This window comes from Stomoxys calcitrans, chromosome 2 (assembly GCF_963082655.1).
Source record: "Stomoxys calcitrans chromosome 2, idStoCalc2.1, whole genome shotgun sequence".
In the NCBI taxonomy this organism is placed as follows: Eukaryota; Metazoa; Arthropoda; class Insecta; order Diptera; family Muscidae; genus Stomoxys; species Stomoxys calcitrans.
In genome coordinates this window covers 2,554,303-2,698,481 of record NC_081553.1, presented here as the reverse complement: position 1 = coordinate 2,698,481, position 144,179 = coordinate 2,554,303, and the positions used below count along the sequence as shown (strand labels likewise).

General features: G+C 36.4%; 8 protein-coding genes and 2 long non-coding RNA genes across 28 annotated transcripts; 6 read left to right on the top strand and 4 right to left on the bottom strand.

Annotated features, from left to right (window-relative positions):
• Positions 1-4,026: 4,026 nt before the first annotated feature.
• LOC106084352 (uncharacterized) lies at positions 4,027-11,512 on the top strand. Its single transcript, XM_059363394.1, has 3 exons — positions 4,027-4,309; positions 4,383-4,492; positions 10,714-11,512. The coding sequence occupies exons 1-3, from the start codon at positions 4,139-4,141 to the stop codon at positions 11,405-11,407; spliced, it is 975 nt and encodes a 324-aa protein (XP_059219377.1). The 5' UTR covers positions 4,027-4,138; the 3' UTR covers positions 11,408-11,512.
• A 2,113-nt stretch (positions 11,513-13,625) lies between these two features.
• Positions 13,626-17,048, bottom strand: LOC106084348 (uncharacterized). The gene is made up of 3 exons (XM_013247967.2): positions 16,444-17,048; positions 14,664-14,751; positions 13,626-14,593 (listed from the first exon to the last, which is right to left on the bottom strand). Exons 1-3 carry the CDS (start codon positions 16,570-16,572, stop codon positions 14,133-14,135), a joined length of 678 nt encoding a protein of 225 aa, XP_013103421.1. The 5' UTR covers positions 16,573-17,048; the 3' UTR covers positions 13,626-14,132.
• A 2,006-nt stretch (positions 17,049-19,054) lies between these two features.
• On the top strand, positions 19,055-43,725 carry LOC106084365 (ubiquitin thioesterase trabid). Of its 6 annotated transcripts, XM_013247989.2 has the most exons (11): positions 19,055-19,333; positions 19,405-19,560; positions 23,845-24,232; positions 24,293-24,893; positions 32,110-32,374; positions 32,455-32,559; positions 32,668-33,286; positions 33,357-33,601; positions 33,663-33,874; positions 43,263-43,411; positions 43,502-43,725. In XM_013247989.2, the coding sequence occupies exons 3-11, from the start codon at positions 24,105-24,107 to the stop codon at positions 43,584-43,586; spliced, it is 2,409 nt and encodes an 802-aa protein (XP_013103443.2). In that variant the 5' UTR covers positions 19,055-19,333; positions 19,405-19,560; positions 23,845-24,104; the 3' UTR covers positions 43,587-43,725. The 6 variants fall into 6 exon arrangements, with proteins under 6 accessions (XP_013103443.2, XP_013103445.2, XP_013103444.2 ...); XM_013247991.2 differs by lacking the exon at positions 19,405-19,560 and having other exon boundaries at positions 19,055-19,203; XM_013247990.2 differs by lacking the exon at positions 19,405-19,560.
• A 2,779-nt stretch (positions 43,726-46,504) lies between these two features.
• LOC106084372 (uncharacterized) lies at positions 46,505-51,119 on the bottom strand. 4 transcript variants are annotated; one of them, XR_009397284.1, is made up of 4 exons: positions 50,925-51,119; positions 50,808-50,848; positions 49,298-50,736; positions 46,505-46,991 (listed from the first exon to the last, which is right to left on the bottom strand). It is a non-coding gene; the product is annotated as an uncharacterized LOC106084372 (long non-coding RNA). The 4 variants fall into 4 exon arrangements; XR_009397283.1 differs by having other exon boundaries at positions 50,808-51,119; XR_009397282.1 differs by having other exon boundaries at positions 49,298-50,848.
• Positions 51,120-53,339: 2,220 nt separating this feature from the next.
• Positions 53,340-111,163, top strand: LOC106084357 (actin-binding LIM protein 3). Of its 9 annotated transcripts, none has more exons than XR_009396924.1 (12): positions 63,548-63,806; positions 85,222-85,532; positions 93,034-93,708; positions 94,933-94,989; positions 95,198-95,724; positions 95,788-95,961; positions 96,636-96,775; positions 102,469-102,575; positions 107,372-107,438; positions 107,507-107,748; positions 110,193-110,832; positions 110,974-111,163. XR_009396924.1 is itself a non-coding variant. In XM_013247974.2 (12 exons), the coding sequence occupies exons 1-11, from the start codon at positions 63,758-63,760 to the stop codon at positions 110,304-110,306; spliced, it is 2,463 nt and encodes an 820-aa protein (XP_013103428.2). In that variant the 5' UTR covers positions 63,548-63,757; the 3' UTR covers positions 110,307-110,325; positions 110,388-111,163. The 9 variants fall into 9 exon arrangements, 8 of the variants coding, with proteins under 8 accessions (XP_013103430.2, XP_013103433.2, XP_013103428.2 ...); XM_013247974.2 differs by having other exon boundaries at positions 110,193-110,325; positions 110,388-111,163; XM_013247976.2 differs by lacking the exon at positions 63,548-63,806 and adding an exon at positions 53,340-53,853 and having other exon boundaries at positions 110,193-111,163.
• Positions 111,164-115,056: 3,893 nt separating this feature from the next.
• Positions 115,057-116,399, bottom strand: LOC106084350 (uncharacterized). Its single transcript, XM_013247968.2, has 5 exons — positions 116,185-116,399; positions 115,919-116,074; positions 115,708-115,845; positions 115,432-115,646; positions 115,057-115,366 (listed from the first exon to the last, which is right to left on the bottom strand). The coding sequence occupies exons 1-5, from the start codon at positions 116,305-116,307 to the stop codon at positions 115,255-115,257; spliced, it is 744 nt and encodes a 247-aa protein (XP_013103422.1). The 5' UTR covers positions 116,308-116,399; the 3' UTR covers positions 115,057-115,254.
• Positions 116,400-118,275: 1,876 nt separating this feature from the next.
• LOC106084368 (ATP synthase subunit C lysine N-methyltransferase) lies at positions 118,276-119,442 on the top strand. Its single transcript, XM_013247999.2, has 3 exons — positions 118,276-118,889; positions 118,948-119,129; positions 119,192-119,442. Exons 1-3 carry the CDS (start codon positions 118,625-118,627, stop codon positions 119,354-119,356), a joined length of 612 nt encoding a protein of 203 aa, XP_013103453.1. The 5' UTR covers positions 118,276-118,624; the 3' UTR covers positions 119,357-119,442.
• A 134-nt stretch (positions 119,443-119,576) lies between these two features.
• On the bottom strand, positions 119,577-123,864 carry LOC106084367 (protein O-GlcNAcase). 2 transcript variants are annotated; one of them, XM_013247997.2, is made up of 10 exons: positions 123,794-123,864; positions 123,545-123,732; positions 123,381-123,490; positions 122,667-123,326; positions 122,487-122,604; positions 122,343-122,428; positions 121,570-122,279; positions 121,335-121,402; positions 120,818-121,248; positions 119,577-120,758 (listed from the first exon to the last, which is right to left on the bottom strand). In XM_013247997.2, exons 2-10 carry the CDS (start codon positions 123,715-123,717, stop codon positions 119,917-119,919), a joined length of 3,198 nt encoding a protein of 1,065 aa, XP_013103451.1. In that variant the 5' UTR covers positions 123,718-123,732; positions 123,794-123,864; the 3' UTR covers positions 119,577-119,916. The 2 variants fall into 2 exon arrangements, with proteins under 2 accessions (XP_013103451.1, XP_059218794.1); XM_059362811.1 differs by having other exon boundaries at positions 123,545-123,846.
• A 1,745-nt stretch (positions 123,865-125,609) lies between these two features.
• On the top strand, positions 125,610-138,426 carry LOC106084361 (negative elongation factor A). The gene is made up of 6 exons (XM_013247985.2): positions 125,610-125,846; positions 126,409-126,663; positions 126,890-129,628; positions 129,720-130,178; positions 130,282-130,437; positions 136,818-138,426. Exons 1-6 carry the CDS (start codon positions 125,637-125,639, stop codon positions 137,001-137,003), a joined length of 4,005 nt encoding a protein of 1,334 aa, XP_013103439.1. The 5' UTR covers positions 125,610-125,636; the 3' UTR covers positions 137,004-138,426.
• A 4,485-nt stretch (positions 138,427-142,911) lies between these two features.
• Positions 142,912-143,716, top strand: LOC106084353 (uncharacterized). 2 transcript variants are annotated; one of them, XR_009397116.1, is made up of 3 exons: positions 142,933-143,182; positions 143,259-143,438; positions 143,498-143,716. It is a non-coding gene; the product is annotated as an uncharacterized LOC106084353 (long non-coding RNA). The 2 variants fall into 2 exon arrangements; XR_001220800.2 differs by having other exon boundaries at positions 142,912-143,438.
• The last annotated feature ends 463 nt before the right edge of the window (positions 143,717-144,179 follow it).

The window sequence follows — 144,179 nt, the reverse complement described above, 5'->3', positions numbered from 1 at the left end:
ATGGTGTTCCACATATTTGGCCAGTATTTTGCCTTAACGAACAACAGCAGCACCCTGCCGCATGAGATCTTACGTATCACATAGGCAGCCAGAAACAGTCCGGGGTATTGTCCAATCGATGGCCTTTGTTAACCGCAGCAATAAATCGATCACTTCCGTAATTAAAGGGCCAAACAATCACCACCACCCATTGATTTCCCATTTGCCTGTGGCCATAATCATTTGGGTTATCCCTACCCGCAGTTTTGAGTGACATTTCAATTTGCCTAATTTGTTGATCAATCCAATTCTGTGTTTTTGCATCATTTTGCATTTACCGTTTTCAGAATATCATTTGCAAATGGCAAATATTATGTGATTTGATTTACATTTTGAGGCAAAATGCCCTGGGTTTGAGTTTTCAATACAAAAACAGCAAAAACCAACAACAACTCCTAGCAGTTGCAATGTACTTTTTAGTTTTCTTACAATTTGCTTCAATATTTGATCACCATAACTTTTTAATAAAAGTACTGGGTTGCCCAAAAAGTAATTGCGTATTTTTTAAAACAAAGTAAATGCATTTTTAATAAATCTTAGAATGAACTTTAATCAAATATACTTTTTTACACTTTTTTTCTAAAGCAAGCTAAAAGTAACAGCTGATAACTGACAGAAGAAAGAATGCAATTACAGAGTCACAAGCTGTGAAAAAAATTGTCAACGGCGACTAGATGAAAAATCCGCAATTTCTTTTTGGGCAACCCAATATAATGTTATCAATGAGATTTTTGTAGACTTTTGAAAGAATCGTGAAAACCAGTAAGGAAGGGCAAAAGTCGGGCGGTGGCGACTGTATAATACCCTACACCTACCCTATAAATACAATGTGGGGCTATATCCAATTCTAAACCAATTTTGATGGACCTTGGCGGATGTTTTCAGATGGGTTATTAAACAATCCGAGCATATGTTCAAACATTAATAACTACGGTTGACAAATGACAACATTATTGCAAATTAGCCAAAATCTGACGAACATATATGGGAGCTATATCTAAATCTTTACAGATTTTGAGCAAACTTGTCAAAAAAATCCTTTCTGTCAAATTTCAAGAGAATCGGTAAACAAATAAGCACTTTATTGCAATGTTTCTCAAAATCGGACGAACATATATATGGGAGCTATATCTAAATATGAACCGATTTCAAGCAAACTTCTCAGATATTGTAATAGTCGTCAAGCAAGGCGTTGTACAAAGTTTTGGGATGATTGGTTAGTAAATGCGCTTGCAATGGTTCTAGGAGTGAAAATCGGGCGATATATATATATATATATATGAGAACTATATATAAATCAACATAATATAATATATATATAATATAAAATCATAAGAAAATCCGTCCCGCCAAATTTCGAGGTAGTGGGTTAACAAGTGACCATTTTATAGCATTATTACTGCAAATAGGACGAACATATATATGAGAGCTATATCTAAACCTGAACCGATTTCAAGTTAACTTCTCAGATGTTGTGGTAGTCGTCGAGGAAGGCGTTATACAAAATTTTGAGAAGATTGGTTAATAAATGCGCTTGCAATGGCTCTAGGAGTGAAAATCGGGCTATATATTGGGTTGCCCAAAAAGTAATTGCGGATTTTTCATATATTCGGCGTTGACAAATTTTTTCACAGCTTGTGACTCTGTAATTGCATTGTTTCTTCTGTCAGTTATCAGCTGTTACTTTTAGCTTGCTTTAGAAAAAAAGTGTAAAAAAGTATATTTGATTAAAGTTCATTCTAAGTCTTATTAAAAATGCATTTACTTTCTTTTAAAAAAATCCGCAATTACTTTTTGGGCAACCCAATATATATGAGAGCTATATCTAAATCTGAACCGATTTCTATGAAATTCACCAGTAATGTCGAGATTCATAAGATCCTTCCTGCTAAATTTGAAGAGAATCGGTTAACAAATGACCTTTTTATTGCATTATTACTGCAAATCGGACGAATATGGGAGCTATATCTAAATCTGAACCGACTTCAAGCTAACTTCTCAGATGTTGTGGTAGTCGTCGAGGAAGGCGTTATACAAAATTTTGGGAAGATTGGTCAATAAATGCGCTTGCAATGGCTCTAGGAGTGAAAATCGGGCTATATATATATATATATATATATATGTATATATATATATATATATATATATATATATATATATATATATATATATAAATCTGAACCGATTTCTAAGAATTCACTAGAAATGGAGAGAGAATCGGTTAACAAATGACCTTTTTATTGCATTATTACTAAATCGAAGCTATTAGCTAAATCGAATCAGAAAGTGATTCCGAGTCGATCGGTATGCTTATCAAAGGGTCTATCTCTCTTCCTTTTGGTTGTTACAAACAAATGCACTAAGTTATAATACCCTGTACCACAGTAGTGGTGTAGGGGGGGTTTCCACTGAGAATCACGAGCATAATGCAGGCTTAAAACTTTTTATAAAAACCAAAACGAAAATACAAGAGTCGGGCGAAACCCACGAAACCCTACGAGACTGCCTTCTACTTTAAAGCAAATAAGAGAGCATATTGGACATATTTCCAAATCGGTATATACATGTATTTGCACACGTAAACTACGTCATCACCGAAACCTTGATTACTGAAATACATGAGTTGCAAACAAATACCGAAAGTTATAATAACCTATACCACAATGATGTTGAAGTATATTATAAATCCCCCTTCTTACTTAGAAGCAGAATTTAAAGCGTTTGGAATATACAAACAATGATATTTTATTCACTGTTAAAAATTTTTCGAGAATTTGCCATTGTTTTATGTAAAAATCACGTAGTTTATGGTCAAACCTTTAGGAACTTCGCGCACCATGGGCATGGCCTCTTCACCCAGGCGTTCAGGACCAGCACGAGACTGCCCCTCAACCAAGATGAGGAGGTTATCCACATAGGCACAAACCTTAAAAGAACGCGCCAACAGCTGAAGCAGAGAATCCATCATGAGGTTCCAAATGAATGGACCACAAATGGAACCCTGCAGACAGCCCCTTACAACGTCCTTCCAGACCATTTCGCTGGCCCCAACCACACAAGCCCTTCTGTCACTTAAGTAACTGCGCCACAGATCAATCTCCTGACATCCCACCTAAACCTCATCAAACCTCGCGAGCACGCTACGACATAAAAGGTTGTCAAATGCTCCCTTGAAATCGACAAATATGCCCAAGACATATTTGGCATTCGACCCGCTCACGCAATCCTGGACATACAAACAGGCATCAACAGTACTTCTACCCTCGGCAAACCCGAACTGATACGGAGATGTACCCTCGCTGTTGCTCTCCTTATGCCTGTCCACCATCACTCGTTCCAGAACCTTGCCAAGTACTGGAAGTCGCTCCGGCGACTTAAGCAAAACAATAACTCGGGCACATTTCCACACACACACAAGAAGTACCCTAGATCGACAAAACATGTCATGACGATCAAGAATATATATACTTTATTAGGTCTGAGACGAATATTTCGAGGAGTTACAAACAGAATGACGATATTAGTATACCCCCATCCTATGGTGGAGGGTATAACAAACAGAATGACGAAATTATAAATAAGTACTGCCCGATTTAAGTTTTAGCCCAATGATAAGTGCCTGATTTTTAAAGCCCAGTCCGAGCGGGGAGCCGCAGGACCGAAGTTTTACATCGTTTGAATTACTAACAAATTTCGCCATAATGAGTGGGCGGATAGCTACCGCTGAAATTTTTTCTGATAATCTCGCCAGGACGAAAGAACGCATTTTAAAATTTACCTTGTTTGAATGATGTTATGGGAGTGAAAGAAAATGGACCAGCTAAAAAATCTTTTGTTTAGGATTGGACGTTCCGACGTTACTATGATTTTAAAAAACCCATATACCTAGGAACTATTGTGAAAGTTCGGTTCGATTACGAAATAGGCACCTCCACCTAAGCAATAGCAATAAATAAATTAAAAAAAAGTCATTACTTATCACATTCACACAACTCATATTTTATCTATCGATGGACAGCGTAACACGTCCCTCAAGATAAGATATGAAGAAGTTCGAAGATATCGCTCCCATGATCTTCTGTGGAAATATTTAAGAAACATGCCATCAGATGTTACTCATCTGCAATCAACGCCAAGCTGTTCCATAGGGCAAGAAATGCCGCCCAACTCACAACGCAACCCGAATCAACATCATTTTCTTGTGGCCGTAGCATTGATGTCACTCTGTGCCTGTGTTGTAAGCATCATCGCATTGACTGGTGAACATTGGGTAAGCATGGTAAATGGCCTTAAATTGAGTCGATGGAATATCATTAATAGTTGTCTCCTTTTTTTAAATAAAGTTAGAGGCTACAGCCATTCTTACGGAACGTCTGCGAAGCCATGTGAACTATGGGCTCTTTAAGGGTTCCGTGCAGAGGCAACAGTTGGCCTCCACATTAAAATTTAGTTTGTCATGTAAGTGCAAACACACAAAATAACCTTTTTAATAATTATTTGAAATTGAAAACTACACTACTGACGAAATAATATGTTGCAAAAACTAAAATAGTAAAATATGACCATCAACATTCCATAAAGGAACAGGGGCGGGGCAAACTTCTCACGTATTAATGAGTACTGACCGATTCAACCTCTGCCTCCTAACTAAAATTGTAAAAAAAATTAAAAAGAAGTAAAAGCGTGCTAAGTTCGGCCGGGTCGAATCTTATATACCCTCCACCATGGATCTCGTTTCCAGGCATCTCTTCCGTCGTACAATATTTCAGGCATATCGGATAATAATTGCGTCCTCTAGAGGCTCAAGAAGCCAAGATTCCAGATCGGTTTATATGGCAGCTATATCAGGTTATGAACCGATATGAACCTAGTTTGACATAGTTGTTGAAAGTAAGTATAAAATACGTCATGCCAAATTTCAGCCAAATCGGATAGGAATTGGGCCCTCTAGAAGCTCAATAAGTCAAATCCAAAAATCTGTTTATATGACAGCTATATCAGGTTATGAACCGGTTTGAACCATACTTTGCACAGTTGTTGGATATCATAACGAAATACTTCGTGCAAAAATTCATTCAAATCGGATAAGAATTGTACCCTCTAGAGGCTCAAGAAGTCAAGACCCAAGATCGGTTTATATGGCAGCTATATCAGGTTATGGACCGATTTGAACCATGCTTGCCACATTTGTTGGATATCATAACAAAACACGTCGTACAAAATTTCATTCCAATCGGATAAGTATAGCGCACTCTAGAGGCTCAAGAAGTAAAGACCCAAGATCGGTTTATATGGCAGCTATATCAGGTTATGGACCGATTTGAACCATACTTGGCACAGTTGTTGGATATCAAAACAAAACACGTCTTGCAAAATTTCATTTCAATCGGATAAGAATTGCGCACTCTAGAGGCTCAAGAAGTCAAGAGCCCAGATCGGTTTATATGGGAGCTATATCAAAACATGGACCGATATGGCCCATTTACAATACCAACCGACCTACACTAATAAGAAGTATTTGTGCAAAATTTCAAGCGACTAGCTTTACTCCTTCGGAAGTTAGCGGGCTTTCGACAGACAGACGGACGGACATGGCTAGATCGACATTAAATGTCTCGACGATCAAGAATATATATACTTTATGGGGTCTCAGACGAATATTTCGAGTAGTTACAAACAGAATGACGAAATTATTGTAGTATACCCCCCATCCTATGGTGGAAGGTATAAAAAACCATACATCACCCCTACATAACCATTTATTAGCTTGTTTCTTTTGTAGACCTCTGTAGACCGAAGTCGTTCTGTTCTTCTTCTATACTTTTCCAATGGTGTCAGTGTGCCTGAACTTGTACATTAAAACCGTATGATTGAGAGCAAGCAAACAATTTTATCAGATTATTTGATAAAAACTTCAAGCTCGCTTTATTTAATCCAATCAGCTTTGCGGTTTTAGGCTTTTTCTACCAAATTTGGTAGGATTTACTTTCAATTTTAAGAGATTTGTCGGATGGACGCCCCATTCCTATTTGGGTAGATTTTTAGCGAAGTTGCACCTTTATACCCACCAATGAGATATTGAGCTATATTATTGGACAGATCCATATTTTCTTTCTTGAATTTGTCAAATCCGACAATATTTGGATTGAGGATCTTAAGCCCATATCCGATTTAGCAGAAATTTGAAGCAATGAGTTGCATTAAGCCTCCAGATATTCGGACCGAATAGGTTCAATATCGGACTATATTTATATGTGGCTCCCGTATAATCCAATTTGAGTTTTTAGCCCATACAATACGCAAATTAGGCGCAGTGAATTGCATTAGGCCCCTCAATATCAGTGCCGAGTGTAGTCAAGATCAGATTACATATATTTGGATGTATATGGTATGTTGTATTAGACTCCAATGAGGCCGTGATCACATAAAAGCCTCTGTTATTACCCGAAACATTAAAAATGGTGAGTATTTTGACACAGACAGACAGACAAATATTCCGAAAAAAAACTTCTTTTGCACAGAAATAACGAAATTTGGATAAAATGTGGGTATCCAAAGTTCAACGATCTTAATGCGCTTTTATTTGCTTTACGCTATTTTTATGTAATACTATTAATTGTCAAAAAATAATAACTGGTACGAGTAGATTGCGTGTCTTTTGGTTTGGGAGCGAATTTAGTAGGTTTTTTGAAAAATGTTGGTCGGATTTTTTTTGTAGTGATAACGCTGAATCCAATATTTCGTTCTTTTTCGATGAAGGACATCATCGGGGATTCTACAAAAATACAACAAGTGCCAAGTTCGGCCGGACCGGTAATCTTGGGTATCCACCACCATGGATTCCGCTAAACATGTACCCTTATTAACTGAGATTGTATTTGAATTATTTTGTAGCAATAAAATTGGGAATTGATTGAGGTTTCAATTGTCTCAAGAAGTCATATCGGGATATCGGTACTTAGGGGAGCCTATATCATACTTTGCACACATATGACAACTTTGAATAAAACGCTCCATGCCAAATTTTGGAAGGATGGGACCATAATTGTAGCTAAAAAAGCTTTAAAAGGACATATCGGATGAAAGATATACATGAGAGCTATATAAAAATCTGATCCGATTATGATGAACTTTTGCACACAAATTTTGCCAAATTTTGTAAAGATCGGACCGAAATTGTGTTTCTACAGCCTTCATAGGCCAGGTAATCGGACGAAATCTGGTCCGATTTCAATAAAATTTTGCAAGCATTTTGGATCGTTAAAAATAACACTTCGTGCCAAATTTTGTAAGGATCGGACCAAAATTGTGGGTTCTACAGCTTTAAAAGGGTACATCGGATGAAAGATATATATGGGAGCTATATCTAAATCTAGACCGATTTTTTCAAAATCAATAGCGTTCGTCCTTGGACCAAAAAAGACACTTATGCAAAATTTTGTGAAAATCGGACAACAAATGCGACCTGTACCTTATATACAGGAATACATGGACAGACGGACATAGCTAAATCGAATCAGGAAGTGATTCTAAGCCGATCCGTATACTTATCGATGGGACTAGCTCTTCTCCTTCTTAGCGTTGCAAACAAATGCACAAATCTATAACACACTGTACCACAGTGGTGGTGCAGGGTATAAAAAGCTCGTAAAATAAAAGCATATCGTTGAAGTAAAAGCAGTTAATCTGAACAATATCATGTGCAAACAATTAAGGACGGGCTAAAGTCGGGCGAGACCGACCTTTTGATACCCTGCACCACATTGGATATGCAGGCTCATACCCACCATAGTTTGGCCGAATTCAAGGCAATTTTATACGATCTAGCCATGTCCGTCCGTCTGTCCGTTAAAATCACGATACAGCCTTAAAAAAAACAAATACTGGACTGAAACTTTGCACAGATCCCTTTGTTTCCATAAGCAGGTTAAGTTCGAAGATTGGCTATGTCGGACTATATCTTGATATAGCCCCCATATACACAACTATCCGCCGATTTAACGTCTTAGGCCCATATAAGCCACATTTATTATCCGATTTTGGTGAAATTTGAGAGTGACTTGTGTTTGGCTACTCGACATCCTTCTTCAATTTTGTTCAGACCGGTTCAGATAAGGTATTGGGCTCATAAAATGTGAATTTATTTTAAGATTTCGGATTCGGACTTGGAGTGAAAGTTCGTCCAAAATCAGTAGTTGTTCCAAAAACCATGCTGTGCTTCAACTGATATTGCAAGATAGTCATGTGATCTATCGTGAGATTAAGACAACCTTAGGTATTAGTGGAACCAGCATAAATTCAATATTGCATAAACATTTGACCTTCAAAAAAATTTGTTCGCGTTGGATCCCACAGTTTGTCAATCGCTCAAAAAAGACTATTGGCTATTGGTCGAAAGAAATGCTCAAAAAATACGAAACAAGTGCATTTTTGAGCACTCAAAACAGTCATCCGCCGTATAATCCTGACTTGGCACCGAATGACTTCTTTTTATTCCCGTACGTAAAAAATAAAATGAGAGGTCAACGTTTTTCGACACCTGAAGAAACGGTTGATGCAAATGCATGTTTTGGAGATACCTCAATCAGAGGGGTAAAAGTTCGTCGACAATTGGTTCAAACGCATGCAAAAGTGTATAGATCTTAATGGGGAATATTTTGAAAAACAATAAAGCTATTTTCGATGTTTAATATTTGTTTTCGTGTTCTCTGATCCCGAAATATAAAAGGCAACCCTCGTATATACCCGAGGTGGTGGCTATCCAAAGTTCGACCCGGCCGAACTTAATGAGTTTTTACTTGTTAACCTATAACTGGCTAAGTGGTGGTAAATTCTACACCCTCAAACCATTTTTGTTAAACAATTCTCTTCTTTCCCCCAGGAACGTATATATGTTCGTCCGATTTTGAGAAATATTGCAATAAAGTGCTCATTTGTTAACCGATTCTTTCGACATTTAGCAGAGAGGATTTCCTTATGACTTTCGACAATACTGATGAATTTCAAGAAATCAGTCAAGATTAAGATATGTTGCCCATGAACATTCCACTAAGGAACAGGGGTAAACTTCTCACATGCAAATGAGTGCAGTTCGATTCAAGTTTTAAGCTCAATGATAAGGGGCATAGTACCTCACAAATGTTGCCAGCATTTCAGCCACAGCTGAAATTTTTTTCTGATGGTCTCGCCAGGATTCGAACCCAGGCGTTCAGCGTCATAAGCGGACATGCTAACCTCTGCGCTACGGTGGCCTGTCCAGAATTGAACATACACTTATTAAAATAAATAAATGAAATAAAGACAAGTAAAAGGGTGCTAACTTCGGCCGGGCCGAATCCTGGGGAACCACCACCATGGATTCTGCTAAAAATTTTTACAAAATAAATTTGGTTGATGGGCATAATTTTATTTTACATACCAAACTTCTGTCAAACCAACAAAAATTAAAGCTTCTAGGAACCGAACAAGGATGATCGAGAGACCAGTTTAGACGGGAGCTACATCAGGTTATATACTGATGTGGACCGTATTTAGCACAGTTGTTAGAAGTCGTAACAAAACACCGTATGCAAAAATTCAGCCACATCGGATAAAAATTACGGCTTGTAGGGGCATAAGAAGTCAAATCGGAAAATCGGTTTATATGGAAGCTATATCTAAATCTGAACCGATATGGCCCATTTGCAATCTCCAACGACATACATCAATATTAAGTATCTGTGCAAAATTTCAAGCGGATAGCTTTACGCGTTCGACGGCTATCGTCATTTCGACAGACGGACGGACGAGCATGGCCAGATCGACTCAGAACGTCGAAGCGATCAAGAATATATATACTTTATAGGGTCTTAATTCGTATGGTGGTGGGTATAAAAAGTGAACGAAATCGTCCAAAGAACTTGAGGGCGGTACGTTTTTTTGCCACTTTTTAAAAAAATATATGTAGGTATGTCACTGTTTTCAACGTATCCTACTTTGTGTCCCCTTTCGAAATTTTTCAACGTTAACGCTGGTTGTAGCCTACAAATTTGCTCGGCTTAGAGCAGTGATGGGCACAATAACTCAATTGAAAATAACAACAATGCGTCGAGCGAACGAAGGCACACAAGTTGTCCGTGTGCTTCTGATCGTTTTTCCTTTCTGCGCGGTTGTGTGTTGTTGCCCATACATGGTTTAGGCCATTATAATAGAATTATCTCGTGTACGCTTAAAAACAGCTGCACCGATTTTCTTGAATGCTATTGTGGGTCTGGAACGAGCATAGCCGATTTCTGTAATTTGCCCTTATAACAGTTCGGAGGCTGACATAGAAGAAAAATGTTTTTCTATACAATTCGATTCATTACCTTTAAGGACACAACAACGATAATAGCTGTTATACAATTTTTTCGATACCGCTTCTAAAGTACGATTTGTCTTTTTGTCTTCCTGCTCATGTTCCTGTGGCATCACAATGGAGTGTGCCCACTGAAACTTTACCTAACACATTTCTTTTGTTTTAGGTCTTTGATCTTATCAAAGCTGATGTCATTTTTGCTCATGTTTTGACTTCGACTAAGACCAAAAATATTTGACTTTAAGTTTGGTGGTGGATATAACAATTGCAAATAAGTTACAATGTTATAATGCATTCAAATAAAGTATTTAAGGACTTGTGTCATCACTTTAATTAAGGCATTTTATTTTTTTAGTGGTTTGTGACTTTGAAGCTAATGCCTGCATGTACAGCTGTCAACAGGACATCAATCGCAGACAAATGGACCTACGTCGTGTTCTCAAGGGCCACGATCTTGAACCGTGTGAGCAGAAGCGGTCAGTGTTCGCGGAGAGTAAAACTCTTTCACAACTTCCCCAACTCTACAATAACTCCCAAATACTATTGAATGCCCTGGCTCTTAATGGGGCCAACATAAAAGCTTCTTCCTGTATGCCATCCGCCTTATACCTTTGCAGTGTTATGTTCTTGAGTCTGGGACTTGTGTTTGCCCTTTTGTCATTTAGCTGTGCTTGCATCAATCTCAAATGGCATCCTGTCGAACGAATATTCAATATCTACGGCCTTTATGTCTGGAATGCCATAGCAGCCGGCTGTTACTTCTGGTCCTTGACATTATGGGGTGCCATGTTTGGCCACCATTTGAGTTACAACATCGCCATCACGGATACCTTGCGCCAACAATTGAACTTCTCATCCGAAGGATATGCCAGCTTAGGGTATTCGTACTATTTCGTCATTGTCAGCGTCCTCATGCACATCATTAATCTTATTTTGCTGTTTGTGCGACATTACAGTCTCGAATCGCAACCGCACCAGATGACACATAATGTCACAATTGATGACAGCGAGCAAAGATTAGAATTCTATTAGAAGTAAGAAGTAGTTAATGTAACAATTTAAGACATTTTAAACAATATCCGCAAAAATAAAAACATTAAAACAAAAAGAATTTTTGGAATATGTTCCGGGTGCAAAAACAAAATCAGTATATTGCTGGGAACTTCAGTCATGTTTAACTTGTCTTCAAAGAGGCGCGGCACACTGAATGGTAGCTATTTACTCTCAAATCAATTTGGCCCCATTTTCTTTGGAGTTGGTCTTTTTGGCCGCTTTCACTCGATTAATCTTTGTTTGGTTGGCCAAATTTAGCCCCAATGCTGGAAAAAATAGTTGATGTGGTTTTTATTGTTGATATATGCGTTTCCATTGTTCGTGTCTACAAGCAACCGTAGCGCAGCATGTCCGCCTATGACGCTGAACGCCTGGGTTCCAATCCTGGCGAGAACATCAGAAAAAATTTTCGGCAGTGATTATCTCCTCCTAATGCTGGCGACATTTGTGAGGCACTATGTCATGTTAAAACTTTTCCCTAAAGAGATGTTCCATTGAGGCACGCCGTTCGGACTCGGCTATAAAAAGGAGGTCCCTTATCATTGAGCTTAAAATTGAATCGGACAGCACTCATTGGTTTGTGAGAAGTATGCCCCAGTTCCTTAATGAAATATTCATGGGCAAATTTACAAACAACCTTTACGTCTGCGTTACGGTTGCCTGGGATAACCGTATGATACGGCAATCACAAGATGTAAATGTTAAGTAATTCGGCCATCTCGCTCAAATTCTGATATATGTAGGTACGCAGAAAAATATAAGCTGCTTCAACTGCTTCATGAAAATGATAATATCAAACAGTTTTTGAATAAGGTGATTGAAAAAATTTTCAATAAAAAAACGCGCATATTAGATTTTTTCAATTCAATTCAATTCAAAATTATGAAATTTCCAATTATTTTTACTAAAACTGCTGGAACACTCCTTAAAAACAAATACCTCCGGAGGTTTTCCAAAAATAAAACGAAGAAAAAATAGTAAGAGAAGTAAAAATGTAAGAAGAAAAAATAGAACATATATATATATATATATATGAATCAATTAATTTAATTTAAAGTTTCAATCACGACCGTAATTGGAAGGAAAGTTTAGATTCAATTAAAAAAGGTTTGAATCAAAAAATTTTTTAATTGAAAATTGCCAAAATTTAAATTATTCACGAAATTAATTGATCCAATTAATTTTTTAATTGAAACTGCTTCAATCACAAAAATGATAATATCAATCAAAGTTTTTGAGATATATAATTGAAAAAATTTTCAATTAAAAATATTGCATATTCAATTGAAATAATGAATGTACATTTTTGTAAATTTCAATTAATTTTTTAATTGATCCAATTAAATTAATTGGAATTTTAGAAATATCCAATAAATTTTTTTATCGGATCAATTAAAAATTTAATTGAAAATGTGAAAATGGTTTGTGCAAATTTGCACAAATTTGGGTACACACATATTTTTTTTCTTTTTGCCACTCGATTCGTTCGCCAATTCATTGAAAATAGCTGATTTTATAGAGGGAAAAGGCGGTTTTCATTTAATTGGCGAACGAATTGAGTGACAAGAAGAAAAAGAAGCTAGTGTTCTACGCCGTTATTGTTTACAATTTTCTATCACATTTTATACGTAAAATTTTGAATAAAATTTACGATTCAATTAAAAAAATTATTAAATCAATTAATTTTTTAATTGACAAAAATTTCAATTCCGGTCAGAATTGAAAAATTTCAGATCCAATTAAAAAAAAATTATTGAATCAATTAATTTTTTAATTGAAAATTGCCTATATTTAAGTTACGATCGTAATTGAAATTCAATTAAAAAATGATGGATTCAATTAATTTTTTAATTGAAAACAATTTAATTTTCAATTAAATTTTTAATTGAAAAAAAAACCACACAGATTGGAGCTCAAAGTTCCAGCCTGTGTGGTGCTCACAGTTATCACGTGCCGGGGCCTAAATTGTATTGCCCGAGGATATCGTTCACCAGAGATAACAAGACAACAAAGATTTCAAAAAAGGGAATTTTTGGAAAACGGCCTGGAAAGATGACAAGTATTCAAACGTACTTTTTTTGGCTCACAAGAATTTTAAAGAAAAAAATCCACAACATACATAACTTAATGAATAAAATCTTTATTTAAAAAAAAACTTAACATTTTAGTATGACTTAAATACCATTCGGAATTTGTTGTTCCATAAAAGTCTCATCATTTCATCTGAATGTAAATCAAAGCAGAGATGAAGCATTATAAAAATAAATTAAATGTAAAATACAGTTTAAGTATGAAAAAATCCCATACATACTCGTATGTGTATAAATGCAGATAGAAAGTAAACTTTTCGATCAAAAGTGAGGCCGTAAAATCTAAAATTAAACTAAAAGAGATTCTTATTTTCAATTCAAGCATGATTAGATATTTCCAGAAAAGGGGGCAAACACACGGCAGCATAATGTAAGATTTTGACTTTTTCGTAAAACAAAACGAATTCAGAGTGCCTGATGCTTTGTATCGGTTTTGAGTATTTTGCCAGTACAAGAGTGCAACGCCAAGTTGTATAATGTGCAAGTGTACATATATGGACGGCTGGTATGGTTAACAAAAAAAATTTCATCTCATTGTTTCGCTTTCGTATTATCGTGTTTTCGTAAGTATGAGTAAAGTAGTTGCGTGAACAGTGCTTTTTGTGTTTTTGTTTTTAATACAACATTATAGCACATTCATTCTTCTTTTCACTCGGCGCCTCCAGGCGTTGACGGTCTCTGCGATCACAATGTCTGGCATACAGTAAGATGGAGATGTTGATTAACACGACTAGTGTTGATAGTATGACCATGTAAAAACTATAACCCAGAGAAGCCAGTCCACTGCTGTACCAATGGTGTTTGTGGTCCGCCACGGCCAAGACGTTGTGTTGCAAATACTGAATGAACTGTACAAGCCAACAGATAAAGGCCACAATTTGTGTCACGGCTGATGAAATATTCGATGCGATCAGGACCAGCATGTTGACGGGTCCCTTAGATGATGAGGCAGATTTGAATACAGCGGCTATTGCTGAAATCGCACAACTAAGCAAACCCAAACCTGCACCTATGGCCGTAAACAGCCATAACCAAAAGTTCATAGATTCCGGCTCCGTTTGAATGAAAGTATAAACTGAAATACAAAACAAGGCCATACTGACAAAACGAAAGACCTTAAAAGTCTTAAAATTATACAATCATACCTTCCACTGGCGTAATGCGTTTACCAAAACCAGAATCCAAAACTTTGCTTCCATAAAACAAACCAAAATGAACTTCTCCCTCGGAATTCTGAAATAAGTGAAATTAATAAGATTTTTTTAATATATGCCATTAAAAGTCGGTTAGACGGTGAAGTTTCAACTCAAGTCCATTTTGAGTTGATCCAGACATGTTGAAAACATGATAGCATCAAAGGAGTGAAGATACTCCATTCAAACCACACAGGCTTAAACTTTAAGCTTCGATCTATAGTGTTCATCTTTATCATGAAAAGGTCAGCTGAGAGCTACCGCAGATTGCGGGTAGAGATATGCTCCATATGGATTAGCTGCAACTGCAGCCGCGAATAATCAGCATTATAGGTTAGGTTAGGTTGAAAAGAGGGTGCAGATATTAATCCGCCCCATGCCACTATGGACATACACCTAAGCCAGTAATCGGCTTGTTGTGCGCTCTAAACAGTATAAGTGCCTATGATGCTCGAAATGACAAGCCGAGTTATTGGCGCCTTTAAAAAACAAATAACCATTACGGTCCTATGGACCGGAAAGAGTTTGCTCACCTATGTTACATATGCAAATATGTGGCTAATGCAAGAACAACAGTATACAATTGCTCAGAACTTAGCATGGCCGTCGTTGACAATGACCACTTGAGTTTTAATGCCGTGGAGAACATCAGAAAAAAATTTCAGTGGTTTCCAGTTTTAGGTTAGAGTTAGGATGAAAAGAGGGAGCGGATGTTAATCTGCCTCATGTCACATACACCTAAGTCCCCGGTACGGAATGACTATGAGCACCACACGGGTTGGAACTCTGAGCTCCGATCTGTGTGGTTTTCAACGTCATCACGAGAAGCTCAGCTGAGAGCTGCCGGACGCGTTCACAGGTTGCAGGTGAGATTCCTCAGCTAAAGAGCTTGATATAGACCGTTACCTCCAAATGCAAATGTGGCTACAAAAACACAAACAACCCTAGTTGCTTGTGTAGTTTTATCATATTTTTTTGAAAAATAGGCCAAGAAAAATTTCATTTCAGGAAAAGTGTAAAATTTTTACATTTTACAGCACTAATATTTTATAATTATAGTAGATCTTAAAGTCAACTAGAAGATAGAAGAATAGAAAACTTCTTACATGGAAATTTCAAAGGGATTGCACCACAAGAAAGGAATAAGACGGGTTAACTCACTGATATAACTGGGTACTATATAAGTGACTTAAGTTTAAATCTAGAAAGGTGTCAACTTAATCCAAGAGAACGCTGAAAGGCGGGCACAAGAAGAGACTGAAAGTTGATTACCATAAAATCGAAAAAGTCAACGGCTTTATCAACCTCGATTCTGTGAACACCGATAACAGTTCGTAAAAGATTTAAGAGCAAGTCCACCATTCCACAGGCAAACCTTTTCACTGATGATACCTGTGCTCTTATATGGAGATACATATGAATTGCAAATTATTCGCCAAATACATGAAGCAATCAGCGTTGAAGTTATTGTATGGACCATCGCCATACAGTGGTATTAAAAAAAATCCTACTTTTGCTACGACATGGGCGATCAAGAAAGAAAATGTCTCCACCAGGAGGTCCAGTATCGATGCTCCCGCAGAGCAATTATATGTAATGTTTAAAGTTAAAAACAATAATCTAGCCAAAATGATTGTTGATGCTCTTATACATCGCTGTGATTCATTACTTGTTAATCTACAACAATAAAGTGGTATGGTATAATCATTTGATGTTAATAGGCTGTACTTACCGTTGAATTGCCTCGCTTTGGATTAGCCCGGACCCAATTGTCTGTTGTTAAACTGCCCAGAAGCAATCCGATAGCAATGCAACTCCCAAAAAAGGTAGAGAATATTAAAGTGCGTGTTCTTAAACTCATTTTGGGTCGTTAACGCAAAGCAACAACAATTTGCCTGTTCTTACACCAGTATGGTATGCTAAACCAACACAAGTAGCACTCACACAAAAAGACTAAGGCAACGAACTTTTCTTCTAATATAGTTGACTTGATAAAAAATAATACTATAATTGTCCATTAAATTTTTCATTTAACTCTATACACTGAACTATTTAATTTTTCGGAAGCAATTGAAATGTATAATAACCATTCAGAAGCCGTAGAAAATATGCGAAAAACAAGATCTATTCCAAACATCACCTTCCAACTTTTGAGTGGTAACCAAAACGTAAAAGTTTTGGTTACAAAAGCACTTATATCAAGTAGAATAGATTTTACTTTATGTGTGTTTCACAATTTAATAATTTTCAATGACCAATTGACTTTTCTTATTTTCTTCTTAATTGTTATTTTTGTTAAAAATTATAATTTTTCTGCTTTGTGTCTTTGTTTTACGATCTATAATAGTTAGTAGATCAGAAGCGCGAGGGAGCAAACGAGTTAATGCCATGTTCGCATACAATGATTTCTTGGAAAGTTTTCAAAAGATGCCTCAACTTTATCGTACAATAAATCGGATTTACAGGTGGTCACATGAGACGATTATTCGTACGAATTGAGCAATACTTTCTGTATTCCATGGTTCAATTAAGAGGTAGGGCATTAGCACAACAACAAAAAACTACCCTAACGATATACCTTGATAGGCAAATGGCGTAAACTCAAATGTCAAAGTGGGTTTAGAAATAAACGTTGTGTTATAATTTAACAATTTTTCAACTTTTAAGCTTTGCTTTTGTGGGATTTGTTTGCGGAGTTGCATTTTTCAACGCAACGCTCAAAAGCAAAGCTCATTCTGTTTGGCCCTTTATTTCGTGAGACTACCAATTATCTGAAAGCGGAGAAACTCAGCTATAAAATCTATATGGTACATAAAGCGTAGATGACACGAAGTACTACTAAGTTCACGACTACATTTTTATTCTAATATAAATATTCGCGGGCCATTTGCTAACATGGGGTTCAGTTTAAGATTTTGACTTCTGGAGTGGCTCCTCATGGTTTTAATTATATTAATTTTTCGTTTTCTCTTCGCCTAATGCTAAGTCTATATTCACTTGTATTATACTATCTTCAGAGCAATGCTGTTTTGAACAAACGACTCGTTTTCCATTTACAATATAATAAATAAATAAATGCCTAAATTAGGCTAAATAATCACAGCCCTGAACAATGTCAAAAATTGAAAATACAATTTTTTCCGAAAAATAATTATAAAATCAACAAAATTGTACAGATAAAGCAAGAAAAAATAAATCTTAACAACAGTGCATCATAACATCAATGTTGTAGTGTGAAAAAGTGCAATTTCCAAAACATCTCAGCTAGTGAGAACGGTTGAGAGCAGCTGTTCGCGTGAGACCATCTTCTTAAATCCGCCTTGCATCATTAGGAGAAAACTTAAAAAAAGAATGAATGTAAAAATTGACATCCTCAATGCCAAGTACTGCCAAAAAATAAAAATAATGTATGTCGGCTGATCGCTCGGCTTAACCATATTCAGTGAATGCTGGGTTGTGATTATAAGCGTGTAAATTAGGTGTAAATTCAAACACAAAAAATGTGGAAAAAGAAACAAAATGTAAAAACTTTTTAAATCGAAACAAAGCATTTGACGTTCTTGTGGGACTTGGATACAACTCTGAAAAATTTGATCTGCTGGTCTTATAATTTAAAACCTTGTTTCAACTTGGAGCAAATCTAAATTTGCGACGAGATTTCGGAAATCTCGTGTTTTGCAAAGAGGTTTCCCATACATTTTCAATGTGAGCACATCTACTTATTTGAAGAGATTTGCAGCAAATCTCCTTCCAAATTCAAATGCATCTCTGCTTTTTCACTGAATACCAGTTATTATTGGAATTTTTGGGCAGCACTTTTTCTTAACATCTGACAATTTCTTATTAAAATTATTAAACTTAGTAGTAATTTAATAAAATCGTTTCAAAAACTTAATTGCTGATCGCAATGTATATGCTGAACACAATAAAAATGCTAATCACAATAAAAACGCTATTTAAAACGTCATTATTAACAAATAATGAGTGGGCTCTAGTGGAAACATTATTTTAACTTCTTATTGTACCAAGAGTTGTACTGTATTCTATGAGCAAAATAGAAGCGACATGTCGTTGCAGCACGATAAATTTCGCTCAATTTTAATTGCAAATATAATTAAATGCTCACGAAATGTGCCGAATCAACTCTGCTTCCATATAGTTGGCTTAGTTATGTGTTGCTGTTTAACTTTTGTTTGTGTTCTATCGATAAATAGGGCCCGTCGGATCTGGCAATAATTTAATAGGCATTTTCGGTACGAATGAATTAGTACATCTTGAATGACGCAGCGACATTTTTTTAAGGTAGTGGTCTAAACCAATAAAAGAGTCAGCGTCAGGACGACGAAACGCTTGTCAGTGGCTTTAGATTATATGAGAAATAAGAAACAAAAATCATATAAAAAACAAAAATAAAAAATGTTATTGCAACAATAAAACGCAAAGAAAAATTAACGATGAATAATTAAAGTTTTTTTTTTAAGTTGAGCTGAAGGTACATATTAATACCATCGGGCGAGCAACAGAATAAAAAAGAATATACAATAATCGTGGGTAAATAGGAACAGCAAGTGGAAAAATTTCGAAGGAAAATCGAACAAACGAAACCCAACTCTAAACCAAAGGTGAAAGTTGTTGGCAATTACATTAAAAATAATAAAAAAGAAAACGAATAATGTGCAAAAATTAATTGTAGATCAAGTAAAAATAAAATTTCAACACAAACGGGGACGGTACAAGTGCAAATGTTGAATGTTGGAATTGATTGTTATAAGACGGGGTAGGCCGTCTGTGTGCAAGAGCGAGAGAGGCGACGCAGGTGAATGGATGGCAAATAATTTGCAAAAAAAATGTAAGTGCAAGCCCGTTCCCTCCCACTAACCTTCCCAGCAATCGTATCATCATGGCTCAATCAAATAGTACAGTGTATGTGTAAAGTCTACATGCAGCAACAATTAGAAAAGTTACAGTGAATAAAATAGCAAACAAAGAGAAGAAATGGACAAATAGTTCAAGGAGATTAAAATCAGTTCAAGCCAAACAAAACGGTCAGATTGAGGTAGCATCATTTCGCCCAAAACGACAAATGTCATATTGACCAAACGATGTCACAAAGCCCAAAAACGATTTTTTGGAATGACAGAAAGCATAAATGAATCCACAAAATCCAAACTTTGGATTTGGATGTTGTGACATTTTAAGAGTCCAATATGTTGTTGTTGTAGCCACATTATTATGTGGAGGTGGCGAACCTCGTCAGCTCCTGTAAGTGAGCAAGCCCGTGGGGAACAGGTTGATCATATCGAGCATCATGAGCACTCAGTATTTGTGCAAGAGACGGACGCACAGCTCTTACTAAGAACTTCCGTTGCAGCTACTCCGTATGGAGCATTCTACTATCCGTAAGCTGTGGACGCGCCCGGTAGCTAAGCTTCTGGCGACAGCAATGAACACTGCACTGATCGGACCTCAATGTTCCAGCCACATCATACCAAAAAGTTATCCATTGAATTTGTTGAGTTTTATGAGTTTGTTACAAAATTCAGAAAATGTCATAACATCCGGTGCCGCCCGGCCTCTCACTGAGACTCTCCGCTCTATACCGCTGATTGTCTGCGACTGCCGTTGCAGCTACTCCGTATGGAGCATTCCACTATCCGCAACCTGTTGACGCGCCCGGTAGCTCGCTGCTAAGCGTCTTGCGACAGCAATGAACACCACACAGATCGGACCTCAATGTTCCAGCCTGTGTGGTGCTCACAGCTATCCCGTTCCAATATGTCATAATATCCAAAAACAACTTTGTCACTAAGCCCAACTTTATGTATACCATAACACCCAAACCAAAAAAAATTTCAGCACCAAAAAGTTATTCATTGAATTTTTGGGTTTTATGACATTTTCTTGTATATAAAGTTTGTTACAAAATTCAGAAAATGTCATAACATCCGGTGCCGCCCGGCCTCTCACTGAGACTCTCCGCTCTATACCGCTGATTGTCTGCGACTGCCGTTGCCGCTACTCCGTTTGGAGCATTTCACTTTCCGCAACCTGTGGACACGTCCGGTAGCTCGCAGCTAACCTTCTCGTGACAGAATGAATAACACACAAATCGGACCTCAATGTTCCAGCCTGTGTGGTGCTCAAAGCTATCCCGTTGAATCACTAAGCCCAACTTTATGTATGCTATAACACCTAAATCCAGAAAATGTCATAACCCCAAAAAGTTATTGAATTTTTTCCTCCTATGAGAGAGGAGGAAATTTCACGCCCGGCCGAAGGCCGCTTAGTTTCCCCCTCTTTGGAATGCAAAATGCATTTTTAATGCTATAAGAGAAGAAAAAAGCCGAAAGCCCGAAAAACAAATATCTACAAAATATCGGTCACAAGATGAAAGAAAGTGATTTCTACGCTCAGAATTAGTTGCCAAGAAAAGAATGTATTTGTTAGCCATAACGACATATGTATATACGAATATTTTAGAACCGTGAACGCCTTCCACTCAATAGGACTTTGTATGTGTGTGAACACTTTATTTATTTACTGTGTTGCTAAAATTACAAGGGTTCCGTGACGGCGCGAAAGTTTTCACATAGGTACAAGATGAAAAGAAAGGCAGATATCCTAAACTATTCTTGGAAATAAACAACTTAGATCTGGATAGTATATCAATAATGAATTAAATGAAAGTACAGAGACCATGGCCTAATAAACCTAAAAGTTGTTTCATCTCTGATTTTTCTGCTTTTGGTACAAAGCATGTACATTTTGCTTTAATTGTATTTCAATGTTAAACGAATCAATGAAGGCAATTCGCGGCCAAATTCATCGTCAATTTAACACGTTGATGATGTTGACCAGGAAGTCAATGTCATTACCTACACAAGTGAAATGAAAAAAAAAAAAGAAAAAATGCAGACGGAGGTGCAGAACAATGCGTACAATGATGATCTGTGTAATGCTCAAAATTATGACGACAGATGACTGATAATACTAAAATAATCGAGTCTTGACGTCATGTAGCTGATTAATTGTATCAATCAGTAATATTGACAAAAGCTATTACAATCTAAAATTATTTGACCAAAAGGAATGTTTCTGGTTTTTCCCACAATATAAGGAAGAATAGCAAGTCTTGGCAGGTTTTTATTCTAATACATATTAGATCCGTCTGCGTGGGGCACAAGATACACCTATGGGATGAAGAGAAAATCTATTTTGCTTGACCGGCCCAAGTGCACTTTTCGGGCCCTTCAACGATTCCTCTGAAAATTGCAATGTTTGTACAGTTTGGTGTGCTTATTCTAGTGAGATTTTAACACCTAGTAGGAAGATAGACACATTGATAAGTAAACTGATCGACTCAAAATCACTTTCTGATTCGATTTAGCTATGTCCGCCTGTTTGTCTATGTTAATCTGTCTACAAATTACACATCGCAATTTTTTTTTTTGGCGTATAGACGATGAATACTGAAGTTGGAAAAAATGGGTTTAGATTTGGATATAGCTCCCATATATAGGTTCGCCCGATTTGGCCTAATATTGCAATAATGTGATAATTTTTTAAGTGATTGTATCGAAATTTGGCAGGGAGGATTTCTCGTGATTCGACATTACTGGAGAACTTCATAAATATCGGTTCATAGAAATAGGTTCAGATTCATATACGTATATCGCCCGATTTGCATTCCAAGAGCCAGTGCAAGCATATTTTTTGACGAATCATCCCAAAATTTTGTACAAATTTTTCCTCGGCGACTACGACAATATCAAAAAAGTTTTGTCGAAATCGGTCCAGATTTAGATATAGCTCTCATATATATGTTCGTTCAATTTTGAGAAATATTGCAATAAAGTGCTCATTTGACAATCGATTATCTCGATATTTGTCAGGAATGATTTTCTTAGGACTCTTAAAATTACTTTTGATTTTCATAGAAATCGGTTCAGATTTAGATATAGCTCCCATATATATGTTTGTCAGATTTTGGGTAATTTGCAATTCTGTTGTACCTATTCAACCGTTATTACTACCCTTTGAACATATCTGCTCGAAATTTGATACGGATGTTCATTAACGCATCTAAAAACATCCGGCAAGGTCTATCAAAATTGGTTCAGAATAAGAAAAAGTTCCCACTTTGTACTTATAGGGTAGGTGAAGAGTACAGTCGGCACAGTCCGACTTTGGCCTTTCCTTATCAGTTTTCCCTATGTTGGACTGTTAGTTTTTGAAACAAATTGTACTACGTTCACCATAACTCACTAAGAATTTAAGATTTTTAATCATGTTGTTTGATAGGTATTTGGAAAAGCTACAAGATGACGTTGATTCGATGACGAGTTTAAACATAAAAAAGTTTGTAGCATTTAAATTTTGAAATTTAAAGACCTAGTTATATCGAACGACTAGGGTCTGTCCAACAAAATTTTAATGGGCAGTGTAAATGGGGTTTTAACACAAACACTTGGCTTCCCAGCAAAAAAAAAATAAAGACAAAAAAAATACTTAAACTGATATCACACGATATGTATTTTCAAAGATAGCAAAACTGTAAGTTTTATATGTATGAAAATTTAATACGAAAAATGGATTTTCGAATGAATATGCAACTCTTTTGATGAAAGCGAGCTCTTCATCATTAGAAAAAAGGGGCAATGTAATTATTTCATCACAAATCTCTAGGAATGGTGTTTACCCACATACAACTAAAGCATACTAAAATGTTCGTTGGGTTTCCTACGTCATTTGGGTTTGAGGAAAAATGCAGTGTAAACATTCAAAATTCCCTTTCAGTTAAATTATTTCTGTCTTAGAAAATTAGAAAATAAAAGGAATTACTGTTGCCAATATATAGATAGCCAGAACTAGTCAAAAGTGAAAGCATTTTCTAAAAATATAGACAAAATTTTCGATTTGCAGATGTTATGTGTTTTTGCAATGCTTCTACTGTCACGGTGTGCTATAACGGTCTATTAGAAACTCTTTAAATAATTGTATTGTATATAATTTATTGAATGTAAAATGTTTGTTTTTTACAAAATTAATTTATTTGGCCGTGTGCTATCGAAAACAATAATTTGAATTTTCAGAATATGTTAATTCCAGATATGTTTTTTTTTTTTAATTTCAGACAATTAATGTATCGCCGTTAATAGCTATTCTCCAGAGATTAAAAAAGTCGAAGCTCCATTTGCTTCATTTACCAAGGACGTAAAAGACTTTTGGCCGAAAAGAGGAAAGAAAACCGCCCACCTCCTTAAACAGTGACATTAAAGGTGGTTGATAAGCAGTTAACGAGGGGCACAGCTCCTGCTTTCTAAAAGCCGTTGCTGTTGTCTCTGGAGAGTCTATTGATCCTTTCAAATTAAGGACACAGTTTAACAATTGAACATGTGCGACTCAGATTCGAAAAAAGAGAAATGGATTTGCGATTATTGCACCTACGAAAATTTCCCATCGGCAATCAAATGCACCATGTGTAAGGGAGTAAAGCCAATGGTGAATGAGGATATATTTCGGTAAGCACATTTCATAACGAATTGGGCAATTATGTATTCGATTGTTTTCTTTGTATTTAGATTGAGTCCCCCCCAACCCTCATATAAAGCTGATACCGATGTACATGGTGCAGTTGCTGAGGTCAAAGAAGCAGACTCCAATGATGTAATAGCTTGCTCTCAGCAGGATACTCCAAATACAACCGGGGATGTAGCAACAACCGATCCCGATTGCAAGTGGTCATGTAAAATGTGTACTTATAAAAATTGGCCAAGGAGTATACGTTGCGTTCAATGCTATACAAAACGGGGAAGTGCATCGGATACAAGCCCTTCTCGTGAAATCGGTGCCACTTCAGTAGCAACGCAGCGTTCCTCCCCCATACTGACACACACTCTTTTGGAACGCGACATTTCCGATACAAAATCTATTATTGATTGTGCCAGTTCAGCTGAAGAGGCGAGTAACAATCAACAAAATCTTCAAGAGAGGCTTAGTAAAATGCATATAGCAGCTGGTGCAGCCGCAGCTGCCGCCCAACGTCTCAGTCCAGTAGAGGTCTCGACTTTACATCTCAACAATCTCGCCAATATAAGTTCTCAAACACAGTCCTCCACCTGTTTATCATCCACCTCAAGTAATCCACAGCTACCAAATTATACAAAAAAATGGGCCTGCAATGTAAGTTACTGGTTGAAAATAAGTTTTTTTCAAAAAGATCACTATAACAGAAAAGAAAATGGGTTTAATGGTTAAAAGCATTCACATGTAATTCCAAGATTATAAAGTCTTAGTTGTTGTTGTTGTTTTATCCACATTTGCATGTGAAGCACCATGGGTGAGGAAGCTCGTTCCGGTCCATAGGACGGATCGGCGAGGGAACGATATGCCATTGGCTATTTAAAGGGGTCAATAACTCGGCTTGTCATATCGAGTATCATAAGCACTCATAATTTAAGCAAGAGCCGGTGCCGCCCGGCCTCTAACTGAGACTCTCCACTCGATATCGCTGATGGTCCGCTGATTGATTGGATGAGAGACAAAACTATAGGTACCACTGTGATTCTTATTTCTTTCATTCTGTCTTCTATAGTTGGAAGTACAGATTAAATAAGTAATTTTTTTCGATCTAGTTCGGTAGGTGAATACACTGACCTCCAAATAATTCAAGACCGTAGTCAAATTTGCTTAGAGCCATAGTTTTCACCAAATAGACCAGTGTATTTATATGAGCAAAACTTTTCCTAGCAAGGTATTATCTCGCAAGCAAGGATAAGGATTAGCCCGGGTAACTCTTATCGAAAAGTATGCCAACAATTTTAAGTAGATTTACTTGTGGCAATACTATATTGTGCAATACTTCAGTTCGCAAGGAGATCAGTAATGTTTTCTGCATACATGTTAACATTGTTGTTGCGTCCCTTGCTTTTGAGTAAAGACACAGAATGTTTTATAAAACGTTATAAAACTATATTTATTAAAATCAAAATAACAAAGTTGAGGAGAGCTTAACTGGTGCACTTGTACTTGACTTGAACGCAGAATAAGAGTGTCCATAACCTATGGTTATGTTCATCTTCTGCTCTGCTAACAAACGCACAATGTACAAACAATAACGCCATGACATGTATCGACAAAGTACATAAACAAATCTAATTAGATTTGTGTAAGTAGAAGACCAGTATGTTTGTACGTGTGTGTGTGTACGCCAAAGCAGCAGCAAAAGAACAACAGACATACATGCAGAAATATGAATATGTAAGTATGTATGTGCGTATCTACCGTTCTGCCTGTAAGTCTATATTAAAGTAACAGATCAAAGAATGTTAACAATCGTTTTGTGTGGCAGGGTTGCCATCCACAACATCTCCCCTTTTAGGATGTGTAGTCCCTGAAACGTTGAGGTGCACGTCTGACACGGCTGGAACGACGGACTGATGTTGAAGGGTGTGTAGGTGAAGGTTGTGTAGGTGTTGAAGGGTCACTGGAAGATTCACTTGGCCGTTGCAAAGTTGATGCCGGTGGGTCAAGAGTAGATGTAGATGTTGATGCTATTTCAGATGATGGACGTGTATTGCGAGGCGGTGGACATATCTCAAACATGTCAAACCAAGGGGTATTGCTTGTTGATGTGTCGTTGTGTCGCGTACGAAGCTGATTTGCATGCGATTTCATCATCTTGAAATAAGGGAACACCTTTATTTCCACTTCATAGTTCACTTTACCAATTTGCTTCTTGACTATTGCAGGTGCCCAGAAGAATTTGTTGTGTTTGTACACCTTTGCATAGACTTCAGCACCAATTGCAAAGTGTCTGGATTTTGTATTGAACTTCCGATTGTATTGCGCTTCCATCTTATCATTGCGCAGGAGTACGTCTTCTTTGGGCTTAAACAGCAAATCTAAATTTATTCTCACTTTCCTCCCCAGGAAAAGTTCTGAAGGAGATTTACCTCCAGGTGTGTTATTGTTGTCGGTTGCTCTGTAGTAGAGGAGAAATTCTCGTATGCCTTTGAGACTGTTTTGGTGTTTCTTTAAAGCACGTTTAAAAGTGTCAACAAAACGCTCAACTTGACCATTTGATTGCGGGTGGAATGGGGCGGTGCGAATATGCTCAATGCCGTTTTCACTACAAAACAAAACAAACTCTTGTGAAGTAAATTGAGTACCATTATCACTCACCAATGATTCTGGGAACCCAAATTTGGAACAATAGTCCCTGAGACACTCTATTGTTGATGACGACGTCGTCGACTTCATTGGGTAGACTTCAGGGTACTTGGAGAAGGCATCAATGATCAAAAGATATGTTGACTGATTCACTGGACCAGCGAAATCAATATGAATGCGTCGCATGGGTCTTGTAGCAATGGGCCACGAATGCAGTGTTGTTCGTGGTGGTGATTTAGCTGTTGAGGCACATACATCGCATCTTTTGATTATGTCTTCTATATCCTTGTCAATATTCGGCCAGTACACGTAGCTTCGTGCCAATGATTTCGTGCGAACAATACCTTGGTGTCCTTTGTGTAGTTGTTTTAGTATACGCTGCCGCAGAGTCTTGGGGATGACCATTCTATCTTGGTATAGAACACAACCATCACATGCTGACAAACCTTCACGGCGTTGGAAAAAAACAAGCTCTTCGGGGGTCTTCGTGTCTGGCCAGGAATTTTGTAGATACTTGACGATGTTTTGAAGCGTATTATCATTTGATGTAGCTGAGCGGATCATATTGTGTGTGATGGGCAATGCTGTGATATTGTCCTGAACAATATATTTGATCTCAGCTTCCATTTGAGCACATGCAATCACGACGTCTTCTTCGGGTTTTTCGTTTTTGTTGATTAGCCTGGATAAAATATCTGCGCAACCAAATTTCTGTGTTGGGGTATAGCTCAACTCAAAGTCGTAGGACATTAAAGTTAAAGCCCAACGTTGTAGTCGACTGGCTGTGTGCGTTGCTATACCCTTTTTGCTTCCAAAAATCGCTAATAACGGTTTATGATCGGTTCCAAGCTTGAAACGACGACCATACAGCATTTTGTGAAATTTGCTTACGGCAAAAACCAAGGCTAAACCCTCCTTCTCGATTTGCGAATAATTCCGCTCTGCTGGTGTCAAAGAACGTGACACATGATACACGGCCTTCTCGCCACCATCGGGGAAAACGTGGCAAATATAGGCGCCAATGCCTACATTCGATGCATCTGCTGCAACTTTGATTGGGAGTCTTGGGTCATAATGAGTCAGCATCAGTTGGGAACCCAGGATGTTTTTGAATTCCTGGAAGGAGTCTTCACAGGCCTTACTCCACTTCCATTCACGGTCCACTTTTAGCAAGTCGTCCATTGGTGCTCTTAAGTTGCGCATTTTCCGTATGAATTTCCCGTAGTAGTTTACTGCACCCAGGAAAGATCGAAGCTCTGAAACATTTGTTGGGGCTGGCATTTTCAAAATGGCGGAAATCTTCAAAGGGTCAGGACGAATTCCAGTGCCATCGACCTTATATCCAAGATAGGTGCAACTACGGGAAAAAAATGAACACTTATTAATGTTTATGGTAAGATTATACCTTTGGAACCGCTGGAAAACTTCATCGACTGCGTGTTGATTTTCCTCTTTTGATGGCGTTGCAATGATGACGTCATCAAGATAGGGATGTGCAAACTTAACTCCAGATAAAATTGTGTCAATTGCCTGTTGGAATGCCCCTGGTGCGGATTTGATCCCTGGTGCAAGTCGGTTGAATGTGTAGAGACCTCGGTGCGTGTTGATGGTGAGAATCTCTTTGGTGGCATCATCGACTTCCAGTTGCATGTAAGCATCCGTCAAATCAATTTGCGTGAAAAATTGGCAATTGTTGAAGTTGATAAAAATGTCATCAGGTAACGGCAATGGGTAGGTGTGAGGTTCCATACACTCATTCAATCCAGTGGAATAATCACCACATATGCGAACTTTACCGTTTGACCTCTTTACAACAACAATAGGTGCTGCCCATCTGGAGTAACTTACAGGTGTGATGATATTTGCCTGCTCCAGGCGTTGGAGTTCCTCATCTACTTGTTGTAAAGCGGCATAAGCGACGGGTCGTTTTGGTTTGAAGACGGGTTGTGAGTCTTGTTTGATTTTCAAATTGACCTTGAAAGTTGAGCAGTGTCCAGGTTGTGTGGAAAATATCGATGGATATTTGCTTTTGATATTTTCGATTTCCGACGTTGAAATTGTGTTGCAAATTGTGTCGATAGGCAAGCTCCAGATACCAAGTTTGTCCATTAGGTCAGTACCCATAACGTTCAACTTGTTGTTTGGGGTCACAAAAATTGTTGCTTTAATTGACTTGCCTTTAAATTCAAACTCCACTTCACACTGGCCCAAAAGGTTCAGTACATGGTCTGATGCGTCTCTGGCAATATGAGCTGGTTTCAGTAGCGTTGGCTTGTTTATTTGCATCCACATTCGGCGCGAAATTATTGTTATGTCTGCACCAGTGTCGAACTGCAAGCGCTGCTTGACGCCATTAATTTTGACGCTGACGTGCTTTCTATTTGCAGCAACATTTCTAACTGCAGTAACACTTACTTGCGCTTTGCTATACTGCTTCTTTTTGCTTTTCTTCTCGCTGCGCTGTTTTGATGTTGCAGCGAAACAAGAACAGTAGCCTTCTTTGTGACCTACGATGCCACACTGCTCACACAAGTGTTTGCTGTAGCTGCAGTTTTTAGCGAAGTGCATTTCGCCACACTGCCAACATGGACGTCGCGGTTTTTCACTGGGTGCTGCGCTGCTCTGCTGCTTAACTTTGTGCTGTTTGTGATTGCGTTTGACTGCATGGACGACATTTTGTTCTACCACGGCGGCATCTTTCCTCAAGCTGAGCATACGATTTACCTCTGACACCATTTTGTCAATGGTAACCGTGTCTTCAGTGTTTCCTTCTAGAAAGTGCAATAGGCGGGCTCTAACATCAGCATCTTCTGGTGCTTGAAGTCCTCGCAGAAACATCAAGCACTTAAATTGATTCTCCGTCAGTTTGCCAAATTCGAAATTGTCACAATTTCGGTTTACCATGGCACCATATGTGAAGAAGTCCATTTGTGTTGTCTTTGTAAACTGCATACATGCGACCCGTGAACTGAAAAGTGACTCTCTTCTTCCAAACAGTGTTTTGAGAGTGGACACTGTTGTCTCAAAGTTCAAGTCTCGAGGCACTTTTGGTAGCAAATAGTCGGCATATTTGTCAAAAACCTCCGGTTCCAGCTTCCGCAACACCAATTTCACTTTTTCGGCGTCAGCGAGTTTATTTGCATCTTCGCCGAAAAGATGATCATAGCGTGCGTACCAATTCTCGAACGTTTGGTTTGCCTCCGGATTATATACAAACTCTTTTATGCACTTGGACAGCATATCCATAACACCATCACTGCTTGTACTTGCCCCCCCGGATGGCTTTGCGATTGCCACCAACTGCTCCAACAACCTGGCTTGTTGCGCCAAAATAGATTGCAATAGTTGTTCTTCCATTTTTTTTTGTTAGTACGTTGTTGTACAATTTGAGAAAAAAAATTGTTTTTTTTTTTTTTTTTTTTTTTTTTTTTTTTTTTGTATGAAAAAGACTGACGTCGTCAAAAAAACACTTGAAAATCGTTTAAGAATCACTTTAAATCCTCGTCGCCACTGTTGCGTCCCTTGCTTTTGAGTAAAGACACAGAATGTTTTATAAAACGTTATAAAACTATATTTATTAAAATCAAAATAACAAAGTTGAGGAGAGCTTAACTGGTGCACTTGTACTTGACTTGAACGCAGAATAAGAGTGTCCATAACCTATGGTTATGTTCATCTTCTGCTCTGCTAACAAACGCACAATGTACAAACAATAACGCCATGACATGTATCGACAAAGTACATAAACAAATCTAATTAGATTTGTGTAAGTAGAAGACCAGTATGTTTGTACGTGTGTGTGTGTACGCCAAAGCAGCAGCAAAAGAACAACAGACATACATGCAGAAATATGAATATGTAAGTATGTATGTGCGTATCTACCGTTCTGCCTGTAAGTCTATATTAAAGTAACAGATCAAAGAATGTTAACAATCGTTTTGTGTGGCAGGGTTGCCATCCACAACAATTGTGTTGGCAGTGGAAAAAACGTTGCCGTTTTCAACGTTAACGTTATGAGCAGAAAAACTCACAAAGTTATAATCGTTTCTATACAAAAACCGTTCGAGCGAAAAAATATTTTTCTTTGTAACGCATAGTCTGGTGAGACGTTCAAATTTGTGGAAATAAGACAAAATCCCGTAGGCAGAAACTAAAAATTTTAAAAGCTGCATAAAAACGCACAAATAGGCTGGAATACTTTTTGGTATAAATTTTGGCAAATGTAAAAAGAAAGATAGTTATGTTATCTTTCTATAAATTATGTTATCTTTCTTAAATTATAAACAAAATGTTTTGAAGGCTATTTGAAGTATTTTTGTGGCAATATGACAAAACCCCATTTCTCGAGTTGTGGAATTATGTCATATTTTCACAGAATTGCAAAGGGGTCGGAATTTCTGGAAAGTCTAGTATTTCTGACAAACAACCTTATCTTAGGAATAAGAAGACGAATATCAAAAGAAGACACGCCATAAAGGACCGATAGAATGAAAATCCATCAAAAACGATGCGTATAGTGCGATCTCTAAGAAAGCTCAATATAATCGAAGGAAGACATTACCGACAGCAAAAACGACTAGCTCTATTAGAAGCACGTTGCCATACCTTATCAAACGCCTTGGAGATACTCTTATCATACTAGCGACCCCATCACTCCAACAAAAATCTTGTAATTACAAGCAAATGATAAGCAGGGATCTTCGCTATACCCCTTTGGGGATGGGCTCAACGCATTTATATCATCATTTTAAAAACGATGTTTCCAATTTAAATGCGGATATACTTCGACGAGCTTAGCCTAACGGAACTGGGAAGGAAGCAACACAAGAATATTAACTTCGTACTTTTGAGGTGGGGAAGTTAACAAAAGTTCAAGAGTATTGTTCTGGCGCCCTCGAATGCATGGAATATATTTCATTAAATCACTAATTATGCCTAGACATTATATGTGGCAAGGAGCTCAATGTATTAGACCACCGGAGTAGTATGGCTCGAATGGGAAAGCCAGGAGAAGTTTTGGAATCAGTAAGGGCATTAAAGCTGGTACTGAAAGCCACGTTGCGTTTTGAGCGAGTTGATTAGTCTGGTTTGATTTGTATACATGATTGTGTACATAACAGATGATCGAGCCTGCACAACCATACTCGTTGCAGCTCTCTAACTACATATCATACACCATACATCCATTTTTATTATGAATTCAAATAAACTTTGTTTTTATTTCTAGACTTGTACTTATGAAAATTTCCCCAAAAGTCTCAAATGTTCCATGTGTGGCAATCCTCGTGATAGTAATAGCTCTTCTGCCACTGCCATCAACAACAGCATTGAAATAAATGCCAGCGGTGGAGGAGTAGGGAGCGGCGGCGGCGGCGGCTGTGGAGGAGGAGGTAGCAGTAAAAATCAAACAAATATAACATGTAGTGATAAATTGAATGATACCGTCTCATCGAATAATTCCTTTAACAAGCAACAAAATATTTATCAACTTGGTAATATTTTGTCCGGGCCTAGGGCCCCCACATGATCTTCATCAAAATCCAAATAATGGAGTGTTTGTGTGTATTTGCAGGTTCTGATACTATAAATAACTGTGATACAATTCAAGAACGTCAGGAACGTCGAATCCGACAGATTCGTCGTCAAGTAGATTGGCAGTGGTTAAATGCTTGCCTAGGTGAGTGGCACTTCTGTTTATTCCGATTTGCAAATGTAGCGTGGATAAAAGTGGAAAAAAGAAGAAATTCTACTACAGGGTCATAATATTGTGTCTTTTTTTGTCAAGGTGTTGTGGAAAACAATTACAGTGCAGTGGAGGCATATCTTTCATGTGGCGGGAATCCGGCCCGTTCCTTAACCAGTACAGAAATTGCGGCTCTAAATCGTAATTCAGCTTTCGATGTTGGCCACACTCTGATACATTTGGCCATACGATTTCACCGTGAGGAGATGTTGCCCATGTTGTTGGCGCAAATTTCTGGATCGGGCCCGGGAATTAAACGAGTGCCCTCATATGTTGCTCCTGATTTAGCATCCGATATACGTAGACATTTTGCCAATATGCTGCGTATGCGAAAATCTATGTTCCCATGTACGTATGTACAGGAACATGCCACATTTCTTCTACCGGCTGAAATAGAAGAATTGCCCTTGCCCATCCAGGAGCAATTGTATGAGGAACTCTTGGACCGAGATGCCCAAAAACAATTGGAGAATCCACCACCAGCCTTAAATTGGTCACTGGAAATAACGGCTCGCCTTGGTTCACGTTTAATGGTTTTGTGGAATCGTAGCGCCGGCGATTGTTTATTAGATTCAGCTATGCAAGCAACATGGGGCGTTTTCGACAGAGATAACATATTACGACGGGCGTTGGCTGATAGTTTACACCAATGTGCACCCATGTAAGTTTTTGACTTCCTCTAAAAACAGTGAAAGTAAATGGACTAAACCATCGATAACTTCGTTTCCTAGATTTTATTCTCGCTGGAAAGAGTATGAAATGGTGCAGGCATCTATGTTACACTTTACTCTTGAAGAGGCACAGTGGCAAGAAGACTGGTCCACTTTGCTGTCATTAGCTAGCCAACCGGGAGCCTCTTTGGAGCAATTGCATATTTTTGCATTAGCCCATATTTTAAGGAGACCGATAATAGTATATGGTGTGAAGTATGTCAAAAGTTTTAGAGGTGAAGACATTGGCTTTGCTCGATTTGAGGGTGAGTAATGCATAATGCATGCTGCTACATGACAAGTTGTATTTCCATGGTTCATTTCTAGGTTTGTATTTGCCATTGTTCTGGGATCAAAATTTTTGTATAAAATCTCCCATTGCATTGGGCTATACGAGGGGGCATTTTAGTGCACTGGTACCGATGGAGCCTTATGCACGCATCGATTTGAGACGAGACGAACCGGAGGATGTAACATACTTGCCTTTAATGGACTGCGAATCGAAACTGTTGCCAATACATTTCCTAACACAGTCTGAGGTAAGTGCGCGCAAACATAAAGACAACAATATTTTTTTATAGCCTAGAAAAAAGAATTGAACAATAAGTCAGCCTACATTTAGTTTTAGATCAAAATTTGAAAATGTCGATCTTATATGTTGAGCGAGTTACACTTTCGTATTCTTTCATGGTACAATTAAGAGGTAGCATTATTAGCACAACAAAAACAAAAATCTACCCCCAACGATACTACCTTGCATGGCAAATGTCGTAAATTCAAATGTCAAAGTGGTTGTAAATATAAATTTTGTTTTACAACTTAACTTATTCAAATGTGTTTTATATTTTCAACATTATAACACTGTTTTGTTGCCTATGTGTGAAATATCGGATCAAATAAAACACCTTTTTATGATTTCAGAAAAAAATCTCAGCTGTGTTATCAAACCTTTGACATTTAGATTTACTACAGAATCAAAACAAAAATAAAAAAATTGTACTCAGCTGTTCGCGTGACCTCACCTTATTAGTGCATCCTGGTATTCCTTTAACTTTCATTCAATCCGACTATCCTATTAACCGTTACTTTACGCCAGTGCATAGTATTGGTTGGCAATAATATTGGTACAATTGTTGCACGTTTCAGAGTTTCCATATATACAAAAAAAATCTGTCGTAGAAAAATTCTATGTGGAGTTAGGAAATAGGTATCCTAATGAAATTCGAATTGGAATAAACTAGACAAAGGAAACTTTGTACACAAATTTTTCCTGTCATATGGGTCATGTTTTTGGGGGAAAATTGGTTTTCGAAAGTCAGCAATTTTTTATATCCAAAAAAAATCAAACAAACAATTTTCTGAAAAATTAAAAATATTTTTTTTCATATAAAAAATTTTATTTTTTTTTAATTTTATTGACATTCCATTGAGATTTTTTCAGATTTTAATGGGTTAACGTACGAATATTAATCTTTAAAATGAATCAGCATAAACGGGGTTTGAATTGCTGACTTCAAAATAGCAACAGCATATACAAATTTGCTGCGCTTGGATTTTTTAGTCAAATAATAAAAAAAATTTTAATCGAATTGGATGCCTGGAAGGTTTGGGCATTATGAGTAACTTTCAAGAAGCAATAAACATCTAGCCCCCTTCAAGCAAACATAAAACATCATAACCAGTGATGCCGTTTTTGGTAGGTTCCTACCAACATTGCTAGGTTTTTTCTCTTGGTAGGCCGACCTTAATTTTTGGTAGGTTTTTCCAACATATAAGTACAAAGTTAATTACTCAAAAAATCGCAGCGAATAACTCAAAACAAGAAGTGAATCTTGTCATTTCTAACAAATTCTTTAAGAGTGCAGAACAAAACCATGGATGTCGATCGACCAAATATTGCTACAAGCGGTCTCACTGTTTCAAATTTCGGTAAAAAGGGCGTTTGTTCTGATATTGACTGTAACTGATACGAGTGTTAAGAGATCTCTTTAAAATTTCGTAAATTCTGGGTAGGAAATGTGGCAGCCGGATACAAAGATGTTGAGGGGTCAATGCAACTCACTGTAACGAAGCAAATTGGTATTAAAAGCGCATTTCTGAGTCCAAACATTTAAGTCAGGAGATAGCTTTATCCAAACTCGACACAATTGTTCATAGAAATCGGGGCAAAAATACGGGTATAAAGGGTGCTATATCAAGATACCGGCCGTCATTGAACGTAAGGCTATAGAGTGATTTCAACAAATAGACGAACGGTCATTTCTTGAACGATCCTTTATGAATTAAGACGGTACTATATCGTTTGTAACGTTGAAAATGTTTAATTTTATGTGTTTAAAATTAAATGATCAAATGGCTAGTCTCCGATAGCGGGTATAAAAACATATACCGCATTTTTGGTTTGTGGAACATTTGGTAGATTTTGGCCGAGTTTGGTAGGATTTTTTCTTAAATTTTGGTAGGAAACAATTTTCTTGAGTGGCAACACTGATCATAATATAATAGTTTAAAAAGAAAGGATAAATATGGGAGAGTTGAAATCATTTTCAAGAAAAATATAACAATAAAAAAATTCAATTCAATACACAATTAGACATTTTAGTATATATTGGGTTGCCCAAAAAGTAATTGCGGATTTTTGGTATAGTCGGCGATGACAAATTTTTTCACAGCTTGTGACTCTGTAATTGCATTCTTTCTTCTGTCAGTTATTAGTTGTTACTTTTAGCTTGCTTTAGAAAAAAGTGTAAAAAAAAGTATATTTGATTAAAGTTCATTCAAAGTTTTATTAAAAATTCAATACACAATTAGACATTTTAGTATATATTGGGTTGCCCAAAAAGTAATTGCGGATTTTTGGTATAGTCGGCGATGACAAATTTTTTCACAGCTTGTGACTCTGTAATTGCATTCTTTCTTCTGTCAGTTATTAGTTGTTACTTTTAGCTTGCTTTAGAAAAAAGTGTAAAAAAAAGTATATTTGATTAAAGTTCATTCAAAGTTTTATTAAAAATGAATTTACTTTCTTTTAAAAAATCCGCAATTACTTTTTGGGCAACCCAATAGAAAGAAATTTAAAATTTGCCCCTGTCTAATATCCACTTGTAGGGATGTCAATGTCAGCTCTACTATATATAGCGAAACTTTTGACTCCGTGCGAGTCTCGGCAGTAAAGTCTGTTTGACGACTCAATTTTATATTGTCTAAACAATGGTTACTAGACATTCAGAAAATAGTTAAACGATCAGTCTTCGGACTCGGTACATGACTTTACTTTCAGAATTCGGGTATATCAACTACATGGAAGTTATTTAACGACGTTATTGGTTGTTGTTGTTGTAGCAGCGTGTTGTACATAGAGCCATCTCCCGATAAAAATATGTCTAACCGAAAACACAATCCAACTCAAAACCTTTTTATCTAAAAACTTAATATTTTGATTTAAAAAAATTAGCTTTTTTAAAACTGAATCTAAATACATTTTCAATAAAAGATGTAATTGAAAAGTTCATATTCTTCAATTAAAAATTAATTGTTTCAATCATTTTGTAAATTGAAAAAGAAAAACTTATTAATAACTTACAAATCGCAAAAATATCAACCAACTTAAATGAAATTCGAATTTGACACACAAATCAAAAAATTTTCGTATAAGCTGTCCTCAAAAAGGATACCAAAATCCTGATAGTACGAATCATTAAACAAGTTTTATAGACTAAAACAAACCGCCCAAAAAACTCTTTAAATTGGAATAAAAACAACATTAATTCCAAAATACTTCACGAAGCAATATCAAACTTTGGAAACGCTGCTAATTCAGCGAAAAAAAATCCTTCCACGATAAAAATGCGTTATACAATACTCCCAACAACAAATATCTTTTTAGAGTTGTCAAAAGTTGCAAAAACTCATCCAGCTGTTGCTCTGAAAACGACTAAAACAGTGCCAATTCCAAAAACAAAAAAAAGGAAAAGACTTGGAAAAGATTGAAAATTTCGGACTTAAAGCGTTAATATCTGTTCTGTTGAAAATCATGAATATGATGGTCAAAAATCGGTTAAATGAATTTGTAAATTTGTTTTGCCAACTTCCTTCAACAGTGAGGCATTTATCCTCAATTTTTAAATGGCAATGTCAAAATATATAAAAAATATTTTCCACAATATTATCAATAAATCATACAGAATAAATAAATATGTGTTTGCTAGTAATCGCCGCTCGTTAATTGAATAAGACCTGCGTATCTATTCACAACTATTAATAGGCAACTCTGTTCTATAAACGTCAAAATTTGCTTTGCTTTCGACAAAAATCTTACTAGCAGCCCCTGGGCTACTTAATTTACAAACCCTACAACTATTGGGTTGCCCAAAAAGTAATTGCGGATTTTTCATATAGTCGGCGTTGACAAATTTTTTCACAGCTTGTGACTCTGTAATTGCATTCTTTCTTCTATCATTTATCAGCTGTTACTTTTAGCTTGCTTTAGAAAAAAGAGTAAAAAAAGTATATTTGATTAAAGTTCATTCTAAGTATTATTAAAAATGCATTTACTTTCTTTTAAAAAATCCGCAATTACTTTTTGGGCAACCCAATATTTATTAAAGATTAAAGCTTGTTTTGTCTAATCGCAGTTTTTGTAACCACATTTTCATGTGGCGGTGGCCATCCTCGTAAAGCTCCTGTTAGTGAGCAAGCTTGTTCCAGTCCAAGGGATCGATCGCCGCGGGAACACGGTGGTCATTGGTTATTTAAACCAATGACCATATGCAGCATCGCAGGCACTCAGTATTTGTGCAAGAGCCGGTGCCACCCGACCTCTCACTGAGACTATCCGCTCGATACTGCTGGTTGTCCGCGACTGCAGTTACGGCTACTCCGGATGGAGCATTCCACTAACCGCAACCTGTGGACGTGCCCGGTAGCTCGCAGCTAGGCTTCTCGTGACAGCAATGAACACCACACATGTCGGACCTCAATGTTCCCTCTAATGTGGTGCTCACAGCTATCCCGTGCCGGACCTAATCACAGTAACATCAACGTCGTGAACACCTCACCATATAACGATCGGCCAAAACCAAAAATATAGGTTTATAGATATATTTGATTTTTTTTCTAGTCGAACACAATTAAACCCTGAGGTGCTAAATCAAATCCAATATTATGGATTCAAGGTCAAATATTCGAAATGGATTTTTTTTTGTTTATGAAGTTAAAGAACTCCATCGGCATTATCCGCTTGAATTTTTGATATAGGTCTTTGGGGATTGCAATTGGATTGAGCTTTCCAATTGTGGTCCAAATCGATTTATAACCTGATATAGCTCCCATATAAATCTATCTCTCGATTTGACGTATTGAGCCTCTGGAAACTGCAATTGTTGTCAGATTTGGCTGAAATTGTACACGATTTGTTTTCCAACCGGTTCAGACTATAATCCGATATGCAAATTTTGTTCATGAACATTCCATTAAGGAAAAGCAGTGATACTTCTCTCATGTCAACAAAGTTAGCTTCCGATAAAAGTTTTAAGCTTAATGATAAAGGACCTCTATTTATTTTCGAGTCCTAACGGCTTGCCACAGAGCGACACCATTTAGTACAAAAGTTTACTCGACTGATTTCCTCACAGTTTTTACCTGAGTCTTTTAAGTTTCATGAGTACGTAGAGTAGAAAGCATATTCTTTCTTCAGTACCCGGAATGTTGACACTAAATGCTCACTCCTCTCTCCTAGATAGTTTGTTCTCTTTTGTTCCTACAGTCATTAAAAGGATACGTTAAAGTAATGAAAGTTGGATGGAATCTTGCTTCTTACTTCAGATGAAAATTGGAAGACGTATTGCAAGTATATGAATAAGGCGAAGTCCGTAATTCGAGGAATAAGACGGAACCATTTCCTTAACTTTTTTGTAATCTCGATGCGACTGGTATGTGGAATATTCTCAAACATTGTGATAATTTAAATGCTGATTTTGATATAAACGAAGCTAATGAGTTTTTTGTTGAAGGTGATGTAACACGCAATACTAGTTCTCAATTTTCAAGTGATGGGGAGACTGACTCTTCCTTATCGTTTTGCTGTGTTAGTGCTATTAGCAGGGTGAAGTCTGGGTCAGCTGATGTGGATGGTATTCCAATGCCTTTTGTCAATACTGTATTTCCGTATGTTTCTGATGTTATTTTGGATCTGGCTAATTTCATTTTGATGTCTTCGTCTTTTCCCTTGGCTTGGAAAATTGCTAGGGTTATACCAATTGGCAAGGCGAAACTCGTGAGAAACACGTGATTTACGGCCTATTTCCATATTTCCCGCAATTGCTATGATTGTTAAACACATAATAAGAATCAGATATTACAATAATCTCAACTTCGAATACACGATATGCTTTATGCCTTTTGCCAAGGATACAACACCACTCATTTGTTAATCAAGCTAACAAATTCCATCCGAGAAAAAGACAATAATGGAAAACGCAGTGTAATGGTTTCTCTTGACTTGTTCTTATTATTTAATGGCAGCTCTACAACACCTGAAATTCTAGAGAATGATATAATTTGGGGCTTGAACAGGGTTGCTAACTGGGCTTCTGCCAACTTTTTAAGAATTAGCCATCCAAATCCAAGGCTCTGATATTTGGAAGATATAATACCTTAACATTTTTTTGGTAATTTGGAGATTGAGTTTTCCGAGCATCAAAGTAGAGTATTGGAGATATCTTTTAAATATCCTATTGGTGCTTTGTCTTGCCTTCGAAAAATTTATACTTCTATTGTTTACCTTCATTTCAAGGTGATAAGGGTTCTGGCTTATTCTCTGTTAATATCTCAGATACTTTAGGGTTTGGAGGTTTTTTTCAGGTACTACTCAGTCTAACATTACAAAATTGAGGCGAATTGTGCGGTTTGTCTATAATGTCCGAAGAAGAGATCAGATATCTTGCTTTGTGAAACGTTCTCTTAATTGCTCGTTTAAAAGGTAGGGTAAGTGCCCCAGTAATCGGCAGTTTAAGGATTTCGCCTTTTTCAATCGATTCTTCTTCCGGGTACAAAAGTTCAATTCAAATTTGGTTTCTAAAATTCGAAAAATTTTAATTTCTTTTTATTAAATTCCTCATATTTTCAATTTTATGAAAAAAGTGATTTTTCGCCAGAACCTTGCACCACCACTGTGGTACAGGGTATTATAGATTTGTGCATTTGTTTGCAACGCTAAGAAGAAGAGCTAGTCCCATCTATCAGTATACGGATCAGTTTAGAATCACTTCCTGAATCGTTTTAGCTATGTCCGTCTGTCCGACTGTCCGTCTGTCTATCTATCTGTCCATGTATTCTTGTAATCAAGGTTTGTTTTTTTTTTGTTTTAATTGGCTATGACAGAATATTTCTTCCACTAGCCGAACGTAGAATAGCGTTCCAAGCGCCTTGATCTTCTGCGCTCATTCTAAAATCTCTGACACCAAGTTTCGAGGTGTCTCCCACAACTTGATCTTTCCATTGGGCTTTTGGTCATCCCGGTTTGCGTGTACCACCGTGTTTGCCTTCAAAAGACTTCTTTGCTGGAGCTTCTTCATCCATTCTGACAACATGACCTAGCCAACGCAGCCGTTGTATTTTGATGCGTGTAACTATGCTATCGTCGTCATACAGCTCGTGGTTCATACGTCGCCTATATTCTCCGTTAACGCAAACTGGTCCATATATTTTACGAAGAATCTTTCTCTCAAATACTCCAAGCACTGCCTCATCTGCTTTCACAAGTACCCATGCTTCAGAACCATATAACAGCACGGGTAGTATCAGTGTCTTGTAAAGTGTAGCCTTCGTCTGTAAAGTGTAGCCTTCGTCTGTAATCAGCTTTTGCGCGATTAATTGTTTTATTTACATCAGTTCTGAGTGTTCGGTATTCTTCATGGAGCATTGGGCATTTAAAACGTTTCCATCGTCTGTAAGCCAAATTTCTCTTGTCAATTAATTTTTTAATTGACTCACTAAACCAACAGTTCTGAGCTTTTCGAGGACGTGGTGTGCAAATAGGTACGGTGCAGTCAAGAAGATACAATAGATTTTCACTAAGAAACGTTAACTGATCATCAGTAGAATAAATGTCATATATCTTACTCTAATCAATGTTGTGTATTTCAGAAGCAAGTGTATCATAATTTATTTTATTAAAGTTAAAATAACTTGTCTGTTTTTGTTCTGGTGTGTGCACAGCATCATATGTCAGAAATATGAGATCATGCTTAGAAAAACAGGGCATACTAAGCTGATCGTATAGTAGAACATGATCAGATTTTGAAACAAGAAATATGTCAATCAGGCTGTTCGAAGTTGTTGTATAGTGAGTTGGTATTGTAGTATTTACCCCATACAATCCCATGGAGTTAAACGACTCAATAAGTGTTTTTTTCCTTTAAAAGGTTAGAATTGAGATCGCCGGCTATTATAACATCATCGTAGTGCACAGAAATATCAAGGATTGTGTCGAAAATACATTCATACGGTATATGACAATTTGGTCTATATGCACAACCCAATAGAATTTTACGGGTATTAATAACAAGCTCGACAAAGATTGATTCAATTTTCTCATTTTGTTCAGATTTAAAAATTACTTTGCAGGGTAAGTTATTCTTTACATATAACGCCACACCACCTCCAAGGGAGCTTCGATCATTTCTATATACATTATATCCTTCAACACTTATTATGCTGTCAGTAATAGAAGAATTAAACCAGGTTTCACTCACACATATTATGTCAACTCCAGACATTTCGAAATTGTGCCGAAATTCATCTATTTTCCTTTTCAGGCTTTGTGCATTAATATGACAGATATTCAGGCCAGTTTTCTGTCTACAGAGTACTTTAATCATGTAATATGATCCGTTATTGGAACCCAAAGTACTATTGGTTAAAGACATTTATTAGAAGTGGCAACGCTTTCAATTTTTTACAGCTGTAGGAGTCGCAATTTTGGTGCGATCTCTACCAAATTTGGCATGAAATGTTTCTCGTGACATCCTAATATGTGTGCAAAATTCCATCTAAATCGGTTCAGGTTTAGATATAGCTCCCATATATAACTTTCGCCCGATTTGATCTATCAAGGCTGTAGAAGGCACAGTTTTGGTCCGATTTTTACAAAATTTGGCACGAAGTCCTTTTTGTGACATCCTTACAAATTTTCGCATGGATCGTTTTATTCAACGTTCTCATATGTGTGCAAAGTTCCATAAAAATCGGTCCAGATTTAGATAAAGCTCCCATATATATTTTTCATCCGATATGGCTTTTTAAGGCTCCGATCTCTACAAAATTTCATGAGATGGTTAAATTGGAATCCCAATACGTGTGCAAAAATTCATCAAAATCGATAAAACTCCCATATATATCTTTTATGCGTTTCGACTTTTAAGGCTGCAGAAGGCACAATTTTCGTACCATCGTAAGAAAATCGTATATGGTTCTATTCAATATTTCAATAGGTATGCAAAATTAAGGTCTGACTAAATTTGGATATAGGTGCTATCTATTAAAAGTACTACGTATACTCGGTGGTGTAGGGTATTATATAGTCGGCTCCGCCCGACTTTTGCCTTTCTTTACTGGTTTTTTTATATTCTATTGCAATTCTCTCCTGCTTTTGATATTCAAAGCTGCTCTGTCTTCAATGGGTTTTGAAATCTAAGCTCTTGTGCACTGCATTGTGGCCCACTATCTATTTATCGCTGTCTTCCACTTGGCATTCTTTTTATTTTCGTTATTTTATTTTTATGGCTGGTGAGTCAAATATGATATGATAATAATAAATTATCCCTTTAGGTTAAGATAGTCAATTGAATTTAATTATTTTATGGGCCTTTGTGACTTTATATTCAATATTCGGTTAATAAATAAATGACCTATTCGAATTCCTTGCAGATGGGTCGTGAAGAAGCTATAATGCGCCAATGGCTTGATGTTTGTGTTACGGATGGCGGACTTTTAGTGGCACAACAAAAACTTCGCAAACGCCCATTATTGGTAGCTCAAATGTTAGAAGAATGGCTGAACCATTATCGACGTATCGCGTAAGTAGTCCCACACAACAAAATCAATAAAAAATTACTTTTTTGAAAAACGAAAACAAAACAAAAACAATTGGCCTTTTCCCACAATAGGCAAGTTATCACCGCACCATTTGTACGCAACAGACACCACCAACAAATCGGCTACTCCAGCGATGGCGACTCCGATGAGGAGTAAGTTGGACATGTCACTAAGTTTTCTAAAGATCCACAGCAACAACCACTTACTTCTACATAATATGCTTAGTTAAGTACATTGAGGAAACAACTAATATATTTGATATATAAAAAATTAAATGAAATTTGTTCGTAGTGAATATTTTGAAATAGTTAACTGAACTCTTTAAGAAGGAACGCGTTATTAAAAAAATATTGTTTACCAAACGAAAAACAAAATTAAATTCTTTTAAAGAAATAATACATGGAAAACATAATTTTTATTAGATGCAAATTACCGAAAATTGAATATGTAAAGCGAAAAACAAAAGACAAAAAAGAAAAACCTTCTACTAAACATACACTGCAATCAAACCCTTATTACCAGCAAAAAGCGCTAGTGAAAATGCGGTGAAAAGCCTATGCCAGCATTGAAGATCTTGTGTCTACAGTCTGCTGAACACGCAGAAGCAGGTAGTAAACAAAGTGAAACCAAGCTGTCCTCCAAACTTCTGTTGTTATTTTCTAGCAAATTACTTTCCCACGAACCCCCTCCTATCCGCTCCTATACACAGGCGAACAAGAACAATTATTTATCCACATACTTACGGATATTTTTAAAGCAAACGATAAAAATCTCTTTGGTGTCTCTCCCCAGTGCCCGTTGCCCGTCTAAAATGAGATATGAAAATGATACAAAATCTACAAATAATAATTAACATTTTAAAGGCAGTAATAATATTAGACTATTTAAAAAAAAAAATTAAAAATAATCTTTTTTTTAAAACAAAACATTATAAATGGTATTTAAGATGACAAATATTAATAGTTGTTTTATCATATACTTTATTTTTTTCTTTAAACTTTTAAAAGATTATATTGAGGTAATTATTCTATAAAGAAGCTGAAAAAGATTATGAGAAAAAAAATATTGAATACAAAGAATTATTTTGTTGGTAATGTTATTAAATAAATAAACTAAAAAAAAAAACAAACGCGAAATTAAATCTTTGAAATAAAGACGCAACATTGTATGCAATTATTGACCAAAGTTATACCGCCTTGTATACTGGTATAGCCAAAGAGAATTGAAATAACAGAGCCATTTTTGTGGTCTCAAAATTTAACAGCAAATGTCGAGGTGTAGGTAATTATTTTATTTTTCTTCAACGCAAGCAGCAAGAAAGAAAGACTGCCGAAATCATATATACATACATACGTGCATGACGCCATAGTTTCCTTTACGGGAAAGGAAGTAATGCATATTGAGAAAACGCAAACGACATTCTGCTTGTGGCATGTTCTTAGATAATTCTCATTTATCTATATTCACAAGCGCCACCAACCAGTCAATGTGCGACGTTCAAATTCTTTATGTAATCTAATGACTGTTTTCTCTAATGATATGCAGTGCAAATTATGTGATATCGTATGATATCTTTAACAATACAGGGCAACATTGTACTACAATACAATTCTATCCTGATCTATCCGAATACGTATCCAAATGTACGATAATAAATTACGAATCGTACATACGAGATGGATGACAGCTTACGATCATAATTAGTCAATAAACCATATCAAATGTAAGCAATGCAATTTGTGGTTGGATAAAAGGAAACTACTTGGAATAAAATGTATAAAAATACGTTATTACCATTGTGGCGTTAGTTTTTAACAATATGGTGATGTTTTTAAATAATATATTGGTGTTTTAAGTGAAAGAAAACCTGAAAATACTTGGAACTTACATCGCTGTTATTACTGCCAGCGGTGCTTGCTTTTTTTCTATTAGGAACAAGAACTGCTACAACCAGCTTAAAAATCTAAGACGATCTAGACATGTCCGTCCGTCTGTCTGTTGAAATCACGCAACACTCTTTAAAAATAGAGATATTGAGCTGAAACTTATTTTTTGTCCATAAGCAGGTTACGTTCGAAGATGGGCTATATCGGACTATATCTTGATATAGCCCCCATATAGACCGATCGGCCGATTTAGGGTCTTAGGCCCATAAAAGCCACATTTATTATCCGATTTTGCTGAAATTTGGGACAGTGAGTTGTGTTAGACCCTGCGTCAATTTGGCCCAGATCCGTCTAGATTTGGATATAGCTGCCATATAGACCGATCCTCCGATTTAGGGTCTTAGCCCCATAAAAGCCACATTTATTATACGAGTTTGCTGACAGTGATTAAGTTAAGCCCCTTGGCATACTTCTACAATATGGCACAGATCGGTCCTGATTTGGATATAACTGCCATATAGACCGAACTCAGGGTTTAAGGTTTCGGGGCCATAAAAGGCGCATTTATTGTCCGATGTCGCTGAAATTTGAGACAGTGAGTTGTATTAGGCTATTCGTAATCCTTCTTCATTTTTGACCAGATCGGTCCAGATTTGAATAAAGCTACCATATAGACCGATCTCTCGATTTAAGGTTTCGGGGCCATAAAAGGCGCATTTATTGTCCGATTTCGCCGAAATTTGGGACAGTGCGTTGTGTTAGGCTCTTCGACATTTTTTGGCCCAGTCCAGATTTAGATATATAGCTGCCATATAGACCGATATCTCGATTTAAAGTCTTGGCCCCATAAAGGCGCATTTATAATCCGATGTCACAGCAATTTGACACAGTGACTTTTATGAGGTTTTTCGACATGCGTGTCGTATATGGTTCAGATCGGTTTATTTTTAGACATAGCTACTAAAAAGACCAATATGACAACGTACCTGTCGAACTGTTGCGGTATAAGGCACACCCTATAGCTCAAGCGATCAAATCAATAATTAAAGTGGACTGGGTTACAAACGATGTCCCCCGGAATGGAAGAATTGAATCATGGTCATAATCCCAAAGAAGGGTGACATCACCCAGTGTAAGAACTGGAGGGGGGATTACATTGCTAAACACAATAAATAAAGTAATGGTAAATCTTCTTCTGCAGCGTATTTCGCCTGCATTGACAGGATTTTTTTTTAATTTGCTCATTTATTAGCCAAGTCTTTAGACCATATATGACTAAAACACTACAAAATTAACAATTCATAAAAGTTTTTTTAAAAATAAATCAGGAATTAAATGCTAATCAAAAATAGCTAATCTCATAAATTTAACTAATATTACCAATAATAATTTATAGTAAATATAATAAAACATTAAAATTTTTCTTAAAAAATAAATCAGGAATTAAATGCTACTCCAAACAATCTGGAACCCACCAATTTAACGCCTTGCGTATAATCATTGAACAGTCTGCGGAATACGAACAATCTGGAACCGACCAATTTAACGCCTTGCGTATAATCATTAAACAGTCTGCAGAATACGCACCTATAACTTTTATTCATCGACTTCGAGCGTGGTTTTGGCACAGTTTTACGTAGTTCAATGTGGTCCACGCTATTGAATAAGGGCATCCCTGGAAAGAACGTGACACTAATTAGAGAGCTGTGTAGGAATGCAGAAGATTAAGTCCGCTTCAATTGAAAAAAGAGCCGTCCTTTCGAGATCAATAAAGGAGTGAGGTGTACATCTTATCGTCGATGATATTTTACTTTAACTAGATTCCGTCTTAGAGGCGACAAATGCTAAGACACCCTATTGCATTCGTTGGGGTATAAACGACTTCCTTGACGACATCGGCTACGAGGATGATACGCGGCCAAAGTAGGCCTGAAAATAAACATAGCTGAGACAAAATTGATGCAGGTAGGAACAAAAAGTCTGGCACCGCTCACTATAAACGGCCATTTCATTGAGGATGTTGGTAACTTTTCCTATCTTGGCAGCAAATAACAAAGGACGGAGGATCAGAAGCAGACATACGCGAACGTATCAACAAGACTAGAAGCGCCTTTCTTTGGAAATGAAGTGACGTCTGACAAAATACAAAAGTCAGAATCATCAACAGTAGTGTGAAACCTTTTTTAGAATATCAAATTCTCAAGTTTTTATAAATCACTTCCTACGACAAATATTGGGTTGCCCAAAAAGTAATTGCGGATTTTTTAAAAGAAAGTAAATGCATTTTTAATAAGACTTAGAATGAACTTTAATCAAATATACTTTTTTTCTAAAGCAAGCTAAAAGTTACAGCTGATAACTGACAGAAGAAAGAATGCAATTACAGAGTCACAAGCTGTGAAAAAATTTGTCAACGCCGACTATATGAAAAATCCGCAATTACTTTTTGGGCAACCCAATACAATACTTCGAATTTTCTGGGCAAAACGTATTTCGTCATGTGAGCTGTCACTTTCTGTTTTCATAAGACTTGTCTTATGTACGACGAATACGAATAGATCGCGCTCTAATCAGCATGTATTCCAATGTGTATTTATTGTACTTTTTTTAATATGCATGTGTCTACGTGTATGTACGATGAAATAAAACCACGATTTAATCGAAAAAGTTGGATATTTATTTCAAAATCCAATTTCGTACGTATCACACGATTGTTACAACCAAAGCTTATTTATAAGGTGGCCGCATCGGCGAATTGCTACAACAAAGCATATTGGGAACTTCATAAGTCAAAATTTGTAAACAGGGTGAAGAAAATTTAATTTTTCCGTGACATTTAAAATTTTCGGCAAATTTGCTTCGACCAATCATAGCAAAAAGAAGGAAGTCTATTAATTTTTGAAATTTAAAAAATAAAATTTAAAAATGTTAAAAATTCCTATTAGCTCCAGACAAAATCATCAATATGGACGGTTTAAATATAGTTCTCACTAGGTTGTTATAGCGGCTAACTAACTACCAATAACTACCATGAATGCAGAGTCCAGATCCATCTGTACGCACCCCATCTTAGTCGTAGAGTTCCTGGGTCTTGACACTCAACAGAATCAAGCAGACGAAAGATAGAACACAACAAACTGCTACAATAACAATGCATTTAACCTTCCACGGTAGACCAGGGTAGTTCTAGCTCAATTAAAATGGGGCTGGGATTGATTCCAACATCATAGACATTTGTCACTATTATAACCAGGGACCACACATCACATGTGACAAATGCATGACTCTCTAGAGGACATAAGGATTCCTCCTGAATTGAGTTCATACAATGGTCATGGGCAGAATTAGAAAAGGGCTCCAGTAGGAATGTTGTGATTAGAGCTCAAGGTCGGTTTTTGTAACCATTTTTGGGGCTCTTTGATAATTGTGGAATTTTAAGGTCATTTAAAGAAGAGGGGGCTAAAGCTTTCATTTTAGAGTGTGGTGGTTCAGAAAGCATATAGTATGCTGCCACGATTGGCCAATGAACTTGACGTAAACCCCCGAAAGATAAAATTGGTGCTATTCACCAAGTAATTTGGTGCATTTGGGGGATTTCTCCCAGTTGCGATTTCAGTACTTTGAAATCGCGCTGGTTAACAGTTGTGCACCTTTTGTGGCATAGCCTGAATTGATTCAAGATCAGGGCTAAATGAACACTTTTTCCTGTCTAAATTATTTTCAGACACATAATCCTTTTGTCATTTTTGACTGCAATAGAGTCTTGAAATGGCAGATTGGAGAGAACTTCTTCAGCCCGTCTGGCCCCCATTATTGTCATGCACGTTGGCTCCTTATCTTCTTCGTTCGAATATCTGACATTGTACCGCCGTAAATTTTATCTTTGTTTTTCAGCGCCATTCTAATCTATTTCGGGGGCGACGCAATAAACCTTAGTTTCCCGAGTGAAGCTGATAGCGATTGAGGTTGTTATATACGTACCATTTATAACCTAAGTTTAAGAACCAAAACTGCAGCAAACTCAAAAATCTATTTACTAAATAATTATTTTGAAGTTTAAATCTTTATAAGGCGAATTCAAAATTGACTTGACATATAAAATTCCATCAGCTGTGCTGATGCGGCCACCTTATAAAATACGCCTTGGGTACAACTATCATAGTTGCTGTTTTTGAAATTACATATGACATGTCTTATAGTCTAATGGCAGCTTTAGAACAAACACTACCCTTGTCGATGTAGAAATCCGGAAGAACAAATGAACTTGGTTGGGTCATATCCTACGCATGGACTTGAATCCTGGCGGGACATCATAAAAAATGTTATCCCCTCCTAATGCTGGGGAAATCTGTGAGGTACAATGCCATGTAAACTTCTCCCTTAAGAGGTGTTGCCATGCCGTTCGGACACGCCTATAAAAAGGAGGCCCCTTATCATTGTGCTTCGAAATGAATCAGACAGCACTCAGTGATATGTGAGAAGATTGCCCCTGTTCCTTAATGGAACGTTCATGGGCAAATTCGCATTTGCAATCACAGTAGTTCACAAACAGGCGTAGATCTCGAAGTCAATCTTTCGTGTAATTATGGAGTATGCATAAACGGCAATTTGAACAAAAAAATTAAGTATTTCGATATATAAAAAGAATCGTCAATGTCTATAGGATGCCGTCTATATCGGGTTATGAACCGATTTAAACCATACTAAGCATAGTTGTCACCATGAATATTGCAATTGAAATCGATATGGATAAATACTCAACTACCCTTGATGAAGCAAGTAGATTGGATGAAATCGGTAAGTTAAGCACTAGGACCAACGCACCAACCCATCAACTGAGTCGGAATCGGAATTATTAATTAATAACTTAATCTCATTTACATTAAATCTAATAATGTTCATTAAACCCCAACAACCAACATTAACGTTTCTTTTTGGAAACATACAAGTCGCGTGAAATCCTTATGTCGAAGGAGATCTTTTTGAAGTGGCTAAATTTGAAAGAGAAGAGCCAATTAAAAATAAAAAAAGGAATTTTTTCAAAAATTTCAAGAAATTTTTCCAAACCAGTTTGAAATTGAAGCAGATTTATATAAAAATGTTGCTATAATGCGCCAGCATGCAGTTAGAACGTGGAAGAAAAACAAAGATAACGAAGCCAATATTACTTTGTGGCATTTTCAATATAAAAATATTTTTTTTTAAATAATATTCGAGAGCAACTAAATTATACAGGCATTTTTACTTCAATTGGCATTGTACAATACAAACTTGAAGTTTAATCCCATGGCAGCCGGTTGTACGCATCGGATTGACCCGATGGAGCTCAGTGTATAACACACTGCTACAACAACAACAACAAACTTGAAGTTAATTACATGTATAAATGGGAACCATCACACTTCTTAGGTTTATATGAGCTGCAACATGCAATGTTTAAATCATTTAAAATCTTTCCACATGGGTTTTGCAGCCAATGGGTCTATATTACCGGTGTAAGATATATAGGTTTGGTTCTTCAAGTCCTCATTGCTGCGCCAAGGACATGCAAGAAAATAACGGTAAAAATGTTTTAGCTTGACTTAAGAGAACATACGACATTACTAACCTCCCGCTGCCCCACCAACTATAAAGTTAGGTGCTTCTAGTGGCTCAATATCTTTCAACTCTCCATCTATGGATCTTAGAAATGTTATTCCTTCTCTAACTGCTGCTATGTTTTCACTTTTATAGTCAACTTTTCATTAAATTGTCAAAGTGATGACTTTCTGAGGTTTACATAGTGTCAGTAAGAGGTCACATAACTCACCATTTGTGTTGATATTTTTTTTAGGGCCGTTAACATTTGCTTTTAGGGTACCTTTACTATTATTCATTAGCAAGGTGCATTGGCCAAAATCTGCATGAGTTTATAATTTTTCCAATCAGCGCCATTCGGGCAGCTTTCATATTTCAATTGCAACTTATGTTAATATGTAGACGTTAAAATATGTGATTTATCTTAACGAGTTACATTACCTTTCTGCCTCAGTCTTGGGGCACTCATCCTCATCACAGTCATCCCAAAAAGCTCTTGAGGAGGGAATGTTTGATTCTCCAATACCCATAGGACAGCCCATTTCCGTGAAAAAATGTTGATGATGATGACGGACCCGCTAAGCTAACTGCATGAGTCCAAAATTAAGGTTAAAGGCCTTTATCGAACTTCGAAAAGTTTCGAATTAGGTTAAAAGTTACCTATTGGACATGTTCTCATCCTGATTCCAGTGTAATATTGCCACTGCTACGCATGAAGCCTACACCAGTAAGATAAGATGAGGCTCGACCAGAATCTAAGCTGGCGATCAAGTGACGTGAAGAACCAGGCGAATCCCGACTGAGAGATTGGGTTAAGTCGCTACCTTGGTCTTATTACAATACCAATTGCTGGTGGTAATAACGCCAGCTGCTGATGTCAAGGACCAATATACAATTTGCAGGCAGTTGACGTTGGCCATTGGACGTTGGAATAATTTCCGGTGAAGCTTTTTTCGATCGATTTGGTTGATTCGTCGAGCTGGTTGGTTACACGTTTTTTTTTAAGTTTGGGAGGGGTGTGGGGTTTGTTTTTGTTGGTTTGTTTTGATCCGTCATACACTGAGATTATTAGCCAGGGATAGTTGGTTATATTTCGAACGTTATCATTACCAGTGAATGAATCTTTTTTATTGACTGGTTTAGTCCTCTACCATGTCGCTGCGTCATTTATTAAGTTTCAGCCATGGCGAAACAATTAAGGTGGTCTCATTTGTACAACAACAACAACAATTTACTCTGCCATCTTGCCATCAAGCTGATCGACGTTTTGGCAACACACACCAAGAAATTTGTGTGTCTGTGTGTATACGTGTGCGTACATGAGCAGAGAATAAGCGAGAAAGACAATGACAACAAAGAGAATGCAAAAAAAACGTACATCTTAATAACGTCTTACATGGCCGGCTTTTAACAGCTGTTCGCGTAAATCCGCCTTGGTTTCAGCGTTGTTTTTTCTTAACAGCAGCCTAGTCAAGGCGAATTTAAAAAGGTGGCCTCACGCGAATAGCTGTTAACAGCCGGCCAGGTCTGACGGTATTAAGTTGACAGATTTATGCTTGCATTCTCTTTGTTGTTATCTTTTTTCTCGCATATTCTCTGCTCATGTACGCACACATATGGCCACAAATTTCTTCGTGTGTGTGGGCAAACCGTCGATCAGCTTAATGACAAAATGGCGGGTTGCACCATATGATTTGTGGTTGTTGTACAAATGGGACTACCTTTAATTGTTTCGCCATGGCACATAACCAAGGGGGATTTAAAAAGGTGGTCTGATTCGAACAGTTAACAGCCGGCCAGGTTTGACGGTATTAAGATGTCGGATTTTTTTTATTTGCTCGTGAGTATTTCAGTCTTTAGCTGTAGACTTTCATAAAAGTTAATCGAATTAATTGCCTATTGAATTATTGCGAAATCCGACTGACTCTTTTCTTTGTCAGAACACAAATAAAAGTCAAACAACAACACACAACAAAGACAACAGTATGGAAGCAAAACGGATTCGGTCCATTTCGTGAGTATTTAATTTGCAATTAAAATTGTGCGAATATTATTCTGATGCAGCGAGATGTCGCTACTATATAACTCATAGAACTTATAGTATCACTTGTGCGGAATGGGTTCGCATTATCTTCGTCACCATTTTTTTATAGTGCGTTTTGGCAGTTGTTTGTGTGAAGAGTCGAAGTCAGTACCAGGCTTTAAGCGGAAAAATGCTATCCCTGATAAGCTAAGAGGCTCATCTTATCGCCGTTTATTAAAACCTATGGTGTCATCATTCAATTTGAATGACAAAACTTAAATAGGAAAAACATTCTGGATTAGCTTACAAAAGTACTCGAGGAAAGCAAACAGCACCACTTGTATCACCCTGTGAATTTTGAAAGTTTCTGTTATCGAAAGTTAGCAACGTCGTTAACTTGACGCGGGTTTATTGTATTTCCATCATGCTCATTGTGAAAAAAACCATCTAACCATCTACTTCTACTTGGTGGCGGCGGTCCGGAACCCCCTTCAACCCTTTCAATGTAATATTAGTACTTCTTTCTAAAAAGGAGCAAACAAGAAGAAAATTATTTTAAAATTTCCTGACAAAGAAAACTAATTAAAACTACGGTGTGTGCGTGTTGCGTTGTGTTAACATTGATTGGTAGACTGAAGTGCTAATAATATTCGGATATTCGGGTTTGTGTGTCGGTACTAATACTAACTTCCAATTGGATAGCAAAAATAAAATCCATTTCAGTCGATTATGTTGGTAAAAAATAAACGGGAATAGATCTTGTTTATTTGTTAATAAAAACACGGCCAGTGAAACATACGAATTACAAATTACAAAGCAAAGTTCATGAATAGTGTTAAAGAAGGCCCACAGAAATAAAACAAGCAGAGCAAAAACGCAGCAGCACATAAATCATTGAACGGGGAGACAAGCAGCAGCAGAAATAGTGCTGTAATGGGTGAGTTTGTAACTGTGAAAACCAAAGAAACGTGAACCAAAAGGGGTGGGTGGCAAACCTTTTTGCGTTACTACAAAATTGAGAGTGAAAATGTATGATTTTATACAAAAAGTAATTTAAAAAAAATCAGTTTTATTACATTAAAAGTTGCTGTTTTGTTGTCTTTTATCGTACACTCCCTAATTTTTTCGTTGTTTCTGCAGAGTTGTTGGAGAGCGCCGAGAGAGAGAGAGAGTGCGTGTCATTTTGGTGTGTGTGTGTGTGTTTTCAATAAGAATTTTCTGCAACATGTTCGAATTCGAAGTATGATATCACCGTGTACGCAAAAACAAAAAAAAAGTCAACTCATGTTTGTGGCAGCATAATGAAAATTACTCAGTCAAATGGAAATTTTAGCTATACGTGTATGTAGAGTGTACATGTGCATATATGTATGTAGAGTGTACATGTGCATATATTTTTTTTGCACGATTTAATAAATTAATAAATGCAATAACACCATGTCATCTGTCACTTCATACGCATGTGTGTGCGTGTCTAGTAATAAATGCCAGCCTGCCGAATACTTATTTTGTTAGCTATTAGTTATACTGATACTTTTTGATTTGAACTATTTCAAATGGGTGGTTAGTTCACATATTCTTTCTTTTTACTCAGGGCCTTGATTTCACTCACTATTGTATCCTTTTTATGTTTTTGGGGGATACATTTCTCCGCTTTTACAAATTACCAATATTTTATATTGATCCGTCACATTTCAAAATTAAAATCGGAAAGGGCCGTTTAGTCTGGACCCTTATTATAGAACTTTGCATTTTTTTAACTGCAAGTAATTTCTCACGACCCTGCTACAGATTTTAAAAACTAGTGTAAAAAAATTCAATAGAAGAAGAACGAAAGAAACGTAATTCAGTAAAACAGAAACCAATTTTATGTATTATTATTGATTTATTCAATACCAATACAACGAAAGGCCACATTGGCCAATTATTTATGTATTGCAGTAAATAACTATGTACAACAGGATGTAATTAACTTAAAACTACTAAACTAACTAAAAAACTGAATAAAAAAAACAATACGGCTCCCCAGGCACATAGTTACTACCGCCTTACAACAAATGTACCTATAAGAAATTGCATGCAAACTATAGGTACAAGCATATCATCAAAATATGCTAAAATTTTATACTTGGAACTGTTATAGGAAAATGAAAATAACTTAAGGCCATTCATTAGGCAACGTGTTCCAAAATCGATAGACTCTCACCAAAAATTAGTTTTCATAAATCATAGAACGGAGGCCACCGTGGCGCAGAGGTTAGCATGTCCGCCTATGACGCTGAACGCCTGGGTTCGAAACCAGGCGAGACCATGAGAAAAAAATTTTCATTGGTGGTTTTCCCCTCCTAATGCTGGCAACATTTGTGAGGTACTATGCCATGTAAAACTTCTCTCCACAGAGGTGTAGCACTGCGGCACGCCGTTCGGACTCGGCTATAAAAAGGAGGCCCCTTATCATTGAGCTTGAACTTGAATCGGACAGCACTCATTGATATGTGAGAAGTTTGCCCCTGTTCCTTAGTGGAATGTTCATGGGCAAAATTTGCATTTGAAAAATTTGCAAATCATAGAACGAATCAATGAGACACCTTTCTGAACATTGCGTGTAGAGTTTATAAAGGAAAATTCGTCAACCAAAATCTCAGATTGTCCGCATTTCATGATTTTATAAAAATGTAGCACAGAACGCAGGTTATAATAATTGTGAAGTGGACATCCCAACACCATTAAAGTAAGTTCACTTCCAGGATCATGACCACACACTGTCAATTCGTAACAATGACGAACAATTCTTTACCAGTCTTTCTACCTGAAGTAAGTTGTAAGACCAATTTCCACTACAAGCGACGATGCAATCGCAGTCGGACACGCCTCGGAGTATACGATCTTTTACAGTGAACAGAGACTGGTAAAATAAAAAAATTTTAAAAATTATCGTAGTCTTGACCAAAATGTGAAATGTTGTACCAAATACGAAATGCTGAAATCGTACTAGGAGTGGGAAAAAACGTAGTGCTGTAATTGAAACTATTTGGTATCCTCTTTATAGATTGAGCTAGAACTTTGAAATTAAGGATACTCGTTCAATTTTACAGTATATATATTGGGCTTGGAGATTTTTTGAAATTCTTACATTTAGGTACTAAAACGTACAAAATGCTACCTTCTCTACGGATTGCGCTAAACTCTCAAAATTGCTATAAAGTTACACCACAGCAGTATATATTCGCACATAGGGCACTACAACGTACAAAATTTTACTTTCTTCTTGACAGTATGTATCGGGCGATTAAAAGTCTTTATATTCGTACATTTTGGTACTGAAACGTACAAAACAGCACCTTCTTTACAGACTGAGCTACAGTTTTGAATTTGGGATACAGGTACATCTTGCCATTATGTAGTGGGCGACAAGAAGATTTTTGTGATATTTGTACAGTTAGGTATTTAAAAGTACAAAATGGTTCTTTCTACATATTGGCGGTATGTACCAGACGACTAGAATATATTTTTTTTAATTTCGTTCATTTAGGTACTAAAACTTATAGAATGGTGCCTTGTCTACGGGTAAAGCTAAAGATCTCAAAACTGCGAAACAGTTACACTTCGGCAGTATATATTGGGCATACAAAATGGACATTCTCTACGGATTGAGCTAAAGCTCTCAAAATTGCTATATAGTAACACATTGGAATATATATTTTGGGCGACTAGAAGACTTTTTTAAATCGTACAATTTGGGTACTAAAACATTCAAAATGGAACTTTTTTTTGCGGAATGAGCTTAAGCTCTCAGGACTGAAATGTTGGCTACCACGAATATAGAGTAGTCCAATACAGTCCAATCTTAAAATTCTTTTTAGCGAAAATCGACAAAACTGCATAATTTATATGATCATGCAAGAGATAAGTCTTAATAATAGATATATATAGATTTTGTCCTATTTTCAACGTATTTGGTGTAGATGTCAGGGGACTAATACCACTCTATATACCGAATTTTGTCAAATTATGGCAAAAATCAAATAAACTCAATAAGTTTGTGAACTGAATAAGCCAAACATATAGATCGTTTGACACGGCCTAGTTTAAAAAATGCATTTTTCAAAATTTAAAAAAAACTAATTTTTTTTTTCAACTTTTCCAGTAATTCGCCTCGGAAGCCCTATAACGTTACAAAACTAATAAAAATAATAACTTAACTCAATAACTAAAAATATTAAAATATATAGGGGAAAAATACGATGGCGGTTTAATTAAAAACATTGAAATTATACTCCAATTTATCACTATTTCAGTCTGCATATACAAAAGAAATACTACTTCTAGTTTAAGCGTATTAACCAAAACACAAACATATCAAGTAAAAGAAGTGATGTTCCTGTAAAAACGTAACAGATTCCGCATACTAATTAAATCTTGAAATGAACATCAAAGAAAGTCTACAACAAATTAAGAAATATGGCGACACCATTTAACAGAAAATACATAACGCAAAACAAATTTCTTAAAACGTAACCAAAACTGCCAGAAAAAACTTCAAGACCATACAAAAAAACAGGCATTATAATTGAATGTACAACACGAATCTTAGTATTACATGGTAAATTCAAATTCAAATTATACAACTTTCTCAACGTAAAGTTTATATTTGAAATTATAGAATTAACATGCAATTTAAATGTCACATCATTGTCAATTATAACACTTAAGCACGTAAGGCTGCTTACAACTTCACAACTACCAGGTGCTATTTTACCAAAATACATTGCCTTGGTCTTATTTATATTAATAGATAACTTGTTATCCAACATCCAAGTATTCAAAATATTAGCAGTAAAATCATGAGTATTCTGCAAAACGTCTAAAAACACAAAACACATATAAATACGATTTGGGCATCATCAGCAAATGCATAAACTACACAATTTCTTGAATTTATACAGTTAAACAAGCCATTAATAAATATTATAAACAATGAAGGACCCAGAACAGAGACCTGAGGACAATTATTACTACACACATACTGGTTTCTTCCCGACAGAAAAGAGAACATCAACTTACATGCAGTAGTGGAAAAATTGCAGTTTTTATGCAGCTTGTCGATCATGATGACCAAATTAATTTGAATGATTAATTTTGTCAAAGCCTTTTCAAGGTCAATTGACAATAGTACACAACACCCACCATCATCTTGTCAGTTAAGCCAACAAGAAGCGACGTAGTGCTACGATTTCGTCTAAAGCCACATTGGCTATCATGCAGTAGGGAGTTTAATTATAAATGCATTAGGACCTGTACCTACAATATATTCTTAACCATCTTCGATAATACCGACATAATAGAACTAGGCCGCAAGTCATCAGTATGAGCACTCTTCGGTATAGGCACAATCTTCGTCACCTTCCAGTCTTAAGGAAAAATTGAAGTAGTTATTAACGTATTATCATCACAGTATCATGCTAAAAGCCTCCATCATTTCAAGAGTTGAGACAGTGCGGAAATAAAATCCACAATCAACACAAACAGGAATACTTGAAACATCTAAATTATAAATACAACAACAACAACACTATTTTTATATAAAATTAACCAAACTTCTTTTGGCGACTTCCCAACAGATTTTTGTGAACTAGTCGTTTTACTCGTCTGATTACTCTCTTCGCCCTATTTTGGGACCTGCAAAACGTCTTCCAGTTACACTAATTTTTGTCCCGAAGATACGTTTTAAAGACAATGTCTCATAATGAAACATAGTACTGTATCTCTGGTGATTTAAACCAATCATCCTTGTCAATAATACAAACGTTTCTTTTAAGAGGAAGAATAAAATGTATTTGACGAAGATTACACTTAAGAACAGACAATTGAGTAAAATTATGAGAAGTACAACGACAATAGAAAGGAAAGGCCACACCACTACCCCTTTAATCAAGGCGATCATTCCTGTGGCAAATATAGTCAGACACCTGTATATCTTTCGTTGAAATAGAAGTATTCAGCCATGGTTCGTTTACTCCAAACACATCTAAATACTTACTACATTATGGTTCTTTTCTCCTGGATTATAAAAGTATTACTCTGCAATTTAAAGCTTCGCAGATTGATATGGTCTATGTTTTTAGAGTTTAGAAAATCGGCACTTAGCTATTTTTTAAGGAAAAAATCGGTAAAATGACGGAAAAATCGGCAGAACTGACAGCATTTGTACTACCAAGCCTTACCTTTTGCAATATAAGGGGACTTCCGCTTTGAATGAGCCCTAAAAATGTTCCACTTTGCTCGAACCTCGTTCTATTGTAGCACCAACAAGTATTCCCATATTTTGTGACATAGTATACAATACAAATGGACGCCGTAAACAGTTTTATACACTTTCCCGTTTGTTAATTTGTAAACTTTTGCCCATAACGAGTCGGTCGTTCAATTCATTCAATTTTATTTGTTTTTGGGGATGGCCACTTGTTTCTGGTAGTCTTGGCTCTTTGGTGCGTTGGATTATTTTGTGCGCTTTCAAATAAATTGGATAAAAACACATTTCGAAGCAATCGGCAGTGAGACATGCAGACCACATGGTAACTCGTTTAAATGGATTGTGACAATCTATATGAGAGCAAACCTATGTCACCATAATTATGAACAGCAGCATCGACTACACAAACAAACACATAACATAAAATATTACTATTATTATTGTTATTACTCGCACACTGCATCATCTGTCTGTTGCAGTTGTTGCAGTTTTGGTCTTTCTCGATTTGTTGTCACGTACATATATACATACATTCGCCTCAGGCGCAATGACGTACGATGTTCATAGTAACGGTAACTTGCGCCGTAGACGCACCGTTGTTGTGCATTGCAAGTTTCTTTCGAACGTGTCATGAATGAAAAGATTTTGTTGTTTTTTTTTTTTCCTATTTGAGCTTTTTGTCCGATCTGTAATACCGTTGTAATTTTTTTCTTTCTCTTCGGTGCTGAAATGATTAAATGCATTCGGGGCGTCTATTACCATACAATGACTGGCGATGAAGTCGAGCTAATGTTAATGTAAATGTGAATGCGCGGTGTGGTGTGTGAGAGTGAATTGTGAGTGCAAACTTAACTTTTTGATTATTTTGTGGGGGTTTTCTCATCAACACAATGATTGAACATTGTCACATATACATTTTTCTGGAGATGTACCTCTAGAGTTATGAATTAAATGGCAGACACCTTAAGTACACTTGTGCTAGTAGCTATTAAAACCAGTGGACAGTGGTCGCAGCCATTGGCCAGAAATAAAAAAAAAATAAAGTGTAATGTTTGGTACCAAATATGTATACACTAACTCTTATGAGGTCTAAAAAAAATAAATAAAATAATTTATAAGTAGCATATTGATTATTTTGTTTACTTTTATTTTAAAATGAATAAAAATAATAAATTATATAAAATTAAAAAAAAGAAAGCAATATGACCTGAAAATTAAAGGATAGAAGTGTTTTTGACATTTTTAGGCTATTTTAAACAACTGAAAAAATCAGAAAGTGTTTGCTGCTTTAGCAAAAAGTTACTGCTGTCCCATTTTCAGCAGACTCTCTGCTCTTTGAGCAAAAATTTTTGCTAAAAAACTTCTCCGAGTGTAGCATAGTTTCAAAATATGCGAAACATTTTTACTCAAAATTAGATAAAACGACAGCAAAATATTGGGTTGCCCAAAAAGTAATTGCGGATTTTTTAAAAGAAAGTAAATGCATTTTTAATAAAACTTAGAATGAACTTTAATCAAATATACAATTTTTACACTTTTTTTCTAAAGCAAGCTAAAAGTAACAGCTGATAACTGACAGAAGAAAGAATGCAATTACAGAGTCACAAGCTGTGAAACAATTTGTCAACGCCGACTATATGAAAAATCCGCAATTACTTTTTGGGCAACCCAATATATACAAGTGACATACGTGAATGTGCTGCAATCGAGTTGGAAGCACATATGGCCCTCATCCAGATAACTCTTTCCTAACTCGAGTTACATTTTTCCAAGACCGCTCTATTCTCTCTTCCTACCCATTCGGCGTAAATGGTTTAAGCTCAGGTGTATTCAATAAAAAAAAACGTCGGTAATTTTTTTAATTTGGGAACTTACATCTTTTCGGCGGTAAGGAAACGTTGATTTTGAAAGACTATCTATTTACGATATGTACTTACACCCCTACTGTCGGTATACCAAAAATTTCTTGTTGCCTCACTTGTATTGTGCTGTTTTAACCCTCCTTGAGTGATTATGTTTTCATAAACGCAATCAAGCAGGGAACGTGCCTAAGTACTTGCAATTTATCCCTATCTTCGCCTATATGAACATATTTGTACATATGTATGTAAGTGTGTCGCTGTCCATGGAAGAGGGACGAAAATTGTATACATCTCTCCATCTGTCGAATACATTTGAGCGTGTGTGGACGAAAGGGGGTCATAATGTAGGTCATATGCACTTGAATCCAATTTTTTTCCCTCTGATACTTAATTGATATTTATTTATAGCAGCCAACATCGTGGAATACGAGTGTTGTGTGTATGCGTTTTCTGCATAACACTCTTACATTTTATTTTCTTCCCCAGCTTTTCAGTGGTGTTTCTCCCATTCAATTTTATCCAATACATGTTGTTAATTTTGTGTCGATATTCTTTGGGTGGTTGTGGTATTTTATTGGTCGTCAGGGATGGAAAAGTCAGTACTATAGTCCTTTTTTCTGTATTTTTTGGGACCATGAAGAGTAGCAGCTCCCCCTATTTCTCTATTTGAATTCTTGAGCATCTATTTATAATGTTCGGTCTGGCCGACCTTAGCACTAAAGCTAGCAAACTATCGATAATCGCAACATTCGATATTTCGATAGTTTTAATAATAAATATCAATAGTAACGAGACTATCGTTAATTTCCCTTCACCTATATTTTAAACGAAAATGAGAATTAAAAATTAGGAGATCGATTTATATAGAAGCAATATCAATGCATAGACCAAATAAAACCAAGATTAATAAAGTCTGTGGGAAGTCATGAGAGAAATCATTGTACAAAATGTTAGCCTAATTGGATGATAATTTGCGCCCTCTACAGGCTCAATTTATCTTAAAGGATGCATTCAGTGTCAGTTTGCTTATTTTTGTTTAATTTTGCAAAAAAATAAACTTCTGCATAGTATCCATCGGAAAAGTATTAACCGATATTCGGTTAAAAATATTAAATATCGATAGTGCCGTCGATATTTTGCCAGCCCTACTTCGCACGCTTTTATTTGTTATACTTACGGGCGAGTAGTTTTTATTTTACAAAACTCGTTGCAGGGGATTGTTAATGGGCAATATCGGTTCATATTTAGATATATATTGCGTAAACACGAGTCGCCTTGTTTGACTTGTCGAGCCTTTAGAAGAATTGAATATCGGAATTTCGATTGAAATTTACTACTTCAAGTTCTTGTATAGCAGTACTCTAACGGAATCGTTAATTAAAAAGGGGGATTCCTGGTCATTGAGCTTGTATTTGAAAGTAATCCTTGATATGAGAAAAGTATTCGCGCTGTTCCATGATATTCAAAAGCAAATTTACAAATTTTCACTCGGATACTTTTGAAATCTTTATGAAAAACTAAAAAGCACTCTTTGGGACCGAAAAGCCCCTTCATAGTACTATATCAAAATTTGTATTTTCCATCCCTGTTGGCCGTGGTCGTCTTGTTTGTTTTATACACTCATTATTCGTTCTTGTTGTTGCGGCTACTGCTTCTGTCGGCGGGGATTTTCTCTTGTCACATTGACAGATAGATCGAGAGACGGTCATGAGATTTTCCGATGTGGTTGGTGTGCCGCTACTAATGTTTTATAGCAGAGAATCACTTTTTTTGTCATGGTATGGTATATGCGCCTAAAAGCTGTTGATTTTGACCGTAGACAGTGGGAAGTCTAATGAATTAATACTAGCGATAATTGATCAGATTTATTGAATTTATAAACAAACAAAAAAAAAACATTGAAATGTGAAAGTGTTGTCAACTTACAAAACCCCAATACTAGAAGAAAACGCTTTTTGGATACACATTTTAGGCGTTATTAGGTAGAAAACATTCCAATCCCAAACCAAAAACCAAAAAAAAAGAGACGAAGATTGCCAATTCCCTTCTACAACCTCAAAATCGTTTGAAAAAGTTTGCTTTCCTGGACCCTAAACGAAAATATGGAGACCGAATTGTTGATAATTTAACGGTCAAAGGCATTACCAAAATCGAAGAACACCACTGTAGACTGCTTTAGGCCCTTTTGACAGAATTTGTATTTATACCAAAAAACCAAGGTAACAAGTGATATCGTTTATGCTATTGCTGTTTCTCTTATGGCTCAATATGGCAAACATACTATGTTCGGAGGATATGTGATTTTCTGCGGTTCGAATCACTTTATGGGAGACTTCACTGTTAACATGTATTCTTGCTCAAATGGATATATCATCAACAGAAACAACAACCTATCTTTAAGATCGCTTTTCATCTGAGAAAAATCTTCTCGCGCTCTTTTCCGATAGATTTTTGGGTTTTCATTGCTTTGTTTGGATGAGCATTACTTAGTCCATTTCGTTACTTTAGTATCGTATCTTCGGTCTGCTGTTTCATTGCGTCTTCCGTGTATCGCGTTATTTTGGTGATTTTTGGTTGAACCACCTCTCACCAAAGGCCAGTCATTGTGTGTGTGTGTGAATTGCTCAATCTCAGGAAGAAAAAATATAAAAAAAAATAAAAGTGAAACATTTGTTTGTAGTCGTTGCTTACCTTACTTATCAAAGTGTTCAGCATCATTAGTGATTATGAAAAAAAGCAGTGGATCGCGGCTCCTGGATTTTTTTGCAACACTTCGTAAGATTACTTTAATTTTTTTTCTTCAAAGATTCAAAACAGTACCACAATACAAGTAGAAGTACTTTAATTTACCCATATCATCATCAGTTATTATACAATTGTTTAATTGATAGAAATATTCCAAAAGTTAGCCCACGCCTTTTTCGTTTTAATTTTTCAAAGCAGCGAGTTTTTGTATTTCTATTTGCCATTTTCTTGATTATGATGATGATCATCATAATGACGCTGATGAGTCAATTTAAATAAATTTTCGGTGGCGTAGACAAGAGGGAATGTTATGTCGGCCATGTAGTGGTGACTCTCTATGTGAATTTGTGTAGTGAAACAATTTTTGGAAAAATTACCAGATAGCAATCTATCAAAAATAAGCGTCGAGTTTCCAACAATAAACAAGAAATTCACACTTATATTTTGTGGTACGAATTTTCGTTTGCTATCTCATGTCCCCTCACAACATTAGCACAAAATTATATTTGGATCAAACGTCAGGTAGCAAAGTGCAATAAAATCGCATTGTCGCCAAACGGGAGACAGACAGTAGAAGTCGCCAGCATCATATCAAAACAAAAGTGGTGGTGCATACCAAGCATTGTAGAACTAATTTTTCTTTTCAATACGAACTAAAGATGCCAAAAAGTTTTCTTACTTGGCGCATACCGAAAAATAAAATGTACGAATTTGAATATGTACCTATTTGCTAAGTCGATGGTGTACAAAATATTCAAGTTTTTTGTAGCTTAGTGTAATTTAAGTTCAAGGTTAAAAATAATTTTATCCATTCAGTGAAACTATGCACATTTTATTTTCTACAAAAGCGTCACAGTCTACCCTCCCGTGCATTTAAGAGCAAGTGCATCATCCAGTCCCCACTATCAGCGAATGTTTGCACCTGTTGTCTATCTTCTGTTCCTTTGTTGATTGCCTGTTTGTTTGTCATTTTTTTTTTTTTAATTTTTTTCATTTCTAGTAAATTATTAAATATCTGCAATTCCAACGCCAATGTCAACCAACAAAAACGACCCCAAAGATTAGATAAAAAATTATCAGAATAAACAAAAAGGTACCGATAGAGCGAGGTGAAAAAATAACAGTAAATGGAAGTGGGGGCTAGTGGTTGGTCTTACATCATTTCAATTTAATATCCACCCTATTTTTGATCCCCCAATTTTTAAACACCCTCCACCATAGGATGGGGGTTAACTAACTCATTCTGTTTGTAACACCTCGAAATATGCGTCTGAGATCGTCATGACATTTTAAATCGATCTAGCCATGCCCGTCCGCCCGCCCGTCTGTCTGTCGAAAGGACGCTTAACTTTCGAAGGAGTAAAGCTAGATGATTGAAATTTTGCTCAAATACTTCTTACATGTGTGGGTCGGTTGAAATGGTACACATTTTGATATAGCTGCCATATAAATTCTCGTCCGATTTGACTGAAATTTTGCACGTGGTGTTTTGGTACCACTTCCAACAACTGAGCTTAATATGGTTCAAATCGGTTCCTGATATAGCTGCCATATAAACCTATCTTGGGTCTTGATTTCTTGAGCAACTAGAGGGCGCAATACTTATCCGATTTGTCTGCATTTTTGCACGTGGTGTTTTGCCGTCACTTCCAACAACTGTGCCAAGTATGGTTCAAATCGGCACATAACCTGGTATAGCTGCCATATAAACCGATCTTGGATCTTGACTTCTTGAGCCGTTAGAGGGCGCAATTCTCATACGATTCGACTGGAATTTTTTACAACGGCCCATGACCTTCAACATACGTGTCCAATATAGTCTGGATACAGCTCCCATATAAACCGATCTACTAATTTTGCTTGTTGAGCCCCTACAAGGCGCAATTCTTATCTGAATGGACTGAAATATTACACAATGACTTCTACAATGTACAGCATTCAGATATAGCTCTAATAGCATAACAGTTATTTTTCATTATTCTTTGTTTGCCTAAAAAGATAGTGGAGGCTATATAAGATTCGGCCCGGGCGAACTTAGCACGCTCTTATTTCTTAATACTATCGAAGGTTATATTGACATCGCCAATCCGTTTATAAAACATCGAAATATTGGTCTGCCATATAAACCGATCTGTCATCTTGACTTCTTGAGGCTGTATACGCCGCAAATCTTCTCCGTTTTAGCTGACATTTTGCATGCTTCATAACTTGGTATAGCTGCCATTTAAACCCATCTCGGGTCTTAAGACGTTAGAGCGCGCATTTATTATCCAATTTGGCTAATTTGCATGAGGACTTTTGATTGGACTTCCAACAACTGTGCCAAGTATAGTCCAAATCAGTTCATAACCTGATATAGCTGCCATATTAACCGATCTTGCGATTATATTACTTGAGCCTATAGGCGGCGTAATTCTTATCCGATTCGGCTGAAGTTTTGTACAACTACTTATCCTATGATCTTAAACACGCATGCTAAATATAGCCTGTATAGGTCTAAATCCTGATATGGCTCCCATATAAACCGATTTCCCGATATTACTTCTTGAGCCCCTATAGGGCGCAATTCTAATCCGATTTGGCTGAAGTTTTATACAACGACTTATACTATGACCATAAACATACATGCTAAATATGGTCGGAATAGGTCTAAATCCTGATATAGCTCCCATATAAACCGATTTCCCGATATTACTTCTTGAGCCCCAATAGGGCGCAATTCTTATCCGCTTTGGCAGACATTTTACACAAAGATGTCTACTATGGTAACGTTCGAATTGCTCCATAACCTGATATAGATCCAAAAGTATTTTTTATCCATTATCCTTTATTTTTGCCTATAAAGAGATACAGGGCTCGGCCGAACTTAGCACGCTTTTACTTGTTTTCGTTTAGACCGCTACATTGAAATTTCCATTATTTATGTTGGCCTGTCCTGGAAATTTTATTTCTATGTACATGCATACAGTGTCGTGCAAAACAAAAGCAACGATTTTAACATCTGAAATAAACTTAATATTGTTAAACGTGGATCCAAAGTTCTCTCCCATAAATGCTTGAATGAAACGCTCAAACCAAACGGAAAAGGTTTATCTGTGTTAATAATTATCCGCTATATATAATCTATGCCAGATTAGATGTATAACCATAGTCAAAAATGGTGCAACTGATATGAACCATCAATTAGTTGCATTTGTTTTGGACACGTAAAAATGCACCATTTTTGAACAAAATCCTATATAAAAATGGGGATCTTAAACCCCGTTTTTATATTTGATTTTTAAAGCTTATAGTACGTTAACTTAAGTGATTGTAAACCTTTGTACGTACATAATGCACAAGTCGAATTTTAGAAATATTTTCATCGATATGAAAAACCGTTGCTTTTGGTTTGCACGACACTGTACACATGTAAGTGATTTAAAGTAGGAGGATATCAACACGAAACTCTTTCTACCTTTTATTTTTAATACTTCAGTGTGTAGAGTCGAAAATGAAAAACGTTTATATTTTCTCTTTATGATATTTCTATATATTTCAGTAAACTTTGGTCCTTCTGAGGAACTAAAATTGTTGTAGCTCTGCGATGCCTAGTAGGTATAGCAAAATAAACGAGACTAGCACTCAGTCTGTTTTTAAAAAAATAGATTTAAAATTCTTCGCAATGGTGCTAGTAAAATGTGTTACATATTATAAATTGTTTACATTTTCATTTCGTCGCCATCTGGGCGCATAGTTTTACTAATTTAATATTTTTTTCGAATCAGTTGTAAATGTATGAGATCATACGCAATGTGAACTTTTTGCTCTAGAAAGTGAGTGTTTTTAGGTAAAAATGGTTTCAAGTTACTTGCAATTGTAACACAATATTGTGAAGAAATTATCACTTGATTTGCTTGACTGAGCGATGTGGATTTCGAATAATGAAAAGTAAAATGGCAATGCTCTGATCCATACCTTCACTTAGGTAGATGAAAAGTGGCATCTTTTACTGGGTTATCATGGCATTTGTGAGATAAATTATAACCTTGTCATTCACAATCTATTGCTTACTGCCAAGATGTCAATATGTACGTGAGAAATCTAACACTAACATAGCAGCGAATATAGGAAAGGACGAACTATTTCTCAAGTATGTACGTACATATGTACATACGAGTGTGAGAAGGTGTTCTATCAAGTGTGCAAACTTCAAACGAGTTTCTCCAAATGGAGACAGTGGCAAACATGTATATCGAGCCCTTTTGGCGAAAAAAATGTGAGCAACAGTTTTTCGTATTTTGATAGATATATACAAGAAATTTGCTCTCTCAAGAAGTCAAATTGGGAAATAGGTTTATATGGCAGCTATATATCGTTATACACCGATTTGAACCACACTTATTATACCAACAACTGTGCCAATGTTGTACAAATTTTCAGCCAAGTTGGATAAAAATTGTGCTCTCTAAAACTCAAATCGAAAGACCGGTTTATATGGCTGCTATATTTAAAAATGGACCGATTTGCCTCATTCACAATCCAAACCGACCTACACTAATAAGAAGTATTTGTGCAAATTTCAAGCGTCTAGCTTTACTCCTTCGAAACTTAGCGTGCTTTCGAAAGACATACGCACGGACGGACATGACTAGATCGACTTAAAATGTCAGGACGATCAAGAATATATATGATTTATTATGGGGTTTTAGACAAATACTTCGAGGCGTTACAAAGGGAATGACGAAATTAGTATAGTAGTATTTAAAAATACTACTATACTACAATGTACAAAACTAGTCATTACACACATCTTTCTATTTTTATAACTTATAAATTTTGAATGTTATTGCATCTGTTTCAAACTTTTCTTTCACAAACTTTTCTTTCACAATTTTCTCAATAAAATATGTTTTTCCGGTGTACACATGATTATGACATCATCCAAATAATATATGGTTTTATTCACGTAAATTGAAAACAAACGAAAACCAGTAAAGAAAGGCAAAAGTTCGGCGGAGCCGACTATATAATACCCAACGCCACCAAGTCTACGTACTATTTTCAATACATAGAACCTACGTCGAAAATTATTCCGGCTTTTATTTTGCATAACTATGTATTGAAAAATAGAATTGAACCTTGCAAGATTTTCTTACCACAGGATATAAATTGTGGCTACTACAGCCTTAAAGGCCATATGGGATAAAAGATATGTATGGGAGTATTGAAAAATAGAATTGAACCTTGCAAGATTTTCTTACCATAGGATATAAATTGTGGCTACTACAGCCTTAAAGGCCATATCGGATAAAAGATATGTATATAAAATCTGGACCGATTTTGATGAAATTTTATACACCTCCTGAAACATCAACACCTAACGCAAAATTTTTTTAAGGTAGGACCAAATTGTGGCTTCTACAGCCTTTAAACGTTATATGGGATGAAAGATATGTATGGAAGCTACATCTAAATCTGAACCATTTTTGACGAAATTTCGCACACATACATGGACGAAAAATAAAACAACGCACGAAGAACTTTGTAAAGGTCGGACCAAAATTGTGGCTTCTACAGCCTCAAAAGGCTACACCGGTTAAAAGATATATATAGGAGTTATATCTTTTTCGAGGCCGATTACTGGCATAGGTGTATGTCTATGGTGGCATGGGCCGAATTAAAGTCTGCACCCTCATTTCAACCTAACCTAATGGAATTCGACATCGTTCATATGGGCACCGTGGGCACCCAATGACGCTGCCGGCATGCAAACCGCACCAAACAGTTATATTTTGTGAATGAAGTATTGATTCGAGAGACCCATGTGTATTTTCACCTGACCAATAAAGCATATTTTGGTTTTGGCGAACCTGTTAAGCCATAATTGAGCTTCGTAAGTGAAAATGATTTACGCTCTTAAATAGCGGTCACCGACTCCGAATATCGGCAGTAAACTTTTATTATTTGCAGACGTTGATGAAAATGTTGAGTTTACTGAATAAATTGACAGTGATAGTTTGATGATCAGTGTAAGAGCGCGTTCACAAATTAAATTCCAAGTTGTCAAATCCCGATTGGAAAACCCTTTACACGATTCGTTAGGAGGAATGTTGGCTGAATTATCGTTGTTCAAGGCCTAAGCCATTCTTGGTCTTATCTGCTCCGTCGAACAGAGTATGTAAGTGAATAGGTGTATGCGGTAATAACATACCTGTTTTCAAGTATGCATTTGTAATTAACCAGATATAACAGTTACAAAATTAAAAGGAAGCTTTACATAGTTCATGTCATTCAATTTGTGTGACAGTGATGGCATGTTTAGCGAATTTTTTTAATAGCCCTCTTGTGTTAACGTGTGTTCATTTTAATAATGTCATCAGTATGGCTACTGCTAGATGATGCCAGTCAGATTGCCTAACGTATTTGACTTCTATATTAAAAAAAAATTATATATTAAAATAAAAACAAATAAAAATGTTGTGGAAATGGAATTGCCTTTAACGTTGTGCTAGGTGGTGGACTGTTGCTGCTGCTCGTGCTTTTGGTTTTTTTTTAACATTCATTCATAGATAACAAAGTCGGCCATAGTCAGCGACGATATCCACCCAATAATGGAGAGTAACACGTTCTTTTTTGTTTCTCTTTTTGTTTTTTTTTTTTTGCCCCACCGACCCAACTTAGGTTTTATGAAAAAAGTCAATCTAGAAGGGGGTACGGGAAGGCCAGTCGATTGACATACGGGTTGAATGGTTGTTTAGTCCAATGTCTCGCCGCAGTCAACCAATTTGCACAATTTTAATTTACGTACATACACACAGCTACATACATTTGTATGTTACTACCAAGTATTTCTCTTGGGAGTCTCCGTTAAGCCATGACGTATGACGAAGCGACTGCTGGTTTGAGTAGAAAAAAGCAACAACAGCAACGAAAACAACATCAACATTTATAACAATTATGCAATCATCATGTCCATGTCGTTCGGTACGAGTCATTCGTTCAGTCTGTCGAAATGAACACAAAAAAAATTCGAAAATTCTATCTAAATAAAAGAGCAAAAAAGAGAGCCTAACCCATGAAGTCTTACCAAACAGAACTGGAGAATTATGATTGCTAGCGGAAAACAAATTGAATTGAGTTCGAATGAATGAATAAATATGCACACACACACACACTTATGCTCTTTCTATAATATCGTCAGAATAATTTACCATAATTTAACTTACTCGAACTTCTATGTATTGTAAAGTTTCTATTATCGAATATTTTGATTACACTGGTCAACAAAATGCAAAACCATTGGCTGTTTCCTTTGAGTTTGGTAATTGGCGCCTTATTTCAATATCCGCTAACAGTATTCTGCTGTGAGTTAGGTTAGGTTGAGATATAGCTTAGGTCCATAATTTACGAGGAGGCCACTGTAGCTCAGAGGTTAGCATGTACGCCTTTGGCGCCGAACTGGTTTCTAATTCCACCGAGAACGTCAGAAAAAAATTGTCAGCGGTGGTTATCCCTTCCTAATGCTGGCAACATTTGTGAGGTACTTAGCCATGTAAAAATTTCTTCCCAAAGAGGTGTCGCACTGCGCCACGCCGTTCGGACCCGGCTATAAAAAGGTGGTCTCTTATCATTGAGCTTAAACTTGAATCGGACAGTTCCTTAATGGAAGGTTCTTAAACAAAATTTGCAAATTTTCCAAGAATTCCGTCATCAGGACAAATCATAGATTCTCCATAATACAGTGCCCTCGTTGTTATATGAACTTATTAAAACAAAGCCAGTACACTTTTGCATGATTGTTCATATTGTAAATGACATCTAATTTCCCTTTAAAAACGTTTTTGCTTTATAAATATGAGTTTTTTTGGTAAACTTGTTATTTTTATTGTTTACTGGATTTAAAAAAAAAAACGTATTAATTATTGAAAAATGTATGTCAGTCCCATTCACTTAGCAGCGCTCCGTTACGAGCTTAGCAGAGATATGCTAAGAATTTAACAGAAAACATCTAAAAATCAAGAAAATTAATGAAAATATTGGGAAAAAAAAACAACAAAGAGAGTTTGTGCCACTAAAAGAACCACAAACATTTCGAATTTTGTTACAAATTAAGAAACATCGTCAAACATGAACAACGGACAGACCCACAACACTAAAAATTTCAACCCGTAGAGTACAAAAACTGGGAGGAATGCGCGGTACCCACTTATAGCGAAGGAAACTCTCGATGCCTTCAATCTACATCAAATGCCGAATATTCAAAAAGTCCATAGTATTTGAGATATTTGGCATTTAAATTTGGAAACTAACAGAATGGCCCACTGTGCAAAAACTAAGAGGGATGCGGGGTAAAGAAACTCTCGACATCAAAATCTAAATCAAATAGTATAATATCCAAAAAGACCGCAGTATTTGCTATATTTCAAAATTAAAAAATTAGAATTAACAGAATTGCGCACTGTGAAAAACCAAAAGGGATGCGGGTTACCCACATATATAGTAAGGGAAGCTCTCGACGCTCTTTTTGTACTCTTTATCTGATTTTTTATTATTGTTCTTGATTTCATTTTTAGATCTTTTCTGGTAAATTTTTAGCATAGCTTTGCTAATCTGATTTTTTTATGACAACAATAGCTTTTCATATTTTAACGCTTTTAAAGCATTGTGTTTATATTTTAGAGTTGTCAATGAGAGAACAAAATTGTCATATTTTGAAGTGTGCACTGTATATGTCGGAAATCACTGGTATATGCACGGTTATGTTCTAGTTGGAAAGGTGATATCATAAAGTCCATAGCAGCTTTAATTGGGCGATTTGCAAATAATTTTTTCCAGGTATTTTATATAGAAATTGGACCACCAAGGTGACACGTAATTAAAAGCTTCCTGATGACGTTGTTCTATTTTGAAGTATTTCTATTACGCAAATTTGACAAAGTACGTCACTGATTTTTTTATATTTTTCATCTATATGTTCACCACAGATACAGGAGAACCTTTTTGGATCAACATCTTCTTTTGCTAACTCATATCAAAAAATAACTATAAAACATTTAGTGGTCAAATCCTTTAAAAATTTTAAATTATGGCCCAATGATTTATCTCATAAACCACTGTTGTGGAAAAGCTGTAACAAAGTCATGCTGACTAGTGGTGTTATGTGTAAGGGCGCAACAAAAGACGATAAAACCTAAATGTATTAAGAGTTCGAAAGGCCGGAAATTTAACATAACCTAATATTCCTACCTTATTAAAAATTCATTTTATACTTTATTTTCCCCATAAACAACAAGTTTTGGCGAATTTATTCCCCTAATTGATTCGTGGTTTATAAAGTTTAAGTTTTATGTTCGTGTAAATATAAAAAAGGGGGATATACAGTCGGTCTACCAAAAATGATCGTCTAAACTAAAATCTGTGAGGAATTGTATACATTTGGTCTGCTTTATTTCTCAATCTAGTGGATTCCCTAGCTTATGGACAAATAAAACACTCTTCCCCCTAAATGCTTTGTATTTTTACGTTGAACAACACTAACATTCATCCGAAATAAACAAATATTACCAGAACATTGCAGGATATTGTCCGGCTATAAACCATTTCGTTCAATGCTTTCTATTCAAGTTATTCTTTGAAAAAGCAAAAATTTTGAAAAGAAAGACGAAATGTGTGATGTTGCTCAAAAGCATTGAACCGGCTATCTGTATCGCGATTTCTTCCATTTTAAAAAATAAAATGTTTTACAAAAATCTTTACACCGCTAATTGGTAACTCAATCAGCAGTGGAATTCTATTAACTGTTCTAACAAAAAATGTTTAGTTAAAAAGTGATAAAAGAAAACGAATTTGGTATTCAGTAGTCACTTTTAACGATAATCGACATCATTAAAATCAGCTGTTTTCGAATAGAAAATCGTCAACTAAACGAGGGGCAGTTAAAGAAATGTACGCGAAAGTTGTAAAAGAATAAATTGGTATTGATAACAATTTTCCTAAATAATTGTGTATATTTTTTTTAAATTTTTGATATTTTTAAAGGAAAAAAGGAAAATTTTAGGCTATGAGAAGAGAGAGTTGGGTATCCAAAGAGAAAAAACATAGAAATTGCTGTTAACTAGGAATTAGAAAATGGAGGCCACCGTAGCGCAGAGGTTAGCATGTCCGCCTATGGCGCTGAAAATAATTATGTGTTTCTCAATGTACGTAAACTTTTTTATATGAATTTGCGAAAAATTTTAGATTTTTCGCTGTATTTGTAACATCTCATGAATTTAACGTCATTGAAACCAGCTACATAGCTGATGATCTATATTCCAGTGAAGTTTAGTTCCAAAAAATTAAATGTCTATATATTAATATTGGGAATATAGCCACTTTAATAGCGAGCCACACGTGTACGTAAAATTTATTGACCCACTGTATGTATTTTATTTCTTAATTCACTTTTCAAGTGAGCAAAGAGCCTCGCTTATTTTTCTTTATATCCATGCGACCATCAAATATTACAATATATTCTATATTCTCTGCACTGGTGTTAATTGGTTTGCCAACGCCATTTGTGCATAGGTACTAATTACCAGTAGTCGGCACTTTTTTTTTTAAACTCAAATTACTAAGATTATGTAAAATTTTATATTAAAAAAGAAATGGTCAATAAACATCAATAATATTCTCGGCTCTCCTTCTAAGCAAACATATTTTTTTATTTAATGCCACCATTAGGGACCATAAAAAAATTGGGTTTTCCAGTAGTCGCCATTTGTGTGCCGGGTAGAAAATAGTTTCTCCGCGCTCTTCAGAAATCGAATTGGCAGATTGGCTTATGAGGAAGATACATCTAAGTATTCTCCGATAAATCCTATTTTCGAAATTAACCTGCATATGGACAAAAAAAAGTATGTACTACGTTGGAGGCTTCCTTCTCGCAGAAGTTAATTTGCCCTTCTATGACTATCAACGCTAGGATTCTAATACTTTTAAAATTAATAAATTGAGCGAAATTGTTCGAAATTTGTAACAATCCCTCTTCATTCGAAGTGGTCTAGAGCGGATCCTATTGTGATAAAGCTGCCATAAACACTTATTTCCCGATTGAAGGTTTTGAATAAATGATAAAATGCAATTTTTTTTACCCGATTTCGATGAGATTTTGATCAATGCGTTGTAGAGAGAGATAGAGAGTACGAATGAGGGTATGATACTCTCTACATTCGAATCGAATATGATCCAGATCAGATCATATTTAGATATACCTTCTATACAGATGGATCTCTTGATTGAAGTTCTTGATCTCATAAACCATGTATTTTGCAGCCGATTTCCTTGAAATTTGTAAAATTGGACAGTATTGACCTTTCTACATTCCTTTAGAATTTGTCCATATCGGATCTCTGTTTATTATAGATGTTATATAGACCGATCTTCGGATAAGAAATATACCAATGGTTCTGGGTAATCAGCCTTTATTCCGCAAGAGCCTATTGTTTTTTTTTTTGTGTTACATTTTGTTTTAAAATACACCATCAATAATGTTCTTTAATAATTATTATTTTCTTTACTAAAATATTATATACCAACTATGGCAACATGTCATGCGAGCATTAAAAAATTTAAAATATTAAGAATTAAATTTTTGTTATTACTTCTAAAACATAAAAATTTCAAATTTTAAAAACCAAACTTGAGTTGAACATTTGTACCCGGAAAGAAGATCAATTAAAAAAGGCTTATCCTATGTAGTTTATACTATACATTAAGGAAAATGCCCTTCAAGCTGGAGTTACGTACCACGCGAAGCACTTATGCGTGCTTAAGCAATCTGAGGCGCCAACATGCGTTTTTGAATTGAGTTACATACCATGCGCCTTTTGTTTCACACAAATTTCTAAAAATCAGATTATTTATGTCATTTTCAAAGTTAATTTTAATGGAAATTGTTAATATTAAAATCATAAAAAGAATTTCTCCAATTTACGGATTGCAAATAATTTTTGAATAGTAAACATATTCAATAATGTTCTGCGTCCTGAAACGCGTTGAAAGTTGGTTAACTTATTTCGCTCAGTGCGTACGCTCAGTGCTGCGTGAGGTATGTAATTCCACTTTTATTGTACTTTTCTCCAAACATACATACATAAATATGCCGAAATATCATTTTATAAATACAATATTGATTTGATTGATAGGCAAGAAGGTAGTATTTCTCCTGCGCTTATTGTAAAATAAAAGGCTCTAAAATGGTGAACGTCATCCCCCGAATTTAAGTGTGTATTAAGCAGCTCTAAGAAAGTTGGTATGTCGTTGAGCTTTATGGCGACAACTTTTTCTGTTTATGGTATTTTTCTCATCTCATTATTTGCTATTTTTCAAATTGCATGTCTTCCCTTGCAGAGGGTTGGAGGAAGCATACATATGTATATTTGAAATGACAGAATACAATAACACGGCCTTTTCTTTCTGGAACTATTATTTAGCTAATCTTTGAGGAAAACATATTCTCATATATTTTGAAAGCATGTACATATGTTAGTACACGTAGTGTTGTGGTGGACCACCATATAGTATGTGTACGTGCGTCGTCTAATCGTTCCTACCAAACATTCATATCTACGTAATGTCAAAGTGTGTGTGAGCTTCTTTAATTGCGACACGGCGTCGACAACAAATGTCGGCTACGCGATGATGATGTCACTTGTTAGAGTAAGCTCTGCCAAGAAAGGGAAGAGCAAAGCAGAAAACGAGAAAACAAAATATAAACACAAAAAAAAACTTCAAAACAAAATCATATGTACGCTCGCTGTTTTTTACTTTTTTGCTTATAGACGCCGTGCTCTAATGTTCTCAGCAGCAGCAGGCTGCTAAAACACCTAATCTACCAGTTTATTGGAGCACCGTTACTATATTTCACACGAAACAGTGTTGCCGTCTTGTTTGGTTTTTTTTAGCCAATTTTAACTGTGTATGTTTGATAAGTGGTGACAAATTGAAAACGACACTTGGGTTGTTTTATTTACCAGTCTAGCGGATTCGCTACCTTATGGATAAATAAAAGCTCTTCTCGCTAAATGCTTTGTACCTCAACGTTGGCAGCACTGACACTCATCTGAAATAATCAAATATCAAATAATAAGTCATTATTTTAAATAAATGTTCCTCGGAGTTTATAAATATGATTTTATTAAAATCCTAAGCAGTTTTGACATTCCAGAACATTTAATTATTGAGTAAATATTTGTTCTTCCTCTTAGTTTTGTCGTTCAAATAGAATGATGACAACACCTTTTAATAAACGGCGATAGTAAGCGGCGTTAAGATTAGCCGCTTAGATAATCGGGGATAGCAATTCCCTCCATACAAACTAAGCGAGAATGGGTTAATAAAACACCTTTACTGTATACGTGAGTTACTCCCCATAAATTTGTATAATCCTCTCTATGAATGAAAGTTAATTTATCCGAAGATTGATGTTTTTTAAAGAAAAAACCAAGCTTCAAAACATATTAGAAAAATTATTAATTAACGACTGAAATTAGGAGAGTAAAAATGCATGTGAATTGAGCTTCAACGCAAGGATAAAGGAAATTTTAATTTTCTACACCATTGTTTTAATAGTACACAATTTAAAAACGTTTTACAATGGTTTGATGGTGCAAACGAAATGAAAGGCTGTGTATTTCACTTTTTCCCACTTTAATTATTGTCTGCATCTTTAAAACATGGGTTTCAATGCGGCAACCCATTTTGACATACATATTGTACATATATTCTTAGGGGAAAAACATAATCGAGGTAAATTGCCCGTAAAGAGTATGAAACAATGTGAAATATCACACACACACGCCCATATATACATGCCCTTGCACGGGAAAGTCAATGGGAATGTAGTAGGGGGTATAACAAGGCCGAGAAAACAGTAGCCACTGGGTTCCAATAACTAAAGGTCAACAATATGAGGTCAATTAGTAAAAATGTTGTTGTTGCCATAGCAACGGCACTTTTGTCGCGGAAGTTGGGTTTTTAGTGTTCTCTGGAGGAAATAATAAAAAACTGTCATCTCTTTATTGCAAGTTGTCTTCATAAAGAGCCGTTCCTTAACGATAACCCGTGTCGACACGACTTCCAAAATTAATTACAATACTTTCTAAGAGATCCTAGCTACATCTGAATCGGTTTTCAACAATATTCATAACGTTCGTCACATATGGAAAATTTCGTGGTGATTGGGTCCCAAATGCAATATCCATCTTGATTACAAAAAACAACAGACGGAAAAACGGCACAGAAAGGATACGAGGACAGACGGACATGACTAACTCGGATCATGTAAAATTTGTGAGTCGAACCGTAGATTTATCGTAGCCCAGTAGTGGCGTCAAAAGGTTCAAGATTAATTGAGCGAAAAGCGGATTAATGTTTTGTATCGAGAAACCTGCGAAACAACAAAAATTTTAACACATAATTGACGGATGAGAGTTGGAAGACTCTCGATGAATTTGCCAATATACGTATGATTAATATATATACATGTTACGTATACATTCCATGTACATAATGGGATTGTGATAAATTTTCTTCTTGCAGTTTGAAAGTTAAACTTTATATCGTCCCCTAACCCCCAAATTTTGAGATTTGAGTTTTTAATAGGAATCGATAACCACCTTCTGTTAAAATTTTGTATCGATAATCCAAGCCGTTATGAATTTATAACAAAAACCAGTAAGGAAGGGCAAAAGTCGGGCGTTTGCCGACTGTATAATACCATACACCTACTCTATAAGTAAAATGTGGGATCTATATCCAATTCTGAACCAATTTTGATGGACCTCGGCGGATGTTTACAAATATTATAACTACGGTTGACAAATTACAATATTAGTGAAAATTGTCCAAAATTTGACGAATATATATATGGGAGCTATATCAAATTCTGAACCGATTTCGAGCAAAATTCTCAGATACTATGACAGCCGTCAAGGAAAGCATTGTAGGCAGATTGGGCAATAAATGCGCTTGCAGTGGCTCGAGAAGTGAAAATCGTAGCTCACATATATATATATATATATATATATATATATATATATATATATATATATATATATATATATATATATATATACATATATATATATATATGTATATATACATATATATATATATATATATATATATATATATATATATATATATATATATATATATATATATGTATATATACATATATATATATATATATATATATATATATATATATATATATATATATATATATATATATATATATATATATATATACATATATATATATATATATATATACATATATATATATATATATATATATACATGTATATATATATATATACATATATATATATATATATATATATATATATATTAATATATATGTATATATTAATATATATATATATATATATATATATATATATATATATATATATATATATATATATATATATATATATATATATATATATGTGTGTGGTATACTTATCAATGGGTCTAAGTAAAACGACTTTGGGAAAACTTTTCGGGTTTGATTTGATATATTTGGGACGAAAGGAGCGGAGCGGACCAGTTTCGGCTACTTCAGTCCGATCCTAATCTCCGATTATAAGTACCATTAAAGTAAATTTAACAATTAAAAAAACCTTTAGTGCGGTAGAGCCGAAATCCGATAAGAAAAGTACTATTTATAACGCAAGAATTTCATTCCAAAAATCGCTGCACATTTATACAGTATATCATTGCGCCCGTTATGGGTCCAAGACCAAATACTGGGCGATCCGTCTATATGGCAGCTATATCCAAATATGATCTGATCTGCGCCATATTCGGTTCAAATGTCACGAGGCTTTACACAATTCACTGTTCCAAAATTCATAGGAATCGGATAATATTTGCGATTTTATTGGGCTTCATACCATAAATCGGGAGATCGGTCTATAGGACAGCTATATCCAAATATGTTCGGATATGAAGGAAATTTGGCACAAATTAAGACTTCTAGCACACTTTCAAACAATAGTATTAATTGCACTTACCTCTCATTCATACCTCATTTATGTGATAGCAAAAGTGATGTAAGTGCAAAAAATACCGTTATTTCTATTTAAATGCATAAAATTTTTTACCATTAAATGCATCGGCCAAAGAAGTGGTACATATGTAAAAATCATATTTCAACCTTAGTTATGCTATGATTTATTAAATGAATACCATCTCTTGTAAAGTTTTGATTTTTGCACTTAAATCTTTTTGGCGGTTAGGAGGACGATATAATTCACCACATCTAGAAACTGGTGGTTTCTGACGACCAATATTATTTTTTGATCCTCAAAACTCAAATACTATTGTAGCTTACAAGAAACCAAGCTACACGCGAAATATTTTCATTCAATATGAACTAGAATCATATATTTTTCATTAAGGTTGAAAAGAGGGTGAGGATTTTAATCCGCCCCATGTCATTATGGACATACACCTAAGCCAGTAATCGGCTTGTTGTGCGCTCAAAATACTAAAAATTGACCTCAAAGAAAAAATCGAAGTTAGTAATTAGATATTATAATATGTTTGGCAGAAAAAATTTCGATTGAAATATTCAAGAAACAACAATAAGGTCACATGTCGATAAACTAGCAAAATATAAGCAGTTAGATAAGATAAAAAAGGTCTGACCAGGCCCTGGCATCCATATTATTATTTAGAATATCGTAAAATAAGCAAAAACATCATCGTCGAATCATAAATCAACATTGCCTAATTTTGGGGTCTTTTAATGATCTGTCTGAGGCTGGAAAACAGCCGTCTCCTATCACTCCGTTATTAGCCCTTGAGATATAGATTTGTGAGAAGTAATAAAAACAAGGAAATGAGTACATTTTTCAAGATCATAATCAGCCAAATGGCTTCTCCATTTCATAATCGGCAAAATCAGAAGGCCAAATATGCCTTTGTTGTAGGAAACGAAAAGTAAACTCCCAAACACTTGTTAAAAATAGAATTATTAATTGTTTTAGGAGGACTTTCCCCTTCTTCACAATACACCGTTTTCCCCTCACATTGATTTTCAAATGAGTGTGAAGAACAAAAACAACAAATTTCATGTTTTGTTTACAACCCACCAACGTTCAAAAATACTTACAGCGGTCAAAAAAAGTATTCATCATTCAATGTTTTTTTTTTTTAATAAGTCTACAAAAGACAATTGGAATAAAAACATATTAAACTAATGATGCAGTAGTGCTTGTGTGATATATATGTACACAATTTCATTGTTTTTAAAGAAAAAAATAGTATTTATTGGAACAAAAAGGGCCATTTTACAGCTGAACACAAAAAATTAAACAAACAAAGTATTCATCATTGCAAAAAAACAAAAAAATAAATAACATAATTTAAAAAAATTAATACTTTGTTATTCGACCACCGCGTCTTATAACTTCTTTTAAACGGTTTGACATCGATTGGACTAATTTAGCGGTTATATTTTGGTCTATATTAGTCCATTCCTCCATTATCACCTGTTGCATTTGACTCTTGCTCGAAAAATTGCGCGTTCTCAATTTGCGTTCGAGATGTTCCCAAAGATGTTCAATTGGGTTCAAGTCGGGACTTTGAGGAGGAGTTTTAATGACTTTGGGGCAGTTATACAGCATCCACATCTTGGTATTTAAAGCAGAATGTTTGGGGTCATTATCTTGATAATATTGAAAGTTATTACCAAGCCCAAGTTTTACAGCACTATCTTTTAAATTCCTCTTTAAAATGTCAATGTAATACTTATGATCCATTACTCCATTAATAATTTCAAGATTTCCCGCTCCTGAAGCCGCCATACACCCCCAAACCATTAAACCACCTCCACCATGTTTTACAGTAGCAACTGTGTTTCGTTCTTCAAGCTCTGTATTTGGTTTTCTTTACACTATGACCTTTCCATCGCACCCAAAAAGATTAAACTTGCTCTCGTCTGCAAAAATGACTGTTTTCCAAAATGATTCGGGCTGTTTTACATACATTTTTGCGAAGTTTAGCCTTTTCACTCGGTTTATTTTATTTATAAAGGGCTTCTTACGTGCAGTTCTTCTTCTGTAACTATGCCTTTTGAGTGTATTTCGAATTGTTTGTGTAGTAACTTCCTTCCCTAAATATTCCATAGTGTTTTTACGAAGAATGGTCGCATTTGTCTTCGGAGTTTTCTGAACTTGCCGCACTAGCCAACGCACATCTCAAACTGAAAGTGCTTTTGGTCGACCAGATCTTGGTTTATTGTCAACAGTTTTCGTTTCTGTCCACTTTCTGATGATGGATGGTATAGTAGATCGTGGTCTATTTAATATTTCACTGATAGTTTTTTGAGTTAAACCATTCCTGTGGTGTTTTATTATCAAAACTTTTACCTCATCAGAAACCTCGTTTTGCTTACGACCCATTTTGACAAAAACTATATTTGCAATGAAATTAAATATTTGCTGTCAAGGGCAAAGCCTCCTTTACTAAATAAAACAGAAAAGGGGGATTCCCAAATAATATTTGAATTTGACTTTGATGATAGCACATCAATGATGAATACTTTTTTTGTTCTGTTTTTGGTGTTATATAAAATTGCATTTTTTGCGCTAATTAAATTTATTTTTTGAATTTATTTTAAAACATATTACGAAAAAAAAACTATTGCATAAAACTGCATTATTTGTTTACTTTAAATTTTCTTCAATTACCCAAAATAAGTGAATTTATTATCAATTTTGCTAATGATGAATACTTTTTTTGACCGCTGTATAAAGGCATGAAAACCAATGCAATAACATAGAAAATAAACCAAACACATTCCCCTTGGGAGAGGCAGAGAGAATGAGAGTAAGAGCGCGTAAACATCCAAAATAGCGTAGACCGAAAGCCATCCATTTACCGGCAAACCAGACAATGCCAGGCCCAAGAGAAGGCTAGACCGAACCTATGTGCCAATTTATTTTGTAGTTCTTAATTATTCTTATAAACAAAATAAATTGATAGGTGTAGTAGGTATATATAATTAAATTAATTTCAATATCTGATGACAGTGCTCATTTTTATATTTGTATATAGTTTTTATTATTTTGTAGTTCTTAATTATTCTTATAAACAAAATAAATTAATTTATATAATTAAATTAATTTCAATAGGTTATGACAGTGCCTATTGTGAGGAGAAGTTCATGCACACAACGATTGCTGCTGTAAACAACCCAGTTGTCCAACTAGTAACCAGTTGGCACCATCATCTAGTTCAGTGGCTAATTTTTAAAGCCAATTTTTCTCTGCAGTTCCATTTCACGCAAAATTCTAAGACATGTATTGTAGTTATTTATGCATTTGGCTCTCAAATACTATTTGCCAATCTAGTAACAGGTACCGTTGACAGGTGTCGTTTTAAAAATATGATGGTGCTTCTTGCGTGCGAGACAGAATTTGCGCCACCAAGAACTCACATGCCACTGAAAAATTCGCAAACCCAGGTTCTTATGTTATTTTTTCTTTAAACTAATTTTAGAAAATTCGGCGCAATTATTTATACATTTCACGTTAAATTTGTTTTTTTTAGTGATTTCTACATTTTTCTTTAAATTTAATTTAATTGAGAAACTTATTGATGTGCAGTAATGCTTATTGAGTTATTTCATCATTAGCAAAGTGATGTCGGTAGGCTAGAGGATGCGTGGAAGACTACCATACATAAAATTATAAGTTCAAATCTCCTCGTCGACCACTGACAAAACTTACGAAATTGTTTAAGTAGAGAGAGTGACAGAGAGCAAGTAGAAAAATAAATAAATGACAAGTGTTACAAGATTAACAGAAGCACTAGTTCCTGAGTCAACTGGTTACTCCAATGACAAACCCATATTAAATTCACCAGTGGCTTGCACTGAAGGTAAACAAAAGTGTACTTAGTCCTGATTGCTTTGAAACTAGTGAATAAACAGGTTTGAAACTAGTGACCTGAACTACAGGGCGGGTATAGTATACCAATACACATACACCTAAACAGAGGCACCGGCATCGTTAAGTAATTAGTTGTTCTCTCCTAATTGAATAAGCAACAATTGTACAGACAACGCTAAATGCATGCATATGTAGAAGATCTGTTGCCGGTTATGTTAGACGGATAATTGTAGTTAGGTCAAGCATATTAGAGCGAGAATAGTTTAATCAGTGGCGGAATTCTTAAGAGGCTTCGATCTTCCAAAATTCAAAAACGCCCAGTGCTACATTTGAAATATCTTAAAATTTGTTCACATAATTTATATGAACATATGTATGTGTATGTGGCACACACATATGCACGTGTGTATGCTATTTCCCAGCAGGCCGCATCTTCAATACGTCTTTAAAGAAGGGTGCATGACCATGTTAAATCGTTGAAGACATATAGCCGACAGGCCTTACAAATGACATATGTATATATTGTAGTTGTCGCCAAAATCACATTGTAAACAAACAATTCAAGTGACAGCTCAGTTACGATGTCATTAAGAGAGCTTCCGTTTGTCCAAAACAAAAAAAAAATATATATAAAGTTGTAAATTTCTCAAAAAGAAAAAAAATATGCTCACTTGTTCGTAGACACGGTTAGTGACAATCAAATTTTATAGCAGACAAGTTGTAAAACACGTCAGCAGACATGCCCTATCGGTGCAAAATTCAAATTGTCTTGAAGAAATCTGTGAAGGCAATGTCATGATAGACGTTTGGACTGCTGGGTTATTATGTTGATGATGATGACTTCAACAAGTACAGCTTTGTGTGTTGTGGCGATGATGAGCTAATCGTAGTTGTTTGCAATGAGCAATTTTGCATGCGTACTTTTCCTTTTTCTTTTCACGCTAATAAAATTCGCGTTCAAGAGATGGTAAAATTAAATATATATGTTTGAAATATATTGTTTTCCTTGATTTAATGCATTATATTGTAGAAGACGCATAGGCATCTAATAATCAGAGAATTTTCGAAACGACGACCGCAGATAAATCATAGTATACCGTGTAAGCACTTTTGCGGCAGGGTCAATGAATGACTTAATGCATATTAAATTAGCCTTCAATCGATTTTAAAGAAGACATTAGAATCGGCTTCAAAAAGCTTTACGCATCTATACAATCCGTTGATGTGACAATATTGCTCCAGACAATAATATTACGAGGCCAGCAAATACGACTAGAGCTGTTAAATACTGTGAATTTGGTTTTACCAATGTTGAAAGTCTGTTATTGGAACGAGCCCATTGACTTATTCGTCCAATATCATCATCAAGATTTGAGATGCATCTCTCCATGCTACCAGAGTACAGAAAATTAATTTTATCCAGAAAGAAGAGATATTTTTTCTAAAGCCTTATTTTACATTTATTAATTTGTATTAAAAGTCAACTTCTTGTCTTATGTTGCGTTTCTTTGTTACAGGTAAACAAAAAATTTATTGCGCCAAATGCGATAAAAAATGCTCGGGAGAAGTGTTACGTGTGGCTGACAAGCATTTCCACAAGGCTTGTTTTCAATGCTGCCAATGCAAAAAGTCGCTGGCTTCCGGAGGATTCTTTACCAAAGATGGCGCTTACTTCTGCATACCCGACTACCAGCGTTTGTATGGCACAAAATGTGCTGCCTGCCAGCAGTACGTCGAAGGAGAGGTTGTCTCAACAATGGGTAAAACCTATCACCAAAAGTGTTTCACTTGTTCCAAATGTCAAAACCCATTTAAATCTGGCAGCAAGGTAAGAAAACAACTACACAAATTTTTAATAACATTAGGGTTTAAGGTAATCAAACTGACTTATTGCCGCCATGTCATTTACGACATTCACTTAGGTCCATGCCACATACATACACCTAAGCCAGCAATCGGATTGTTGTGCGCTCTATATACTTAAAAGATACTTCGAAAAAATCTACGCCCAAAGACGTGCCGCGCAGCGACAACTCTTCATAGAGAAGATGCACTTTCAGCAGTGTAAAACTTTGTGCTCGATTATTCAGAAAACAGGCAATAAAAGAATAATTTTCAACAAGTGAGGACGGGCCTATGTCGGACAAAGTCGACCTTTTGATACCCTACCTCACATGAAGGAAGTCATATTGTCATACCTATTGTGGAAGTCATGGATGAAATCGCTGTGCAAAATTTTTAGATAATCGCTTGATAAATGCGCTTGCAACGCCCCCAAAAGTGAAAATCGCTGGATACATATATGTATTTGGGAGTTATATCGAAATCTGAACCTATTGATATGAAATTCAACAGTGATCCGAATAGTCGCAGTAGAAACTTTCTTGCCAAATTTCGTGAGGATCATATCTCAAATAAACAAATTATTGCAGTATTAGTCAAAATCGGACGAAAATATATATAGGAACTATATCTAAATCTATACCGATTTCTATCTAATTCACCAGTGATCTCAAAAGACATAAGCGAAGTTTTCATACAAAATGGGCGTACGTGAGTTTTAGAAAATCGGATGAAAATATGTATCGGAGCTGTGTCTAAATCTGAACAGATTTCTACCAAAACCTGTACACATTGTAACAAAACCTGTACACTGTGCAAAACTTTGAGAAAATCTGTCAGACGAAATACGCTAACAATGGCTATACAAGTGCAAATTGTATATGTATTGATATGGGAGCTATATTTAAATCTGAATCGATTTCTATGAAATTCGACAGCAATGTAAGGAGTCATGAGGGAACACTTCGTACTAAATTTCATGAGAATCGTTTAGCAAATGACCACATTATTGTAAAATTATTCCAAATTGGACTGCTATAGGAGTTATATCCAAATCGGAACCGATTTTTTTCCAAATTCAATAGGCTTCACCTCAAGACCAAAAAAGATGCCTGTGTCAAATTTGAAGACTATGAGATGAAAATTGTGCCCTGTAGTTTGTACATAAATTAACATGGACAGACAGACAGTCGGGCAAAGCTAAATCGAATTAGAAAGTTATTCTAAGTCGATTCGTATACTTATCTCTCTTCATTCTGGGTGTCACAAACAAATTCACTAAGTTACAATATAATACCCTGTCCCACATTACTGGTGATGGGTACAATAAGTGCCACAAGGGTGTGGAAAAGTAGCCCATAAACCAAAAAGTGTGGTATTTAGTGGCGCAAGCGACACCAAAGGCCTACAGACCTATAAACCTTACGTCCTTTCTACTCAAAGCCAGGACACCCAGGGAGCTGCTTAAATACAAACAGCTTGTCTTTGTCAAGGTAAGTTCGGTCGAGGCTGCCCTGTAGGAGGTTGTGCATAAAATAGAAGAGTTCTTCGATGTCACGACGTACACATTGTCTGTTTTGCACACGATGTTATAGTACTTCTTAGCGGTAAGGATCCGAACTAGCTATGCAGAAGGGCAGACAAATATTGCATATGGCATATGACTGGGCTAGATACAGGGGTCTTAATGTTAACCCAGAGAAGACTGAAATATGCCTGTCCATGAGGAAAACGACGGAATGCGTGAGGTAGTGTGGTGCCAACGCGAGGACGTCGAGTGTGAACATATTTACGGACAGTAAAATGGCCATGATGGCAATAACAACCAGGACGGTAAGATCACGAACAATCTTGGAATGTAAGAAGGAAATAAACCCCTTCTCTGAGGATGGCACAATCTGCATCGTTTAGGAGCCGGGCCTTATCCGAGTAAGGGGGAATGAAAGGTCTGACGATTTGGCGGTGAAGGAAGGAAGGAGTGCCGTCGATAAACTTGGTTAATCCGAAGCCTTTCGGGTCGACGCAGACCGAGTTAAGGGCGAAACAGTCGGTAGGACGGCGAAAATCTTATGGGCTGGTCCGGATCGTGAGAGGACGAGGCTATTACTGAAAGGAAGTAAGAAGAGTTCAGAATACATTTTGGGATCATAACGGGACGCAAAGGACTACGACCTCACATATGCAAATTGGGTGCGGCAAGTGATAGCATGTGTAGGGCATGTGCGGAAGATGATGAGACGTTAGAGCATTTCATATGCCATTGCCCGACTTACGCGGCTAAAAGATACCAGTACTTAGGTGGGGACAATATGAGACATGAACCAACTTAGGGGCGCGGCACGGAAAACAATGAAGGATTTTGTAAGTAGCACCGAATTCCTAACTTAGTTTTTCTTTTTCGATGATACTTTTTTAGTAGATAGAGCGCACAACAAGCCGATTACTGCCTTAGGTGTATGTCCATAGTGGCTTGGGGCGGATTAATATCCGCACCATCTTTTTCAACCTAACCTAACCTAGTGGCACACTAGTATCGTCATACAAAAAAGTTTGAAATTTGATACTAAAGTGGCACAATCGTAACGTTAAACTTTCTCGGTACACTCCCGAATGCCTTAGGTGTATGTCCATAGTGGCTTGGAACGTATTAATATACGTATCATCTTTTTCAACCTAACCTAACCTAGTGGCACAATAAAAAAATGACACACTAGTGTCGTCATCCAAAAAAAAATATATATATAAAAAAATATAAAAAACTAGGTTCAATTATTTCAATTTATACTGTCTAGGGTTATGTTTCGATTTTGATCAATCAGTAATTAAAACAAATTCGATTCAATTAGAAAAATGATTAAACAATTAACTTTTTAATTGGAAATTGCACAAATTTCAATCGCGATAGTAATTAAAAAAAATCAGATATGATTGAACCAATTAATATTTTAATTCCAAGCTATTTAAAAATGTCTCCCAATACAGAAAAAATTAAAAACTAGGTTCAAATAATTCAATTTATACGGTCTAGGATTATGTTTCTATTTTGAAATCAATCGGTAATTAAAAAAAAAAAAAAAAAACAATTATAAGCAGCAAAGAGGAGATTTAATCAATGAATTTTTTAATTCAAAATTGCACAAATTTCAATCGCCATCGTAATTCCAAGCGTTTTTATTTTCAATTTTGTACATTAAATGCAAAATTTGTTGATGACATTTTTTCTGTGTAAATTAGAGCAAACGCAGTAGCTCGGTAGCGTGCTCGGATTGCCAGTGCGGGGGTCCTGGGTTCGTTCACTAAGGTCTCTGCTGGGAATCGTTATCACAATTAAATTAAAATAGTCTAAGTGAGTCTGTAAAGGACTGCCACTCTTACCTAACCTAACCTAAAGCAAACACATTGGATTGACCATCCCAAAATCCAGAAATTGTATGGCCTTACTTAAAGCAAGAACGCTGTATTTCATTAACAAGAATTCATGAAGACACCGGGATAGAAATTTCTGTGATAAAGTATACTCCTAATTTACTTTATTTAAACTGTGAAAAATTCGATTACAAGACAATTGTACAAATATTCTTATTTCTGATCATAAAATGTTTTATATTTTCTGTCAGGAAATAATACTATAGTCAAATTTCTCTATAACGAACTTCCCTATAATGAATTGTCCTCTATAAAGACTAATAATTGAAAACAACTTGTAATCCTTATGTAACGAACTTCTCTGTAACGAATTGGTTTTAGAGCACAAGTTGAAATTCTCACACAAAATAATCTCTCTATAACGAACTTTTTGGCTAACTTTTTTTATTGAAATTTACACAAAAATAGGTGGAACAAAAAGAAAGTCATTCAATGTTGATCATTAGCACACTTGCTGACATACACTAAATAAAAAAAGAAGTAAAAATATCAGTTTCAAATAAAATATGTAGTGATCGGATAACAGACAAAAAAATGGCAAAGGGCAAACGTTATCTGGTTAAAGAAAAGTGCCATATTATATCCGAAGTTGATAAATACTCTAAAATAAGAAGAAATATCGACTCGAACACATTCAAATTAAAAAAAAACATTAACAAGCCTGAGTATGTATGACAAAGGGTTGGTATCGAAAAAACTAGTAAAATATATGCCGTTTGAGAACAGGTAAAGAGTTAACGGGACTATGGCAAAATTTCAAGGCCGCAATTCGTCTGGTCTACTAACGTTGTTCACCTTGGCATTTTGCAATTTTTTTCGGGCTGGCAAATCTTAATTTTCGTTTGATTTTCGTTGGAAATTATTCAAAAATTCCTACAAAAAGTCGACTTGATAACTACAATATCTCTTTTTCGACTTTAACGTTTTGAATTTTTGCGGAGTTAGTCTTCTTAAACGGTTTTGTACCGAACAATATTTGTAGCCTCCTCCACAGCCAATTTACTAAAGAATGACGATTTTGAAACACCTTTGCTTGTCCGAAATGGTTATTTGGGATGTCTTGTTTTGTCTTTTATTTTTATTTATTTATTTCATTTCTTCTGTAATATGAAACCCAACAAGGCCAATAAATCAATATTACACAGTAATAAACCTGAGTTCAAACTTAGATCTAATTAATCATAAGTTTAAATAAAAGAAATATAAAGAAAATAGGAACTTTAGCAGCGACAATTTTATCTACAAAATTCAAAATTTCCGTTTTCATGAAAATTTAAAATTTGATTTTTTTCTTTTACGAGTTTATGTCAATTTTTGGTTTCTTTTTTACTTTTTGTAATTATAAGATTATTGTAATATTGTTGTATGTGACAACAAACAAATAAATCTAATTATGTCTTATGTCATATTTTGCGCATATACGTTAACACCTCGAAATTTAAAGAGTTATCTCTACCCGGATTTACATCCGTACCCTCTTTTCAACCTAACCTATCTCTTCCCGTTCTCAAACGGTAGATTTTTTCGATTCTATCACAGAAAAAAAACTCGTACAAAACACCAACTACCAAATTTGTATGTGAAACTTTAAATTCTCAACGAATTTAAGCATTGAATCGAAGACATTATTTGTTGAAGTACGTAAGTAAGTCTTTACAAGAGACTTGACAGACAAAATTATTCAAATATTGTTGACTTTCAACAAATTCATTACTTGAGATAGTTGTTAAAATAGGCGTACTACCATGTAGCGCATAGAACTCCCATGCCATTCATGACTTGCAAATAGAGGTGAGAGTCCCCCGGTCGGTCAAAAAAAATTTTTTTTAGGCTCATTAAATTTATAAAATTCGGCTAAAAAATAAATTTAATTTTGAATTTTGTAATTTTTTTTCTGGGATGTTTTGGTGAAGGGTTAGATCCCTAGAAAGTTGGTCCCGAAAGTGGGAATTCAATTTCGAGCTCTACTCCCCAAACCATTCATTTGACATGGTTGGTAAATATGTATGATTAAGGAGTGTTTTGTGGAGTCATGAAAATATATCAGCATCGTGCTCTACTCTAAAATATCATTTATTTGATCCCCATATTGCCATTGGGTATCAAATTTGTTTTCTTATTGCAAAAGTCAGCAAATATATCCGGTTTGAGGTATGGGCCCTAAAAATTATCAATATCGAACTCCACTCTCTTAAGGTCCAAATTGTCATGATGAGCAAATACGTCATATTTTGGGGTTGTTGTGGGGGATGCAGTTTCTCTATAACATAGTATTTCACCGGTCCCCAACTGCTACGTTATAGAGAAGTTCGACTGTATTTTGAAAAAAAAAAAAATAAAAAACCAGTAAGCTAAACTGCACAGCCACAGCAGTGGACAGGGTACAGCTTGTGGTTTTGTTATAAATACCATATACAGATTATAAATTTTATGCTAGGACCTAAAATACTCAACTGAATTCCTTAAAAAGCACTACATCGAACTTTGGTCGTTGTGGCGGCACGTGTTATCGTTGAACGATCATCATGATATTTCGTGTTTCGCTTATTAGGATCAAACCGAAAAAAATGGAGGGAATGCGTTTCTCTATTTGCAAAAAAAAAAAAAAGTTCTCCATCACATCTTCAGGTTGGTCTATAATTTAATCATGAATCGTCTTACAAACGAACAACGCTTGCAAATTATTGAACTTTATTATCAAAATGCGTGGACGTTTATCGCGCACTTCTTCCATTTTATGGACGAAGCTCACTTTTGGCTCAATGGGTACGTAAATAAGCAGAATTTTGGAGTGAAGATCAGCCACAAGCCTTGAAAGAGCTACCAATGCATCCAGAAAAAGTCACAGTTTGGTGGAGTTTATGGGCTGGTGGCATCATTGGACCGTACTTCTTCAAAGATGATGCGAATCGTAACTTAACTGTGAATGGTAAGCGCTACCGTGAGATGATATCCAATTATTTTTTGGCCAAAATGAAAGAGCTTGACTTGCATTACACACGGAATTAACACCACACCACGGAATTAACAGTGGAATTATTGAGAGGCGAGTTCGGTGAACATTTTATTTCACGTTGGCCGCCTTCATCGTGCGATTTGAAACCTTTAGACTATTTTTTGCGGGGCTATGTTAAAGCTCATGTCAATACAGACAAGTCCGCTTCAATTGACGGATTGGAAGAATTAGACTATGCGGATGGAGCATTTGAGACGCAGTCACGGTCAACATTTGCATGAAATAATCTCCAAACATTAAATTATATGGACCTTACTATCGATTCAAAGTAGGATTTCATGCCTTTTTCTGAATTTTATGTGTTTTTTCTTTTGAAAAGCTTTCCTATAGCTCTTAAATACTCACCCTTTACATACATACATATGTCGACGTAATCACTTTTCATTGCAATATGTTATCGATATATGTATATGTCTCAATCTTATCATTTTTCGACTTTCAATCGGTATCAGGTCTTCTTCCATAGAAACATTTGTTGATTTTATTTGCTCAAGTATAAGTCAATCCTTGACATTTACCCTTAAGTACAAATAAAGGATGGCTTATTACTCAGTTGGGACAACTATTTAAAATTTAATAAAAATAACTAAAATAAGCAAATATTAATTAATGAATGATTGTCTTCATAAGATGGTTGTGTTGGAAAATTTAGATGGGTAAGAAAACAGTTGTTTTTTGTTTCGTTATTATGAAATATTGTTAATTTATTGAAGAACTTTGGATAGTTGGAATATCTCTTGACCATTTGCGGTGGTTGCAGTTGCAAATATTGAAATGGTCGTTATCTGCCAATTGTTAACGTCACCTATTACTCATATATATATATATATATTTTTTTTTTGTTTCAAATTCTAAACATTTCATGTTTGCGAAGCGATATCGCTTGTTATCTGCTCCAATTCCTACCACAAAAAAATTCCGTGTGTTGAGTGTCCCTGCCATTGCTATACCGTATTGAGGGGGATAAGTGTGCCATGTTTTGCTTTTGTAATTTGTTTGTGAAGAATTAAATTGGATTAACAATGTTGGCATTTCTTTTTTTTAGGTAACTAATACAGGAAAGGAGGTGCTTTGTGAATCATGTGTCTCAGGAGTAACCGGTGCACCTACATCACCTACGCAACAAAATGCTGGTAACAAATCAGGCACAACTTCGCCAGCGCCCGCTGTCGAATCGCCGACCCGAGCGACTGCTCACCAACAAATGACTAGTGGTGTTATATCAGACAAGGCCCACCTGAAAGAGGACTATGACCCGAATGACTGTGCCGGCTGCGGTGAAATGCTTAAGGAGGGTCAGGCTTTGGTCGCTTTGGATCGGCAGTGGCACGTTTGGTGCTTCCGCTGTAAATCTTGCAACGCTGTGCTGAATGGGGAATACATGGGCAAAGATGGAGTGCCCTATTGTGAGAAATGCTACCAGAAATCCTTTGGAGTGAAATGTGCCTACTGCAATCGCTTTATCAGTGGCAAAGTTTTGCAGGCAGGCGAAAATCATCACTTCCATCCAACGTGTGCTCGCTGCACCAAGTGCGGTGACCCCTTTGGTGATGGAGAGGAAATGTATTTGCAGGGCAGTGCCATATGGCATCCACGATGTGGTCCTGGACCAAATGAGTCGGGCTTGATTTTGAATGGTTGCGGTGGTGTTGGCGTCTCAAATGGAAACTTTACAGACACCGAATGTGATCGTATAAGTTCGAGTGCTTTAAGCGATATGGTAAGCTAGGGCATAAACCGGATAATATTAATGGCAATCACATTACAGGGTTTATCTGCACTGTTCCAGCTGATCCCTGTTGCTTACTCAATGTTTGTGCGAAAACTAACTCCATAAAATTCTATCGAAAAATATTTGTGAATGCTTTTAAATGGACCTGATATCGATTCATATTCGATCGAATGGCATGGTTTCATGTGCTCTTTTTTGAAAACAGTCCATACTGGGAATAAATAGAATTAAAAGTACGCTGCATACGTTTTCGGAAACCGCTTTGAATCCCATCGCAGCCGGTTATACGTTCCGGTTTGTCCCGATGAAGTCCTTCATCGACAAGGACTGCCGCCTCAGTGTACAAAATTTAAAAACCAAAACAATATTAAGAAACTAAAAAATGTTGTCAAATTTCATCCTCCAGACGTCTAAGAAACCAAATTATAATATCCGAATATAAGGCAAACATAGATTTTTTCCAACCACACTTAGTATGGATACAAGTCATAGTAGAACTCAATTGCTTTAGAATTCAAATGGGATGATTTGATTTTGAAAGAGAAACATATTTTTATTTCCTTATCGTATTTCTCCCGAAGAGAAGATAATCGAGCTAATTTAACCACTAGAATGAAACATTTTCAATGATTATTGAAAATAAATCGAAAGCTGTGAAACGTCATTAATTAGCTAACTTATGTTGTTTCCCTCAAAGAGGAAATTTATTGACCAGCCATATCAAGCTAACATAAGAAAAGAAATATTTTGTTATTGGTGTAGATTGGAATAGTTTTCATGCAAACGTTTGACATTGCTAGTACTATCGTATTCGTTTTTTTTTTTTGCAATCAAAAAGTAACACGAAAAACTCCACTGCTGGCTGCAGAAAGAAACACCTTTTTTGCTACTAACGTTCCCTCCTCCCAAGCACAGAAAACAGCTCGCCGACACCGCCTCCACCCGGACATGGTGTGGTTTACCGTTGGCCCCACCTTATATGTCACCCTAACTCCACTCAACTCAACTCACCACATCTCATCTTTACCTACAGATTGTGCAATTTTTGTTGAATAATATTGTATTATATCCTCTTTTTCACAATTTATCACCCACTGTTCTTTAACATCTATTAAACAATTTGAGCATTTTCCGAAATAATTTGTTTTGATTTGTTTCACACCATTTTTCTGAGCTTGCAAGATTTTCTTTATGTTTTTGTTTTGTTTACAGTACATAAGATCCCGAACGCCGAGTTTTAATGGTTCCGTATATTCCTCTAGCCGCAAGGTTTGTTTTAATTTTTCATTTAAAAACTCTTTTTTGTTTCGTTTTGCTTTGTTTGCATTTGCTATCTCTCACTCTCACTTACTAACGAGTTCAATTCAAATCACAAATAAAAAAAAGAAATTCACAGAAAAGTAGAGAGTACATTTTCCCAAAGGACTGCTCGAGGTGCAACAGAATTAACAGAGCTCTCATTGATTGATCGTTACAGCACTACCGCACCGTAAGTCCTGGTTTAATTTTACGTGAATATGGACACCATGGTGGTGGGGATATATCGCGCATCTACACATATAGCTATTTAACGGATGCCCCCAACTACCTACGCAAACCGATTGATCCGTATGACAAGACTCCGTTGTCGCCACACTTCCATAGACCATCGTCATATGCTACCAGTACTGCCGGTTCTGTGGCCGGAAGCAGGCCACCTTCACGACCCGGTTCACGCACACGCAGTGCCATGAAGGTGCTAGTTGATGCTATACGTTCCGAGACGCCAAGACCAAAAAGTCCTGCCATGAACAATGAAGAGCCCATTGAGCTATCTCATTACCCGGCTGCTAAGAAACCGCCACCAGGTGAGAAGCCTAAAATCGAACGTGACGACTTTCCCGCTCCACCTTATCCCTATACGGATCCAGAACGTAGACGTCGTTATAGTGATTCATACAAGGGTGTTCCCGTCTCCGACGACGAGGATGATACTGAAACCAACAATGGCGAAACCGAAGAGTCGTAAGTACATGTTAATGCCTAGTACCGTTGTACTGCAATGATTTCACATGCTTTTGATTTCAGTCGCTTGCAGCGTGAAGCTAAAGAATTGGAGAAATTGAATTCGGGTATTGGCACAGCAATTGCTAGAGATTTGAAAGAGACAGCTAAATACCGCAAATGGAAGCAACAAAATCTGGATCCAAGAAATGCATCACGTACAGCATCAGCTAATAAAGAACCACTGAATAAATTACGGTAAGAGTACAGAATTGACGTGAGAAGAAGATAATACTTTACAATCTCATGGCAGCCGGTTGTGCGTACCGGATTGACCCGATTGAGCCCTTCATCGGCAAGGCCTGCCGTCTCAGTTTACAACAACATAAATATTTTACAAGAAAATTCGAATATTTAACATGGAAATGTCATTAAATAGCAGGGCCAGCTTGTTTGCAGACAACAAGGGGTGGTCCGAAATAACCTTCAGAGTGTATTTATACAAATCACGAATTAAATCCTGCTTTTCTTATTACAAAATTCTAAATTTGCCCATGAACATTCCATTAAGACACAGGAACAAACTTCTCACATATCACTGAGTGCTATCTGACTCAAGTTTAAGCTAAATATCGCCAGCATTAGGAAGGGATCACCACCGCTACAAATTTTTTCAGTTGTTCTCGCTAGGATTCGAACCCACACGTTCAGCATCGAAGGTGGACATGGCTTTACGTCTGCGCTACTGTGCCCTCTTTTTCATTAAATGGGAACAGGAAATTTTGGAATTTAGACTAGACATTTGCCCCTTATTTATACAAATAATGCAACATTCAACGACAAAATGGATTAAAACAGTCTTTAGTGTTGCTTTTCGAGCGTCCAGACTTTTTGGCAATGATTTAATAACATTTCCCATTTGCCTATTCCAGATACGAATCACCAGTTGGCGCGTCGCCATCGCGTAACTTAGATCATCAAAAACCTTTCTATGAGGATGAAATGTTTGATCGTTCAACGAGCTACAGAGGTTCCCTGGGCAAATCATTGGGCAATGCACCTAGTTACAACGGTAAGTCGAAGTTTATCGCAAAGATATGAGACCACAACTATCATAAATGCGTCTAGCAAGTCCATAACCAAACGTTATGATTGTACAGGCAACACACACACTCTCACACATAGGGATTCTTCAATATAAAAATAAGCGACGTCGAAACACATATTGTCAGGTCTAGAAGGTCTTTGGGTTTATTGTCTCCATTTTTATTTTGTATAATTTTTATATCTTATTTATTTCTTTTTTTTTTCAATTTATTTCGGGCAAAACAAAAAAATATTTTTGTGTTTTGGGTGCTTAAATCCGATACCTCGTTTCAAAATATCAAAATAAAACTGAACATATAAAAAAACTGAAACGAACAACACAGCTATACATTCCTACCGATCACCACCAAAACCTGGATATGGATTTAAAACCTCAACCTTGCCGCCGTATATACGTAATGGCTATTCTTCAGTAAGTGTGAAACTCTTATTTCCCCCAAACGAACAAAGAACCATGAAATAATATAAAGCACACATGGTCGCTCGCTCGCTCGCTCACTTGCTAACTCACGCTGTGAGGATTTCGAAACGGAATCTCTTTCTCAGCTTTTTTTCATGTAAACGCTGTGTTTAAACTCTAACTCTTATCAAAACTCTATTCTCGGTTGTTGGTACTGTTTTCTACTACTACATCTCCTAGTCTTTCCCATCTACTGCAAAGTTAACTAAACATCAAACGCCATAACATCCATCATCACCACTATCACAAACCCATTTTCACATTCAAACGAACAGAAAAAGAAGAAGTTTCATTTTATTAAATACATATATACCCGCATACACTATAGAGTAGAGGAACCATAGTCATTGGAAGTACAAATTTGAAATTCGGGACAAATTTGTAATCAAATTTCATCAGGAATCTCCTTTTATGTTGTTAGAGGACAATATATTTTCAAAAATCAAATGTTGCAATGTTTTCTGTTTTTCCTGGTACGGTTATGTTTATTGCGGTATTTTTAAAGCTCTGTAGACATTTGTAAACCATTTCATATGTCCTGACACTTCGTCAACTTTTGTAGACATCATCAGGTGATACGTCTATTCAATTAAAACATTCGAGTGTGCCCAGGTTGTACGCGAAATTCCAATTTGACATCATGAATGCATACTAATTTTTGCTTTCAATGATGTCACTTTGCTTTCCAACGACTACGGGTTTAAGGTGGAATAGGTAGGCCAACCGTTAAGATGAAGTACAACTACGAGCCCTGCTTCTTACCGAAGGGGATACATGAAGATGACGAGATATGAAAAATGCATAAAATGTAAGAAGAATAGGATAGAGAGCATGCGCCTATCCAGCAAGCCACCACGCGTTTGTTTCCTCGGAGCATCGGCCATATTCACCTAAGCATTCACTCGCCGAGTGCCAATTAATGGTACTCAGCGTCTACCCATGCATGAATGCGTGTTAAGAAATAAAAAAGTCCCTCGTCTTACCCTGATATCTGAGGATACTCCCCGGAGACGTATCCGCAATAAAGCCTAGAATGGAAAGCCTGTGCCCATGTAGACCCTGGCATGAGCAGGGGTCCTCAACCAGCCGTTGTGTGGGATTCCCATGCGCGCGTCCATATAGCCCATCGCACAGTACCCGGTTTTAACTTCTGTAATCGTACCCAGTGATCCCTTATATATAAAAACGAAAAGTTTTCAGAGGCCTCCTCTATACATTATACAGTAGTTGCGACTAATATTTTCTCCAAAAATATTTTTTTATATATAAAAATGAAAAGTTTTCAGAGGCGTCCTCTATACATTATACAGTAGTTGCGACTAATATACGTTCCAACTGATTGATGTTTATCGTCAGCATTGTTTTACATCACCTGGAGGAATATTGGTTCAGTTATACACCACAAATTACAAGTTTGTTTTTTTTTTATTTTTATATACCTGATTTTTTTTTAATTTTTTCTAAATATGAAACTTCATCAAAATTATAGAACAACTATGAATTTCGATATGTTGTAAAATTTTATTAAGAAAACTTCAAAATGTTCATCGAAATTAGCATCATCATGTATTACAAAATTAAATACTTTAGAAATTTAAAAATATTTTAAAATTCTTAGCCATTATTTACTTCAATTGTTGTGGCTGGCGAGCCACAACAAGATAATACGATAACTATGATGGATCTATAGAAAAAAGCCAATAAGTTTTAAGCAACAAAACATTATTCGACTGCGAAAAGATTCCTAGCTCGGCAGGCAATGCATTATAACACCTAGCCGCGGACCTAAATATATCTGAGTACTCCTACTTGTATCACTTCAGAAAAATCATTAATGTAGATCATAAACAGAAGAGCTGCTAAAATCGATACCTGCAACATACCAGGAGAGAACGCAAAAATATTAGATATAGCTCCATTAAAATCAACAAATTGAAACCTGCGCCACATATTCGACACAACAAGCCTGCAAGCAGGTTTAGAAAAGTTAAAGTTATATTTATTTATTTAGAAAATAGTGTTTTGATACTTTATCCATGAACCATTACCATCAATTTCTGAGTGAGTTATATTGTTAGAACCTAACTAATTTTAAAGCTGAAATTTCGTCAATTAACCACATAATTTAACGAGCTCTGTTTTTGAGCACTTCAAAGGGACCATTCGCAATTTTCTATGAAATTTTGTTGAAAATAGGATCCGAACTTTGTTATCCATTTCTTTTAACATTAACATTGGGTTTTGATTTATTAAAGTTTGCATTAGATAAAATTTATATTTACCGAACAAATAAAAGTTTTTGGGCAAATGTTAGAGGATGAGAAGCCATTTCCGCGTTAAGCACGAGCTTTTAAAGCTACCGGATAAACTGACATGTGATGCGATAATCACATGTTTAGTATTTGAACTATTTGTTCTATGGGCATGTTTGAATATTAACGATGTACTCTGTTAACTGTATTTCTTTCGATAAGACTCAAAATTAAAAATATTAATATAAGGATATATAACATAATATATGTAGCCTTTTAATTTTTTGTTAAAATTTTGTAAGGCCTGGTGACCGTGGCCATGGGACTGTTTGTGATGTGTTATATGAACCTCTACGATTCTAGGAAGTCCATCAACTACAAGATATCATCGAAAACAACTTGATTTGAATATTGAGTAAAATCACATTTTTCCACTTTAAGTTAAATGGCTAACAGACAAAATGTCAGCAGCACAAATAATAAATTTCTAAAAAAATAGCTCTGAAACTAACTTATTTTTCAAAAATAATGGTTTATGAATTAAGAATCAAAAACAGATTATTTTCTAAAATTTAAGTGCAGAATTGAGTGAATGTGCCAATTTTATTTGTACTATTTTTTTTTTGTTTTAAATTTTATTTTAATTTGTATTATTATCAAGACGAGATCAAAAAGCCTTAAGGTAAAAAATGTTATAGATTTTGGTGTATTTATGATTTTTAATATTCCGAAAGAAATGCAAACAGTTTTGCTTCCCACTGTATGTATTGAATTTTTTTTTAAATTATGTTTCCAAATCATGTAGAGCCCGTTCTAATCCATAAAATTACATATGTATTTCTATTTGTGTATACACATTCAATGTCTTAAACATAACTGTGTACAAGACGATATATACAACTCTCAGAGATACCATATTTGAGAACAATATTTGTATGTAAGGTAAATATCGTCAGATTGCATTGATTCTACAGAACGTTTTTTTTTGCAAAATATAGCCAATAAAAAATGAAATATTATCCGAATGATATATTAGTGTTTGATATTTACTCCTTAATGATGATTTCAAGTTATCGATTTCCCTGTAAAACCAAAGACAATTGGTAACAAACATTCCTCTCAAAAAGATCAATTTGGAAATAACTGTCATTATTGGTATAGATAACCCGATTGTTTCAAGTTTCCCACAATTTAATTAAATTATTTCCATCTGCGAGAGCGGAACAACCCTCCAAACATTTTCTATCGTGCGAGTCACTAAATCTGCACTCAAGGAAGTTGAAAACAATCTCAGGCGATATCATTTTTTACTCTAATTAGTGTCTCGGTACGGGAGAAAACGTTCCACTTGGCGATATATACCCATGAGTGACTAAATAGGGACTAAAAAAAGTGTAAAATTCGATTATCAACGTCATTTATAAAAATAAATTTTTATTTGCCAAATGTTTTTTTTTACCTTTTAGAGTGAGGCTAATTTTTATTTCTCTTTCTAATTTACTTCTTTTTCAAATCAAGATTAATAATCGAAGATTTTCTTTGCAATGATTTTCCCTGACTGGGATTTGAACAGCCAACCTTACGATTGTGAGGCGTATGCTATCCCTCTGTGCTACCGGCCTTTCTTCATTACAGAAGGCTAAGTTAACATACATTCTCTTGTTTGGGGTATTTTGAGTTAGCGTCCAAAACAACAACAAAAAATCTATTTTTAAATTTGTAGCAATAGCAGTTGATTATGAGAAACTAATTAGCGAAACATGAATGATAGAATTCCGACAGTAATGTATTTTGTTGTTGTAAATCTTGAAATCTCTACAAACTATCATACAAAAGGACCTAAAAAGTGACTATTCTGGGAGGGAGTGAGAAAGTCACTTCCAAATGTTTGGAGGGAAGTAATAGGTATGTGTATGTACACATATGTTTGTACAAGCTTGAAGGCAAGGCTTTGTGTTGTAATAAAGTATCACGAATACATGCCAAGTGTAGAAGTCGCGATATCGAAACTCAAAACACACACAGATGCGTGTTTGCTTCGTTCAAGATTTACATACAACGGCATTGTAATGTTTTTTTCAGATATTTTTACTATTTGTGTATGACATCATTATTGTATATTCCCTTTTTCACTTTTTCTTCCACTTGATTTTATGCTGCTTAACTTTTATGAAATAACAAAATAAAACACAATGCATTTGGGATCAACCACATCGTTATTGTCTTTGGCCGGCACACTATTTAATTACTACCAAAATGGGTTATTCATTGGGGCTGTCTCTACTCTTGTGTGCACTATACTACACTCTCCAAACCATCACCGTCAAATCTCATTATGTCATGTGTATTTTGGAACTACTAAAACTGTTTTTCAATTCGGTCGGTCGGTGGTGCTCTTGGTGAATACAAATATTTTACTTTTATCGAATGTTGTGCACACAATCATTACAAAAACAAAACTAATACTTTTGCCACCTTTTCCCCTTCTGAATGAAAAAACAAAACAAAAACATAAACATACAAATTAAACCAACTAAAACTGTAAAATACTATCACACAATTCCTCAATTAAACACCCATACATCGACAACTACATGCTCATACAATTAAAAACAAATTTTTCAAAACTATACGATTGCGAAATGTTATCGCCGACGGACGACCACATCAACGACTTCATAATCATATTTTCTTCCCCTCATCAACATCATTATCATCACCACAAACGACTCACATGAACAACTTTTTGGGACAACGTAATAATCATCACCAAACACTACCACTTCCACCATCATCAACATCACCCACCACTCATTCATGCACCCAAACAATCATCACCGGAACTACTTAAACAATTTGAAATGCATGTTTGTTGGTTGTTGCTGTTGTCGTTGTTATTTTCATTGTTAAACTCCATGTTACGCCCGCTCCCCTTATTGTGCTCAGTGGTGAGCTCACTTCGTCATGTCCCAAAACCTGGATACGGCTTAGCTCCACGTTCCCACACTTTCAGTTCAACCACATCGGCCGGCGCCATGATGCACGGCGTCACTGTAAGCGCTTTTATTTATTTTCATTCACTATTTGTAGTCTACATCCTCCGCACACCCACACACACACATATATATATATATATATACGCACTTATGCATGCTCCCCATACACGTGACTTAACTCTGGTTAAGTCCGCCACTGTTATAAATACAATACTCGATCCATCAAGCAAAAATAAACATTACACGCCATTTTTTATTTGCCGTTACTAGTGGAATTTATTGTTTTTTTTTTAGAATTTCTATTTAATTTTTGTGGTTTTTATTTGATACCATAATGTAGTCTTTATGATTTTATTTCGATTTGGGTAGTTATAAACAGGGAATGTGCAAATAGACCTGATCTAGGTCTAAAATAAAATGTTTGTTCACTTGCTCTAGTTGGCATTTATATGCGAATCTGATTTGATTACTTATGTAAGTTTTGCTTAGAAAAGTGTGTATGTTATTTATCGGATACATCTAAAATTGAATTGAAGTTATAGACAAAAAGGAGTGTTTTTTTACCAAACAGGGTTAGCGGGTTTGTTTTAATAATGCTTGTAGTATTAAATCTGTAAAAAAGTTATTAAAACATTTGCTATATGCATAAATATTTTATAAGAGTGTATATATAATGTTGAAATACAGTCAGACAACAAAAGGTTTAAATAAAATAAAAATGAAACGTTCTACTTACAATTACAACAGATTTGACAAATACATTATGAGTAGAATATTTACAACTCTTCCCATGAACAAGGTGCAGGTGAAAACTTCACATATCAATGAGTGCTGTCTGATTCAAGTTAAGCTCAATGATAATGATAAGGGACCTCCATTTTATAGCCGAGTCCAAAGGATGTGCTGCAGTACGATACCTCTGTGTGGAGAAGTTTTTATTTGACTACTATGCATGGCATACCTCTGTGGGGAGAAGCCTGGATTCGAACCCAGGCGTTCAGCATCATAGGCGGACATGCCAAACTCTGCCCTACGGTGGCATTGCATTATGGGTAATATTCAAAATATTAGGTATTATTAAGGAGACCAGACGTCGCTTTTTCCAAAGCTGCCAAATCCCGTTTTTCGGGGCGTCAAACTCTACCATCTGTAGTGTATAATCAACTTGAGTTGTCAGTGGAAGAATCCGTCAGCATTGAGGGTAGGAATGAAAACCAAATTTTTGCATACATGAATTGCTGTATAAGCGATAATATCAAAGTATAAGTTAAAGCATGTCAAGTTCGCCCGGAACTAATATTTTATAGGTATCTACAGGTCTCTATTGATTTTTCTAAATAGGGAGACCTTTTTAAGTAGAAGCCATATCAAGTTATCGACCAACGTGGGCCGTATTTGCCATGATTGTAAGAAATCATAACAAAATACTACGTCCAAAATGTTGGCCCAATAGGACAATTATTGCTCCCAAGATCGGGAGATCGGTTTTAAATGTTCAAGAATACGTATACCTTATGAGATCTTAAACCAATATTTTGAGGTACTACAAACAGAATGACGAAGTTAGTATACCCCCATCCTATGATGGAGGCTATAAAAATGTCCTGGGATATCTACCATTTTTTAAATTTTCGGTCATTCAATTCATTTCTTATTCTTAAATTGACAAATTTAATTAATAGTATTTGAGTTGAGTAGTTATAAAATAGATATAAAATAAATAAAAAAAAATATTTGTGGTTAAAGGCGTAATGCTTATTGTATATGGAGGGTTCCCGCTTTTTTTTTCGTGTCAAAGCCCGCTTTTCATCTCTGGAAATCCGCTTTATTGTGTATAAAGCGTGTATCACTTAAATATGGACGAGCTATTTATCTGTATCTGGCGTCATGCCCAAAATATTTTTTCGAATTCGTAGTGTTAAAAGGGTTCTCGAGAATTTAGACGTAAATAAATCCCCGGGCACGGATGGAATATCAACTCTTGTTTTACGCAAGTGTTCTTCGACGCTCGCGAATCAGGGCAAACAACCCTGCGAATTATCGACCAATTGTGATATGCACCGCTCTCTCCAAGGTCATGGAGAGCATGGTTAATCACCATCTTGTTTAGGTATTTAGAGCTTAATGGCCTTCTTAGCGACCAGCAGAAATCGCTCTATGGGCGACCTCATGGCACTTCTGTCGGAACGTTGGAGTCATAGGCGGACATGCTAGCCTCTGCGCTACGGTAGCCTCCATTCAATATGATTTTAATAATAATAACTTTTATCCTAAATTTTATGCATAGTGGGGTCATTTTTCACGTTTTCTGATCTAAATATTTAAGTATAAAATTAGTATTTTTTTTATTTTAGTTTTTATGGATCGATTATACCTAACGTGACTGTCCTAATTTCGCAAACTATGAACATGGAGTATGAAAATAGAATGAAGATGAAAGTGGATCCCCATAAAAGACATTCTTGCACACTAGTTAAAATGAACTAAATTTGACCAATAATGCACTTCATATAGCGCCAAAGAATTATATGCTCGTTATGAGTTCAACAATTTCTTAACAGCTACGAAATTGTTTATGTTGTAGCTACATTTGCATGGGGAGGTGGCAAACCTCGTCAAGTTCTTATAGTTGAGCAAGTTCGTTGCGGTCAACACGACCATTCGCCGGGGGAATTTAAGGGCGCCAATATCTCGCCGTGTCGCATCGAGCGACGTAGGCACTCAGTATTTAAGCAAGCGCCGGTGCCACCCGGCCTCTCACTGAGACTATCTACTTGATACCGCTGATTGTCCGCGACTGCAGTTTCAGCTACTCTGTATGGAGCATTCCACTTTCCGCACCCTGAGGACCCAACTAAGCCTGAGTGTACAACATACTGCTACAACAACAAGAAGCTTCTCATGATAACGAAGAACACAGCACAGATTGGAGCTCCAGCCCGTGTGATGCTTATAGTTATCCTGTACCGGGACGAAATTGTTTATACCTAGTACTAGTTCACTTTGAACTTCCCACAAATATAATATGAAAACAATCGTAATTTCTCTTAGGAGGGTCCAATTGGAGATTGGTGGCACAACTTTATTACACAACACTTTTAGTTCCGCATGTCTCCCACCGCCGTGCTCTCAATCGCTCAGCTATATTAAAGAAGACAAATTCAACATGAAACGTTTCCATTATAAATTAAATAAAACTTTAACTTTTATCGCAGCTGAGAGTTGATTTAAGGTCCTGCTGTTTACAAAACAGACGCTCTACGCAATCATCCATATCACTATGGATGAATGAATTTGAATCTGAAACAATTTTCCCCTGTTCAGTGATTGTTAACAGCACAAGAAAAACATTTTCTCACTAATTTTCATCAAAGACGGCCATACTTATTTTGTTCAGCTTTGCCATGTTCAATTTTTAGACACAATTTCTCACCCTTAGAATTAGGTTTATGAAACTGTTCGTAGTTTCGAAAAAAATGCAAGAAATAGGTCTTTAATGGCTTTAGGGAATTTGTTGAAGAGATAGAGGAGCATAACTCCTATATCTAACTGTTATCCTATTTAATCCATTTTCGTCAAGGAAGAAGAAAGGTGTAATGCAATTCAATCCTATTATTTAGTGAAATAGGATACAAATGCGTCTTTTATGAGTTCACGATATATACTCGAAAGATCAGACTATATGGCAGCTACATTCGATTTGGACAATATTTTGTATGGGTATCGAGGGGTAATCTAAAAATCATTGTACCAAATATCAAGATATAGTCCGATAATACATTTACCAAGAGAATAGGTTTTAAGTTGAAATACATTCGACCTTATTCACAAATAGGTTTATTTTACGGAAATCTGTCAACTAAATTGTAAAGGAAATTATGAAAAGTTTGTTGTCAAAAATTATTATGAGATTTTCACATAATCAACTTTTATCACATAATCAACTGATTTGTTGAAAGGTCCAATCATCTCAATGTTTCAAGCTGACAACACAATGCTCAAATGTCTACCCAGTATGGTCGGTTAAAGATATTGGACCACTATATTATCAATTAAAGCCGTTTGAGTAGATCTTGTAAGATGAGGTTCAATATAGAATTTGTTTAAGTATTCATTGAAGTTTGTGGCTTCAGTAAAGTTTGAAGGCCATTAAGGATTTATCATTTAAATGATTTAAATTTGAGTAAAAGGGGATTTGGAGGAGTCAGGCTAAACCAAGCAGATCAGAGATGAGCACTATGATTTGACCTCATAAACGATAGATTTTCTTTCCTCTTGCACTTCCAAACACAAACAAATGTTTTGAATTTGTCGTCGGAATTTGAAGCGGAGAGGAACATGCAAAACTGCTCTCCCTTTCTAAAACTAGCCGTTTTGAAAACCATATTTGCACATTCGAGTCCGTTATAGAAAAGCTTTAAACAATTAAAATTTTTTTCGTTAGCATTTGCTTTCACATGAAAAGAGGAGGAGGGTTTTTTTTTTCAAATTATTCGTAGTTCATCATTTTGGTATTAAATTATCATATGCTTCTACTAACGCTTTTTTACAAATCTTAAGTTTTGGAGATTTAGGCCGTATCTTGACGAACAAATATACCGATACTATATATAAACCGATTAACATCAACACTCTGTAATCATTTTTAATGTACAGCATGCTTTTCGCACCATTTCGTTTTCTTTTATATGTGTACAAATATTTTAACCCGCTTACACATGCATGTTCTCATTTTTTTTCGTTGTCATACAGCTTTGACACAAACAATGCAATTTCATTTTATTTTTAACAACACAAAAAGGAACAAAGCAGATTTTTATTAATAAAGTTTTTTTTTATAAAAAAAAATCTAGGACTATTCATATGGAGGATTAGGTGACAAAACGCACAGTACAGATTTGAGTTGTGGCAAATCTGAAGGTAAGTCAATTCATATTTTTTGGCCACCTGTTTCCGCATTTTAATAATATTTAATTTTTCTGTCTCAGCCTCAGTGGACTCCATTACAGAAGGTGATAGACGCGCTTTGATGGGCGGTGATTTGCCCGCTTCGAGCACCTACTCTGGTGCGTTGTCTTATCATTACCCCCAGGCTGGCTTAATACGTCGTAGCTTGCCAAATATGGCCCATTCAATGTTGGTCCACGAACCGGCTAAAATTTATCCCTATCATTTGTTGATCATCACCAATTATCGTTTGCCTTCAGATGTTGATCGCTGCAACTTAGAGGTAAAGTAAAAAACTTATATCTACAAATGCAGACATGCATTCTCCTTCTTGCGTGTTATTTTTTATAACCTACCAGCCATTTGTTGACCAATGGAAAAGTGCTCTCGTCAAAGTTTACGTATCATACAAATTATAAACCTTTGGAACATTACAGAGCATCATCAGCTTCTTACTTTTGCGGGGTCAAGCTTTTTCCTCTTTTGTTTGGACATAAACAAAGCAATGCAAGCATATAGTTTGAAGGGAAGTAGGCAATATTTTCCTCGGCTCTGTAGTATGCCCTTCACTCTGTACCAATTAGTTTTCTCTTTTGATTTATATGATCGCCAACTCTCAGTTAAGAAATTGAAGACTCGGACAATGTAGTTGCTATAGCATTATATAGAGTTTTTGGAATTCATCCCCCGTTTTTTTTTTTTTTTTTTTTGGTGGTGTAAACGATGGTAAGCAAAACTACAAAAAATTTTTCTCAAGGAACTCCAAGTAATTGGATCTATTGGTACACATCCAACAAAATAAATTTTTCCTTCAATTTTCCATGCGTTTTCTGGAAGGGAACACTCCAAGGCTTTCCCTCAACCATGTGACCATACTGTATGTGAAATAAGTGTAACATACAATAATGGTCTTTTCAACTACTGAATTAAAGTACAATTTCTCAACGCAAGGGGCTAAATCCAACCACAGAATTGGAGTTGAATAAAATCGCTAGTCTGGAATCAAATATGAGGGGTGAAAAAGAAACAGCGAGACTGGGGGGTAAAATGTTAATTCCTTTTTATAGTTTTTACAATTTATAATAACTTTTACGTGTACGAAAATGCATTTAAACAGAATTACAATTTTATTACTTAAAAGAATTTGTATTTTGCTTGTAAATTTAAAAAACAAAAAGTTCGATTTTGTGAACATGAAATTTATTGACAATGCATCTGGCAAAATTTTCAGAGAGAAGTTCGCTGAGAAAAGAGAACATTGAGAGCGACCGCTGTTTTTAAGTTTCAAACCTATTTACATGCTGCGCAACGGATTCTAATTCCGTCACACATAAGATCTGTTCACGAACTTCTTCCCAAAACACAATTTTTCCTAAGAACTCTTGGTTTTCCTAGTAAAAAGAGGTGAAAAAGTTCGCATTCATTTTATGGCTTCCATCATCTAGGGCAAGTATGGCCCTAAAGCGGACTATGAGCTCCAGATTGCATGATGTTTTTTTCGGGGAACTCGACGGACGGGATTCATCGAGGAGTCTTGTCGATAGTTTTTCAATTTTCAAGATAACGTTTGTTAATAGTTTAAATTTTTCTATTGCGAGGTGCTTGCTTTATATTGTCAGTTTCACTTTTAAAATTATATATAAAGGCGTTGATGGTATTTCATACTTTTTCAAGGGATTTTTCTTAAACATAACATTATCAAACGTCATCTTATTCCCTCTGCAAATGTAAATTTGCCCATGAAAGTGGCAAACTTCATACATTAATGAGTGCTGTCCGATTCAAGATTAAGCTCAATAATAAGGGTCCTCCTGTTATTTGCCGAGTACGAGCGGCGTGCCGCAATGCGACACCTATTTGGGGAGATGTTTTTACCTGGCATAGTAGCTGACAAATGTTGCCAGCATAAGGAGGATATAACCATCGTTGAAAAAGATTCTGATATTCTCGCTTGGATTCGAACCCTGGCGTTCAGCGTCACAGGCGAACATGCTAACTTCTGCTTTACGGTGGCCTCCAATTCACTCTTCATTTTTGAAATTTACAGTTTGATATAAGATGCTGTGCCAAATTGACACCATTTTCTATGGTGTGATGTAAAAAAGCTCTGTTATATTGGGTTGCCCAAAAAGTAATTTATATAGTCGGCGTTGACAAATGTTTTCACAGCTTGTGACTCTGTTATTGCATTCTTTCTTCTGTCAGTTATCAGCTGTTACTTTTAGCTAGCTTTAGAAAAAAAGTGTAAAAAGAAGTATATTTGATTAAAGTTCATTCTATGTTTTATAAAAAATGCATTTACTTTCTCTCAAAAAATCCGCAATTACTTTTTGGGCAACCCAATATATTTTTTGCGAATTAATGCACCAACAAACATCTCATTTATTTCTTCTTCTTTTGTGATTGTGTTCGCTGACTTTGATCTCAACTCTGCTATAGATATCGCTGTTTTAGTTTTTTTGAATCATGTTTCCAAAATGGCCTCAAAATGGCCCGATAGTTATACATGACGATTTTTCAGGGCACTTTGTGCGCCAATTTGTCCACATTTTGTATTTCGTGAATTTGTTGACAGGGGACCCACTGTATTGCTTGCTATCGACTGTATTGATTTCTACGTTTTCTTTCGTTTTGTTTGGATGTTCAAACATTTATCGTGCTATTGTATAATAATTTTTTTGCAATTTCTTTCTCAATCAAATCAAATCTTTGTCCTCTTTATTACAGCGCCATCTATCGGATGTTGAGTTCGAACACATTTTACAATGCGCCAGAGCTGATTTTTACCGATTCCCCCAGTGGAGGCGAAATGAGTTAAAACGTCGCGTGAAACTCTTCTAAATCAACAAAACGATGAGCTGTAAGTTGCTCTAATTTAGAAATCTGTGTGAACCCAGCTAAAAACAAATTTTTTAAAACAAGATCTGAAGAGAATGATACACAAACCCAAAAAGGAAACGTGCATTTCATGTATTTCTAAATGAGCAAAACATCAACAAATGAGAGAAGCCCGGTGGGAAAGCATACCAAGTACATAATTGTAAACACAGCTTTAGACAAAAGAATAAGACAAAGTGCAACCAAAAAACGAGAAACAACTCCATTGCGATACACCACAAACTAGAGAAGATTTATGTACCAAGCAACTTCCGCAGCGCGAAATTCTAAACACACGTCACTCTCGCCATCATCACTTATAAATGGATGTATGCAGCTTTTTATTATTTTCTAAAATCAAACAAGCAAATTATATGGCAACTACACAACAGCGTTTGGCTTTTTCGGTTTTGCATCCTTTTGAAGGACATAGAGCCTCCTTTCTTACTACCGCCGACTAAGTAGCAACGCATGGCTTTTTTATTTATACGTATGTACATGCATATGGATATTTTTTTTAATAGGTTTCTATCAAATTTACATTTACAAAACACTGCGTTTCTTTTTTTTTTGTAGAAAAAAAGAAACGATCTTTTTTATTTGTTTTTTTTTTTTTTTTTGTTTGTTTTAGTTTATGGAAGTGGAGAGTTTTCAAAGTAGCGGATATTAACAATTTAAAAATTTCCTTACCATATTAGACCGTTTTGGTGACCTTTGGTCCCTCTTCTTCTCTTCATTAAATATGAAAATTTTGTATCTGTATCATTTTGATTTATTTGCGCAGCTATCAAACTTGTAGATTAAATTTGCAAAACCGTTCATATTTTTTGTTCTTTTTAATTTTACTTTTCTCTATTTTTTTTTTTTTTTTGTTAATAGGTATCAGAGTATATATATATATATATTTTATATAAATGTCAAATGAGATGAGAAAGTATATATTTTATTTATTACTAAATAAAACACAAATAATAAAATCAAAGAAACATTATCTAAATAAAAGAAGAAGAACAATTGCAACTTCATTATAAGCTTATATAGTAATTATTGATGAAAATAATAAATTTCAATTTCAAATGCTGATAAAATTATTAATTAATTCGTTCGATTCACTTCTCAAATAATGCCAAGGTAGGTAAATGTAATCAGTTTGCCTCAATTACTTCATTTCCAAACCCAAATTCGCCCATGAACGATTCCGATATAAGGATCAATGGTAAACTTCTCACACATATCCTTGACTGCTGTGCGATGACTTTAGCTCAATAATAAGGGACCTCCTTTTTATAGCCGAGTTGTTGTTATTTATTTTTAATTTTTTAATTCAATATGCAATTTCTTAATGAAACTTTTTAATTGCTTCTTCAAAAACGGTGATTGATATTTCAATTAAAAAATAATTGGATCAATTAATTTTGTGATTGAAATTGTACGAATTTTTTAATACAAATTGCAAGTATCTATTTCTGCGTTCTGTAGTGTGTAATGCGAAGAAGTGCGATTGAGCCAAATATATGTTCTAGTTTCTATCATATAAAGACACTTAGTGGCGTGGGTAGACAAAAAAATCAAGAAAAATAAAAAATGTGGTTTTTATAAAATAATTTATTTAATTATAATTGTTAAGTAAAAAAGTATATTTTAATAAGTAATGATGAAATATTGCAAAACAGAAAAAATTAGGATGTGAATAATACATTCCAAACGAAATTAATTTGAGGACATGGCAGAAGGTAGTCCCTTCACCCTTATTCCCGTTGTCGATGGGGGAAGATCGACAGCAGTCGTAGTCGAAGGCGAATTTCACATTTCGTGGCATTCTGTAACTTATTTGTCTTCGACAGTTTGGCAATGTTGTTGTAGCAGTTTGTTGTGTTCTATCTTTCGTCTGCTTAATTCTGTTGAGTGTCAAGACCCAGGAACTCTGCGACTAAGATGGGGTGAGTCCACAGGGATCTGGGTCTGAGTCGAGTGGGTCTGGCTGGATAGTTAAACAGGTGACATGTATCGTGCGGTCCCTGGTTACAATCGGGACATACATCTTGCACGTCGGCATCAATCCGTGCTCTGTAGGAGTTGAAGCGGCTGCATCTGCCGGAACGCAACTAAGCCAGAACTACTCTGGTTTGCCGGGGGAGGTCAATTTCTTCTGGTACAATGGGAGGCAGTCGTTCTCCAAGGCCTACATTCACCCGGTAGCTATTTATTGCATCTGCTACCGTGTCTGCATGAATGTTGTCTAGACCTGCTCGATATGTCGCTTGATCTAGAGGTTCTCTCTTGTTGCGCTGAACCTCAAGCTCTAGATCATGTAGATCTACCTTAAGGCTTCTGGGCGGTGGATGTCTATCCAGAAGATGATGATTTGGATGGTCTGCGATAATAGCCCAAAAGGAATTGCTTAGACAGCATGTAGTTATGTCTTCGCATCGGTAGGATTTTTGTCTCCTGATGGAGATGTTCCACATGAGAACTGTGGAGACAGCCCGCCGCAGTTCGGAGAGCGCCATTCTGGCAGATCTGAGTATTATTCCACTGCGTGTCCCAAAGTTGACGAGACCACACTGGCGCAGAATAACTTACCACAGACCGGCCAATTGCTTTGTACGTGGTCAACAAGGTTTCTTTGTCTGCACCCCAAGTGCTGCCAGCAAGTGACTTGATGACCTTGTTTCTTCTTTTGACTTTATAGCAAATTGCTGTGGCATGTAGGGAGAATGTGTAAGAGCTGTCAAATGTGACGCCAAGTATTTTGGGACACATGATAGTCGGAATCATTTCTCCATCGAACATCACAGTCAGCTCAGTATTCACCTCACGCGTATTTGCAGTGAACAATGTGGCTGAAGATTTGGTGGCAGATATCTTCATATTTCTTGCAACGAAATATCGTACAATCGTCCGCATATGATACGATCTCTATGCCGTCTGGAAGGGGTGGAATAGAGGATAGTTAGAGGTTGAACAGTGTTTCGACTTTTTATCCCTAAATTCCACAAATGAGTGGTGACCACACAGATCATTCGCGACCCAGCGTTTCAAGCCTGGCTGGAGGGACGTGTTGGCGATGTACTCAAAAAATTTGGCATGGCTGACTGATGACGAATGGCTCTCCTCCTAGCCGTCAACTTCGAGATACACACAGTTACTTAGCCGAAAGTGAATGAGGTCCTGTTATCCCGTCTACCGGGGTTCGCGAGAGACTTAACAATAGACCACAGCTTAGCCAAACGGTACCTAACTTACTTTGCTTCAAGTATTCCAGCTACAAATTCTGCTTATTTTCGTTGATACTGCGGGTATTGGGGTCCGTGCAATGAATTCCCATTACTCTCGTCTGTGAGTACCACTGCCTGCGCCGGGAAATTGGGCCGTACTTGGGGTATCCGACCGGCTGGAATAAAGCGAGCGGCTACTGCGTTAATGATGTCTGGGAATTTTCTAGCACGTTAAAGGGGGTGTCAGTTTACTGAAACGGCGATTGGTAATGCCGACCCAATTGGCCTTCTTCTGATTGATAAACGTCCGGCGCTCAGCGGTTATGAAGTCATGCCGTCGGTCGATGGTGAGAACTATGGGGAGGCGGTCTTATTCCAAAGAAATGGCGGCTTGCCAGGATACGTCACTCAGGAGATCAGGGGATGCAATAGAAATGTCTGGCAAGCTGTTGCAAAAGGGGGGCATCCCCATTCGCCTTGCAAAACGTGGAGCCTTCAATCTGCTCTGCCAAAGCTATGCCCGCTCGTATTTTTAATAGTTTCACTAAAGAGCCATTTACACACAGAAAAAAATCGCCAAAAATTTTAAATTAAAAATTAATTAAAATTGAAAATAAAATCATTTACAATTAAAAAATTGTTTGATTTAATCATTTTTTAATTAATTATAATTTTTTTTTTTCAATTACAGTCACGATTGAAATGTTTGCCATTTTCAATTATAAAATTAATTGATTCAATTATATTTAATTGAATTGAATTGAATCAAACAATCATGTGTGTGGTGCACGGTTAATAGAAGGGTATTATTGACGCACAGATAATAGATGTAAAGCACGGCTAATAGAGGCTCAAAATCAAAAGCACAGCATGCCGGTTAACAGAGGTTGCTTGTTAATAGAGGCCCTGATAATCGAGGTTCAACTGTATATAAAGGGTGATTTTTCAAAAGTTATGGGAAGTTTAAAAAAAATCAGAAAAATTCATATTTTTATTTGAATCGATAGCAAAGTTTGAAGACTGTTTTATGCAAATGATGACCGTTACTGCGCCACAAATGGTCCATCCGCTTAGTCCTTTTTGGCATATTCTTTCCAACATTTCGGCCGGAATATCACTAATAAATGCTTCAATGTTGCCTTCCAATGCGCCAATTGTGGCGGCCTTGTCTGTATAGACATGAGCTTTAACGCATCCCCACCAAAAAATAGTCTATAGGCGTTAAATCGCATGATCTAGGCAGCCAATTGACCAGTCCCGAACGTGATATAAAATGATCACCGAACTCGCCTTTCAATAAGTCTATTGTTACGCGTGCTGTCTGGCATGTTGCACCGTCTTGTTGTATCCACATGTCATGCAAGTCAAGCTATTGCATTTTGGGCAAAAAAATTGATATAGTCTCACGATAGCGCAGTTACGTTGCAAATGCAAATTTACCCATGAACATTCCATTAGTGTGAATACTAGCAACATACAGCGTTTAAAAAAAAAGATATTTTTCCTGAGGAATGTTTTATTATCATTTTTGTTCTGTTGGCTCTTATTACGAAAATACAAATGAAAAATTGTGATAATTCTTTGTTGTAAAACAATAAATTAGCGTGGAATGTGTCTAAGCGCAACATAAAAATGCAATCAAGAGATTCTTCTATCCGTTATTCGTGTCTGGAGTCTAGATCATATCGAATAGTTTAGTTCTGTTTCTGCAGTGTATCGCTTTTTAAATCGTAGGTTAGTTGGGTTTTCATTACGGTCAAACTACTGCCAATTATTTTCTTGTGGTATATTTGTCGGGTTATGAAACTAAAAGTAAAGAAAAATGTTCATGTAGTTAAAAGTATAAATAGGTATATCGCATTGATTTATACCCTAAATTATCAAAGAAGTCCCTTCCTTCTTCTTGCCACTCGGACATGGTACATTCTAGACTACTATATCCTTGCTGCACACAATTTTTTGATACCAAGTTTACCATGGGCTCCGCCACCTTTTGGATCGGATATCCCGGTGCGACAGCAAAACGGTAAATCCATGCCGCATTATACACGCTGTTATGATTTTTAACACTTATGCACGCAACAATCTGTTAAATATCAAGGTAAAATACTAATTATGTTATGCGTTTTACACATTATATGTACTACTTTTTTACGAAATTTATTTTTGAAGGACGCTTCATAAGGTGCATCATCCATAAATATCTGATAGGTACATTCTGAAGGTTTCATTCGAAATATAAAAGGTTCATAACACTCAGCCACCAATGATAAGTTGGGTTTTGTCTATAAAAACAACGAGTAAAAGATAAAAAAAATCAACATCAACAACAAGTTTGGACTTTAAGACTCTTCGTACCCTCATCTGCTCGATGGCCTTGGCATAAAAAGAAAAATATGTCCCAGAAAAAAGGAAAAATATGCATCCAGGGATAGTCAACGCACAGAAAATCAAGGGTACCCCGAAGAAAATGAACAGCACCGCCCAAGTAATTACAATAAACTGCAATGTTATCTGAAATAGAATGCCAACATAACTTAAAATTTAAAAGGTTCATGTGTGGTGGAAAAAGATTGGACGAATGGGCTCACCAGTTGCCGGTCCATCTTAAAACTACTACTTACCTCTCTAAAGCAAAAACTATAGAATGATTTTTTGGCAAAGGACATGATATACTCTTGCACAACATTTTGGCATTTAAGCTCATCGTCTTCTCTGTAGTTTCTTATCACTATAAATGGCTGCATTTAATGGTTAACCTGCTGCCGGAATTGTTAATTGATTGTTTTGGTTTTCAGTTCTGTTTTTCTTAGACTAATCGACTTTTTGTGTAACAAAGTCGAAGTCGACTTTTACTAAATAGACACAATCGCAAAAAGTCGAAATGGATTTAGTTTCAAGTCGATTTTTGCCGCCGACTACTTCGATTATTTTTTAACTATAGTGGAGTACGCACCTCAAACGAAGTTTTCGGTTGCAGCCAAGGCGGATTTAAAAAGGTGGTCTCACGCGAACAGCTGTTAACAGCCGGCAAGGTTTGACGGTATTAAGATGACAGATTTTTGTTTGCATTCTCTTTGTTGTTAACTTCTTTCTCACATAATCTCTACTCATGTACGCACACGTATACACAAACTCACTCAAATTTTTTTCTGTGTGTTGGCAAAACGTCGATCAGCTTGATGACAACATGGCGGATTGCACCATATGTTTTGTGGTTATTGTACAAATGGCTGCAGCCCATGGCGAAACAATTAAAGGTGGTGGTACAACAACCACAAATCAAATGCTGCAATCCGCCACGTCATTGACTTCTTCTTCTTCTGTTGTCGCAGTAGCGACAATTCCCCCACAATATGTTCGTACAGATGGTGGAAAATTAAAAAGTGAAAAAGTGACGATGGATGAAAAAGTAGTACTCTGTTTATAATGAGTAAAATGGCAAAAATAAATTTTAGTGGCAACGCTTGACATCATTGTCGTCATTATTTTTGATTTTTTGGTTTCAATGGTTCGTTTTTTCTGTTATTTTAATTATTTGTGAAAAAAAAACATAACTTTCAAATTCAGCTCGCAAAACAATTAAAAATTTCCCCAACTATTCCAAAGCAGAATAGAATACCAACCCTAAAGCTTAGTATTCTGTTCAGCTTTTCAAGCAGAATGCTGTCAAACTCCATATAAAAAAATGTCGGCGAAAAAGTTGTACTATGCTTGTAGTGAGGAAAATGACAAAAAAGTAAAGTGGCAAAAAAAAAAATAAATTAAATGGAGAAAAAAAAACTGTAGATGAAAAAAACGTGTTTTGATTGCCGTCAAATTCCGCTCGAGAAATAATTAAAAATTTCAGCGACTATTCCGAAAGCAGAATAGAACACTAACCCTAAGTCAATGTTGTCACTCTTATGGGATATGATTATATTTGGGTTATTGTTCAAATCCAGTAAAATCGCAGCAAATCAAATTATAATCTTATTCCCGGAATATAACTTTCAAAGTAAATCCTGTCGTCGTCCTTGAGAATGTCTGTCATGTTGAGATTTCAAACACCAAGTTTTCTGAGCTCCGATATAGGGCATTCCCTCTGTTGTTGATCCACTCTACGGCATGAAAATTGCAAATGCTCAATGGATTGAATGAATGATGTTCACCTTTTTCAAGTGTTGTATAGTCCGGATGTGTGTGAATCGCAATCTGCATACCATCGTTATTATATTCGGAGGAAGCTGCCTGCCGAGGAACCATGATCATGTAAGATCTTCATCAGGGTCATCCGCATTAGCACAACAACAAAAATCTATCTCCAACGAAACTACCTTGAGTTGCAAATGTTGTAAATTGAAATGTCAAAATGGTTTTAGAAATAAACTTTGATTTGCAACTTATTTTCTCCAAATGTGTTTTACATATGTGTTTTTCATTATAAGAACACTATATTGTAGCTTATGTGTGGAATATCGGATCGAACATATTTTTAAGATTTTAGAAAATAATCACAGCTGTGTTTTCAAGCCTTTGACAAAGTTTACCCCCAACACAATGACATGACACAACACTTTTGTTGCTGTGTCATTAGCACAACAACAAAAGTTTACCCCCAACGAAACTACCTTGAGTGGTAAATGCCGTAAATTGAAATGTCAAAGTGGGTTTAGAAATAAACTTTATTTAACAACTCAATTGTATTTTAGATTTGTATTTTCTTTATTATTATTTTGAAGCTTATATGTGGAATATCGAATCAAATAGAACACCTTTTTTAAGATTTTAGGAAAAATCGCAGTTGTTTTATTTAAGCCTTTGACATTTAGATTTACTGAAAAATCGAAACAAAACAAAATTTACCCAGCTGTTCGCATGGCCTCACCTTATAAGTGCATCCTGGTGCTAATCTTTGCATATGGCGATTTTAAAGAGTCGTTCGGCCCATCTTTATAAAATTTAAAAAAAAACTATTGTGTATTTTTATCCATTAAGAGTCGACCTGAACTTCTTACAAAACGAAAAGTCGAATATTTACTTTTGGAAACCGAGAGGCTATAACTAAAAAAATACACATAAAAAATGGACAATATGGAACTGAAATCAGAGGATTCCATACCCAAAACTATGACAATGTCTGCGAAATGTTTAATTTTTGCCACTGGTGGAATTGGCATAGGATTGTCAGTCATATGTGCATCATTTGTGGCACCGGCATTTAGACGAATTTGCTTGCCATATGTTCCCGCCACAACAGAACAAATCAGCAACGTATTGAAGTTTCTTCCTCGCAATTCTCCTAATCGTCTGCTGGACATTGGTTCTGGCGATGGAAGAATTGTCATTGGTATGTACCGGGTGCTTGGTTATGTTTACGTAACTAATTGATTCTACAAATGCAATAGCCACAGCTAAGCAAGGCCTACAATCAGACGGAGTAGAATTGAATCCGTGGCTAGTGTGGTGGTCACGTTTGGCTGCGTTCCGGGAAGGTGTGAGTCCAAAAACAAAGTTCTTTCGCCGGGATTTGTGGAAATTCGACTTAAAATCATATGACTACGTGGTAATCTTTGGCGTTGAGCAAATGGTAAAGTCACATTAGCCGGCCAATGCGATGTTTTCAAGTGATAACAAATACAACATTTTCAGATGAAAGACCTGGAAACAAAACTGATTGCAGAGGTACCAAATTCTAAAGTTATAGCATGTAGATTCCCTCTTCCTACATTGGAACCCCTGAAAGTTGTGGATGAAGGTGTGAATTCAGTGTGGTTTTACGATCTAAGTAAATCACATCGCGTTAGAGAAAGTTGAGGGGAAAAATCATTGTTTATTTTTTGTCAGTTATATTTATATTTAGCTTATTTTTTGAAAAAATAAAAAAAGATTTGTAATTTAAATGCATTTTTTGACGGCTGACGAAAGAAATACATTGCAAAAATAGTTCGTTCAGTTCTCCTGTAAAAATTATAGAACTGTGTGTGTTCTAATAAGAACACTAATATCTAAAAAAAAATATTTATAAATACTAGCATTAAAATTGAAGTATACGCTTCTTCTAAGCAGCGTACCTTTTATATTTTTGTGATTCTATTTAAAAAAAACTGGGAATTATACACTGCTAGAGTACAAAAATATTGGGCGGGCGTGTAATGCGTGTAAGTTTCTTTAAAGAAAAAAAACCAAAAATTTACATTTTAGGCATTGATGACTTTACGATTTGGGACTTGGGGCGAATGCTGCTTTTTTTAAGTGCGATCTTCAGTTGGATATTGCATGGAGATGTAGCATAACTAGCATGAGAGAGATTCCAATATTTTGAAGGTAACTACTCATATATTTCGTGGACCAGTCCATGACGTTCGTTGTCATTGCTAAAAACGTCTTCCAAAGTAAATGAAATTTTGCCCATCTCGATAAATTTCGGTGAAACCCAATTTTACGTAGTATTGTATTATCTCAAGGCCAGCATCTTTAGCTGGCAAACGTACATGAACTCCAAAGCACCCATTCGACCTTAGCGTGGCCAAGAGAACAGTTATGAGACGTTTCGAAATACAATAATCCGGATTTAAACATTGCTCCAGTACAGCTGATGTCATAACAGCTGGATAAGAACCACTAACTTCTGGTGGACACTGTGGCTCATAAGTGTGAAATTCCTTGATGAATGAGCGTAATATATCAATTGCCCTCTGTGTGTGCAGTGTGGATGAGGAGAACACTTCAAGCTCTTCCAAATTCTCCGGATACTTCTCTTTCATCTCCGGTATCCAACACATATGCAAATTGCGTGAAAATACATTAAAGTCCAAAGCGGCAGCAGCGTAACCAACTATTGTATTCGTCGAATCTATGGCTACAATGCAGAATTCCGGCTGCAAAGTGAGAAACGGTCCTATAATACAGTCCGCTATTATATCAGAATATTTCACATTAAACTGTATCGGTATTGTTTTTTCCTCGGGCGAAAGGGGTGCTACTAAATGTAGAAAGCCCTGTGTGCACACTCGGTTCACAGTGGCTTCATCGACAGCATTATAGGGACGCAGAGTATGATAGTCTGTTGTAGGCAGATCAGGCAACTTGTATATGAACAGGTCATTTCCTTGGTCGATAGGCATCAATCTTTGAAGATCAGCAATAAGGCCACCACGAAATACCCATGGTTCTTGATCGCCCGACATGAATGCCTCTTTCCAGCCTTTGCTAAACCCTGGAATGGTACTTTTAATAGAAAAAGAAAAGCAATTGGTAAAGTAACGAACGACCTACATGTATAACTTCCTTGTGTGTAACCGAAGACGTTGCTTGGAAAGTGTCCCATACTGAGCCATTTAACAAAAGCATCCAAAAGCGACAATGCGTAATGCATATCCCACACATAGGCGAAGAGATCGTGACATATCTCCTTGTTGTCACACACCGCAATCTTTTGCAACAGTTGATAAACCGATTTGCACAATGTCGAAAAGTATTCAGCTCGCTGCAGCCATTCAGCCACCTCAGGTTTTGTGGGATTTTCGTTTACTGGAGTGCCTTTGGCAGATTTACCCTCCAGTAAAACGTGAGCATTTGCTTTCAGCCAATTGAATTCATTCAGAAGTTTGTAACCGCGAAAACCATGCTCGAAAGGCAAATAGAATAAGTCACACAGCAGATACAAATCGTGAGCATTGATTTTTGAGGATTCCACCATGGATGATCTGGAGCGAAACAGCAAGATCCCAAGGTAAAAAAAAAAAAAAACATTAAGAAAAAAAGTATAGGTGTTAACAGCGCAGCTACTCACTTCTCAACTTCAGTCATTTCGGCAATTGATATTGGGGATGATTCCACACTTTCAACTTGCATGGTATTCTAAAACGAATGAAAAGAAATCGTACAACACAAATTCTCAAGGGTTCGGAAGTAATAAACTCAAGCTCTATAGTAACGCTACTTTTGCACATTAGCTGTTCAATTAGTTCGTGCACAAAAGAGTTGAACATTATATCTTGAGACATAGTTATTCGTAATGAGCTTACATTTATGTTGTCACTGTTGGAACTTGTATCGGCCATAACAACATCTTCGTTGGTAGTGACCCCGACCGATTTACTGACATCATCTTTTGGAGATATTTGCGAGGTTAAACTACTACTGCACTCCATTGGTTCATTGCAGTTGCTGCCTGGACTAAGGTTTAGGTTATTGTCTTCGCCCATTGCTTCTATGGACAGACCAGATCTTTCATTCTTCACATCTCCTTCCAAATTATCATCATTTTTTATAGTCTCCTGGACTTTGAGAAACATTTCTTTATCATCGCCGTTGGGAGAAGCTTCCGGTTTCACCGGTAGTTCCCTTTGGGTTTTTGGTGGTTGCGAAACATCATCAACGTCACGCATGTCATCACTATCGCTGTTTACCTCCTTCGAGTCCATGATAGGCACAGAAACAATAGAAATTGGTATCTTTTTGGGCAGTTCTATATTAGAAGCTGCAGAGTTGGTTATAGGATTGATAATATCTTCGTTGGTCACCACCTTGGTGGGCGAAACCAAAGAATTCATAACTGCATTTGATATGGGATTAACGGACGAAGAATTGACGGTGCAAACTTCGGCCAATGCTTGCAATTGGGTGGTGTTAACTTGTGGTACGTTGGTCTTTGCATTTGTCGACGTTGTGGTTGTAGTTGTTAAACTCATGCAAGTATTAATGGAAGGAATTATGGGTATGATGGGCATAACAACTGCAATTAAACAAAATAGCTTTTAGTTTAGAAATTTTTACACGAGTACGACATTCCAATTACGTGTCACTTGAGGTTGTGGCTTTGTTATAGGACCCCAAGCTTCCTTTTCGATGAAAAATTCTGGCAACCATTCACTTATGGCATTTCTGGAATATTCAAATATAAATATAAGGCAACAAAGGCAAAGGAAAATATTCGTCTTACTTTAAAGCAATGCGAGGATGATATATGTTTTTTGATAGACAGCAGTCCACTGGCAAATCCTCAGAACCAATTTCATCTTCGTTTTCTGTTTCAAGTCTGATGTCAGCTGATATGGAACCTGCAAAAGTTGGTGAGTGTAAATTCAATTGACAAAGCCATCGCCAGAAAATTCGTGCTTACTGTTTACTCTTGAATCCAAACTGCATCTAGACCAGTTTGCTAATGTATGAATTGCTATGGTATTAGCATGGAATTCACAGTTGGGGTTAGTCATAACTCCACGCAAATGGGGAATCAGTTCGGGTGAACGACCAGAATATGGACCCAAAAACACTCTCTTCTGATCGTAATCATTGGCATGCAAATTGTCCCAGATGACAGGGGGTCGTCTTAGTATCTCCGTAATCTCTTGTATAGATTCTACAGAAATAATTTTTGATATCACTTTGTCACCGGTCCACATAATGTCGATATCGAGGTTGAGTTTGGAACCTAATGTATTCAAATATTCGGAGTCATGAACAGAAGGTACTGCCCTTGAGGCACAATATTGGGTGGGACAAAAGAGAAAACGAGGATTGCCCAGATGCGTGTAGATTTCATTGGTAACCGAAACCTGAGCATTTGCAAACGTTTGGTAGACTTCTTTATCTCCTTTGGACAACTCTGATTCAATGTCATCGAAAAGAAGTGCAAAAGCTTCACAACCAAATTGAGAGACTTGATCTAATTTACGTTTTAAGGTCTGCAATTCTTTTTGGCTACTGTAAGACATGTCCAAACCAGGAGATAAAGCGTAGTAAAAAGTTATTCCTTGATCCTTGGCCGCTGATATTAAACCTTTAGAAAATAAATGTTAAAATAAAATAATAGTTGATTAGAAATAGCACTTACCCGATAAGTGGTCAGCCTCTTCTACAGTGTACAATTCGCGCCAGTAAGCCCTATGTTTGTAATCATCCTTTGGGGCATACACGTAAGAATCCATACCCCACTTTTTGAGCCTGAAATAATTTCGATATAGACTAAATGGAACCAATAGCAACTGTCGGTCTTACTTCCGAAACAAATCTTTTCTTTGTTCCGTCGTCCAGGGACGGCCATAGAATCCCTCTATAACGCCGCATATAAAATGAGACTTTGTTGGTTCATCGTCTTGGACATGTTCCTTATTGTTGATTATGGTACTGACACAGTCTTGGGCTTTCACTGCAGTCTCACACTCTTCCATATTATTTTCGTCGGTCTTTAATGAACAAAGAAGCAAAGAAGAAATTACAAAACGTTTTGAAGCACACCTTTATTACAATCAATGGTCAAGACTCCGCTGGAGCTAAGTCTCAAAGGAATCTGTTTTGTTTTTGATGACAGATTACCGATCTAAATGTCGATTCTCGACTTATCGATTGCTCGATTAGCTCTAGGCAAATTTATACAAGGTAAAGACAAAGTAGTCCAAAAAACTACGAATCAACTATACAACCCGGTGCGAATGGTGGCACAAATTTCCACTAGCCTGTCAAATTTCTGGACACTTCCTAATTGACATTTTAGTTTTTATTATATATATATTATCAAGACAATAGGTAGAAGCCTTTGGCAAACACAAAAAATCGAGTGCACTACCTGTCAAAAACAGTGATTAGTGCAACTCTGATTTTGAATATGTAACTGAATATGCACACGTATACACACACACACAAATTTATTTGCGTAAGATGGCAAAACGACGATCAGCTTGATGGCAAGATAGCGGATTGCACCATATGATTTGTGGTTGTTGTACAAATGAAGCCACCTTTAATTATTTCGCTATACGTAGTTGGGCAACTGCCATTACCTGTAAATGAATATATCTTGACTAAAACCCGTTTGCAATTCTAATTAAATCCGGATTTAAAACTCTCCTCAGCGGATTTCATTCAGGAAAAACAGATGATCGAGCCATTAAATCCGCATTTAAAGATTTAAAGAATCCCCCGAATCTCGCAATAATTTAATAGGCATTTTCGTTGCGAATGAAGTCAGTACTAGGCTTTTGTGAGATTTGCTCAAATCAAATGGATTTGGGTTGTAGTGTTAAACCCCGTTTACACTGCACTTTTAAATCTGGATTTAATGGCTCGATCATCTGTTTCCCTTTTATAAAATCGGCATTAAAACCGGATTTAGTTAATAGTGTTAACGGGATTTTTACATGGTTTTATCACTTCTGAATGCATGACCGACAACCAGGATTCACTAACAGAAGATTAGGTCACATGCAAAAACATAAAGTGGACATCATTAAGGATGCCAAATCTGCCGATTGAAAATGTCATCATATTGGAGAAAACATAAACAAAGATTGAATCATGCGAACAGCCGAGCACAATTTTTTTAATTTGACAAATTTCCTAATGTCTAACATTGATGCGTGTGTTTTCGTGTGTATGTGTGGTGCTTACATGAAAAAAAAAAAATACTTGGAAAACGAAAAACTGAGCGCTGGTTGTATTTTTTCATTCAGGTTTGGTTTTTGCAAATTAAAAAGGTTTCGAGAAATAGAAAAAAGGAAAAATGCATGGTCGTTTTACGGTTATTTGTTATTATTTTCGCGGCAATAACAAATCGTCTGCTTGGAAGATTTGATATTTTCACTATCACAATTTTCACATGAGTATTTCTTGATGTGATGTCTCGTTTATGAAAGGAAGTGCTGGTATACGTTTTTCACTCAACATTGAATATGGTTCTTATTGGTGGGTGAACAAAACAATAACTTGAGAATATATACGGGGCGGAAAAATTATTAAACTTTTTTCTTCTTCTAGCCTCGCCGGGGTTGCACAGAAAAATATTTTTGTTGGGCAAATGACTCTACCTTCTAAGTTCTTGTACCATTGAATGAATGTAAAAAAGACCAAGTTGAAATCCTCAATACCAAGTACTGCCAAAAATTAAAATAATTTGTATGTCAGCTGATCGCTTAACCTTATTCAATGAATCCTGACCGACATTATGTTTGTTTGTTCTTTCGAGACAACGCATTGATTTGGGTTGCGCTTGCATGGGTACCGACTACTTTAGGAAATGGCTGAACGAAGAAAGGGAAGAAGAAGATACTGAGAATCGACGAAACACAAAAATTATTTGACAGTTTACATTAAGATGGCGAATGTGCGAGACAGCGACACATCATTGTGGCTGCATAATAAACTCGGAACATCAAATGATTCGTGGATAAGTGGTTCAATATGCTCCCAATTAAACAAGGAAGTGTTGCGCAACATCAAGGAGTGTTTTCCCGATCTTCAGACCCAAGTGAAATTGAAATTATTGCTAAGTTTTTTCCATATTCCGCGTCGTCTTGTAGAAGAGGTACGCAAAAAATTTTCCTTTGCTGGTGAAATACTGAAAAAAATCAAGTTTCGTTAAGTCATACAACCAAACATACACATACACATCCAACTGCACACTAGTATAAAATTCACCAACACGATGCAGTGACACCAACAATCAACAATCGGAAAACATAAATGGTGTTGGTTAAAAGATGAATAAAAGCTAAAATATGATGAGGTGTAAATAAGTAAACGCATTTTTTGCCACCAATGGAATGCAATTGTGGTACCGACTTAGCAGGATTCGATTAAAGAATTGCCATGATTTCGGCCCACTAAGTAATTTGTAGTGGTGCTCCAATTGTATTTTTGAACGTTTGTGCGTATGTGGATCACTTTTTTTGCTGACCATTTAGTCAGTGTTGTATTTTCCCGCCACTTCGAGGAGGAGAGATCTTCCCCACTTCGATGTTTTTTGTTTTATTATTATGATTTTTTTTTTAATTCTTGAATGTTATTGACTGCTGTGAATTTTACTAAGAGAATTCTTTTCGCTTTTGTTTACTTTCATTACAATGAATGTGGTGTGTGGGGTGCAGTGGAAATCCGAATTAGAAGAAGTCATAGAAGTCGCAGGTCTAGACTCGGAATTATGGGTGTCCATGTTAGCCGAAAGTATGAAAACATTTCCAGCGACAAGTTCGCTCAATACAGAAATCTCAGATTATGAGGACACACGGCCAATATTCACCGATATGGTAAATGATTTACGCAAATTGGTTGCCAAACACAGTGACTTGGGTATGTTGCCACTGGAGTGCCAATATCTCAATAAGAATGCATTGATATCTGTGGTGAGTATTTGTTAGTTTATCGGTGTCGGAGTGCAAATTTGGTCAAAGTGAACTCGCCCTGGACTTTTTAATTGATTTGGATTAAAATCTCCCCAATTTTATTTTCTTGGTTATTTTTCGTCTTGCAAGTTTTGTCCAAAGGGGTTGTATCACTATGAGCATTGCCATTCGTTGCCTCAAAGGTCTGTGCCAAAATCTTGACGTTATTTTTTGCCAAAAATTTCAGGTTGGCCAGCAACCCAATACCGTTAAGCATTTCACAATTAAACGCAAACCAAAAAGTGCCGCTTTACGTACTGAGCTCTTGCATAAATCTGCAGACGCCCAGTCTTCATTGAAAAAGACGTCTGCGCCCACAATACCGCTTAGATCGCGTGGAATGCCACGCAAGATGACAGACACCACCCCGCTCAAGGGTATACCTTCGCGAGTACCAACTTCAGGCTTCCGCAGTCCCAGTATTAATGCCTCTAATGCGCAGCGCCCGAATATGAGCCGTACACCAGCTGGGCGAAAGGATGGTGGAATTAAATTAATTGAATTATCTGAGCAACCACTTGGCTATGCTGCAGCCAAGAAGCGTAAGCGAGAGCAACAATTGGAAGAGCAAGCTCGTAAGCAGGAGCAAAAAGCTGCAGCAGCCGCTGCAGCGGCTTCAAATCCAATGGATAGCAGCACATCACCATCTACTGCAAACAACTCTGGCCAAGTTGGGGGCAAGGAGGCGTCTGCGACTACACCAACAACACCCACATCGGCTAACAACAGTTTTGAAATTAAAACCGAAACCAATCTCAATCAGAGCCAAAACAGCAGTGCCGATGAGAGTGGCCATATCTCTGACTCTAAGGAGGATATCAAGCCAGACATTAGCCAAACCATTGTTGTCAAATCTTCCGACAAATCAAGTACAACAACACCAGAGTATGCACCGCCTTCTTTGAGCTATGTTCAAAGCACGCCATCTGGTATCTCGGACAATGTCAATGCTGCCAGTGAAATGGAGGATAGCAAGCCCAATACGCAAAAACTTATAGACTCCATGATGCAACAGGCATCTGCGGAGAAATCCGCTATTGCTGTGTTGCACCAGCAACAAACTAGCCAACAATCGGCACCTACCAACAATAGCACTAACAAAGCCTCCAATTTGAATCATATCCACAAACGTATTAAGCAAGAAATTAAAATAGAGAGCGAAGAAATATTGGTGCCGGCCACTATTAAAGTCGAGAAGGTGGATCCTCCTCCCCTAACCCAACACGTACAGACGTCAACACTGGGGCAACGGCTGCACCAGCAGCAACAACAGCAGCAGCACCAAACCCAAATTCACCAACAACAGCCTCAGCAAAGGGTTATTATTCAGCAACAAACCACATTGCCTACTCTACAACAGATACAACATACCACAACTAATCAACAACAGCAGCAACAGCCAACGCAGCATGTGATTATTCGCACTTCGCCGCAACATCAAAAGCAAACATTGACCGTGAGGCAACAGAATACGACAACAACGCCCATCAAAATGGAAAAGTTAGAAATTAAACCACTCGTTCGTAGCACTCCACAACCGGGAAGCATTATAACGCAACAGCAGCCTATGCGTCCTGTAAGTAATACTGTTACCACGGCTACCCACAATCCATTGGCCAATTTGCCCAACAATATATCGGTCAAAATAACGTCTACGAAGACGGGCAAAGTTACACAACCTAATAGCCAGCAACAGTCGCAACAGCAACCAATACTAATAAACAGTTCCACACCGGTTATTTTGGCATCCACACCTTCACAGACGGCTGCCTTGCGACAAAAGCAGTTGGCCTCTGCTACGGCATCGTCTCAAAATGCCACGCCGCAAACCGCTCAAGCCATTAAATCTATGCCTTTGAGCCAGTTGAAGAATGCTACAAACAGTGGGCCGGTCATTATATCGCAAACCATCATACAGCCAGCAAAGCGGGCTCAACAGCAACAGCTGCAACAGCAACAACAACAGCAGCAGCAACAACAACAACAGCAGCAGACCCAACAGACTCAAATAATACAACAGCAGCAGCCTACAACCACCACGCAATACATATTGACACAGCAACAACCAACACACCAACAACAACAACACCAGCAGCAGCAACAGACGTTACCAACATTAACGACATTTACGCCACAACGTCAACAACAAACTACATACCAAACAACACCATCTACGCCACAAACGCCCACATCCACTAAGATCCTTTTGAAGACATCGCCCACCTCTTCGGTCGTCATACGCCAACAGCAGCAGCCATCCACACAACAACTCGTTACCGGAAGCAGTGGCAATCCGCCTCCATTAATAGCATCTTCAACTTCTTCGTCGGCCACTGCTACACAGCCGACACTGTTGAATATACAAAATGTACAATTGCCTAATCGTCCCGTAACCATACAACCCGCATCACACGCTGCCCAACAACAGCACATGCAGGCTCAGCTGCAGCAACAACAACAGCACACATTGGTCTCCAATAATACCGCTACGCAACAACCTAAACTCACACAGGTCCTCATGCAGCCCAGCGGCAATGCCACAACTGTGTCTGCACAATCCGGCTCATCAGGCAATGCGAATGTTAAGAATAAGACGATAATATTGACGCAAAAGGGTGTAATTCTCAGAAATATTGGTGGCGATATGTATCAGCAAATACCAATTAGCAATGTCAGTGGTTTGCAATCTCTCGGCTCTGGTGGCACAACGCTTATGACAACAGCGGCTGGTCCGCCTGGACTTGTGAAAACAACATCGGCATCCTCGGCCCTTCAACACCAGCAACCTCAGACCATAACATTGCAACAACAACAACCTTCCCAACAGACGACACAGGCAACACAAAAGTTGACTACATTGATACCAACACAGCAGCACATGATCGTACAGCAACAACCACAAGCATCAACAAGCTTACTTACAAATGTGGGTATTCATTCATCTTCCTACTCGTGTGGCTGGGGAAAACCCCCGAATTTTTGCTATACTAAATTTACATTTTTGTTTTAACCTCTAGCAACCTTCGCAACAGACGATTATTAGACCCGTGATGACCAACGTCCAGAGTGGCCTTACCACAACGTTGCCGGGTGGACTAACTCTAATACAGAGGCCAGGCCAACAGCCTCAATTGGTACAAGTGCAGACTACAGCGGTGCAGTCACAGCAACAGTCGACGACACAAATTCAGCGTACCATTATTACGCAACCAGCCTTGCAACAGCAGCAGCAACAAACTGCTCAATTGCGCCCTCAGCAAATTGTATTGCAACAGAAACCGGCAACAACGCAACAACGTTTAATAACAACCACTGCGGGTGGCATAGCTGCGGCGACAGGTGCGGCTACCCAGCAGATTCAATTGCAGCAGACAAATTCGGGTGGGCTGCAACGCACCCATATTATCCAAATGCCACAGCAGCAGCAACAGCAACCCCAACAAGCTGCTCCAAACCGCAAAGGCTTAACGCTGTCGGTAAGACATACATACACAAACATTTTATTTCGTGGGACACTGTGTCCCATGCGATTGATTCCGGTTCCATTTAACGTGTCTTTTCTTGTACATACCATTGCAGAATGAGCACGTTCATAAGGCCCATGAAATGTTCCGTAAAGCCAATCGTGTTTCCCGCCCCGATAAAGCTTTAATTTTGGGTTTTATGGCTGGTATGCGTGAAAATCCACGACCGAATTCAGAAAATGTGATTGTTATTAAACTGGGAGAATCGGAGGTAAGTGCTTTGTGTTGTTGGTAGTGATGAAAGTTAGAATATCTTATATCCATACGCGATCGGTGTACAACCACAAAATAGATCTCCAAAAAAATGTCTAAAATAAAAAAAAAAACACCCACAAATTTTGGCAGTACGTTGTGTTATTTGGTTGTTATCTTTTCATGGTTCGCTTTGAGTGAAGGCTACTGAAACGTGGTCGTACAGGCTTAGTTCAGAGAGATTTTGTTTGATTTGATAGAAACATTTTTGATACATATTTTTGTGACTATCAGTCCTATTCTGAATAATAATTCCCCGGGTGCCTTCTTCATACGTTTCCGGACCGTGCCGGGATGGAAAAAAACTCCGGACCAAGGTTCTGTTCGGTTTTCCAGAACCGCCTCCAACATTGGTCGGTGTCGGTGAGGTGTAATTGGTGAATAAATTGGGTGCACTTCCGATCTTTCTCTGGCCTCACGTCACTACGGGAGTATGCTCGCACTGAATGTGTAGCAGGTGTTCTGCAAACATAGGCAGCAATTGGTCGCAAGCGTCGTCGTTGCGCCTTTGGCCTTCTTGTCGTCGCCCATTCGCCAATATATGCAACAGCAGCAACCCATCCCCAATATTGCCGGGCCAGCGCAGTGCAATGGCAAAATGTAAGAGATAGTAGATTTTATGAGTCGGAAGAACACGTTGGTTGCAGCGGTTCAGGAGAGGAAAAGAGCCATTCGTCGCATCAGTGGTCCCCGCGCCGATGGACACCAATTACAATTTACCGTTCACGAAGTTACGAATGCCATCCGTGGCACCAAGCCATCCGGAGCAAATGGGAGTCGTACAAACCGATCTCCCTTCTCTCACCAGTAGCCAAAACGTTTGAGGGACTACTCCTCCCAAGCGTTGTTGAAGAATTTCCATTCGCCTAGCATCAACATGGATTTCGAAACTGCATAGCACAATAACTGCTGCGCATGTCATCACCGCACACATTTGCCATGGCTTCAATCAGCCCAGGTCCTGTGAAAGGACGGTCCGCGTGGCACTGGACCTATCGAAAGCAGTCGACGTCGCCTACACGTCCCTGCAGCCAGGCCTTAAACGCTGGGTCGCGAATTATCTGTGTGGTCGCCAGTTATTTAGGGATAAGAAGTCGAAGCACCATAGACTGAAACAGGCAGTTCCCCAAGGCAGGGGATATATCTGGCACTGTTAAACCTCTACCTATCATCTATTCCTTACCTCCAGGCGGCATAGTGATCGTATCATATGCGGATGATTGTACGATCATGGCGATAGTTTAAACGTCTACCTCAACGAACTTGCCAATTTGAGGTGAATAATGAGCTGAATGTGAAAATCGATTGGTGTCACCAAAATATTGGTGTCACATTTAACAGCTCTTACACATTCTCCCCACATGCCACAGCAATTAGCGATAAGGTCAAAAGTAGAAGCAAGGTCCCGAAGTCCACTTGCCGCAGCGTACTTGTGGTGCTGTGTTTTTGAGCACGTAAAAAGCAACAGACCGGTCTGTGGTAAGTTATGCAGCGCCAGTACACAATGGTCTAGCTTGTATGGGAATGTGCGACAAAAATATTTTCTAAAGCTATCGATCTGAAATATGCATTATATCCTTCTACACTATTAGTCATATTTCTTCAAGATTCTATTAATTTAATATTAAGTCAAATTCCAAAATTCTACCTCTATCCATCCGCTCTGTACAATGTTTACCCATTTTGTATCTTTTTGCGGTACTAAGTACTATTTCTCCCACTTCCGTTACGGTTTTTCAAAAATTTTTTACAAACCTTATTTTTTCGAGACGCTCTTTAGTTTGAGCCCAAGAACATAATTGTAGCCCTTTTTGTTCGCGCTGCGCAAATATGTACCATTTCGTACTTTTTGGTATTTTTTAGTGTTTTAACGTACAAATATTATCAAATCCAGCCTTATCCCGTGCCCATGACCCAGGACCAACATCCATACAAAATTTCATGACTCTACCTTTAGCCGTTTGGGCTGGGCGATGATCAGTCAGTCACTCACTCAACTATTTTGTATATATAGTATATATAATTGGATCTGATTGTATGTAATTTCATATATAATTAATTGGATCTTAAATCTTAAAAATTTATTCTACATTTAAATATCGTTGTTTTTTATTAAACTCTTTCCTATTTTTTACCATTTTGTCATATTAGTGCTTCCTTTACTTTTTGCCAGCAGTGGTGTTTAAACATGGGTTCTTCCGTTTGCGTATTTTCCATCCGATTTCGATGACAACAGTAAAGTTTTAGTAGTGAGTGAGTTTGGGTTTTGAAACAGTGAGTTTTAGTAGACCACTACACTCCTTTGTTGAATGTGTTCCAGGTCGGACCTGCTTCCATATAGACCAATCTCTATGGATAAATGCCTTTTGGGTATTACCCATCTCTATTCATGTGATTTTTAGATTACATTTTCCTTTACTTAAAAAAAAAGAAAATGTATAAATGAACCTAACCTGAACTCGAAAAATATTTATTTATTATGTCAAACCAAAGAAATTCTGAATTAGTTTCTAAAGACAGGTGTTATTTCTGCTCAATTTATGGAAAGCATTTTAGTTTTTGTATTTTTAGAAGAACCTAAAAATCTTTGCTTGTGAACGGCGATTCTAAGAAAGCACCGTTTCGAAGATATGGAAACATTTGGCCAAAACTTCAAAAACTATTCAAGAAACTACGAAAAGTATATAAAGAAAATAGGCAAACAGTAGGATGCGTTGATCAAATGATTGCAAATACCACATCATATAAAAATAACCCGAAACAATCGGACTCAAAAGTTAAACATGCGCAAAGCAAACCCTACCAAATCTTAAAACAAGTAAAAGCGTGCCAAATTCGACCAATTTTTGGAACCAACCACCGGGTGTTTGCCAAAAATTTATACAGACTAAATTTAGTTGAAGGGCATAATTTTATTCTACATACCAAATTAAAGCTTCTAGAAATCAAGTTATAGACTAAATTGAACCGTACTTGGCACAGTTGTTGGAAGTCATCACAGAACACCGCAAGCAAAATTTCAGCCAAATCGTACAAAAATTGCAGCTTATAAGTGCTCGAGAAGTAAAACCGGGAGCTATATCAGGTTCATATGGGAGCTATATCAGGTTATCGACTTGACACAGTTGTTGGAGGTCATAGTGTTCTCTATGTTCGAAATTTTAGCCAAATCGGACGAAATTTGTGGCTTCCACGGACTCAAAAAATCAAATCGGGAGATTTCAGCCAAATCGTACAAAATTTGCGGCTTGTAAGGGCTCAAATAGTAAAACCGGGAGCTATATCAGGTTTATATGGGAGCCATATCAGGTTATAGACCGATTTAGACCGCATTTGACACAGTTGTTGGAAGTCATAAGAGAACAGTACATGCAAAATTTCAGCCAAATCGGACGAAATTTGTGGCTTCCAGGGGCTCTAGAAGTCAAATCGGAAGATCGGTTTATATGGGAGCTATATTTAAATCTGACCGATTTGGCCCATTTGCAATTCCCAACGACCTACATCAATATTAAGTATCTGTGCAAAATTTCAAGAGGCTAGCTTTACGCGTGCGACCGCTATCGTGATTAGGACAGATAGACATGGCTAGATCGAATCAGAATGTCGAGACGATCCAGAATATATATACTTTATGGGCTCACAGATCCCTATTTCCAGGTGTTACAAACAATTGAAAAATGGATCGACGAATGTTAAATTGTATTATATGATGGAACAGCATGCAATTTACAGAAAAGACAGTCAAAGACGTATCGTATATTTCCTAGCCCTACCGACATGCAAAATTTCAGACCCCATCTATAAAAAAAATTACTAAATGGTACCAATTTTGCTACCAACATGTACGAAATTTGTATAGATTATTTTGTCCCAATCATATTTTTCCCTGTTGTCCTTGTTGTACTGCCAAATTTCAGACCTGTACCTCCATCTATTAAGAAAGTACCAAATGGTACCAATTTTGGCTCCAAAATTTTCGAATTTTCTAAAATTAGTTTAAAGAAAAAATAAAAGAGAAAAAAATAACCGGCCGAGGAAATTGAACCTGGGTTTGCGGTAAAAATGGAGTCCAATGGTATAGAGCATTTTGCCGTGTTGCATGCAATGAAGGGGTATGTTGTTTACTACAATTTTGTTGTTACGTTAAAGTTAATCTTTCGTCGTTCATTACATTAAATAATTTTGAAGGAACCTGCTTTCAAATCACGCTGGCAGCGAAATGTGGACTTTATACGATATGAAAATAATAATCAACACGCAAAAAGGGCGAAATAAAATGTCCCAAATAATATTGTCTAAAAATAAAAAAAGGGGTTCTTTCTATTTTTGCTATTTTTTTAAGGTCATACAAATGTCCCATTTTTCGCAGTGCTGTAAAAACAACATGAACAGCAGGCCTAATTTATTTGGTGCTGTTGCAGGCCAGTCTAAAAAACTATTTTTGTAGGACTCGTAAATGGCCTAATGGCAGGCCTTCAACAGGCGTATTTCGAGCAATGGGAGGTGCATGACACCGTGTCAATGAAACACAATGTTATTTTGAAATGGTGTTTACATTTGTGTGGAAGTACTGCTAACTGCCTTTGCAGGCATATGCGTATGCATGTATTTCGCCTCTTTCCGCTACTGGGTCATAATGAATTTTTGGCAAAAAGCTTCCATGGGGAAAAAAACTTAGGATGAGAAATAATAAACAACCTTAAATTGGCGGAATTTGCAAATGTAATTAAAAATATTTTTAATGTTTTTATTAGTATTTTTAGAAAATAAAACTCACATATATCACATGTTATCAATGTGTCCAATCAATCCCGGATTGACCTGATGAAAGCCTTCATCAACAAGGCTGCCGCCTCAGTGTACAATACACTGCTGCAACAACAAACGGCGGATTGTTGAATAGTTTTTTTCAATTCTATCCAATCCACTTTTTTTTTACTGCGCGTCGGACGCCTTCCCGGTGGTGGATAGGGTAAAGCTTATTGAATATGAAGATGCCCTTTCCAAAATGTTGGGTTTTAAGTTAAATTTCCTGTCAAGCCAACACCCAGGTATTTTGCGCTTTCAGTAAATGGAACTTTCTCTCATCCCAAAGAGACAGATGTCATTGTAAGTAAATTGAAAAGTCCTACTTTCTGTCTTGCACGGATTTACGCCTACACCACAGCGCTGGGAAACTTCCCCTAACCGCAATTGTCACGTCGTAACATACGCGACTACTTTTACACATTTTTCCTCCAGAGACAATAATATATTATTAATGGCTATATTCCAAAGGAGAGGAGACAGTACACCTCGAGGTGTTCCTCTGCTGACCCTTCTTTTTAGATATAGAGATTCCAAGCCTGTTGTAATGCATATTTTTGTAAGTTATTATTAAACTTTCTTACGATATGTATGTTGATGGTGAAGAAAGGAACAGGGTATTGTGGCGGTGCTGAAATCGGGGGCGACGAGCAGCACTGAATGCGATACTTGATCTGAGACCTTTGCACTTGTACGTGGAGGTCGTTGCGTTGAGAACAGTCTTCTGACAGAGAGTCCGTAACTTTCGCTCTTCGGGTATTCGTTTGTTCTGCGGTAGGCCGATGGCGTGGGACGACTACGTGGCCGAGCGGATCTTTTTTAGATGGCGACTTGGAGTTTGTCTTCTCGGAGTGTTAGCTTTGGTTGGTCTGGGGGCGTCCCGAACTTCACTGGTCCCTCTATATACACGGATTGGTCCAAGTTGAGTGAGGGACTGTAGAAGAGGTTTTTATTGTGTTCCTAGGGATAAGAGAGTCACATGGGCTTCTGGGCGGGTGTGGTGTCTTTCATATCCCCTATATCTCTACACAAGAAAAAAAACATATGATTGTCATTGTTCGCTGCGTTTAATAGACATGCATATTTAAATTTACGAAATTTGACAATGTTGCTAACAACATGTTGAAATAATTTTGTAAAAAGAACTTAGTTGCTTGTTTGGAAAAATTTCGTAGTCATTTCACAAAAGTTTTTTTAGTGCGTTTTGACAGCTGTTCGGGCGAAAACTTGATCTAGGCTTTAGAATTAATTAATTTTTTAATAGATAAAAGACATGTGAACACATGCTAACTTATCTCCAAAAAATAACGATTCATAATTGCTTTATGAATCAGTACCAGTACCAAACAAATTTCTAAAATTATTCTAAAAGTGCAAAACTGAGTGCATGTTTACTATTTTTCTGGCGAATATGCTCTAATTTTTTTTTAATTTTCGGTATTTGTCTTCAAAACCATAAATAAAAGAGCATTCTACTAAAAATAAAACAATAATTTCATAAAATTCTTTTTTGTTGTTGTTTTCTTTTAGGAAAAAGTTCAACAAGAAGATGGGCAAACAGCTCTTTGCTTGGTTGAGTCTCACATACGATTGGATTACAACACGGGAGAGTGGAAAACATTCCGAAATTATAGACGTCTGGATCAAAGCAATCAAAGTTCCGGCGATAGTGGCGGTAATAATGTAATGCAAACCCAAAATTCTGTGGTAATATAATGAATAAGGCCCGCTGCTACAACGACGGGCCCGACAACATCAAAACGTTTGAAGAAGTAAATATGCAGAGACATGCTACCAACTGGCTTCAGCAGAACATAAAACCAACCAATTGTAATAAAAACTCCACTCATCATATAGGGAATGCATAGAGAGAAGCGCTTTAACATAGTAAAGAAACATTTCACATTTGTTTCTCAACATAACATAGGCAACAACATCAACATCAACACAATCATCATCATTAGCATCCAAATCATACAAAAGAAACCTACTTAAACACAACTCATATGTATCTCTAATATGTTGCTGTCTCTAGGGAAACATCCTTAATGTAGCGGAATAATAGAATTAACACAAACACACATACGCCCATACAATAATAATCTTAAGAATTTGCTGCTGAATATTGGTAAGTAATAGCGCCCAGCATTTTTCTTACTGCAAGTTCCGTTTCAGTTTCCTTTCCCAAATGTCATATATTCAGTTTGCTATTCTGGACTGACTGCGTCCTGTTCTCTAACAAAACGGACCTTTGCTTAGAAACCTCTAAACAATACCATAGAAACAATAAAATGTTCTTAAAACAAAAAAAAACCAACCTTTCCCCGCCACCACCCCCATACCAACCCAAAAAACAAAATAACAAGGAAACATATTATATTTAAATTAACTATAATAACTACATATACATAGGAAGAAGAAGAAGAAAACACAAATTCAAAAATGAAGAGATGTGTATGTAAAACGATTATTATTAATTTAGTTGTACAAAAAATTAAAAGAAAAAGAAAAAAAACAAAAACAACAACCCTGGTAGTTTATTCATAACACTTAGATTTATTTAAAGAAACTCTATATATTAAATATATATAATAAGAAATGATCAGAATATATGAAAGAAAGAAAAAACACACACACACACAACTTAAAAGTAAACATTATGCCCATTTATAGTTATCCAATTCCTCGTTTTTATTTTTTAATATTTTCTATCCACTCGTCTATTGTTCATCAAATTTGTCCAAAGTTTTGTTTTTTTGTGTAATTTCCTTTACTGTAGTAGTCCTTTATTGCTTAATTAGTGTCCTATTCGACAATTAAAATCAAAAATAAAAACAGCTTAAAGAGCTTTCCACATTCTGTGAATCTAAAATATTCAAAATTTTCTTTTATTTTTTAACCTGGTTTTTTTCGCAGTTTTGTTAGAGGTTTAGCAAAAACAAAAAGAAATACATATTTAACAAAGTCATTTTTAGAAAACAAACAAACAAACAAGCATACAAGGTCGAATATAGAACGAGCGTTTAACAAATAATAGTAATAAATAACAATAATAATACACAAGTATATATAATAAAGAGAAAAATAATAATTATTTGGCTTATATAACAGGTATAAATTATTAAATTTTATTCATCAATCTGTTGGATGATGTCGTTAATATGCAGTCAATATTTGCTCTCAATAAATGTATGTGACAATGCTCCGTCAAACAAAGTACGAGCATGCTGAGTTGGCCTTTTGGGCTTTTTCTATCAACCTTGGTTGGATGGATCTTAAATTTGGTAGATTTCAAGTGGACAATTCTACGAAATTGTACTCCGTAATGCCAACAATTAAAAATTATTATTAAATGCACGATTGATTGCATTAGAGGTCAAAGAATTGATTTCCAGCATCAATTTTTACTTTTAGATGTTTCAAACTGGCCAAAAATGTTTTCTTCTGCTTGTAAGTATTACCAGTCCTAGATGCACTTTATTGTACATCAAAAAAAACCAAACAAAAGGGCGGAAGTTCCCCCTTCGGAACATCTTTCTAAATTTTCGGCTTACGATAACTTGTAATCCTTTCATTTTATGTTTAGTTATTCGGCAATCTTAGTGACAAGACGTTGAGCAAAATTATTGTAGACAAGACGTTGAACAACAGAAATGCGTAAATATGATACATATTCCATTTCAATTTAGGCAAATAACAAAAACCTAGTTTCAACTTTTTTTTGCTTGAATTTTACATTCTTCTTGAAATTTAATTGTAAGTCGCCAAAGAAGTGAAATCTGTCATTATAATATTCAGTCGAAACCGGAAAAGTGAAACGCAAAAAATACATCAATTTGGTTTCACTAAGTTCGGCCGGGCCGAATCTTATATACCCTCCACCATGGATCCCATTTGTTGAGCTCTTGCCACGGTATCTCCTTTTTGGCAAACAAAGGATAAAAGAAAATAATTGCTATGTTATTGGAACAATATCAAGTTATGGTTCATTTCGGACCATAATTGAACTGAATATTGTAGACCATAGTAGAAGTCATTGTGTAAAATTTCAGCCAAAGTAAGAATTGCGCACTTAGGGCTGAAGAAGTAAAATAGGGAGATCGGTTTATAGGGGAGCTGTATTAGGTTGTAAACCGATTAATGCCATATTCGACACGTATGTTAGGTCATGATATTTATCTCATTGTACAAAATTTCAGGCAAATCGGATAATACTTGCGTCCTTTAGAGGCTTAAGAAGTCACGATCCCATATCGGTTTATATGGGAGCTATATCAGGTTATGGACCGATTTGAAATATTCTTAGCACAGTTGTTGAAAGTTACAACAAAACGTCTCATGCAAAATTTCAGCAAAATCAGATTATAATTGCGCCCTCTAGTGGCTCAAGAAGTCAAGACCCAAATCGGTTTATATTTATGACAGCTATATCAGGTTATGGATCGATTTGAACCATTCTTAATACAGTTGTTGGAAGTCTTAACAAAATACGTCATGCAATATTTCAGCCAAATCGGATAGGAATTATTCTGTAGAGGCCCAAGAAGTCAAGACCCCAGATCGGTTTATATGGCAACTATACCAGGTTATGGACCGATTTCAACCATACTCAGCACAGTTGTTGGAAGTCATAATAAAATGATGAACATTTTCATCCAAATCGGATACGAATTGTGCCCTCTAGTGGCTCAAGAAGTCAAGATCCCAGATCGGTTAATATGGCAGCTACATCAAAACATGAACCGATTTGGCCCATTTACAATCCCAACCGACCTACACTAATAAGAAGTATTTGTGCAAAATTTCAAGCGGCTAGCTTCACTCCTTCGAAAGTTAGCGTGCTTTCGACAGACTGACGGACGGACGAACATGGCTAGAAAAACTTGAATTGAAACACCCCACATTTTTTCAAAATCGAAAATTGTCATAATTCTTCTGTTACTGTGGTAAAGATACCACAATTTTTGGCAAAGATACCTCAACATTTTTTTGAAAATTGTGGTCGCTATTACGTGCAGGAACTGATCCAGCGGCGATGACGTTTGGTCATAAAGTCAGAGCTGAATTTTCTACTGATTGCCAACACACTATTTATAGACCGATCCTGATCTTTCAAAGTGTATTTCCATGAAATTTTACGCAAACGAACCGAAAACATTAAGCAACTATAGTAATATTTCTAAAAAAAAAAATTCGTTAAAATTTTACGAAGAACATATTTAAAATCGATCGAAAATCCGTTTTTGATGGAAAAGATATTCGCTAAAAATTTCATCCGACTATTGTTGTATTTGCTTTTAATTTCCATCCTGTCTATAAGTCCAAAATTTTTCTAATTTATTGAAGGGTAAATAAGAAAATGTGGTAAAACTAAAAATCAGAAACACGAGATTTGCACGTTATTGCAGCTGTAAACTTTTTTATTTCTTTGCCCACTAATTGATGTCAAATGACCTGGCGACAAACATAAGTGTCATATAAAACTTGCTCTCATAGATAATAATCTGCTGATTGGTTTTATTTCAATAATTTCCTCCCATAAGGTTGGAAAAATTAATATTTTTTACGATTTTGTGGACAAAAGATTTTGAAGCAAAAAGACTTTTTGATTTCATTCACTAGGTCATACCCATTATTTACGAGTATGGTAAAATTTTAATAAAAGTGTTATGTTATCCGTGATATTTTTGAAGGTTTTCAAAAAAGTAATCGTAAAAAACATGGGTATTTCACTGTGAAACACGAGCTTAATACCTACATTTTTGTAAACATTCAATTTGACTCGTCGAATTTCATAAAAAAAAAAAATTTCATTAAAAAGATTTTCTTAGAAAAAAATCCAAAACGAAAGTTTTAAATGTTTTGAATACCTAGATTCCATTGCAGGATATTGTCCGGATATGGACCATTTTGTTCAATGTTTCAAAGAACTTTCAAAAGTAAGGCAAAATGTGTGATGTTTCTTAAAAGCATTTGACCGGCTGTCTGTATCACGATTTCTGATTCGATAAGAATCTTCAAAAGCAGAAGTTATCAAATGGATCATGGTGCTTTACATACCAACCCAACTAGGGTATGTGGCAATACACACATCTGAATTTGAACAGGGCTCTTAAAGACAACTTGATTCACAAGCGCAATAGAAAACAAGTAAAATCGTAGAATAGGTCCTGAAACAGTTCGAAAAGGATGAGTATATGAGTTAGCAAATATATTTAATGAAGAAACAATTTTTAACAATAATTAAGCGAATTTTAAAAAAAATAATTAAGAATTATAAGTTATGACAATGGAAACTGTTCATTCCCTGTAGGATATGTCCTGTGACAGGTAATCAATTCTCCAGTATAGGGCCGCTATATTTGGGGCAATTGACTACACATTTCCGCAGGGATATACAACAATGCCAATATCAACAAACAAAGACAATGTTAAGATCAAACAAAGAAAGCGCAAACAGACAAATTCTTTAAATAATATTTCACAGTGCTCCAATCTACGGTCAAGGCCAACAGAACTAACAAATTTCTACTAGAATTTTCGTCCCTTAATCACTATGAGCTCCGTGTCAATTTCCTGAAATACTGTATTGTGAATTATGGAATTCGAGGAAAAAACAAACAAAATGGTTTTATATGAAATAAACATTTTAAAATGTAAATAATTATGGGTGATCATTTTTGGGGTCAAAAAAATTTAATTAAATGTTGTCTTTAGAAAAAATTGTAAAGAAATTCTGTCTTTAAAAAATAATTTCGAGGGGGATCGGGGCCGTTTCTTCATTCCACACCCTCCAGACACCATCGAAATCGTATCATTGCGGACGATTATACGTTCATGGCATCAGGCCCCCACATATTGTTGGCTTCTGCGATATGTTGAACGTCTGTGTCAACGATCTTGCCATTTATATTGCCTAAAGAGATTTGAAGATATCTGCCATCAAATCTTCAGATACAATGTTCACTACAAATACGCGTAAGGTGAAGAATGAGCTGAATGTGGAAGTCGTTGAAGTAACGATTGCGACCATTAAGTGTCCCAAATACTTGATGTCGTACTTGACAGCTCTTACACATTCTATCCACAGGTCACAGCAATTTGCGATAAGGTAAAAAGTAGAAACACTTGGGGTGCTAACAAAGAAACCTTGTTGACCAAGTACAAAGCTATTGGTCGGTCTGTGGTAAGTTATGCAGCGCCATGTGGTCTCGTCAGTTCTGTGACACGCAGTAGAAAAAATTCAGACCTGCCAGAATGCCGCTTTTTGAGCTGTTACGGGCTGTCTCCGCAGTGCGAAGACATACCTATAAGCTGTTATCGCAGGGACCACCCTAATCATCATCTCGTTGATAACTATCATCTAGAGCGAGAGGTTCGCGCTACAAGAGAGAACCTATAGTTCAAGCGGGTCTAGAAAATATTCATGCAGACACAAAATGTCTTCACGAAATTTTATATGGGATTCCATTAGTGGCCCCTCAAAGTTGGTCACTTCGGCCCAACAAAATTTTGTTCGGGCGGCCAAAAGCGCATTGGTGGTCCTCATTGTTGGAAAGTCCTCAAAAATCCTACACAAAAATGATCTTGTGAGCGGGATATTTTTCTAGTGTCCCAAAAATTCGACTGACAAAAATTATTTTTTTGAAATTTTTGTGAAGGGTTGTCTCTTAATTTTTTGTTTGTGGAAGCATTTCTAAATCGTTTTTTTTTTTCAAATTTGCCACATTTTTGACGCATTTCATGATAAGGTTTGATTTTTCAATCAAAAGTAATGCGAGTTACAAATCAAAAAATGACATATTTGTAATTTTTTGGTCAAAAAAGGTAATTTTATTGTTTCGTCTCTATAAAAAAATTTACCTAAAGCATTCATTTAAGAGGGCTTAAGGCAAGTGCGTTCATCTTACCCCAGTGTGGGATTTTTGGGCATTATCGTCAAGAAATGTGGCCAAAATTTTTTTTTTATAGGAAGTCATAGGAAAGTTTTTCAAAAAAAGAAACACATAAAATGCATGAAATCTTTATTTGAATCGATAGTACGGTCCATTTTTAAATGCAAGTTTCTTTGTGGATGGCAAGCAATTAAAAGCATACCAATTTCATCTGGGTTGAAAATATCGATATGACTGTATTCTTTGATAATGCTGGGTAGGAAATTATGGATTATACTTGTGGTTCCAATCTATCCAATTTTGTATCTCGTTTAGATGTACCAAGCCATTCCGAACATGTCGCAAAATCAAAATGTCTTGACAATGCTGCAAACTCCATTTCCTTTTCCCTGATTGTTTGCCCAGATAGTGGATTGTTTTTATTTCTTGCTGTTGTAGTCCATCGGAGCCATGAAACTTCGTCAACATCTGAATACTTACGCATACTAACCTTCTATAATCTACTGGATATAGATGTCGTACTAGCTTTTTAGATGTGGTTTTTGTTTTATTTTTAAATAGTTGAATGTGTTGTAGCCGAAACTCCAAAGTTTTTGGCCACAATTTTCACTTTTTATAGCCTTCATCGACTTTGGATATAATAGGTCACATTTCTTCAAAAGATATACCTTTACGTTGTCATCTGTAGCCCGAACACTACACAACTTATTTTAAACTGATATTTTTTCCCACCAGTTGTCCGGCCACTAGAAAAATAATGTTAAACTGGTATTATTTCTCATACACCAATGTTTTGTCTGTTTTTTACACACAAAGCAATGTTTGGTGTAGACGAGAAACTAGGCATAGTAGACATTGATAATGTTGCGTATTTTACTGCCATTTTTATTTCGATGATCATCATGGAATGACTTCTTTTTTGTGCGAACTTTAATAGAAAAGATTGCCAAAAATTCGTTAAGAAGAGATTAGAGATTTGTGTGAGAATTTCAACTTG

Coding starts and splice junctions, on each gene's coding strand:
- LOC106084352 (XM_059363394.1), top strand. CDS start 4,139: ATGCCATCAGATGTTACTCATCTGCAATCAACGCCAAGCTGTTCCATA. Junction 4,310..4,382: donor CATTGACTGGTGAACATTGG/GTAAGCATGGTA, acceptor TTTTAAATAAAG/TTAGAGGCTACAGCCATTCT. Junction 4,493..10,713: donor TCCACATTAAAATTTAGTTT/GTCATGTAAGTG, acceptor ACTTTAATTAAG/GCATTTTATTTTTTTAGTGG.
- LOC106084348 (XM_013247967.2), bottom strand. CDS start 16,572: ATGAGTTTAAGAACACGCACTTTAATATTCTCTACCTTTTTTGGGAGT. Junction 14,752..16,443: donor CAAAGCGAGGCAATTCAACG/GTAAGTACAGCC, acceptor CACTTATTTCAG/AATTCCGAGGGAGAAGTTCA. Junction 14,594..14,663: donor ACGCATTACGCCAGTGGAAG/GTATGATTGTAT, acceptor TTTGTATTTCAG/TTTATACTTTCATTCAAACG.
- LOC106084365 (XM_013247991.2), top strand. CDS start 24,105: ATGTGCGACTCAGATTCGAAAAAAGAGAAATGGATTTGCGATTATTGC. Junction 32,560..32,667: donor GTGGTTAAATGCTTGCCTAG/GTGAGTGGCACT, acceptor TTTTTTGTCAAG/GTGTTGTGGAAAACAATTAC. Junction 33,875..43,262: donor ATTTCCTAACACAGTCTGAG/GTAAGTGCGCGC, acceptor AATTCCTTGCAG/ATGGGTCGTGAAGAAGCTAT.
- LOC106084357 (XM_013247974.2), top strand. CDS start 63,758: ATGAAAAAAAGCAGTGGATCGCGGCTCCTGGATTTTTTTGCAACACTT. Junction 85,533..93,033: donor CATTTAAATCTGGCAGCAAG/GTAAGAAAACAA, acceptor TCTTTTTTTTAG/GTAACTAATACAGGAAAGGA. Junction 95,725..95,787: donor AATGGCGAAACCGAAGAGTC/GTAAGTACATGT, acceptor TTTTGATTTCAG/TCGCTTGCAGCGTGAAGCTA.
- LOC106084350 (XM_013247968.2), bottom strand. CDS start 116,307: ATGCAGCCATTTATAGTGATAAGAAACTACAGAGAAGACGATGAGCTT. Junction 115,647..115,707: donor AAAATAAATTTCGTAAAAAA/GTAGTACATATA, acceptor GATATTTAACAG/ATTGTTGCGTGCATAAGTGT. Junction 115,367..115,431: donor GACTTCTTTGATAATTTAGG/GTATAAATCAAT, acceptor CTTTACTTTTAG/TTTCATAACCCGACAAATAT.
- LOC106084368 (XM_013247999.2), top strand. CDS start 118,625: ATGGACAATATGGAACTGAAATCAGAGGATTCCATACCCAAAACTATG. Junction 118,890..118,947: donor CGATGGAAGAATTGTCATTG/GTATGTACCGGG, acceptor CAAATGCAATAG/CCACAGCTAAGCAAGGCCTA. Junction 119,130..119,191: donor TCTTTGGCGTTGAGCAAATG/GTAAAGTCACAT, acceptor CAACATTTTCAG/ATGAAAGACCTGGAAACAAA.
- LOC106084367 (XM_013247997.2), bottom strand. CDS start 123,717: ATGGAAGAGTGTGAGACTGCAGTGAAAGCCCAAGACTGTGTCAGTACC. Junction 122,280..122,342: donor GCCACAACCTCAAGTGACAC/GTAATTGGAATG, acceptor GTTTAATTGCAG/TTGTTATGCCCATCATACCC. Junction 120,759..120,817: donor CACACAAGGAAGTTATACAT/GTAGGTCGTTCG, acceptor GTACCATTCCAG/GGTTTAGCAAAGGCTGGAAA.
- LOC106084361 (XM_013247985.2), top strand. CDS start 125,637: ATGGCGAATGTGCGAGACAGCGACACATCATTGTGGCTGCATAATAAA. Junction 126,664..126,889: donor AGAATGCATTGATATCTGTG/GTGAGTATTTGT, acceptor CAAAAATTTCAG/GTTGGCCAGCAACCCAATAC. Junction 130,179..130,281: donor GCAAAGGCTTAACGCTGTCG/GTAAGACATACA, acceptor ATACCATTGCAG/AATGAGCACGTTCATAAGGC.